This window comes from Primulina tabacum, chromosome 7 (assembly GCF_025594145.1).
Source record: "Primulina tabacum isolate GXHZ01 chromosome 7, ASM2559414v2, whole genome shotgun sequence".
Lineage (NCBI taxonomy): Eukaryota > Viridiplantae > Streptophyta > Magnoliopsida > Lamiales > Gesneriaceae > Primulina > Primulina tabacum.
Window position 1 is genome coordinate 35,713,532 of NC_134556.1, and position 142,800 is coordinate 35,856,331.

Genomic DNA, 142,800 nt, shown 5'->3' on the forward strand with positions numbered 1-142,800 from the left:
TATATTTTGGAGATATTCTTATATTCAAATACGGGAAGAAAAGTTGTATTTTTAGTTTTGTATATTTATATTTTTATTATTTGTATTGTTCATGTCGTCAAATTTTCAGTATCAATCCACTCACTATCTACATTTTTTTTTGAAATTTTAGTGCTACCATGACATTAATGCTAGGTTGATATGTAATTATATGTATGTTATATGTGTATTACAAAGTTAACAATATCAATAAAAAATAATAAAATTGATAAAAAAAAATTAAAAATATAAAATTAAAACTTATATGTTATAACATTAATATCAAAATCCAAATAAACTCACATATAACATCCAAAATACAATTTTCTCTACCCTCTAATTATATGATAAAATTAAAGCAAACCATCAATCTGGAATCAAATGGGAGATCAGTCATTCCATCGTATATTCATATATGCATGTATGGATGAATGTCATTACAAATATTTGGCCGCAAATTAAGAATTATGTTTACCGCGAGTACTTGAGGAGGTGCTTCCATTGCTGGAGTAGCCAAGATAAACGCAAGCAGCCGTCCCAATCACCATCAAGAACAAAAACAAGAATCCAAACCCCTTCATTGTTTTGGCTAATTTCTCAAAGAACCCGCAGATCAGAAAAACGGCAGCCCTTTTACAGAACTTTCAAAGAAAAACGGTGTGTGTGTATATATATATATAGAGAGAGAGATAAATAGACGAACTTAGTCTTGTTCAAACAGAGTAGCAATGAATTCGTCATCTTCCTTAGAGTCTCGACCCCATAAAATCCGCACCGGCAAGAAGGAAAAATGGCCGAATGCCCATTCCCAGTTATGTATATTTTTAATAATCAATGAAGTATAATAACAGCAAGGATGGAAGATGGTTTTGACACATAAAAAAATTGAGTAAATTCATGCATTTAAGTTTTTGTTTATTTGCTGCAGAAATTGTAAGAGGAATGAATGCTGTGGTGCAGAAGCGGTGGAATTCGAGCCTTTTTGCAGGATTCAAATGAGCCTAATTAAACACTTTCAACTTTTCTACAATTTGTAGAATTGTTTAATATTCGAAATATTTTATTTACTGTTTTTTTTATTACAAGTAATTTCACTCTAAAACAGATATCATCTAGTAATATATACACGCATATATACATATATATATATATATGTATGTACATATAGAGTGGAAAATTAATAATTCTTTGGGTCGTGACAAAAATATTAAGATTTGAACTTCAAACGAGAAGTAAATTTTTTTTAAAAAAAGATATACATAATGCATGTTTAAATAATAATTTCCAAAATATTCATGAATGTTGGTTAAACGTGTATGAGTGAAAGTAGTACTGAGATGAGTGATCTCTAAGGAACTTCTCGTAATCAAGCTGTTGATTGTTGGATAAATGAATAATGAAGAGTTGTTGAATAGAAAAGGGAGGGAGTTGTCCCACATTGAGAAAAGAGCCAAGTGGTGTCTCCCTTATAAACTCCAAGTTTGAATAGGGGTTTGGGCCCCAAGGGGTACCAGAAGTTTTTAGAAGGGGGAAGACGCTAATAGGCTGCGTCTTGGTGAAACACGCGCGCGCTCGTCTCGTCTCGGGTCGGTGCGGTCTTTGACAAGTATTAATCTTTTTAGATCAAATTTATTTGAAGAATAAATTTTCCAGTCGCAAATTGATATACTTGGGCAAGAGGTACGCGCGCGGATGCGCGCCTGACCGAGCATCGGCCAGAACAGGGCGCGCGGCCGCGCAGCTTCTTGCCCGGGCGCACGCGCCCTACTGCCTTGCTGTGCGCGCATCTCGCAAAGACAGAATGTCGCGCGGCTGCGCGCGCAGCGCTGATTCTGAAAGCTTGCGCGTCCCTTGGCTATAGTGGCATCAGTTTTTCGCCCAACCAATGTATCTCTTGACTAAAATGGTGTCTATTCGAAGCATCCGGTCTGGAAAAACATGTCTCCTCAACGCAACCAATGATCATCTATAAATAATCCCTCAAACCACATTCAAAGGCTGCTGAATTTTTGCTCCATCTTCTCTCATATTGCTGCATCATTTTCGAAAAATACTTGAGAACTCTTGCATATATTTGTTTGCTGATTTCGAGATTTGAAGTGCTGCAAATTCTCGACGTGAAGTCGTTGTATCTTGGGGACGATTGCCTGAAACGTATAGCACTTTGATACGGGCAATTTCGTCTTGCGGAGAAAGGATATTCCTTGCCTCGACTAGATATTTTTGCTACTGTTGTTCGTGATTCAATACCAAAGGTTCAGAAACGCATAGAAGAGGTACACACAATCGCAAGACGAAATTTTTTGTTTGTTCTCTTCTCGTTTCTGAAGAATGTCGACTCCTCCTACTGTTCCTGCGCCAATGCCTACCGTCCCTACTGCTCCTGCACACGGCGAAAAGCCTGCAAATTTTAATGGTGCCGACTTCAAACGTTGACAGCAGAAAATGCTCTTCTACCTCACCACACTAACCCTATCTCGATTCCTCAAGGAGGAACCCCCTGTCATTGCTGCGGATGATGCTGACACCCAACGAAGATCTGCTCTCGATGCATGGAACCACAGTGACTTCCTTTGCCGCAACTACATACTTAATGGCCTCGATGATACATTATACAGTGTCTACTGTTCTGTTAAAACTGCCAAGGAACTTTGGGACTCCTTGGAAAAAAAATACAAGACAGAAGACGCGGTCATAAAGAAGTTTGTTGTTGGCAAATTTCTGGACTTCAAAATGGTGGACGCCAAATCTGTCATAAGCCAGGTACAAGAAATTCAAATTATTATTCATGACTTATTGGTAGAGGGGATGGACATCAATGAACCATTCCAAGTGGCGGCTATCATTGAGAAATTGTCACCGAAGTGGAAAAACTTCAAGAACTACCTTAAGCACAAGCGCAAGGAGTTGAAACTTGAAGATCTGATTGTGAGGCTTCGTATTGAGGAAGATAGTCGATCTTCTGAAGTCAAAACACACAAGAGAACAATGGAGGTCGAGGCCAAGGCCAATCTAACAGAATCTAGCACCATTCACAAGCGAAAGCGCCCTCAAAATGAGAAGCGAGGGCAGGCCAAAAAGTTCAAAGGAACTTGCTACAACTGTGGCAAGCCAAATCATATGGCCAAGGACTGTCGTCTTCCAAGGAAAGACAACAACAATCAGAATCTAAGGCAAGCCAATGTCATCGAAGATAGGAATGTACCAATAGACCTATCACAACTTGATCTATCCGCAGTTGTGTTTGAAACCAATTTGGTGGATAATCCAAGGGAATGGTGGGTAGATACCGGATCCACTAGCCACATATGTGCTGAAAAAGCAATGTTCTCATCCTACACTACTGTAAGTGATAGGAAATTATTTATGAGAAACTCTACAACGTCTGAGGTCGTAGGAATTGGCAAAGTGGTATTGGAAATGACTTCCGACAAAGAGATGACATTGTTGAATGTGCTGCATGTGCCAGACATTCGAAAGAACTTGGTTTCTGGATCGTTGTTGAGTAAGGCGGGTTTTAAACTTGTGTTTGAATCGGACAAGTTTGTCCTAACTAAGGCTGGTGTATTTGTAGGAAAATGGTACCAAGATAATGGTCTCTTTAAACTCAATGTAATGAATGTTTACCGCCGTGAGGCGAAAAATAAAGTGAATGATTCTGTTTACTTGTTTGAAAGTTCTAATTTATGGCATGAAAGATTAGGACATGTTAACTTCAACACACTACAAAGACTTGCGAACTTAAATGTAATACCCGCATTTAAAAGAAATCCACAAGATAAGTGTGAGATTTGTGTTGAAGCAAAGATGGCCAAAGCTCCATTCCATTCTGTGACAAGAAGTACTAATCCACTTGATTTAATTCACACTGACGTATGTGATTTAAAGTTTGTGCAAACTCGAGGTGGGAATAAGTACTTCATAACATTCATTGATGATTGCACAAGGTTCTGTTACGTCTACTTATTGAAAAGTAAAGATGAAGCTATAGAAGCTTTCAAAAACTATAAGAATGAGGTTGAGAATCAATTGAGTTCAAAAATCAAAATGATTCGAAGTGATAGAGGTGGAGAGTATGTCGCTCCATTTGAAGAATTTTGCACTAACTCTGGCATTATTCATCAAACTACGGCACCATACTCACCTCAATCAAATGGAGTTGCAGAACGTAAAAATCGTACTCTCATGGAGATGATGAACGCGTTGTTGATAAATTCTGGCTTACCTCAAAACTTGTGGGGGGAAGCAATACTATCTGCAAACCATATTCTTAATAAAATACCACACAAAGGGAAAGATGAAACTCCATATGAGTTATGGAAGGGTCGCAAGCCATCTTATAAATACCTAAAAGTCTGGGGGTGTTTGGCTAAAGTAGAGATACCAAAGCCAAAACAAGTTAAAATTGGACCCAAAATTGTTGACTGCATTTTTATTGGATATGCCTATAATAGTAGTGCATATAGGTTTTTGGTGCATAAGTCAACGATTCCTGATATTAATGAAGGAACGATTATGGAATCAAAGAATGCTATATTCTTTGAAAACAAATTTTCTTGTAAGGAAAGAAAAGAAGGTTTCATTAAACGGTCTTATGAATCTACTATTGATTCGAAAGAAGTCAATGAAGAACCAAGACGTGGAAAGAGAGTAAGAATTGAAAAGTCCTTTGGTCCTGACTTTATGACTTACATGTTAGATGATGAACCAAGAACTACTCAAGAAGCTCTATCCAATCCCGAAGCTCCTTTTTGGAAAGAAGCTATAAATGATGAAATAGAATCCATCATGCATAATCATACGTGGGAGTTGACTGATCTCCCTCCGGGTTGTAAGCCTTTAGGATGCAAGTGGATCCTTAAAAGGAAATACAAAGAAGATGGATCTATAGACAAATATAAAGCCCGTTTGGTGGCTAAAGGGTTCAAACAAAAAGAAGGATATGACTTCTTTGACACATACTCTCCAGTCACTAGGATTACATCCATTCGTGTTCTCATAGCTATTGCTGCATTGCATAACCTAGAGATTCACCAAATGGATGTAAAGACAGCATTCTTGAATGAAGAACTGGAAGAAGAAATATACATGGAACAACCCGAGGGGTTTGTCGTTCCCGGACAAGAAAAGAAGGTGTGTAAACTTGTCAAGTCACTATACGGACTCAAACAAGCACCTAAGCAATGGCATGAAAAATTTGACACTACAATGAAGTCAATTGGCTTCAAAATCAACGAGTGTGATAAATGCGTTTATATTAAAGGTAGTGCAAATGCTTATGTCATTGTATGCCTTTATGTAGACGACATGTTGATTATGGGAAGTAATCATGAGTTGATTATAGATGCCAAGAATATGTTGAAAAGGTCTTTTGATATGAAAGACTTGGGGTTGTGTGATATCATATTAGGGATTAAAATCTCTAGAATACCTGAAGGAATAGTTTTATCACAAACTCAATATGTTGAAAAGGTGCTTGAAAAATTCAGTACCTTAAACAGTCGTCCTGCTAGATCTCCTATAGACTTAGGTGTTCATTTAGCAAAGAATAGAGGAGAACCCATCTCACAACTGGAATATGCAAGGATAATTGGCAGTCTAATGTACTTGACTAACTGTACTCGTCCAGATCTTGCATATTCAGTAAATAAGTTAAGTAGGTTTACAAGTAATCCAAGTAAGGATCATTGGAAAGCCTTAACGAGAGAGCTTGGATATTTGAAATATACATTGAACTATGGTTTGATATATTCAAAATATCATGCAGTTTTAGAAGGATACTGTGGTGCTAATTGGATATCTGACACAAAAGACTCCAAGTCCACTAGTGGATATGTATTCACAATAGGTGGAGGAGCGGTGTCATGGAAATCGTCTAAGCAAACATGTATAGCTCGATCCACTATGGAATCCGATTCATAGCATTAGACAAAGCTGGGGAAGAAGCCGAATGGCTAAGAAACTTCCTAGAGGATATTCCTTGTTGGAATAAGCCAGTGCCTTCCAATAACATTAATTGTGATAGTCAATCGGCAATAGGAAGAGCACAGAGCAGTATGTACAATGGTAAGTCTCGACATATTCGTCGGAGACATAATACCATAAGACAATTGATCTCAAATGGGGTTATTTCTGTTGAATATGTGAAATCAAAGGAAAACCTAGCGGATCCGTTTACTAAAGATATAAATAGAGATCAAATGTACAAACTGTTGAGAGGAATGAGCTTAAAACCCACAAAATAAAATATTTATAGCGGTAACCCAACCTTGCGAAGTGGAGATCCCATGACCTTGGTTCAATGGGATAACTAAGTTATAAATATTAGTTTGAGTACTTGGAATAAATAAAGGCTCATTCCTACAAAATCCAAGTAGAAAAGACCTGCAACATGTGGTGAGGTTAAGTTTTCTTTTAATGATTCCTATACCTAAGAGGTAGAGTATGGCAGGATATTCTAGATAGGAGATCACCTATATAAGTGAGAAGTAATGGCCGCTTCAATGAAAATCACTTATGAATCTAAGATATGGTCCAGGGCCGAAACGGACACAACATGAGAACAAGAATATGTTAGAATTATTATTGTGTAAATGCTATTGACTAGGTTTACACAAACGGTTGACTAGTTCAAGACATCATGTCACTACTCAACTAGTAAATCCTATAATATGTTACTAAGGAAGGTTCAAAGTCAAAAACTACCTATAATTCACAAGAGCTTTCAAGTAAATCTGCATACATGCATTAAGTTCATTTATGTGGGGGATTGTTGGATAAATGAATAATGAAGAGTTGTTGAATAGAAAAGGGAGGGAGTTGTCCCACATTGAGAAAAGAGCCAAGTGGTGTCTCCCTTATAAACTCCAAGTTTGAATAGGGGTTTGGGCCCCAAGGGGTACCAGAAGTTTTTAGAAGGGGGAAGACGCTAATAGGCTGCGTCTTGGTGAAACACACGCGCGCGCTCGTCTCGTCTCGTCTCGGGTCGGTGCGGTGCGGTCTTTGACAAGTATTAATCTTTTTAGATCAAATTTATTTGAAGAATAAATTTTTCAGTCGCAAATTGATATACTTGGGCAGCGCGGATGCGCGCCTGACCGCCAGAACAAGGCGCGCGCGGCCGCGCAGCTTCTCGCGCCGGCGCGCGCGCCCTACTGCCTTGCTGTGCGCGTAGCTCGCAAAGATAGAATGCCACGCGCGGCCGCGCGACTGCGCGCGCAGCGCTGATTCTGAAAGCTTGCGCGTCCCTTGGCTATAGTGGCGTCAGTTTTTCGCCCAACCAATGTATCCCTTGACTAAAATGGTGTCTATTCGAAGCATCCGGTCGGGAGAAACATGTCTCCTCAATGCAACCAATGATCATCTATAAATAATCCCTCAAACCACATTCAAAGGCTGCTGAATTTTTGCTCCATCTTCTCTCATATTGCTGCATCATTTTCGAAAAATACTTGAGAACTCTTGCATATATTTGTTTGCTGATTTCGAGATTTGAAGTGCTGCAAATTCTCGACGTGAAGTCGTTGTATCTTGGGGACGATTGCCTGAAACGTATAACACTTTGATACGGGCAATTTCGTCTTGCAGAGAAAGGATCTTCCTTGCCTCGACTAGATATTTTTGCTGTTGTTGTTCGTGGTTCAACACCAAAGGTTCAGAAACGCATAGAAGAGGTACACACATTGATGTTATGTCGTTTGATCTTGTTTGCTAAGTGAACCGTAAAATAACGACATCGGATTTTAACGGATAATACTGTCTAGACAGAGTTGACAGTGAGAAACGAATAAACTAATATGTAAGAATATGTTATTTTATTTTTTGAGTTATCTGGTTTAAAATTTTTTATTATAAAGTGACAAGTAACTATTCGTGATAATTTTTTTAAAGAATAATAATAATAATAATAATATCCCGTCCATAATTCTACAAATTAATTTTGAGAGTTGTCGGATGATGATCAAGTTCATGTATCTCCTCTTTGAACAAGATATAACTTAACATAAAGCTAATTAGTTAGACGCCAATGTCCGAACAACTTGAATAATCTTTACTGCAAAATAAAGAATGTCCAACAAAGAATTACATTCTACATTTAAGCACACAACCAATACCACTAGATCGTTCTTCTTACATCAAACACATGCACCACAGTATATTCGATTGCTCCTTGGAGATAACGACGATTATTACCTTAAACAAACAGTGTATGATCTCCAGAGCACATACATATGTTGTCCAAAGATCACGAGCCGCGACAAAACAATGGGGCGCATTTTGCCCAATCAACAAATTTCCAACAGCGACTCTTTTTGCTTCTGCTGATGTGCGTCTCTTTGCTCTTCAGCATGTTCCACAAGATTTGGACGTCCTCGTACTCACATGTCTTCACATCATGACGGAATCTTCTGTGTCCTGAAACGTTGAAAACCTACTCATTCATAGTTTATAGAGTTCCCAATCTAATGATGAACTAACATCCGTCTTACGAAATGCGCGTGCGTGCGTGCACGCATAATATATAGAATCAATCTTTTGAGGGACATTTGAAAGCAGGTGAAGAGGCGTGTTTGGTCTCATATTTTCTCATGTATATCTTGTCCATAATGTTGAGAACAGAAATATTTGAAATTCATAAATCAATTGATGTGTCCGACATGCATATATATAGCAGACGAGTGACTAAAATCTTCTGCATTCAAGACGAGAAAATATACAGATTTGATAGAACAGAGGGAGATATTAAACCAATCCGAAACAACAACAAAAAAAAGGTTACCTGATTTACGAAAACGAATCCCTTTTGAAACTTTGGAGCACACTTTCCTCATCGGTAACGTCATTTTGCTCCACCATTCCATCTTCGTTTCGCAGTTCCCTGCAAAACCATCAAATATATTGCGTAAAGCAAACCCCCCATATTCAAATAGGGAAGAAAAATCGCAGCTTAACAAAAAAAACATTGAGAGAATTTTCACCTCACGAGAAGGGAATTAAGAGATTTGAAGACACCTCGAGGGCCTAGAACAATTGCTAAGATTTGATGTTTTTTGTGTTTTTTTATTCTGTGCTTCTTTTTTGGTTTTTTTAGTTTTTGGTCTCTCCTCCAAATGAGGACGGGAGGCGGGGATTTCCGTACGAGAATGGATTCCAAAGCAACAACTTGCCGTCAATTTTTGTTCCCATTTTTTCTGTTGACGCGTTGGATTCTAACATTGGTGTCATCGTGTCCGATTAGTTTGATTCCTTTCCAACCGTTTGCTACATATTCAACTCGCACAAGATGGGGTGAGGTAATGAGACATCCATTGTACTTTCTTACCACATGTACTAATGAATATTTTATGATTGGATGTCAACAGGGAAAATCCATTTTTTTTTAATTTTTACTCCGTTGTGTTTCAGTTTTAATATGTTATTTTTTTATATATATTTTTAGCTTTTTTTGACATAATATTAATATGAAAATGACGAGATAGTAACATGTGTAATGTCATATTATCATTTTCACTAAAAATAATGATTAAAATTATCAATGATTGAGACTACTAGATAAAGACCGAAATAAATTGTCAAAATAAAAAAGTAAATAAGCATGTATGAACAAATTTACAAATTTCTCGCCGAAAATCGTTGAGAATTCTATCTTTTATTTTATTTTGTATAACATATTTTGCTACATAAATATACATACATACATACATATATATATATATATATATATATATTATGACAAAAACTTGTGTGAGACGATCTCACATGTCGTATTTTGTGAGCCGAATATCTATTTGGATCATCCATGATAAAGTATTACTTTTTATGCTAAGAGTATTATTTTTTATTGTGAACATCGGTAGGGTTAACACGTCTCAAATATAAAAATTCGTGAGACCGTCTCACATATATTTCACAGTATTCATTTGATTGATGACCATATATTAATATTAATCATCACGAATACAATGACAGTTATTTTAAGTTTTAAATATGATCTCTGGTCCAAAAAGCCCAACACTCAGATTGCCCAATTTATTAGAGATTATTTGCATTCACGTATGCTATATTTTATATATTTTACATTCATCTCTAATGTAAAATTCAGAACATATTAAGAAAGCTGGGTGTCAAATACACAAAATATAGGAGAGATGAATGCAATTACAAGTCTATTAAATCTGATTTTCTTACTATGCAAACTTTGTAAAAGAAAAATATATAATCACATTTTTTTAATAATTTTTAAACTTCACATATATATACCAATGGAGAATATCTCGAATTAACATCTCAATTCAGTGTGTACAAAACAGATCGGCCAGAATTGGTCGGACTGGTCGTGAACTGGTGAATCATTTAAAAATTGGTATGATAAGATCACTCTTTTGTAATTTTTTAAAATATTTTTTGTTTAGAATTTGGTTACTTTCTTATATATTTTTAAATATTTTTTCTATATTTTGAATTTTATTTTTAGTTATATATATGATTATTTAGATTTTAAATTTTGTTTAAAATATTATTTTAGTGATATTACAACTTATTATGATTTATTTTTTTATTTGATTATATGTATGTTGTCTAAATTTTAGATTTTGATAAATATTTTTTTTTATTATTTATATGTATTTAAAAAATTTAAATGTTAAAATATAGGAATCTGGGATATCTGATTGCTGGGCAGTCCGATTATGCATTAACCCGATTTTATTCCTATGATTTAGACGTGGTGCGGTTCGTACAATTACATATTTCACGAAAATGATACGTTCATTGCCAGCATAAACAAAAGCCAGGCGAAAACCGGACTCTGAATTCAGAACCTTTGGAGGGAGGCCATAGCCGACCAGTGAGGTATAATTTAACCTATTTTTATAGGTTTTCAGTTCTATTGTCCTAAAAAAAATTCAAAAAACGGTTCGTTGTATTCCATTCGTATATTTGTGTGGTTGGAAAAGAAAACTGTGAACTGTTTTATAATCAGGATACGGTTTTTCATGAGCTGTTTCAATTTTGTGATAAGGGGAAGTGAGAATGGATGAATTTGATGTCTGTAAGTAAGAAGCCATTGAGCTGATACATCTCTTACGTTTTTCAATTTTTTATTTATTGACTTGTGAACTTAATCTGATTTTCGTTGTTGCCTTTCACTATATGTTCATCCATTTTAAATGAATTGATGTGATTTTATGTTCTAATTTTCTTCAAGGGGTCTTGACCACGTCATTACTGAGCTACCTGTTGAATATTTGCATAAAATCAGTAATTCAGTACAAAATTTTTGCCATTTCAACCATCCTAGCTATACAGTTATTGCTCTTAAAGAAGTTATTTCTCGCGTATTCAGAGGTAAGATTTGTTGGGGTTGGGGTTGACCAGATTTTTGGGAGCTTGGGTGGTAACCTAATTGGGGTACAAAACTAAATTTTTTTAAAAACTTCACAATTGAAATTTTAGATTTTTTTTCATGGGATCAGGACGATAGCCTAGCTTGATCCACCATTGCTTATCTTAATAGTTCTGCCTTCATTGTAGAACTGCCTAGAGGGAAGTAATGGCTAATCAAGGGGGAGTAGTGGCTGCACAGATACCCACAAGCTTTGGACATGAGCTTCGAGCTTGTCTTCGCTGCCGTCTTGTGAAGACGTATGACCAGGTTGGCTTTACGCCCGTTAAATGCATGTGCTCCTGTTTGTTCTTCTATTTATTTTTCATTGTCAATATGAAATTTGATATTTTCCATGTTTTACTCATGCTGCTATTGCAGTTTCGAGAATCAGGGTGCGAGAACTGCCCCTTCTTTCAAATGGAGGATGACCATGAGCGGGTTGTTGACTGCACCACCCCCAATTTCACCGGGTTTTTCTCTTTTAGTATCACTTATAAAATTAATAATTAGTTAGAGTAATGAAACATTTTGTTGCTGTAATCTATTTCACAATATGCGTTTTATGAATCAAATAGGATAATCTCAGTCATGGACCCAGCTAGGAGTTGGGCTGCTCGGTGGCTCCGCATTGGTATTTAAGTTGTTATGCTATTTTATAAATTCTGAAGCTGTCAATTTTATATAATGATATTTCTTTATTATGGATATAAAAAATTGTCAAGGATTAGCTATACTATTCTTCCAAACTCTGTACACTTAAAGTATCTGTGAGTCAATGTATCTTAAGGTGGATAAATAATTATCTGTATATCATATGAAGTATGGAAATCACGCATGAAGTGAAATGGGGTCTGTTTTGATTTTTCTGATTGTTGTAGTATGCCTAAAAACCCTTTGATCTCACACCCTTGTGTGATGAATTTTGTCTTCTTTCATTTTCTCTAAGATAAAGTCATCTTGCCCGGCGGCCTGCACAAACAAGCCCAGAGAACTTGGGAATTGTTCCTCATTGAATTAATCCTTCCAAGCTGCAGTGCAAAAGATATGTGCTGCCTCGTTTTAAGCCTATGCTTAATCTTGCAAGGCGTGAAAAAAGAAATCTCAACTCAGGCTTCAGTATAACTGGGAAATTTGACCACTCCGCGTCTCCTTAAAAAATCCAAGAATACCTTGGGACAATGCTTAGTTTTTCTCTCTGATTATTTTTTAGTTGAAACATTAAAACGACCATTTTGTCTTTTCCACGGCAATTATGTCCATAATAATCATTTGTATTCTCCGTGATGCATGTTAGCACAACTATGATCAAGCTGGCAAATGGTGATTTTTCAGATACTTGGACCATTTAGATTTCCTTTTTTAAAAAAAATTGGCTACCACCAATTAAGGATAGATGTTTGGGAATACATGTTAATATGACTTATAATGTTAGCATGAGATCTGGAAGATAGATGACATCGAGGACAAACGTGAATTTTATTATTAGGCTTTTTAGGGGAAGTAAAGAAGAATTTTCACATTCTTTCTACACCATTATTCCTCTTTTCATCCATGAACCTACGAGAGAGATCGGGCGTGTTCATATTTTATCTAGCAAGTGAACAGATTTTTTTTTTTGCACGTCCTCACACTCCCTTTTGCAGTTGTTTTGATGCATACCTCTATATTGTCTTGTTATGATGGAAAAATGTATTGTGGCTTTTTCATTTGTGTGATTGTTTTGAAACTTTTCAGGAAAATTTGTTCCTGGTTGTTACACACTAGCAGTTTCTGAAGCACTGCCTCACGACCTGCAGGTTTGCTCTCTTTGGTATCTCTTCAAGTAAACAAACTTGAAAAATGGTCTTACCCTACTATCTATTCCCCCTTCTACATTTGTTCCATTAGCACTGTGTTTCTTACAAGGTTTTAAATATCTTTTCCTATCAATTTTGAGTCTGAAGCTCTTCTTTGGGTGTTAGCCTCAGTTATGGTCAATTTTATCAGTGTCACTCGACCTTTTCTGCACGCAGAGAACACTGGAGTTCCATTTAGTTGATTTTGGCTAAAGTAGATTAAGTGTGTCGCTAGCCGTGCTTGTTTGCCATATATAGTTCATATCGTGCTTGAAGTTTGCTATTAACGTTCTTTATTTGTCATGTCTACTGTTTCTGATAAATTATTCGGATGATTGTAGAATATTTGTGAAGACGAGCGTGTGCCATATGTTCCTCCAAAACGAGTATAAGTGATCGAATGTTTGCCCTGATTGATGATCATCTCTACACCTTCAGTACGCAGCTGTGGAAGTCCTGTATTTTGATTATTGAGGAAGCATTTTTAGTTATTTTAATTAAAAAAAATTATTATAGGAGCATTCTTGATGCCTGAGTTGCATAAATGAACAAGATGTTTATTGTTTAATAAATCTTTTTTTTTTGTCATTTTTCAATCGCTTGCCCGTTTTTGTTGTTCAAATAGTATATATATTGATTGTAATTAATATAAAATTTAAATCCATATGCCCCACAAATGTTTTCAAATTCTCTACTCGAATTTAGTCGAATATATTCTTATAAAAATAGGGAAAAAGTTTTTGTAACATCTAAAACGAATGGCCCTTTTTAGTATGACTAATGGAACCTGGCTTTGGTTAGATAACTTAGATTGAAGAAATCGCTATCATTGTTTATTTGATTGTTTGGTGTTAATTGTCTCATATCAATTGGATAAAATCACTGAGACTTGTATATATAGACTTAAACAATCTTTTCCTTGAGCTAATTTATGGGATTGAGTTAGTTTTAAGTCTCAATCTTAACATGGTATCAGAGTTCAAGTTCTTCCGTTATGTGTTAGACTGGTCATAATTGGATCACATGTTCTGCCCATAGTTGGATCATTTGTAAATTTCACGTTCCAAATATTCATTGCTGTACGTAAAGGTGTGTGTTAGTTGTCCCACATCGGTTGAATAAAATATCTGGGAGTTGTATATATGAACTTGGACAATCTTTCTTTCTTGAGCAAGTTTTATAGTCGAGTTAAGTCGGACGTTGAGTTAAGTCGAATGTCAATCTTAAAAAGATCTCAAATATTTCATTTTTATTATTTGTTTAAAAAGATCTCAAATATTTTCGGTTACTTCAATTTTCGCTTAAAACTTCTAATTCCGCATCTACATTTTTTTGTACAATTGTTCATTTTACGGGGGATTGTGATACTACGTGGATTTTTAAATTTTAAATTATAACTGGGCCAAAAAAAAAGCCAAAGCAAAGATCAAAGAGCTAATAAATTATAACTGGGCCAAAAAAACATATCGATGTATTTCTTCGATGATGTCGGCCCAATTTCCTAATTATCTCATCCGGCCCGTCCAGTTTGTAATATTATTTAGGGAATCTATTACATGAATGAAAAAACAAAACAATGCAATAGCTAAATTCAGGTGTAACCGGAATCGGAGTCCAAATCCTGAGAAAATCTTCTTCAGCAGCAGAGCCGAAGCTTGAGATGCCGCAAGCTTGCGTTTACGCTGACGTCAACCTTCACCGCCCGCGAGACTATTGGGATTACGAGTCGCTCACCGTTCAATGGGGGTATGAATTATCTGGAAATGTAGTGCCTGTATTTCCCACTTTTCCGTCTTGTTGTGTGATTTTTTTTAAGGGCTTGGGAATTCTTGTTTTCATCAATAGATTCCACGTGTTTCGTGCGTGAACAGTTTATTGTATTCGACTTTGTACTCATAGATTTTTTCTCTTGGATTAAAGTAGGAATAAGCTTGTGGAACAATGGGGTCTCTTTGTTTGTTTATCAGAAACCTATTCGAATTGGATAATGAAACGCATGACTTGCTATACCCTGGAGGAAGTCTTTATCATTAATTATACCTCTATTTGGACTTCTTGTTTTTTGAAAATCTTTTCTTCTCCCAGAAGTTTGTCTTTGGCACAGTGCCTTCTGTATTAACCATTTCCTTCTGATGCTGGTGCCTGAAAAAAAATGGTGCAATCTGGTTGGGTTTTCTGTTAAATTCAGCTTGAAATGTTTTGACTTTAATAGAATTCTATATTTTCTTAATGTAGTCTTGAATTTTTTTAGCCATAGTTTTTTCAAAAGTTGATGTGGTGTAGAGATATGTTAAAACTGTAAAGATTATAGGAGAACAGTGAAATAGTTTATTGATTGGTTGGAAAAAAGTAGAGAAAAAATTTATTGTGTTACTATTACGTTTTCTCTGAATAATAATTGATTTAAAATGTGAAATGAAGTATCAATTTAAAATTTTGAAAAATAGTTCCAACTTATAATCTTCTGCCCTACATTTTGTTGGGCATTCCACACAAAAACCCAACCAAAGTTGGCCCATGATTTTCCAAAATTTTTGTGAGAGGAGTTGGATTAGTTTTTGCCAGTTTAACATGCTAAGTTGAAATATTTAGGTTTGAAAATAGCTTGTTTGGATTCCTAAATTGCCGTTCATTTGTGTATCTTGTGTCATTCGGCTAATTCGCTAATTCATAGTTACTCAGGATGGAGATTTGTTCTTTTTTATTGATAACGTTCTATATTGTGACTTGGATAAAGTAAAAAACTAAAAGGCCAAATTATTGTCTTTGAGAATTTAAGTTATTTGAGATCACAATTGGTTTGGATGAGATTGAGCCTTTCAGTTGTCAGTTGTCTAATTCAAGGAATGATTAGTTGCTACTGAAAAGTATATTGGCACAACATATATTTTTGTTTGTTGATTCAGTACATATAATTTTAGTATTCGCAATCTCGTAATACAAATCTCAATCTCTTTGAAATATTCACTGTCAACCTAGCTCCATTTGCTGCTCTCGTACCTTTACTTACCATCTTCAGAACGAGTTTAAGAAGTTGACAGGTTGATTGCTTAATGAATCACTATCTTATCCTATAAACTAATGAGTTCATGGATAAGGACAATCCGAAGAAGGAAACTAAAAGATTGAAAATGCGATGTTCCAAATGGTGAGAATGGAGTTGTTACATCAGTTAAAATTCGAGGGAAAGGATAATGAAAATGAGTTTTGTTGGTGTTAGAATCTTTTATGGTTATATTTATGATCTAGGACAATGTGAGGATGGAAACATAAAAGAACTCCAAATCACCTTACAACGCCGAGAAAAAAATTGCTAGCTACTATGAATTTGTCTTTGGTTTACTTGGACAGCTTTGGAAAACTCTTTGCATATAATTGCTGTGGAAAATATTTAGGTCTCTGCTGGTGGAGTGGGCATCTTTATTTTATATTGATGGTTGTTGCCCCGCTACTTTTTTAGCAAACTTGTTCACTTGGCTAGGTTTTTATTTATTTGGTGTTTTCTTGGTTTACTATGACAGCACATTCATTTCTTGTGTTCAGTGATCAAGATGACTATGAAGTTGTTCGGAAGGTGGGAAGGGGGAAATACAGCGAAGTCTTTGAAGGTATAAATGTCACAAACAAAGAAAGGTGCATTATCAAAATTCTCAAACCAGTCAAAAAGAAGAAGGTAATGTTCATCGTTGTATTGTGCTGAATGAGAAAAAGATACTTGATAATACCACTTAAATAGGATTTTGATGGACTGGGAAAGGTTGATATCATGTGTTCTCTTTGATATTATTCCGGTGAACCTCAATATATGTGTGTTCTCTGGTCTTCATGTCTATTTCTAAGTTGCAATTTTTGTTTTTCTTTCTTTTCATTGTATCCTATTCAAACAAAAGAAACATATTCTGTAAACAACAGACAACAAGATTTTATTCCACTAAGTGGGGACGGCTATATGGATTCTCCTACATTTGCTCTGTCCCTACTGACTATATCATTATCTATGACTATATTTATTTGAATTTATCATGTTTAATTGTTGCCAACCAAGTTTCTTCATTCTCCCTCTTACTCAGTTAATTTACATATTTGTCAAGGTCTCGCGTTGTCTAATCGGGTCATTTATTGGTCACCTAAGTACATTTAATGATTATATTTTTTTCTTTAGAATGGTTTTTTTCTTGTTCCATTCATGATACTGTTGCAATTTTATTCGATGGGATAAGGTTGAGTATGGTTGATTATTTTTACTTTTTAATACATGTGCCTAGACATACATGCATGTATGTTGGTATATTTAACTGTTCATCATGCTACATAAAGATAGCCTCTATGTTTGATGACACAATTTTCTCATTATTGGACACTGATTCAAAAGTCATCAAGATCTTTTACAGTACATGATATTATGTTGAACTTGTGCAGATAAAAAGGGAAACAAAGATTCTTCAAAATCTGTGTGGAGGTCCCAATATTGTGAAGCTGCTAGATATAGTGAGAGATCAGCACTCAAAAACCCCTAGCTTGGTTTTTGAATATGTGAACAGCACTGATTTTAAAATTTTGTACCCAACATTGACAGACTATGATATACGATACTACATATATGAGCTTCTAAAGGTACAGTCATGTGTTAAATCTTGTAGCTTCCTGAACTTTTGTAGTTCCTGTTGGTCGGCTCCTTTATAGGTCTGGTAGCTTTTTAATTTTCTTGATTTCGAGTTCATCATCTCTCTTTCTGATTTTAAGCAAGTTTATTTTCCTGCCTTGAATTAAAAACTCTAATGATTAAAGTTATGCCTCTCTCTTTTTTTTTCATGTGCAATATTGATATGAGAGAGAAATAATATAAACAAAAGCATTAATGAACTCTAATCAGCCAATTTATATGCTTCTTTCATCCTCTGATTATAATCTAAAAGCTTATGGCGATCGTGTGTCGACCTTTTTGAGCTTCCTACAATTAAGCGAGTACCAAAGTTAGGATAATAAATGAAGCGTTTAGAAGCTGAACTTTGTTCGTTTATCCTGCATGATACCATCTTTTTCTCGGGGTTGAGTTACTTGCTAAGTTATTAGACAACTGTTTAACAGCTGCTGACATAGAATGATGATATTTTAATTTTTAGGGTGTCTGGAGTCCTTCTATTTATTTATGGACTTGAAAATAAGAAATTTTTGGTACGGTTTACTTGATCATGTAAAAGAACTTCAGTGTTATACAGTCAATTTACACATTTATCAGTAATATGAGTATTAGTTTACCACCCATAAAGGAGTATTCAAGTCCCTACGGGAGGTCTGGTGAATGATATAATTCGGAAACAGATGCGTCTAAGGCAGGACCACCTTTCCATTTCGCTAGCTTGTCAAAGTTAGAGCTGCGGGCATTCTTTCTGTCCCCGAAGGCGAAGCAGGAGGAACCAACCCAACAGTGTACCAGAGCGAGCACAAAATAAAGTGTATGAAACGAACAAATGAAGTAATAGTGACCAGCGAGCTATTGCTTGCCTTTGCTTTAATAGTTTCTATTCGGCTGAAAGGGAAAGTAAGCAAGGAAGGCATAAATGTGAGCTAAATACTTTTCTCGCTAAACCTGTCTCTGATCTTCTCCACTGTTTTGGCTAGTTTCTTTCATATGGGTGTAAGGTTCCTAATGTTGTAACTCAGAAAGTATAGTTGTTTTCTCTTCCTGACCCATCGGCCAAGCCACTTTGTCTGTTCATTGGATTGATGTCTGATAGCTTTTCCCTCTCCCCAACTGCTGTCATGTCGCATACGCTAGTTCTTGTTGTGCTGTGCTTTCCTTTCTGTCTCGCTTTTGTCTTGATTCTACTAGTTATCTCTCAAACAACGGTTATTCCGCTAACACACGATAAGCCGCGTTTATCTAATAGCAAACGATTATCGGCTACTTCGAAGTCTTTCCGCCCTGCCTGAGAAAGAAAGGATACATTCCTCACGTCTGCACAGGCCTATGGGCTTTAGCAAGCCCCTTTCCAATCAAGGTGCATCATTTCCAAAAGTACAAGGCATATCACTGTCAGTGCGCTGGAAAGATCAGTAGGAAGATATAGGAGCACAATAAGGAGATTATTGTATGCCTAGGCAGTGACTCTTCTATGTCACATAGTCTTTCACTTGAGATTTACGGTTCCGAGTTAGATTCTAATTGCGAGGAGGAACTGAACCCTGATTGTGATGGCGACTACCTAATAAGAATGGAGAATGGGGTATGGATGGAAAGGGATAACGGTGGATAGTGAACTCTATTTGATACCCAGGGTCGCTTGGGAGCATCTTCTTGCTCGTGATGATCATAACTTGATTTCATGGAATCTAAGGTTCTGAAAGAATGTAGTAAGTGGTGAACTTTGTTTAATCGCGCGTTAGAGGAATTGAATGGTTGGCTCGAAGAGGGAAGAGATGTCTTCAATGTTACCTGTGGGATGGTAGCTTTACTAACTCTATTTTAGTTGAGTAAGATAGTATTCAGTTATGATGTTCTAGCTAATTAGAGCCTCTATGCATTGCTGAAGATCAATTTGAAAATGGGCTTATCACATCTTTGAAACTGAATGTTGCTGGTCTTGCTAGTTTTGATCTGTAAATTAATTTTGCACGAGATCATAATGCTTGCTCTCTCCTTTTTCTAGTGTTCAGTTTAGCCTTTCCTTTTTTGATAACTGCAGCATCAGTTTTCGATTATTGTTGGTGGCTTCACGAGGACAAATTTTCCTTCTCTGAATTCTTGTGATTGACGTATTTTAAAATAGATGCTATTTGAATTTTAATCCTTGTTTAGCTTTAGCCTCTGAGAGCTGGATTACAGTTTATCAGTGAACTGAATATACCAAAGACAGTTACTCTAGGTGATTTGGATGAAGATCTATTTTGATGTGATAGCTGTTCAAAATACAAAATTGCAGGCATTAGATTACTGTCATTCTCAGGGGATTATGCATAGAGATGTCAAGCCTCACAACGTTATGATTGATCATGAATTACGAAAACTTCGTCTGATTGATTGGGGCCTTGCCGAATTTTATCACCCTGCCAAAGAATACAACGTTCGAGTGGCTTCAAGGTTCTTGTTTTGCTATTTTTTCGGCTTCAAGGTTTTTGTTTTGCTATTTTTTCCTTTAATATGTTTGTAATGTATAAGGATGGCAATGAGTCCGGGTTGGAGCGGGTTTGGCCAAACCCAGGACCCGCCAAAAATATATAATTTTATATTTATTCAATAAAAAATTTAAAAATTAACGAATCGTTAAATTTACATGTCCAAATTTATATTGATAATATTCAGGACAAAATCAATATTATCACAATTTAAAATATATCAACTTGTATTCAGTTAATAACAAAAAAGAAATGTAATGATATATTTTCATATTAAACATATAATAATAAAATAAAATAATTTCAATCCAAAAATTTTATCAATTAAAGTTATAGATAAAGTATTAATTATTTAGTATAAATAATATAATGATATCATTAATAATATAAATACATATATATTTTATATTTTTAAATATATAGCCCCCGGACCCACCCGGACATGCTTTTAGACCCGACAATCCGGGTCTAAACCCGACTCGTCGGGGCGGGTTTAGTACAGGGTTGGGTTTAAACCTGACCCATTAATGTAGGGCGAGTGTAAGGGTCTTTGTGCATCTTGATGTAAGTTATCCTGAAGTTCCTATATTGGAGATATATATAGTGTTTCTTTGATTCAGAGAATTTTATGCATATAATTATCTCATAATGCTCTTACTTCTTAGCCACTTCCCAATGCCTATATGGAGTTAATTAAAGTTCCCATTATTTTGTCTTTGAGACGTGCTTTATGTATTTTTATCTTCTTATTATCATCTAGATACTTTAAGGGGCCTGAACTACTTGTGGATTTACAAGACTATGATTATTCTCTAGACATGTGGAGCCTTGGATGTATGTTCGCTGGAATGGTAAACATCCTTCTGATTAAAAACATATGTCATCCGTTTGTTGTTATTACCATTTGAATTATCATTACTTAATTTGCAGATTTTTCGGAAGGAACCATTCTTTTATGGTCATGATAATCGCGATCAGCTTGTCAAAATAGCCAGGGTATTAACAAATTACAATAACAATTGAAAAACTGCTTTATTGCTGTATAAGATTTCTTAATTACTATTTCGTCTTTCTTTTAATTAATAGTGGACTGATTTAAGGAAACTCATTTGTAAATGGGCTATAAAATCCAAAAGTTTTTGGTTTAAATTTTCAGTGCTACTGAGATACTGCAGTTTTTGACATCTTTTTTTTAAAACAAATTTTACTTCAAAATAGCATCCATATTGTGATGGCCTTTTGTATCTATACTGTTATGGACCCAATTATACTGGGCCTAGACCAAATGGGGCAGAAGAGGCCCAAGCCTCCTATATCTCGAAATAACCGAAAGAATTTAGATGGGGAGATTCATTCACGTTTTTACAGTTTAGTGATTAGTGAGTTACTAGCTTGAGCTACGGTATTTTTTAAAGGATTTAATGATTTGGCTGAGTGTTTCACTCAGATTATTGCAACAACTTTTACTCTGAATCGATTGAACATTTAGTTCCTAACATATTCCATAATGTTATTTGCACATCTTACCTGAATGAGCTGTTCTTCTTATTCTTTTAGGCTCTGTTTGGACAAGTACTTCAGAAACATTTTTAGTGTTTTATAATTGAAAAAACTTAAAGCATGTGTTTGGATAAGATTTTTGTAAAAAGTTTTGAAAAATATTCTTACAAAAGTGTTTTCCAAATATTGTTTTTAGAGAAGAATTGAGAGATATTATTTTTTTGTTTTTGGATGAAAGAACGATGAAAATAAAAAATTTTACTTTTTAACTGTTAAAACGTTTTATAGAATAGTTGTCTGATTGCATATTTATTCTTAAAATAACGTTTAAAATCTTTTGTAATTTTTTTGTAAAAAACACTTTTATAAAAATGTTTTATAAGTAATTGTCCAAACAGAACCTTATATTACTATACAATATTCAATATGCCAGAAAAGGCATAGTTGATTCTGTCTATACTTGAAGAGCTTGTTAGGAAGAGGAGTACTCAGTGCTTTATGTCAAATAACTTGTTGCCCGCTCTCTATCAATCTTCTGCTAAGTATCCTTTCTGGACTTTATTCTTGTTTCATTCTTTTGCTTTTTTATATCTGGTAGATTGGAACATGATAATAAATTTGTCATTTTATTCTTTCTACTCTTGCAGTTAATCGCTTGTTCACGGAATAGCTTCGAAAAAAATCATGCATATTGTTACATAGTCTACCAAAGTCCACCAACTGAAGCGTGCTAGTCAACTAAATACTTAGTCAATGACATGATAATTAGCTATTGAGCTGTAAACCAAAAATAGTTACCAGTTTGTATATATATAGGGCATACTGTACACAACTTCTCTCAATTTTCGGATGAATAATACGCTCATTAACATGGTATCAGAGCGGTTTTGTTTCGATCGTGATATGTTTGCAGCAGATCGGCAACTTCAATCTTCGGTGCTTCAGAATAATTTTGAAGATGCTCTTGAGTGATTCAGAGTAATTCCGAAGAATTTTTTCACGCTCTGTATTTTTGCGTAATCATGGCGAATACGACATCAACTTTCGGCTTCAACGATCCATTATATTTGCACCCATCCGATGCTCATGGTACGTCTCTTGTTGTTGATCCTTTGATCGGATCTGAGAATTATAGTATTTGGAGCCGAGCAATGAAGATTGCACTCCAAGCTAAAAATAAGCTAGGATTCATCAATGGAACCTGTAGAAAACCAGCGGCAAATTCTCCAACCTTATATCAGTGGGAGCGATGCAATGCGGTTGTGTTGTCTTGGATTTTTTCTTCGGTCTCTAAAGAAATTTTCTGCGGACTTGTTTATGCGAATGATGCATCAAGCGTTTGGGCGGATCTTAAGGAACGTTTTGACAAAATTTGTGGTTCCAGAATTTATGCTATTCATCGTGACATTGTTCGTTTATCACAAGGAACAACAACCATTTCCGTATATTTCTCGAAGCTCAAACAGCTATGGGATGAGCTAGCCTCATTGATAACTTCACCGTCTTGTGATTGCCCTAACTCCAGAGCTTATGCTGAACATGAGCAGCAACAGCGGTTAATTCAGTTTCTTATGGGGCTTAATGACAATTATAGCTCAATTCGAAGTCAAATCCTCTTGATGAATCCACTCCCTTCTGTGAGTCAAGCCTACTCAATTATCTGTCAAGAAGAAGCACATCGAAATGTGCTGGTCTTCCAACCGATCTCAGATGCTCCCACCACTGCATTCTATTCTTCATCTTCCAAACAATCAGAGATAGTAAAATGTGACCACTGCTCTATCCCAGGACATACAAAGGATTATTGTTTTCGTTTAATTGGCTACCCTCCAGGTCATAAGCTTCACAAAAAATTTCCTCAAAACAAAGGTTGTAAGCTCACCTCAAAGAATACTAGAGCCTTTGCGCATAACTTGGTCAGTGAAGCATCTAAACCTACTGCTGAATCACAGTCTCCTACATCTGCTGGAGTGCAGTTTACCTCCACTCAATATGCACAAATTCTGAGACTCCTTGAGAATTCAACCATCAATTCTCCCCCATCTGCAAATTTAGCAGGTATGGCTACTAGTTTACTGTCCATTTCAGATACTAATGAGTGGATATTGGACAGTGGTGCAAATGCTCATATTTCAGGAACTTCTACTGGTCTTCAAAATCTACAACCATGCCTTTTTGCCGCAGGATCAGTGAACCTCCCAGATGGTAATTCTATTCCTATCATTTCTACTGGCTCCATTCAACTATCTTCATCTTGTGCCTTGACCAAAGTGCTTCATGTCCCTACCTTCAAATTCAACCTACTGTCCATTTTCCAATTCACCAAAGACAACCAATGTTGTGTTATATTCTATCCTTCATTTTGTTTGTTTCAGGAACTCTTGACTGGGAAGATAATGGGGATTGGTAAACTCAAAGATGGCCTTTATTATCTTACAAGTCCTTCACCTCCCAAAAGCACCACAGACTCCACACCATATATCAATACTTCACCATGTAATTCCATTACTCCTAATTCACGAAGTTTCGCATCTGTAATGTTTCTTCTCCATTGAATAATACAATTGATCTTTGGCACAAAAGGTTTGGCCATATGTCTTTTACTCGATTACAATATTTGCCATTTATTTCACAACATAAACCCACACAACATTGTCATATCTGCCCCATTGCAAAACAAACTCGTGTTGCTTTTCCCTCGGTTCCGAGACATACATCCCCTCACTGTTTTCACCTTGTCCACATGGACATATGGGGTCCATATCGGGAACCAACTCATGAGGGTGCTAGGTATTTTTTAACTCTCGTAGACGATTTTTCAAGATGTACATGGGTTTTCTTGATGCACTTCAAGTCTGATACTCTTCGAATTTTAAAACAGTTTTTTGCATTTGTTTCAACTCACTTTCACACCCAAATTCAGAATGTCAGGACTGATAATGGTTCTGAATTCTTTAACACCGAGTGCAATGATTTCTTCACTTCTCTTGGCATCATCCATCAGAGTTCATGCTCATACACACCCCAACAAAATGGGCTTGTTGAACGTAAACACCGACATATACTCAACGTGGCTCGAGCCCTTAAATTTCAAGGTTCTATTCCTGACAAATATTGGGGTGAATGTGTATTGCACGCTGTGTATTTGATAAATCGCACTCCCACTCCACTACTGGCAAACAAAACCCCATATGAAGTTATTTTCAAGAAAGCTCCAACATTTGATCATATTAAAGTCCTTGGTTGCTTGTGTTATGCCACCAATCTTCGTCCCAGTCATAAGTTTGATGTTCGAGCCGTCCCCTATGTGTTTCTTGGTTTTCCACCTCATCAAAAAGGTTACAAACTCCGCAATCCCTCCACCAACCAATTTATCGTGTCAAGGGATGTGATTTTTCATGAGGACATTTTCCCATTTGCAGCCTCAACCCAATCATCTGCCACCTCTTCTCCTTGGCCTTCCATGAATTCTGATATTCATGATGATGATGTATTAAATCCAACATCGACCATTCCACCTATTAACCCCACACCTCATATTTCACCTCCTATTCCTCCTAAACGCTCTTCCCGACAGTCCAAACCACCTATTTGGACAAAGGACTTCATTTGTTCTACTTTAACTACTTCATCCCCTGCTACTATACCATATGACTTATCCAAATACCTTAGTTACAATCATATTTCTCCATCACACCAGTCCTTTCTTGCCTCCATTTCCCAATTGACAGAACCAACTTCTTATAAAGAAGCTTCCGCTGATCCACACTGGCATAAGGGTATGGAAGTTGAGATTGAAGCCCTTGAAGCTAACAAGACATGGGACATTGTACCACTCCCTCCGGGTAAGAAAACTGTTGGTTGTCGTTGGATTTACAAAATTAAATACAATGCCGATGGTAGCATAAACAAATTCAAAGCTCGGCTTGTTGCCAAGGGCTATACTCAACAACTTGGAATAGATTATCATGATACTTTTTCTCCGGTTGCCAAAATCATTTCTGTCCGCTGCCTCCTTGCCATTGCTGCTGCAAAACATTGGCCCTTATTCCAAATGGATGTAACCAACGCTTTTTTACAAGGAGATCTTACCGAAGACATCTACATGTCTATTCCTCAAGGTTTTGAGCAACCTAACAGAAAGAATCATGCTTGCAAACTCCTGAAATCTTTATACGGTTTGAAACAAGCCTCACGCCAATGGAATTCCAAATTCTGTTCTGTGATGATTCAGCATGGTTTCGTCCAATCGGTTCATGATCATTCACTGTTTGCGATTAAAGATTTGGGCCCTCTCAAGTATTTCTTGGGTCTTGAAGTGGCTCGGTCGAAACGTGGGATCTGTTTAAACCAGCGCAAATATACACTTGAGCTGATTTCTGAGGTTGGCATGGCTAGTTGTAAGCCTCACTCTACTCCCATGGAACACCACCTCAAGTTAACCACACCTGAATTCGATAAAAGCTTGGGTTTAACATGCACCTCTACTGTCACTGACTCAATTCTTTCTGATCCCACCGTGTATCAACGACTTATCGGACGTCTCATTTACCTTACAATTACTCGTCCTGACATTTGTTTTGCAGTCCACCACCTTAGTCAACTCATGCAGTCACCTAAGCTCTCTCATTTGCGTGCGGCTGAACGGATTGTTAGCTACCTCAAAGGTTCACCAGGCATGGGTATCTTCTTATCATCTTCGTGTGATTTTCGCCTCTAAGCATATTGTGATTTAGATTGGGCCTCCTGCCCCATGAGTCGTAAATCGATTTCTGGTTATCTTGTCACACTTGGCAATTCACCAATATCATGGAAATCCAAGAAACAGAACACGATATCTCGGTCTTCGGCGGAAGCTGAATATCGATCCATGGCTTCTACAACTTGTGAGGTTGTGTGGCTGCGTGGACTTCTAACTGATATGGGGTTACATTTCGAGACTCCTACTTTACTTCATTGTGACAATCAAGCTGCTATTCACATCGCCGCCAACCCATTATATCATGAACGCACTAAACATATCGAAATTGATTGCCATTTCATCCGCGAGAAGATTAGGGATCACACTATTTCAACTTCACACATTTCTACTCAATCTCAACCTGCGGATATATTGACAAAAGCACTTGGCTCTGAACAGCATCATGTCTTATTGTCCAAGCTCGGCATGTTGAATTTACTCCGAGCTTGAGGGGGGATGTTACATAGTCTACCAAAGTCCACCAACTGAAGTGTGCTAGTCAACTAAATACTTAGTCAATGACATGATAATTAGCTATTGAGCTGTAGACCAAAAATAGTTACCAGTTTGTATATATATAGGGCATACTGTAGACAACTTCTCTCAATTTTCGGATGAATAATACGCTCATTAACACATATACCAATAATTTGGTTTGGTTAATGTTGTTCTTCATTTGTTCGATCGACATAAAGTATTGATTCTGATTACTTTTTGATGAATATATTTTATAGAACTATATCTTGTTATGAAAAAATATTGTACTGGAAAATAGGATGTAACATTGAATTTTTGCTTTGGATTTGTTTTAATTAATACTTATCAAAAAAAGAAATAAATTTAGTAATTTTTAGTGCTATGCCAAACTACCTTCTTGTACTTGTTTGGAACTATGAAGGATTTGAGTGTTTTAGTTGAAGCCTGAAAGCACTGTTCTCACTTGTACATTCTTGTCAAGTGATGTGATGTATTGAAATGGATATGCTAATAACTTTATTGTTGGATCCACCTCAACATTCATTACACACAATGTTCTAAATGGCGGTCGAGGCGGATGCCTAGGCGGTAGAAAGACCGCCTCGGCTTTGTCTAAGACGGTCTTTATAAGCGGTCTGAGGCTATCAAGCGAGTGAGGAGGTGGTGGAGAAGGTCACTTATTTTAAAATCTTGATCAACGGTCAAAGTCGAATAATTTTAAAAAACAGTCAAAGTCAATCAATTTAAAAAACCCTAGATGTAATTAAAACATATCTCACTCTTTTTGGTACTTAATTTTGATTTCAATTGTCATCCGCTATCAGCCACCACCTGTCTCAAAACGTCTCTGCCATCAGTCATCACCATAATTATCTTGTTAGTTGCATCTGTATATTTATTGCACGTTGACTAGATTGTATTATATTATATGAAGCTTTTTTATGCATAAAGATTATTTAATTAATATAAATCATAAAAAATGATGTTTATTTGAAATTATATTGTATGATTATATATAATAACATATAAAAGTTGCTAAAAAATAATTCAACCGCCTAGACGGTGCCTAGCGATCGCCTTGCCACCGCCAGTGCTTCCCATCATTTACAACATTGACTACACGGTAAACGTCCATTAAGATTTCTGTGCAACGTTTTTAATACTAGATAAGAAGTTTAGTTGGTTGCAGGACGTATGGAGCATTTGCATTTAAATATAAATATTAATTGTCTTATTTTGAGGAATTGATTTTATCAAATTTCCTGAACCTTTGTTGACTTTCAGTTTATATTTTTGAAATATCTATATACTAATTGATTTATTTATGCTTCAGATATAATGGTGCATTTTTTAGTTTTTTTTTTTCGAATTTATAAATGCCCTTGTATGACCTTAAACATCACAGGTCCTTGGAACAGATGAGTTAAACGCATATTTGAATAAATATCGTCTTGAACTGGATTCTCAGCTTGAAGCTCTTGTTGGAAGGTATTGTCATAGCTATGATTTGTCTCCATTCCTCACTCAAGGCATGTGCACCTGAGAAAAACTTTTAAAGCCTGAAATCCCATTGAATGTGATAATGTTCTTTATTTTTATTTTACTTCCTGGAAATCAAGAATTGATGAAGGAAACTACATTATCAAAATTGAACTTCATGATTCATTCTCATATTTGAATAAATATTGTCTTGAACTGGATTCTCAGATTGAAGCTCTTGTAGGAAGGTATTGTCATAACTATGATTTGTCTCCATTCTTCACTCAAGGCATGTCCACCTGAGAAAACTTTTAAAGCCTGAAATCCCATTGAATGCGATAATGTTCTTTATTTTGATTTTTACTTCCTGGAAATCAAGAATTGATGAAGGAAACTACATTATCAAAATGAACTTCATGATCCATTTCCATTTATCCAGGGGCCAAGGTTTACTCATAACTTACAGCTGTTACCTTTCCTTCAGGCACAGTAGAAAACCCTGGACTAGATTTGTTAATTCAGACAATCAGCATCTGGTTTCACCGGAGGTTATTTCTTCTACCTTTGAACACTTGGAAATGTGGTATTTTCATCTTATTATACCTCATCTGTGCGATATCGTCGTTGACATCTTTTTTTTGGATTTGTTATATCATACTGATAGGCCATTGATTTTCTTGATAAGCTCCTCAGATATGATCATCAAGACAGGCTTACGGCCAAAGAAGCAATGGTAAGATCTAGCAATCTTCTCCCCTCCCTTTTTCCATTTTCTTTTTCCATGTGAGCTTGTGCATTGGGTAGGTCGTCTGTACTTTAGTAAATCTTCAACTCTCCTTTATGGATTTGAAGGAATTATTTCAAATAACTCAAATTTGAATGAATTTGAAATCTACAATGATAACTAAATAAATAACTAGTTGGAATTTGAAATATATTATCAAGTGGATTTACTCAAATAAATCAATGGATTTGTTATTATGAATTTGAGATCCTTAGTTCCAAATCCATCGATTCAAATGCAATATATGGTTCTCCTTCAATTAGAAGATTAGATTATAATTAATCTTGGATTAATGGTCATTCTCGTCGTAGAAATAACATAAAATAGTGGTTGATTTTCAATCCGTGTATCTAGAATTATCGGGATCGATACATCAAAGGCAGTATAAATTTCATCTATTTTTCCCCCTTTTTTTTTTTTTTATTGAAATTGAACTTGATAGTATCGTGCTGGTTTGGCATTTCCATCTCTGTTGCAGGCTCATCCATACTTTGCCCAAGTGAGAGCTGCTGAAAATAGTAGGATGCGACCACAGTAGTCACACTCGTTTACGTTCTTCAAATAACATCTCATTTGAATATAGTATTTATCAATGCGAGGCGAATTGAAAAAGCTTATGGACTCTGAATCTAATTAGAAGATAGTACATTTCCTGCATTTGATAAATGATGTTTGTAAATTATCTTATCTTGGATCTATTTCTATAAGTAGTTATCTTCAATCTTCTATTTTATTTTATCTATCTAAATTTGTATCGCACAATATTTGTTATATTGGGATTGTTTAGAAGGACGAAACACAAACTGAAGACATGAGGTCTTCAAAGATCAATAAATTCTTGAAGTGTTGACTCATGTTGCTAAATTTTATGATTTGATTTCTTGAAAGACGGTTTCACGAATTTTTATCTGTGAGACGGGTTAATCATACTAATATTCACAATAAAAAGTAATATTTTTAGTATAAAAAATAATATTTTTTCATGGATGATCCAAATAAAAGATCTGTTTCACAAAATACGACATGTGAGATCGTCTCATACAAGTTTTTGTCAAACTTTATAATGCTAGATTTCAATATCAATCTTTTATCTTTTTATTGTTGACAATTTTAGTTTTTGTTTTTTCAACGTGTTGCTTATGTGATATTAATGTGTTGTTTATGTGACGTTAAGATTTAAATTTAATAAACCACTGATTATTGTAAAGTGTCAAACATGTATGACCAAAAAATGCATTTTTTGGTTATTAAAATTGAATCATATTAATAAAAACATTAAAAATATATATGTGCATTTCCCTTTCTCCCTAGATATATTGAATGGAAATCACATGCTTGAAGTTCCAAGGAAAGCCCACGCCACACAAAAACACTTTTTTGCCAACAACGATCCGACTGTGTAGCAGATAGGATAAGCTCGTGAAGAAAAAAACAAATATTTATATAGAGGACAAGGAAGTCAAACTCGAAGGTCAACAAAATTGTCATTGGAAATTAAATTAATATAAATGAAATATAGTCAAATTCTTTCCTATATAAAATTCCACATGTAAGTCACTATTTTCACCCTAATATAAATATGTGAGGGCCTTACAAACCATTTCGCAGCACTCGAAGAAATGTTTCGATCAATATCATTTGATTCGTGTGATGAGATGATAAATGATATATAATCAAAGAATAACAAATCACTACATATAGGTAACGGAAGGGGATATGAGTTTAATCATTTATAGAACTTAAATCAAACATTGAATGAAACAAACACGTATATTAATTTAACATCTTATTATTGAAACTGATTGGTTATTACTTATTTTCCTTGTATGTTTTTCCATAAGGAAAACCGTCACTTGTCTTTTCTTTACATTTAAATTGTACTTTTGTTTTAGTTTTTTGCCTTAAAAAATTAATATTAACTTTGTGTCACTTGTCTTTTCTTTACATTTAAATTGTACTTTTGTTTTAGTTTTTTGCCTTAAAAAATTAATATTAACTTTGTTTGTCGAAATTTCTCTCTTCAGTTAAAATACGAAGTCGTTTCCTGATTTGAAATATCTGGTGCAAGAAATGTGTACGTGAAGCAGCCCTCTATTATATGTCAACATCAAAAAATGAATTGTTTAGTTGTAATGTTTACTATTTTAATTTGAAATTTATTGCTTTAAACAAATTTTTTTTTTGCATTTTTAAATTATATATCAAGAAATAATATGTCGTAGTGTTTTCTTATACAACTTGGCTATGGATTAAAACAACACATGGTTAAATTCATTTTTTCAAAAAACAAATTATTTTCACAAACATCTTATTAAGATTATCTATTATTATCATATATAATAATAATTAAGAGATGATGTATATTGATATAAATAAATAAAATAAAATATCTCATGAATTTCTGAAAAATTTACAGCTGAGATTAAAGTATGTACAATTAATCGACTTCACGTAAGATGTTTAATTTTTTTCACGTTAATAATAACTTGCATGAGACGACATAATTTAATCGATCACCTTAATTTGACCAACGCGATCTTTAATTTTGAGATATAATACATCTCACCATTCCATCTATTTATTTCAAATATTAAATAAAATTTTAAAATTTATAAGATCATTTTTTGAAAACATTATAAGCTTTTATATTTAATTTTAAACCTGTTTTTTATTGTTGGATTAAACGAGTAAATTAAAAATAAAAATCGAGATAGAAGACCAAAAAAATATATGATGAAAATAGTAAGTAAAAATAAAGTTAATAATGATCCAAGATTTACTCCCTCTTCCGTCTTATAGATTTAAGTTTATTTGTGTTTTTACACTAATTAAGAAAATCATTGGAAAATAAATTTTATAGAGAAAATTAACATCTTACTCAAATTAAATAAGTACTTTAATATGACATAAAAATTTGTTGGAAATAACTATTGTATTTAATTAATATGGTAGATTTGTAAAATAATAAATAAAATAATACTAAATATAGACATTGTATATTTGAAAAGAATGAAAAAATATATATAATTTTTATATTTGAAACAGATAAAGTAGTTATCATGATAATTTTAAATGGAGTTTAAGTATTCTTAAAAAAAATAATTTTAAACTTTATTAGTCAATAAGAAATTTTTTTCCATTTTTTTACATTGCAAGTTGTCTTTTTAGAGATTTTAATTAAATTCTCAAACACGTTATAAATTACATTAAATAACTTGTGATTTGAATCAAACTTACGGATCGTTCGATCCTACCTGTGGGGGCACTGCCCCACAGGATTTAGATGGTCCAGATTTAGCCATATTTGTGATTTTAAAAAAAATAGTGGATCTCATGTACTTGTGGTTAAATCTGGACCATGAATCTACACATGGGGGCACTGCCCACACATGTAAGGTGAAATATTCCCAAACTTACGAAGGAAAAATGGTTCCATAACGATACCGATACCGAATGTTCGGTACATTCGGTATACCGAATTTTCGGTATGAAAAAATTTCATACCGGTACCGTATCGACACCGAAAATTTTGCCGGTATACCGAAAAAATGTCGGTATACCGAAAATGTTTTCGGTATACCGACATTTTACATTTTCGGTATACCGACATTTTTTCGGTATACCGAACTTAAATTTAAAAAATAATAATAATAAAAAATTATTTTCGGTATTTCGGTAAATACCGAAAAAAAAAATATTTCATACCGATACCGAAAATTTCGGTACGGTATGATACCGTACCGAAATGTTCGGTATACCGATTTTTTCGGTAAGTTCGGTATTTTTTCGGTACGGTTTTTCGGTATTTCGGTATTTTTTCTCACCCCTACTCATAACTAATTACTCTTACAGAGAATAGAGACTAATTGAAACTCTCATAATTACTCATTTATTTCTCTTGACTTTAACATAAGACAAAAACTTGTGTAAGACGATCTTACGGGTCATATTTTGTGAGATGAGTCTCTTATTTGGGTCATCCATAAAAAAACATTACTTTTTATTATGAATATCAGTAAGGTTGACCCGTCTCACATAAATAGAATTAAAATCAACACTTCTTTATATTTATAAATATATCATAAGATAGAAAAATTTCCACCTAATCAAAATTGATTTTGTCAAGGATGTAATTTAAATATTTGAAATTGAAAGTATTCCAAGTATCACATTTTAATTATCCTTTCATTATATATCAGCAATCATCCTCAAAAAAATTACGCTAACTTTGAACTCATAGAATTCGAATATAGTTTTTAGCTCTTGTGCAAGTTATCGAATGTAACACTAGTCCATTTACCAAAAATTATTACCGATGGTTAAGAGACACTTTAAAAGTTTGAAGATTGGGAAAAAAATAACTTACAAAAGTAATATATGAAGTTTATATCAGCAATTGAATCTGTAAAATCCAATCTATAGTTAAAAAAAACAGAGATTTAAAATGCCTCGCAAAAAAATATATTTGTTGAATTTTCGAAATTTGAGAAGAGTTCAAATCTATATAATTAATAACAGTAAAACCCAAATATTTTCAAATTATATAACAATCTAAACATTGTTTTTTCTAAACAATTATTGTTTTTATTACCACACATATAGAATATAAGATCATTTTCATCACGTGTGAATCAACCTTTTCTAAGTCCATACCATAAGACATCATTCAACGATTTTTAGTCGGTTCGTGTAACAAATATGACCATTAACCAATGCTTCATTCATCAATATTATGTTATAATGTGCTCCAAATAAGTGTCTGAGATGGTAAAATAAGTAAATGTTAGACCAATTGTCATATATTTGATTCTCCCTATCAATGCTTTAATTTCTTGGACAATCATACTCAGTGCGATTAACCTAATTAGCATTGTTTGCAGGCTGCTGTGTAGTGCACACTGAAATTTAATGGCTATGATTCCCAGGTTTTTTTTACAAAAACATCAGGAATTCTAGTGTTACATATTTGCTAATATACAGTGAGCAAATGTCCTTATACAAAATATTTTTGTCCTTGACTAAACCATGCGACGCGGATAAATGAGCAACCATGTTGGTTGTGCGTCGACGATGTCGAATTTGAAAATATGAAAATCTCGAATAGAGAATATGAATGGAAGAGTACTATAGTTTCATTATCAACCAACTGAAGATAGCATGTAATAGATTCAGCCACGTTGTTGGAATGACTTGGTGCCACTGTTTTTGAGTTGCCATCATCATACCTTTCCTTCTTGTCATAAGTTCTGCTAGATGAACTGAGAAAATTCCTTCTAAACCAGGCCAGCCAGCCATTTTTTCTACGGTGGAAAAACTTTTTTCGAATTATAAATATAAAGATGAAAAATTAAGTAGTATATCATAATAAATTTAAGGATAAAAACGAAAATTATGAAAAATATAAAATATAAAAATGTAAACAAATTGTACTTAAATTGCATCATGAACTTTTGTCGATCAATTTATTCAAAAATATAACTAATTTTGTCAGAAAAAATACACATTCTTTGAATAAATAAATAATATGAGTACTCATGATTCATGCATAGCCTCAACTTGAGCTTGTTGGGTATTTTGACTAAAATAAGAAAACTTAAATTTAATGGGTCATGCCTATCGATATCGGCTAAGTATATTATGATTCATGAATACTCGCAACTTGGACTTATTGAATATTTTGACAAAAAAATAAACAAAATTTAAATTTATAGGTCATGACTAGGCTGGAATATCGTACCGAAAATCCTATGCCGTATATAGTACCGAAAATTACGATATAAGAAAATTCATACCGATATCGTACCGAAAATCCTATACCGTATATAGTACCAAAAATTACGATATAAGAAAATTCATACCGATATCGTACCGAAAATTTCGGTATATAATTACCGAATATTTCGATACATATAAATAGCATACCGCTTATATCGAAATTGTACGATATACCGAAATTTCGGTACGTTGTCAGTATATACTGTTTTATACCGAAAAAAACCTTACATTTTAAATTTTTATAAATTTGTTGTTTTAATATATTATATTTTTTAAAATTTTTGTATATTTTTTCGGTATTTCGGTATATATCGAAATTTTCAATTGTATAACGTTACCGTACAGAAAAATTTGGTATTGTAACTGTACCGTACCGAAATCTTCGGTATACCAAAAATTCGATAAATTCAAGATTTTTTCGGTAAGGTAATCACGGTATACCGAAAATTCGATATTTTTTCTCATCCTTAATCACGACTATTTATATATGCTGAGTATTGGTCAAAAGTTTGTCGGCTCTTGCCCACAAATTGGTCCGCCCCTGAGCCAAAAGCACCGTTCCTTGCTACTACACCTAATCCCACCTGTCCTCTGCATCAACACTGATCTCCATTGACCCTGATGGTGGTCCAACAGTAGGGGAGAACACGATACAGAAGACCTTTTTTATATTTTATTTGATATAAATGAAGAAAAATAAATAAATTATATCTTTTTTATTTCACTTTATTTTAATTTTTTTAAAATTTAATCAAATTTAGCTAAGATTTGCAACATAAAACTAAGTTCTTCGATGTTACACTATAAATAATACTCAAACCTTATTACAAGAACTACCGAGTGTTTACATAAAATTTTTCGTACGGACTCACACATTGTATTACGTGACAAAAAATGAATTTTTTTTATAGTCAATCAAAGTTATGACTATGTTTGATTCAAATGATGAGATAATTGAATATTAGTAAATAAATTATAAAAATAATAATAGATGATGGTGTTTAAAATGTTATGGTTGGTTTTGATTTTTATGAATAGAATTAAGGAAGGTTTGATATTATACCCAAGCAAATTTTGAGCATCTTCTTTTATTATTATTTTGGGTAGGGCAAAGGGTATTTTGGGAATAAAATGGGAGTATATGTGTAGGTGGTTGTAGTTATCAAAATTTTTTTAGACTAAAACCATTTTCATTATATATTTAATAATTTTAGTTATTAAACTTCAACACAACTTTGTCATTTCTTAGCTTGATAAAAAAGATTTAATTAAAAAAAAAAATGAAACACACATGGTGTGGGGATCCGAACTTAATTCAGTTCTTAATCACTTTCTGGGAATAATTAATCAATTAAAATAAACAGGGTCTAAAATTTTTTTTTAAATACGAGAGTACGCAACATATGAAATAAGTCATATCTCATTTGCAAGATCACTATTCAGATCTAAGTACAAGTCCTGTACAATCATAAATCATAATAACTACTGTTTCTTCACTACATCTCAGATGATATAACAGATGTACTCCTAAGTCCGGATCTCCACGCTAACTGTCTTCTCTCATCCTCTTCTTGACCCTGATCCAGCCCCACCTATTGTCATGCACACATACAAAACAAGACAACAGCCGGATAACTCCGGTGAGAATAAATCCCAGTATAAACAATGTAAACATGCAATTATATAAAAACATATATAAACGCATAAATAAGATATCATTAACATGTAGCAACTCAACAAACATGAATGATATAAACAATGTAAATCAACATGTCGTATCAGACTCAACTCAGCCGACGCGTCGTCTCAGACTCGACTCAACTGACGCGTCGTCTCAGACTCAATTCTAATCTAGGGATCCCAATGTCTGGATATTGATAATTATATCGAATCTCAGTCGATAGGAATGAATCAACCCTAAACGACATCGATATAATTCATATATCCAGTGTCTGGGCGAAACAGCCACAGAATTGACGAATCAGTCAAGAATTAAGCGAATCAGCCAATAACTAGACGAATCAGCCAGTAATTAAGCGAATCAGCCAAAGTTTAGACGAATCAGTCGATAACTAGACGAATCAGCCAATAACCAGACGAATCAGCCGGTGACTAGGCGAATCAGCCAATGACTAAACGAATCAGTAGTCAATACATGCAGTGGCTATAAATCAATAGACTATAAAATCAATCTCATCAATTACAAATATCAATGTAATAAACTAAGTATGTGATTTAGAGAGACTCGAGTCAAACCTCACTCGAGTTGTGCAATCCCAACTCAACATTAATTTATACATTTCTTTCTAATACTCTGACTCTGTCGAAGTCTCGAACCCCAAGCCTGTCTATACTCAATCTGACAATAACGATATTGAGGGTACGACATCAATACACCACTCAATCAATACTGGATATAATCAGAATTCAATCAAATTCTGTTTAACAATATGATGTCATAATTTCAATATATCCAGCACTACCATATCAGTCAGATATCAATTCTAACATCTCATGTCTGATAACAATTCAATTCTGATATCAAATCTCAATCAACTCAACTCCGAAAATCATAACAATTCCATATGGTATCTATTCTTCAGTCCGGTTTCGATTATACGATGTCTAACATGTCAAGAACATCATATAGGAATCCTATCAGATTCTGACAATACCATAATTTCAAATCATATTCAAACGTAGCAAAACTTACGTCCAGTTGAAGTCTACGTTGATAGGAACACAGTACCGCAGTCAGATTCAAAATCAGACGGACGGATTTCGTAAAAGTCGCAAGTCTATGCTTCGAAGACTTTTCTTTCCCTTTTTCCTCGATTTCTTTCATTTCTGAAGATTAGACATGTATATATATATATATGTATATATATATATATATACATACATACATACGTAACATGCAATAAGCCAAGTGGCTCGGTATGCCTACTGCACGTCTTGCGCTCGGGCGGTCATGAATTTCCGCTCGGGCGCGGAAATTTCTGTCAAGATACTCAACCGATCATCTCCTAGCGCTCGGGCGGTAATATTCTACCGCTCGGGCGCCAAACATTCTGTCCAAGAAGTAACTCATGGTGCATTGGCGCTCGGGCGGTTCTTTTCTACCACTCGGGCGCCAGATGTTCGGTCCAACATCTTGGCTTATATGTAACGATGCCATGCTTCTTCATTTGAGTTCTTATAACCTCAATTCTGTCAATTAATCAACGTCTGATTACAACAATTAAATCTCGGGCATTACACATAGGTTTAGACCCAAAATCATTCATTTATCTCTAGTATCAAACAAAACAAAAAATTTATATTTTTCATGGATTTAATTCTTGAAAATTGTACATATAAACTTCAACTATCCTTCTCATTAAGCTAGTTTTTAGGATGAAGTTAGACACAATTCCACGATCTTAACATGGTATCAGAGTTTAGACTCATCATCGTCATGTGTTAAGTCATCTCCTAATATTTTGTAAATTTCACGTTGAAATTGTTCATTTATATACGTGAGAGCCATATAATATATTAGATGTCTGATATCGACTAAATTGTTTATCTATGATTGGTGAATAGTATTATCCTGGAATCAAATTCATCATCTTCAACAATTAGACACCACCCACATGATAACAAGCACAAATCTAACACAAAAGAACATCACCAATGTTTCAGGGGACCCCACGATCTACATCACCACCCAAAGTAGCCGAAAAGGAGAGCTGAAAGAAAAGAATATGCTTTGATCTTCCCTCATAAACATTCCCTTTTTATTACATATAAAGTATATAAACATAAAAAATAAAGAATTCAATAACTAAGTAATATACAGTTGGTTGCTTTGATGATTAATGCTGCCATTGAATTTGTAGTCCATCGTTATCTTTAATTCATTCCCACTCATCTTTGAAACTCTCTGACGAACTTTTTATCTCCATTTTCCCCTTTCTGATAATCTCTCATCAGATTCGTACACGAAAAGAACATGGAAATTTTTCAAGACTCGTATTTTACAGCTTTTGTGGTTATTATTTTATGTTTTTTAGTGGCAAAGATCGTTTCTTTTGCCGTTTCTCACTCCGCTGATGATCATAATTCTTCCGTTTGTACTGATGTGACAAAAGAGGTGTCTTTGAATAGAGGGGTTAGAGTTAAAACCACAAAAGGCATAAAAAAAGTGAAGTTTGTTGACGATCTTAAGGTCCAAACTGCTGATCGGTTTGGAGGTGAAGATGGGTTTGAAAGTCTTGTGTTGTTGGATGATGCTGAATCGAAGAATCAGGATGAAAGTAAACTTAAAAGAGTTGATGAAATCGAAGAAATGGGGATAAATTTTGATTCTGAAGTGAAAAGTTCCGAGAAACAATATTTTGATGCTAGGGAGATGAATGATGTTGATGCCCAAAATAAGGAGTCTGAAATTACTGAAATGCTTGTTGAAAAGGATCGTGGTGATAATACAATCGATATGGTTTCGGGAGAAATTAATGAAATGCTTGCTGAAAACGATGGTGGAGAAGATAAAATTGATATAAGTTCGGGAGAGAAGGGTCTAATTATTGAAGAGCGGAAGAATGAAATTGTATTGGAGTGCGATGATATGAAAAATAATCAAAAACAAGAAAATGGAGCTGTGGGTTTCGGAGAGAATGAGGGATTAAGTGGTGGAGATGAGGCGGACGTGGTGAAACTGAGAGATGACGGTGTTCTTGTTGATGATGATGATGATGATGATTGGGAAGGAATAGAGAGGAGTGAATTGGAGAAAGTATTTGCAGAGGCTGTTAATTTTGTGGAGTATGGAGGAAAGGGGAAGGAGAAAGATGTAGATCGGTGGGCGAAATTGGATGGTGATAAGAAAACGAAGTTGTATGGACTTCATAAGGTTGCGGTGGAAGGGCCGTGTCGTGAGCCTCAACCTATGGCACTCATGGTGTCATCCCGTGCCAAATGGTATTTGATCTTTGTTTGGGTTTGCCATGATTGATAATTGCTAGATATATCTTGGTGCACATTGCATTGTCTGTAATTTCTTAGCTGTTAGATGTAGAAACATTTGAAAACTGAGAATGACATGTAGCTATTCAGATAGTGAGTGTTAGGCTTGCCAAATCTGGTCCATCACTGTGAATGACTTTAGGGATGATTCTCAAGTTTTAATTCCTATTTGTATTTTTTTAAAAAAAAAACATGATTCCTCTTAGAATCCATGACATAGAGCGGAGACACAGTCAATGTATTTTTATATATCATAGATGTGAATTATTTCAAAAGGTGACTTAGTGTGTTGCTGTTATCTTGAGGTTGGGTATTTATCACTGACCTCAAAGTATTCGCATATCTCGTCTGAGAAATGCAGCTTGTTTTGATGAAATTTCTGGGTTCAGTTTAGCTAGTGAGCATGCAAGCACCACTGAACTTTTCATAGTGTTACACTTTCTGGAATAAGTCAATACGTTTCTCAAAATAGACAAGGGATGAATCATACAAAGGATGAATTAATAGATCAACTAAGCTCTCATGGGAAGCCTGCTGTAATATTAGTATACAATGTACAAATGACATTTCTCCATTCACATTGGCATTTTATGTTCAGGTTATTATCTCAGTGATAGAGTCCTTTCCAATTATTATAGCTCTCTCATCAACTTGAACTTATCAGAAATTAAGAGTCATACCAAGTATGGGATCATTGTATTGCTAGAGAACATCTTAGTTTTAGATAAAGAATATTATAAAATTCTGAAGAGAAGCTTAGTGCTGTGAGAGCCTAGGTCCAAACTCCAAAGATCCTCGAAAAGCTATCACGGTATAGTTTGATTGCTAGTTATATAACAGGGTTGGTTGAAAGCCGCCATATATGAGTGATGGAGACAACTAATTCCATTGTGCAAGGAATGCATGGCAAAAGCTCGGAAACATGAGTCATGAGGAGGCTATGGAGGAGTATGTCAGAAATCTGTCGGAAAGCGCACCTCATTGGATGCCTGGATATTCAGCGGTAAGATTATCGTTTCTTGATTCTTCTACGTATTCTGATTTCTGCATGTAAAAATGTCCTACATTATATTACTGAACTTTTTCTGCAGAATACTGATACGCGAAGTTCTTTGAAGTTTGAAACTGATACCAATTCTGATTCCGAACCCATATCAAGCCCTGTTTCTGAACCCATATCAAGCCCTGTTTCGGAATGTGGAAGGTTGGGATGGTTTTCATTTCCTTTCTGGTTCTTGTTTTTGACTTCCGATTTTGGACCTTTCGAAAATGTTCAAGCATGTATTGATAGCCTATTTCATTCCTATGTAGGAAATTGGAGCTGAATGCCACTGATATAGGTGATTCTAACATCGGTCCAAGTTATGTGGAGAATGTGACGGCTGACTCGGTCTGTACCTTGCTTCCCATCTGAAAATGTAACAATATTTATGGTTTGGTCTATTTGTATGCTGCCTTTCACCACCATTTGGCTGCAAGATAACGTGAGAACTGATTTAATTATATTGCTCCAAAATGCTGCTTTGCAAGGAAACAAGAAAAATAGAAAATGTGATTTTCATTGCTTTTGGTTGCTTCATCAACTGTAGCTTATTTTTTGTTTTTGGATGTCACATAAAGGATACCACCATTCGTTGTCACGATGTGATCTATGATATCCTTTCATTTACTTTGAAATGTCTTTATTTTACTCTGAAGTGAAGAAGTGTTTGGTTTGGTGCATCCTTGCTTCATATATTAAGCACCTCCGTACATCTAGTCGAGTTGCAAGAGATTAGGTGAATTTGGATGTCTGGCTCCATGGTAGTGTACATCTTTCGCAGGAAGTCATGATGCTTGATCCTTTAGGTTGCGGTTGGATTGATATATTTGATTTTAGTGATGAACTTCAAACGACATATAACATTAAGTCCACCACAATTACTATTAAAATTACATAACTTGATATGGAACTGATTTGAAATTCATTTTAATTTTATTCATCTAAGCAAGTCAAAGAATTCGAAGTCGATAGGTTTGAAATTCATCGTCTTAATTCCATTGATCCAAGAACTTTATTGAATTTTGGATTGATTATGAGGATCGCGTAGTATGGCCTCAATTTATTGAATGTCTATGAGTAGCCTTGTAAGGAAAATGGATTAAGAGATGCATTATGATTTGGATTTCCATCAAAAGGGACTGTGTATGGCTAAGTTGCTATGCAACAAAAATTAGAATCAATAACTTCGCTTGTAATATTTTCAGGCTAAAGATTAAGCTGCCTCCAGTCGTGTCCAAGGCTACTACTCCAGCCAAGTGAGGCACAAGGTTTCAAGATTCGATGTGTATTAGCTTCATATTTGCCAATTGTTATGCGTGATATATAGTACAGTGCATAATATGTATATATCTGCTAATGGAGTTGATCACTGGCAATGCTTTGTGCTAGCTCGTTTATATAATTTGGCCGAATAAATTTACCAATTTGAAAATGTGATTTATATAATTCCAGAGGACAAAGGATGATAGCTCAGAGAAAAAGGTCCTTATTCTCATTCTGGCATTAAATTCACACAAATAATAGAAATTTATCATTTACTGCATGAAAGGACCAAGGACATTCTTCCATATGTCTCTCTATATCCATGTCCCAATCCGAACCCAGGTCCGGATCCTCCATAGTGGCCTCCTCTTCCTCCTCCAACACCACCACCATCTTTGCCACCATTGCTACCATACCCAAAGCCTGAGCCTGAGCCACTTCCTCCACCATAGGGTCCTAAACCACCTGCACCTCCTCCCACTCCACTTCCTGAATCATATCCTCCCTTGTTCCATCCACCGCCATTACTGCCTCCGGAGCCGTATCCACCACCTTGGCCTATGCTGGAGCTCCCACCTCCTCCGAAGTCACCACCACCACCTCCACCAGTACCAATGCCACCACCTCTCGGGCCATATCCATTACCACCATTACCTACACCACCACCACCACCTCCTCCTCCATTACCTCCACAATATCCACCAATCCATCCTTTCCCACCATCGTTACACAACCCATTCTCATATTCGCAAGTTTTAGCCCCATATCAGCACCTTCTTGGCCAAACATCGTTTGTATAGAGTCTGCTACATTGTGATTCCCACGGTGCAGAAACCTTCCTTTATAGCATCAACAAATGCATAGTAATGGAGAATCGAACACACCATCATGACCAAGAAAAAAAATCCATGAAACCACATTATACCTCTCCATTGTTCCTCTCTAAATACACTAACACCAAAGCTCTAACTCCTATTTATACTCAAGATTGAGGAAAATATCTGAAACCCAGGAAAGATCTTGGGTCAGCCTCGGACTTGGGCAGAGTAAGAAATCGGGAGATCGGGAGCCTGGGGCTACCGAGAGGAGAACCAGTCCCGGTAGAAAAAGTGCTCTTATATAAACTGTCTATGGGTATGGAACAATTAGGAAAGCTAATCGACGGGCGCATAATCATACAAGCATGGGCTCCCAACCTAGCCCGAGCTGTGTAAGAAAGCTAAGATAATGGATCAGAGACCCCATCTGTGCCTTCACATCATGATCACTGCCCTAGCATCTCGGGACAGACATCAACTCTGGGCCCACAAGTATGGATCATCATACCTCGAAATCATCAGTATATCAATCAGCGCACATAAGGGCGATGTGACGAGACTATAAGCAGTATGGATTGTCACTCGTAACAGTGTAAGAAAATAGGTCATGAGCAGCTTTCTAATCACAAGGAGTGACCGAGCATTAAAAACCAGGTCATCGTTACTTTTTCTCTTATAAATACTCAGGTTTGCTCGATTTTTAGGGGGATTCACTCAATGTTTTCACAAGCACCCACTATATATTCTCTATATAACAATTTCCTTTGCGCGAGTATTCGACTAACTTGAGCGTCAGAATGGCTACGCCAGAAACTCTTCTAGCCCCTACTAACGTTCTTTGCTCTTCAAGTGTGTAGATTATCCAGCCCAGGAGCTCTTTTGCCTGGTCACCAGCATTCGCAAGAAATGAGCATAACTTCACCCAGTAAATTGCTCACTCAACTCATCCAATTTAGGTGGACGTCGTAATATCAATGAAAGAACGAATAAACAAACTGCACCCCGTCAAATTAGAAGCTCGCCATCTCATTCCTACTATAAATGCCATAAAGTTAAGGGAAAGTGATGGATGCTGTAATAAAGAGCTAAGAAATGCCGGATGGATGTGGCTGTATGCGGGTCATGCAAATGGAAGGAAAGAAAATGGTGATTCCCAGTGGTAAAGGCACAATATATAGTGGTGCTCCTATCTCTGTTTAGACTGTATCGTGGTGGAGTGGAGGCGCGACGCGTGCTTGATGGATTGGGTGGTGGAGGCATTTTGCATGAATGTGAAATGAAGTTTTGGAATGAATGGTACTCGTAATATAAGGGGGGTTGGTTTTTGGAGGAAGAAGTATGGCTTTTAGACAAACTTCTAGCAACTGGAGTTTATTAAACAAAAATTTATGATCAATAATATTTCTCCTTGCACATGTGAAGCAAACGAAGTTGGTAACTAAGCCAACTTCAAGAAGCCATTGATTTGACAAAATAAGAAATTTCATCCCTCAAAAGAGCTAAGAATAAACCATTTTTTTCTTGCTTTCCTCATCTGAATTCTTGCTCCCTAACTTACTGTAAGGGTTGTGCTTAGCATAAATTCTTCATATATCAGGCAGAAATAAGAAACCTTTAGGTGGGCATGCTTGTATGACAGTAGAGCGATTACTGCAGTGAAATATTGAAAAATGACATTTCCTTCACGTGTATTTTTAAAAATGATCATCCTTAGTTAAATTGCATAATGCAACTAGCTGCATTGCGTGTTTTAGCAAATTGATGTCATTTTTTCTTTTTTTAAAAAAAATAGGTTCTTCGTTTGTTCCACGCTTAATACTTCACCATGTACCTTAATTTTTAAATATGGTCTACAATTGATAAATGTCGTTGCACACTTAATAATACAATAAAAGTTATAGTTTATAGAGTCCTCTCAAATTTAAATATTATATAAGAAAATCAAATAAGATGAAGAATGAAAAAATAGTTCGAATATGACCAAGTATTTGATAGTTTCTGATTGAAATTATATAAAAACGTCAAGATGTTCGTTATGTACGATGAATTATGTTATTTGGATTATATTTTATGTTTCATTTGTTTTAATAGTGTACTGACATAAACATCTTATAATCAGAGAGAGACATGAATTCGATATCATGTTAAACCAAAATCGAATTTTTTTTTACAATGAGATTATATATAACAACAATAAATGAATAAATAAGTAAGAGCAAATTACATGATCCCAATCAGCGCACACTTAGTTTGACTGCCATCAAACGACGCCGTTGAACGGATCCGCCATGAAATCTACAATCGTTTATTGCGAAATCCCATTAAACATAAACCGCCCGTTTCTCCATAATTTTTTAAGAATTCCTTCTTATCCTTTGGCGAATCAGCATTTTTCTTCATAAAAGGGGGGAAAATCCTTTGTACTCGTATATTTTCAGTTCCTTCATTTTTATTTTTATCTCTAATTTTTTCTCAATTCAAGAGCGTGTAATTTTCGGGGAGAAATGGCGTCGGCTTTTGATAGGTGGGAAAAAGATCCATTTTTCTCTGCTGCGGAGGAAGTTCAGGAATCTGCCGACAGGTACTTTGAAAAAGAATCTTTTTTTACTTGGATTTTGATTCTATAATTTAGGGATAGGGATAAATATTGGGCAATCAATAGAATATTTTAGCTTTTTCCACGGTTGTTATTCAGTTATTTGATCCATTTTTGTCGTGCGTTCCTTTTTTTTAAATGCTATTATACGCGACTTATGTTGTTAGATTGGATATATTAAGGCTATTGAATTTCTTATGAAGGATGGAATCATCTTATAGAAAGTGGATCCATGCTAATAAGGACACCTCCGGGCTTTGGAATTTGGATGAGCTCCGACGAGATCTCCAGACAGCCCTTGGCACTACCAAATGGCAGGTTATTTAATTACGCTTGAATGCGTTTAGTTGTGGAGGTTTCACTCGGATTTGTGGTGGTATTGGTTGTTGTGGTGTGAATTTTTTTGCGGTTACTATGCTTGTGTTTTGCAGTTGGATGAATTTGAACGTGCTGTGAGATCGAGTTACACTAGTAGTAGTTCAGCTGATGATGCCAAAGATAGGCATCACGATTTCATAAAAGCAATTGAGGATCAGACTTTGAAAGTAGAAGCTTCTTTGAATGAATGGACAGTCTCACGTGGCAAGCCACCACTGCCTTGGGTGCGACTAAATGATGGAGAGCGCGATGAGCTTGCGTTGTTCCTTTCAGGACCATCACCATCTTCCTCTACAAGTAAAATCATGGGAAAAGTTCATGGTAAGGACCAGGGAGTAAAAAACCTGCTAGAGGGTGATCGACAGTCAATGACTGAGTGTTCGAGAAGTTCTTCTCATTTGGTTGAGCTGGGTCGAGGAGAGGCTAATGGGGAGATGTTTCCAGGGCATCGTAGGACCTGTAGTGCCAGTGCTGATATTGGCTCCTGGGAAATTGCAATGGATGATGATGTTTTGCCTCATGAATCTTCCCATGCACAGCCTGATACACCCCCAGGGAAGATACCCAGTTTTTCACAGTTTTTGAGTACCATGGAATCGTCCATGTCTCAGTTGAAGTGGGCAAAGAATGGTTACAAGAAGTTAAAGCTTACGGATCGCCATCAAGAAACCAATAACACATTGCCTCGATCTCAGAATTTGACAAACGTCAGTAATTGAATTTCCTCGATTACATTCAAAATTATTGTCTGCAGCTATTTTATTGTTTATGGTTATGATTAGTTTAATGGACGAGGTCTACATTTTCTGTGAAGGGCATCAACATATGTTACGAGAAAAACAAAAGTTGCCTTGATGGTTGTGATGGTTGTTATGACAAGCAGCTGTATGGTTGGTATGGTGCCATACAAAGACAGTTTCAGAGGTCCCAATATCAGATGCAATATATTCGACCTGTTCAAGTAGTTTTCTCCATAATTGTCCTATGCTTGCTTGGTGAGCCTCCTGCTTAGTTCTTTTTCATTAGAATGCAGGTCATTCTACAAAATCTCTAGCTGCGATCATTATGCTATACTTTAAGTTAAGCCATATACGGAGTCTAATAGTGATTGTCATAGTTTCACCATTTACTTTGGAATTGGATCATCAAACTTGCTTCTCTAGTCTAGAATTTGTGTTTGTCATCTCTCCGACATTTTTTCTCCTCTTCGATCTAGAAATTTTAGTGTAGTTGCTAGTTGGCCGACACCTTAGTTCTTCATCGAACGCTCATCAGCAATGTTGAATCAGGTCCATGACCAACTGAGAGTTTGAAACAGATTTATTGATAATATTTTTATATACCTGTGGAACTGATCCAAATACAGTTTGATTTGAACCCATAAACTGAAATTTGGACCGCTTCCTAGAAGCTGGTATCAAAATTGTTTCCTGGCCGTGATTCCAAAACCGAAAACGAATCCGTGATCATTAGAATTAGTTGTTTGAAATGCTTAGCATTTATTTTAATCGAATTTGATGCCTGCTTAACTCCAGTATAAGAAAGAGGTTTACATCTATCAATATACCAATCAGATACAAGGCAGTTGTCATGTTGTGGATAAGTGGCCAAAAATGTAAAAGCCATTATGGAAAGAAATGAAGCTATCGTCTTAATTATTTGGTTCCTTTGGCATGAAATTTGACAGATATGCGCCGTTTCATGTGATATAACACCATGCTAGTATTGCCTTTTTTTCAATACTTGCATTCATTGCGATGTAACTTCATAACTTGCCCATTGGGGCTTATTATGTTTTTTCTCCTGCAGTTTTATTGGCTTTGTGTGCATTCTGAGGAGCTAATTAAGTCATTCCTATGTTTACTCTGATTCTGCAATCCTCCTGAGGTAAAATTATTGTGGAGGTGGCAAATTTTCTTCAGTGTCACCTGACCCAGATAGGTATTATGTTGTCTTCTAGCTTGATTTTACTCGCAATTATAACTAAGCACTCAGGATTCTTTAGTATCATCAACTATCCCCTCCCTGTCCTGTATATAATTTGTTGTGGTTATTGTATTGTACAATGCTAAAGTAGGCAACACGATTCAGTTTGGCGCATATCTTGTACGAATTTTATTATCGTCAGTATTTTGAACTTAGGATATGGTACGACGTATCTGTCAGCGTGCAAATTCTTCGTCTTAAAACCAAGGTAAATTGGATATAATATACATATACTATGTTTCTTTATCAGTTGTTCTGATGTGAACTCATGTATACTACGTCTCAATTGATGGTTAGCTCTTTAAGTATGATGTTTTGGAGGTATTTTCTCATGTGGTTCCTATTACAAGAGTTATAATTCTAAACGAAAGTTTGCATTTATTGCAATAGAAGAAATTGGTGTGATGGAAACTTTTGTTGCATGTGTGGAGTGGTGTTATTTTCAGCCTCAAAGGTGGAATGCCCCATGTTTAGGTGTTTGCAACTCTGATTGGACTTCTTTAAGTTTTTTTTTTTCTTCTGTTTCTGTTTTTTTTTTTTTTTTTTTTCCACAGATATGGGTGGTTAGTTGTAAATGTAATAAATAATAATACTAATAGATTTAACTGGTCATGCGATTTTGGACTGGTCTTGTTGAAAGAAATTTTAATCGTACCTATGGTAAAACATTGATGTTAATTTAGATTGAAAACGTAACATTTTAAGGAGTTTTAGATTTTAACCTTAGAATAGATCTTCCGTGAGATGATGTTCGATCATGTCCGTATTTGGAGTTAAAACTAATATTTTTTACATATAAAGTAATATTTTTCATGAATCGGGTCGAGAAAGAGATCTGTTTCACAAAATTGATCATTGAGACAATCTATTATGAATTTTTTTCCTAGTGAAATTGGAATTTTGGTGGTTGAATGGCTTTTTTATGTAACACTTGAGTTTTATGAATGTTTTGGACGTGAAACTTTGCAACGGCGAGTTATGATTAAATAAATGAATGGAATATGACTTGTATGATTAAAAAAATAGGATAAGCCTGTTTAAAACCGTAGATAATATTCATATCTTAAAAATCTTAAATAGTTATTTATTCCAATGTATTTGCTCTTTTTTTTACATGAGAACTTAACGCAATATTAGTGTTTCTTCGCGTGCGTATATATATAAAAAAATTACGTTTAATATTTTGTTATTTTTAAATTATGGTTTTCTATAATAATTTCTCCAGCCAGTAGACGATTGATAATTCATATAAGAATCAAGAGGAGACATTTTCTTATCACAAAAACTCATGTAAGACGGTCTCGTTAATTAATTTTGAGACATATATTTTATTTGAGTCACCATGAAAAATTATTATTTTTTTATTGTAAATATAGGCAGTGTTAACCCCTCTCACAAATAAAATTCTGTAAGACCGTATCACAAGAGACTCCGTACTTATCTTATTAGATGATGACTAGATCATAATATAATATTCACTTAAAATTATAAGCTAGCGAATTAGCCCACATATATGTAGTCGTAGAGTCACCTGATAATTAATGGCTCATTCAAGGAATGAACCTTTGATCCCTCATCTTCTGGATACAAGATATGAAAGACTTGGTGGTGTCCCTGAATCCCATAAAACCAAACTCCTTGTTCTTGTTCATGCTGCTCAACGTATCCCTATTCCTCAACGCAATATCAGCAAACCAAAATGCAGCAATATCCCTTTCATCTGATCCTCCAGCAGTACCGGCTCTTTGCCTTCAACGTATCCGACGGCCTCCAAATCGAATTGCTTCCCCAAAACTTTCCATAACCTCTTCCACGTGAAAACGTCGCCGTTGTTGCAATTGAATGCTTGGTTTTTCGCCTTAGGATCGGTTGCTGTCCACACGAAATGTTCAGCTAATAATTTAGCATCCACAGCATCGGAGAAAGCAGTCCAAGACACTTTAGTTCCGGTATACACTAATGGCTTGTTTTCATGCTTGCAAATGGCAGCGTACACACAAAGCGTGCTGACAATGTTCATCAAGCTACAAGGGGAGAACCCGAAAATGAGTGCGGGGCGATGAATCGGCCAAGTTAGATTGTTCTTTTTTGCTGCCACTTCCCAGAGGGTGTCTTCAAGATTGTTGTAGAAAGTTTCTTGATTTAGTCTAGGCAAATCTTCATAGAATGGACAATCGAGTGGCTCATTTTTATTGCTCATATTAGAGAAATTACCCAGATAGTATTTGATTCCGGTTAAGAGGGATATATGTTTCAGATTTGGAGCATTTGGGTTGACTGAATCGAGGATGTTTCTGAACATAATTGAGTTCAGGGTGCAATCCTCGGAGCCACTCCAAGTTAGGTAGAAAACGTGTGTAATATCGGTGAGAGGGGATAACTTTGAGTATGCTTCAGTATGGTTTGCAACATCACATTGAATATATTCAACGTTGTATTTGGCCAACCACGAAGGGCAGAGGCGGCGTGCAACGCCATAAATCTTCCATGGCCCGCCCGGCGTGTCGGCCGATGACAAGGTGGTGGCCAAGCCGCTGCCAGAAATGCCAGTGACGCCGACTACTAAGCCAACACTTCGATAATTTTTGGCAACTTCGTTTCGTTCAGAATGTTTCTGCGAGTAAAAAGAAAGTTATTTGATGAATAATAAAATATAAATACATGAAAATAGTCTTAGTTGCATAGAATATTGATTTGCATGCCTGTCCAGCATCACCGATTGATCTTTTGTAGTACCAGCTGCTCATTTTGTTGGTGTTAGATGTTTGGTCTTCGAAGACAGGAAAGGATGGTTGATTATCTTTTGTAGTACCAGCTGCTCATTTTGTTGGTGTTAGATGTTTGGTCTTCGAAGACAGGAAAGGATGGTTGATTATTTTATAGAGTTTTGCGATTAGTAAATACTGTGTGTGTTATTTATTTGTAGAAAGAGTTGGCGGCCGACTTATTTGATTTAGCAGGTCCAAGTCCAACAATCTTCACGTACTTCAGAGGTAAAATATTTTGGAATTGGAAGAGTTGTTCAGACGAATAAGAAGTTGATATAACACCTATGAGCTTGCTCTGACGTGCAATGAGTGCTACATGAACAAAATTACAACACCAATAAATTATGGCTTACAAGTTTTATTTTTTTGTAATTTTCTCGTAATCATTATGATATTTTTTATTGGAGACACAAAACAAATTATTTTTATCAATTAAGTCTGGTGCATGCTACTATTTTGGAAAGATGGTGGTCAAATCACACAAAATAGTTTTGGTTATGATCTCACATAGAATCGTCAGTATGGATTGGATATGTTCGATTGGGTTGCTTCGTCAAATAATGTAAATGGGTTGAGTTGAAATCATTTACAAGCAAACCTAAAAAGGCCAGCTTGCGTGGAATGCGGGTTGACTTGCGGTGGGTTTGGGTTGACCCGATGGGTTGAGATTTGGCTTGCGGGTTGAGGAAAAAAAAAGCCAAAAAAATATAGATATATATGTATTTTTGTGGTGAAAGTTGTGTGTGTGTGTGTGTTTTTTTTTGTGCTTATTATTTTGGCTTATATGTAGAAGTATAAATTAAGAATTAATAATTTTATTTAAAAAATTAGAAATTTTTATTCATGATGAAATTCAATGATTTAATTATTTATTTTTTTGGACGGGTTAAGCCGTAAACTGGTCCACGTAACTCGTAACTCAAGTTGACTGAATTGAGAATCATCAACCCACAAGGACGACGGGCTGGCCCGGTCCTACCCGCTGTTTACTGCTCTCACTTATTCTTGATATGATTTAATGGCCAACATTCTATTTTATCAGAATATTCAAGATTTTGTTGATTATATGTATACATATGAAGTAACATCCCACAAATTAAACTGTTCTTGATAAATGGAATGATTCACTATATTGATCGAGTACTTGATCCTAGCTAGAGATCGTTTTTTTTCTTCCTTTAGCCTTTTCAATCTTTTTCCTTTCACAGCCATCTGTTCCATGAAATTGCTCTTCTAAAATCGTTGACAAGCCTTAAAATCAACACACAAAGAGACGGCATCAATTTCAACTTTCAAATCATGATGTACAATATACGATCATATATATGTGACAGATATAAACAATAAACATACCTGATATGTAGCGAACGCCGGTTTTTTCCATGTTTTCGTCTTCATGCAAAGGTTGATGAATGTAATGCAATCTAACAAGCTCTCTTTGCCCTTTCATGCCATAGGCTTGTGATCTATACCAAAGGCTTTTGGCGTGAGTATTCGGAGGGCTACAAAGGCAAAGAGCTCGAGTTGCATCACTTATGGCGGAATCTAGATTTCTTAGCAGCAAATTGCATTGTGCCCTATTGCTGTGCAATGCAACTCTTTCATTTCTATGCATTAATCGGCATAATTCTAGAGCCTCGGTGTATTTCAACTTGGCTTTCTCGATCTGTCCTAAGAAAAACATGTGGTTTCCTTCTTGTTTTAATACGTTTACCATTACCCTTTTTTCTTCAAGATTCTCACTAGACATGGTTTTCTCTCGCTTTCTCTTATCTGCCTTCAAAATCCATAACTCTTTTATGGCTTTTTGGACTCTAGGATTCTTGATTTCTGAGGTTTGATAGTGTTTAAAGTTATGGACAAGTGCCCTTGCGATCGCTTCACCAACATTTGACCTGTTTCCAAGATTCCGAAGCTCAATCAAATCTATGAGATACGATGCAGCAATATCAAAAATTTTATGCCTTGTATTTGGATCTTTAAGGAGTAATAGAAGACAATCAATTCCCATGTACTGCCAATCACAAGAAGATCTCGAAAGGTTACATAAATTCTCGATAACATGTCTAGATTCTGATACGCTTTCTCTTCCAAGTTCATTGTAACACAGAATTCTTATCAGTCCAACTCCGGCAGGTGATGATTGATTTGCTAATCCACCCCACATTTCACACAAATCCTTCAAGAAATCTGGCTCGGAAATGACATTTATAGATCTTCCCTTTATGGCAAAACAGTTCAAAAGATGCATACTCCAACACTGAATTTGGCTGGCCCACTCCTCCGCCTTTTGGTTCTCCATTTCGATCCCTCCAACACCTCGTGTAAGTAAGTTAAGGTGATACCTTGCTCTCCTTTTCTTAGCCTTCACCCCCACAAACATGTTGTAGACCACTTCCAGGCAGGATGAAGCTAAACACATGGCTAATTTAACCATTTCATCTCCGTATGCCTTAATGGCTTCAAACGTCATTTCGTAGCTAGCAAGATGACCGAGAGCTCTAACAGCAACCCTTTGCTCTACCCAACTCATTTTTCCTCTCAAGAGCTCTAACAATTGTGGGATGACTCCCGAGTCTACAGCTCTTATCGCGGATTCGACTTCGTTCATAGTATATGAACCGATAATATGAGCTGCATAATATGGGATGTATATATTCTGATGTGTAAGTAGCCACGTTCTATCATGGAGGGCTTTCTCTATCAAATCAACCATGCATGCAAAGACACCAAGAGAGGGAAGTTCTTTATCATTTGGTCGAGTCATAGCGATGTTCCATAGCGATCTTACAACAAGAATAAGTGGTTCGGAATCAAGAAAAGGTATTCCTTTAAGGTATTCTTTTATTGCAGCTCTTCGAATTGTTGAATCTTGCTCCTCCATGATGCAAAACAAGCAACTAGATTTGGTGCAAGATTGTTCAGTAGGCATATTTCTAAATATACCATTGCTGCAAGTTGGCATTTTCTCCTTTTCTTCAGAGTTTGGAAAATGAACATTTAATTAGCATGTTGATTGGCCAAGTGGTGACAACAAGCGGCGCATGTGAAGACTTTTGTGCAAATTTAACAATATCAAATACATTTGGTATGATAGAATGTATCACTTACTGATTAATTAACCATTATTAAACATAACCAAATATAAAGTTGTACTTACTATAACATTAATTAATTATGTCAGTGCTTCACATCAGACCGTTAAGAGTTATATCTTGCCTAAGTTTTGCTGTTACCATAACTTTATACTTTCTTTTCTTGGATAAGGTTTAACCTCGACTTAATCTATGAATCTTCCTCTCTTGTCTGTCCCTCAAATGGAAAGTTCTTGTCTCATGTGAAAAAGGGATCACATTAATTTATCAAGAACAAGAATGCGCACTTAGACAAAAGGCTTAATATCTGAAAATTTCCTGTTGAAATTACAAGTGGTGTAGTGGTCCCTTGTAACTTTTTAATTCTTAATCTCCATTTTCAAATACACCAGGAACTTTTTTAAGCGAATGGAAGTATTTTTTATACAGTCTCAAATACAGATGGGGATGGTCTCAAGAAAATTCGCCTACAATACATACCGGCATCAAATTAGTGAAATGCCTAAAAAGAAGTTTTACCAATCTTAATTATCACTTTTGTGCAGTATTGAGCACAGACTGGGAAGTTCTCAAGAAAATACGGCTGCTAGATATACGACTAAAGGATCAGTGAAAGGCCTAAAAAGAAGTTTTACCAATCTTGATCCTCATGAACCAGGTGTTCTTGGTATAATTAGCTGAACTTTGCCTGCATTTGTCATTTGTTTAGTCGCAACGCTTAACTTTTTATCCTTGATTATGACGAGGTGATCATGATGAGGCATACAGGATCATTATTCCTGCAAGAAGAGCCTACCAGGTTGAGTGCAACATGCAGAAGGGCATTATTGTAGTAGAAACTCGTTATTTTTCAAGTGAAGTTTGTATACGTACCCTTTCAGTTCCTAGATTCTACCGTCATTGATCATCGTAAATTATCAAATTTAGATAAATATTTCAACTGGTAAACATGGAACGCGTGAAAAGTACAATAGTATAAGTTAAGAAAATTTGAATTGCATATTAAATGTTATTAAACCCAAAATCATATTGGTTCTCACTTGAGCACGATGAGGATAGGAAGACAGGAGAAGTTGAAATGACATAAAAATGATCCCAAGTACTCTATCGTCTAACTTTCTTATTAACTCGGAAATATAAAAAATAGATGGAGATTATTTATTTGGGAAAAGTTACATAATATATCAATTTTTATGTGCCTAAATGTTGTAGTAAAGTAAGATAAAAGCCAACTATTTTTTGGTTAAATTGTATTGGAGAGCTATGTCAAAAAAAAAAATTGTATTGGAGAGCTATCATTTCTTTTTTATCCAAAAAAATTTCTTTAAATTCTTAAATTGGCAATATGTCAATTTAATGCTGCATGTATTGGGGCATAAATGTGGAGTAGGTCTCTTATGAGATAGTCTCACGAATCTTTATCTGTGAGACGGGTCAACCCTACTAATATTCACAATAAAAAGTAATACTCTTAGCATAAAAAGATATTTTTTCATAAATGACCCGAATAAGAAATCTGTCTCACAAAATACGACATGTGAGACTGTCTCACACAAGTTTTTGCTATAAATGTGACAGAGCTTGTGACATATATCTTTTGTTGAATAATACGAACAATTTTAGTTTTTTTTTGCCAAAACCATGTAAATTATTAATATCATTATTAAATTTTTATAATTACATTGAGATTTACATTTCATGAGAAATTTTTCGACCCCGTAATTATTAAATTTGAACAATGATATTAGTAATTTAATTATAGACAGTGACTAAAATTGATTGTCAAAGCATAGTTAAAACAATATAATTGATTGAACGAAAAATATATGACTAAAAATTTTGCTCATCATTCCATACATGACTAAAATTGACATTTTGTTTTTTTTTTATTTTTAATATAATATCTAATTTTTCACGTAAAAATTACTCAATGCTAAGAAATAAGAAATATATTAAAATACTATTAAAAAAAAAGAATATATTAAAATATAATTTATATATTATTAATCACCCATTTTTTAAAAAAATTGAGAAAATATTAATAAAAAATTAATTAAAAAATAATTCGTAATTAAATAGTTTAACCAATATTTAGAAATATTATTTTAAAAAATTATAAAATTAATTTGTTAAATAAAATATGAAAAAAAAATTACAAAATTAATTATCATTAAAATTCATTTAAAGTAAGCTAAATAAAACTTAAAAATATATATCTCGAAACATCTTAAAAATAAAATTTTATAAAAAAGATTTTAAAAATAAAATCATATTTTGGCGGGCAAGACCTGCTTGACCCGCCCCACCCTAACATACACGAGCTCAACCTATTTGGCCCGTCTCCAAATAGGTTTGAGATTTCACCAACCAGCCCGCTCCGTTTCTACGACGGGATAAGTCAACCCGACAAGACCAGTACTCCACGACAAATCTATTTTTAATTTTTATAGCCATATGTTGAAGACTTTTTATAACGGGGCTCGGGAATAAAATTATTTCAAACGGAGATGCAAGAAACAGTGCCGCACCCCTTTCCGTCAAAGTAGATCTCTTGTGAAACAATCTCACGAATCTTTATTTGTGAGACGGTAACTCAACCGATATTCACAATGAAAAGTAACACTCTCCGCATAAAAATAATATTTTTTCATGGATGACCCAAATAAAAGATCCGTCTCACGAAATACGACCTGTGAGACTGTCTCACACAAATTTTTACCTTCCGCCAAAGCTAGCTGTCAATTACCATAATCATAACCAAACACCACGCTCACAAGCCATGAGCGTCGACCTTGAATGATTTCAAGTTTATGTTAAAACAAATTATTCAAGTTTCTATTAAACAATTCAAACCAAGTTATTTTTTGATTCAACATGGGCAACAATCAAAAGATTAAACAACTAAATATTACACCCATCAGAAAAAGCTGCGATCTTTGCAAGATTGAATTGAAATTTTACATGATTCTTTTTAATTACATTCGGAAGTTGACTATGGAAGACTCCCACCAGATCCTCTGCTGTATTGGATCTTCTACTATACTTAGTTGCAAAAACCGAGTCTATTATAGAACTCGGAACTAGAGAGCTAGACTTCTTGAGACATATATACAGATTCGGATAAAATAATTTACCAGAGTTTCGAACTTACTACTTCTGAACCAGAGTGTCAGAATACTTCCAACTCCTGCCTGTTTTCGCCTCCTTTCTTAGATGTTCATCCTTGCCACAACATTATTGCCATCACTGGATTTCCCCAATGCAGAAACTTTTGATCGGCATGCTGCAGCGACCGCAGTCTTAACTTTACCTTCATGAGGAAGCTCGCAGATGGAACCTAATCTTAGTTCAGCAGGAGGAATGAAACAGTCTAGGGATAACCCCGGCACGTTGAATGCCACCTCTTCAATAGTCCAAGCCTCTTCCATTCTAGTCTTTGTGTGGCTCATTGCCGTTTCTCCGAACCTGAAAAGCGTAACTACTGATCGACCAGAGTGAGAGATCATGATTCCATCAACAGACCTATAGTCATCAAGAAAAGAATTTATAGTAGTCTCCCAATAAACTGCGTCGCTTCCACTGGTTTGAATACGGGTCAAATGGGAGTCTTCTAAGTGCACAAGGAGACCCGTCTTTTGGCTGAAGTAGCCAAACAAAACATGCCTAATGATCTCTGCAGGTCCTTCACTCCTTGCTTTCAATGTATGGGGATCAGCAGAAAGCTTGAGTATGAAGCAATCCTCGCCGTTGATTTTCTTCTCTCCGGTGCATCTTGCATCAGCAAACATGTTTGCTGTGGTCCTTGGATCAAGACCCTACAAGTTAAATTCAACTCAACCCAAATTCTTGTTGGCATTGGTGAACACATAGTCAAGAAATAGAATAAAAAAAATGCATCTATGTTGACTATACGCCTTTTTTCATCTCAACCCACAATGATAAAATGCAGATTCTCACGTGACGGACAGGATTACCTGGAGGGCTCGCCGCAGAGGTCTAACAGGCCCTTTAGCCGCATGCGAACCAAGCCATGGAGTGTGTCGCCACACAAGCTTTCCATTACAACCTGCATGAACCTTGCTGCCACCAAGAGCAAGCTCCACATACCACATGTCCGGATTCATCCGCCAAAGCACAAATCCCCCTGACTCAGCTGCCTTTGCAGAGTTCCTGCTCTTGATGACTTTTGTAGCAGTCTCTAAATCAGATGCTAACATTTTGACCTTTCCCGTTGCATAGGCATTCTGAACGGAGTTTTGAACCTTCTGCCCTCCCGATGCTGCTAAATACTGCTGCAATATGTATTGGGAAGAAGAAGTTTCCTGTAACAATATTTTCAGAGACAATTAACTTCTGTCTAGTAACATTTACACCCAAGAAAACCGGACAGACAACCCAACAAGGACCAACACGAGCAACACAAGCTATTTATTTTGCTTTTCCATCCTAACATGTATATAGAACTGATGAACATATTAAAAAGAAATAGTCCACAGCACCACCTCCACCACATCCTCGTAACATCATTTTATCAATTCAAGATTCGCATTGTTTTTTATTTGTTCATTCCTCCCATACACATCCCACGTATGAATATATTAGCATAAATAACAACTAAAACGCGGTGAAAGCAAACTTATAATAGTAGGTTCATAATATCCACAAATTTCTCCAACTTTTACAATACTTTTTTTCTTATCAGTTCATCAACTAGAAAAGGCGCTTCTTCGATATCAATTATTCTATAATTACAAAACAAACTTAAAACATTGAAAACATGGATTAAATAAATATAATTATATGGGAAAAACGATTTCCCAGTTCTACATATTTCTTCTTAGAACAGCAGAAAAATGAAATCCCACCAATAAAAAAGCTATAAAAACTGAAAAATTAAAGATAAATTAAATGGGGAGAGAAAGAGATGTGACTAACAATGGGGGTGTCTTTGATACAGATGTGAGGCAAAGAGTCGTTATTGCTAACGTGCACAGGTGCAAGCGGCGCACCCAGCACACCGAGTAGCAACCTCAGATCGGACCTCGAGAAACCCGGCCCGGCCAACGAAACGGAAGGAGCCCGACAAAGCCAATGTACCCATCTGTCACTCCTATGTTCACCAGAATCCGACCCGTTCATATCCGGACCCTCCCTCAGAGGCGAAAGCGTGTCAACCCCAGGCCTCGAACTCCCCGATCTCGATATGAACATTTCATGCGGGCGCGCATTGCTGCTGCTTCTCCTCCTCCTGAGTAAACCCGAACCCGAAAGCGACGGACTCCGAACCGCCCTCGACCGACCCGGTGACAAACCCCGAACCACTTCTCCCCTCAAAGCCGAGAAAAATCCCTGCTTTCGCTCCATTGTGGCCGCAATGTCAGAGTTCGGAAGTGAAAAAATGCAGGGGACAGTTAACGGAGTAAAGAAATAGCAGAGTAATTGATGAAACAAGTAAAACAGCAGGCAGCAGTGTGTAGTGTTGTTGTACACACCCGGCAAAGGCAAAGAAAGAGAAAGGGCATATGATATATTTTGATGTAATCTATTTATTTAATAAAAAAAATTTACATGGAATATTATTTATTTAAAGAATAATATTTATAAATCCTATTTTATTTTTAGATTTAGATATAAAAATCTGTGTCCCATGGCTCAAAAGCATTAAACAAAAACATGCTATAAAATAAGACAAAAATTTGTGTGAGACGGTTTCATGGATCGTATTTTGTGAGATGGGTCTCTTATTTGGGTCATCCATGAAAAAATATTACTTTTTATGCTAAGAGTATTACTTTTATTGTGAACTTCGGTAGGATTGACCAGTCTCACAGATAAAATATCGTGAGACCGTCTCACAAGAAACTTACTCATAAAACAAAATCAAAAGACAACAAAAATACATGCTGGAATTGTTACATGAAATTATATGTCCCATTTTATGCTTCAATTATTGTTACACACAAATGTTGCATAATTGGCCTACAACTTTTATTAATTGACAAAACATACTTTAATTGAAATTTTTACCGAATGCACTTTTATGGTTGGAAGTTTAGTACAATATGGAGAAATTTTATTTCATTTTTTATATAATGGATTTCATTTAAAGATTAAAAGATGTGTTTGGAATAAAAAATTTATTGAACTGTTTATAAAATATTGAAATAAGTCACTAGAGTAAAATAAGGGAGGATCTTGATTGGCGAAGGAATGTATTCTTTTTCTCTCATCTTTTTTATGGAATCTTCGTTATCCATTAGATAAACCACGGTTAATATAGTAATCTGTAAACCGTATTAAATAAATATGTGCGACTAATTAAATCGTAAAATTTTGGATGAAGGAATCGAATCATAAGTTCATGTTCTTCAATCAATTGAGTAAAAGTTGATATATAAAACTATATAATCGATACATAATGTGTTTACTCGCGTTAAAGTTCAATATGTTACATAACTTTATATAAACTTTTTTGAGTAAAACATTTTTGAATTTCTATTTCGCCTAAATAAGACTATGAGTAGTATATTTCGGAAGGGTATTCTTTTTAAAAAAAAATAAATTAGTATGTTTTACATACCAAAATTATTTATATTGTCGGCTTTTCAGTTAAGTATATACGAACTCCCATTAACTATAACTTAAAAAAAATTCAATAAACCGAACTAATTTATTTTAAAATGTTGAATCAATGAACAAATTATTTCTTATGATTTTTTTATGATTGGAATATGCATGTCATATTTATTGAACAAAAAACATGAAATAATTGATTATTAAATTTAGTAAAAAAATGAATTTATACTAAAGCAAGTGGAAATATATGTTGTAAAATTTATCATTAAAATTTTCGAAAACTTTAAAAACCAAGTGAATTCTTCTTCGACTTACAATTTTTTTTACCTTCTTTGAATCAGAAGAAGAGATTATCTGATAAATTAGATCTCGAATACGAGATATCGTCCCAAACTTCGACTAAGATGTTTATTTGATGTGTTAGCAAATGAAAAGAAAATAAGAGCATACCTACACAATACATCCATTCATAAAATAAGGTATGAAATCGTTGTTGGAGAAAAAGACAGCGGCTGGTGCGCTATAATCGTGTAGGCAATAGGCTGTTAGGTTTGCACGTTTTTTGCTTTGTCTTAAGCATAGGAGTGATTCACTTTCATTAGGTGTAGAGTGCTAAATCAAGACAAAAATCATTTTGTATTGTATCGTCAAATTTACAATCATCACTTAACATAAAAAAACTATGTATGTATTTGGATCCGATTTATTTCAAATATTTTTAATAATGAAGTAATAGATGAAAATCTTAAATTTATAATTTATTTATATACACAAAATATAATAAATTTTAATTGTTGTAATTATTTGATGAAATTGAAATCTATCATAATTAATATAAAATATATATACATAAAAGTGTGAATTTAAAGTTTATGATGTTATTTTTGTAAACTAAAAAAGTTTGAATATATTTGAAATTCTAATTTAACAAAAGACGTGCTATTTTTTTATTATTACTTTTTATCTTATCATTAGATGAATTAAAGCGACAATGTGTAAAATCTTCCAGCTCACCAGCAGTTAGTAAAACGATTTGGAAATTTGGAATTCAGTCCCCGAGTATAGGAATGTGTATAAATGTAGATTAATTTTAATTTATTATTTTGCGAGGTCCCGATTATTATCAATTAAAATATAATCTTTTTCAAAATAATACTAATAACTCTCACACTTTTGTTTTTAGATTATTTTTACCAATTCTTTTTTTTCCTATTTATCATCGAGAAAAAATGGCTGATCATTCATTTGCCTATACAATAAATAAATTTTATGAGAATAATGTGTTAGAATTAAATTTATTGTGGAGATGCTAAGGAAAAATCAGTAGATGTTGGATTAAGTACAAAACCAGTAGAATCAGTAGATGTTGGATTAGTTCAAAACCAGTAGAACCAGTAGATGTTGTAAACCAGAAGTACATATATCGCACTAAAACATGCTTAAATAATTTCTTAGCTAAAACCAGAACTAGAAAGATACAAAATTCGAAACATACACTAACAGAATATTGCGTATCTCAAAGTCTCTAAATATTACCGTTGATCTATTAACGTGATACCAGCATTTATTGCTTCATTAAATGCTATACAAGAACATTTAAGACGGTATACCATTTTTGGTATGAACTGCGACTGATTACTTTTGATGTATTCTGCAGGGTCCATTTTAAGCAATAAAGCTGAACCACCAAAAAGAAAATAACCGTTCAGTTTTTGAACGTTGAATAGAGCCTATATATGGAGATGAAGGATTTCGTGAAGTAGCACGTAGCATTGAACAAAAATCTGAATTGAAAAACATCATTCGAGCATTGTTAGAACTTTCAGTTATCTAAAGAGCTCAAACACTGAAAAAGCAGCACACGCTTCATTGCATACTCTTGATCATTGAGATCATATTGTGCTAGCTATTTTTCGTTATATCTTCTCAAGCTATTCACTTCACTATTTCATTGATAGAAGAATTTGTAACTGGAAAAGAGTCTTTTCCAGAACTTAAGATCATTCAAGAAGTTGAGTTGTAAAGCTAAGAGTTTCAATAGGCGAAGGGTAAGTCCTGTTGAAGTGGGTGTGTACAATTGTTGTGCTGTATTCACCAAAGTCTTTTAGTGATACCTTCTGGAAACAGAAGAAGGGGAGACGTAGAAGATTCATCTTCGGACTTCCAGAAACAAACATTGTGCTATCTACTGCTTTTCGGCTTTATTATTTTTCACCCACTAACCAACAGATCGTTTTTCGCACATTATCTTGTGATCTGCTGGTCTTTATACTTGAACAAGAATCGTTAAAATCTCTAACAGGATTTTAGCACATCATTCGAAAGAATTTAATAAGTTGGCCATTGAGTTTATTCAACCCCCCTTCTAAACTCAACCCGATCCTCAACAAGTGGTATTAGAGCAGAGTTATTCTTGTTCTGAAAAATATTTAATAGACATGGCTCATTTCAGCAAAGTTTCAATGTTCTCAAAAGAAGATTTCGATGATTGGAAAATCAGAATGCACGCTCATCTTGCTGCTCAAGATGATGACATGTGGTATGTCATCACTGATGGTCCATTGAAGATCTTAAAGCCAAATCCAGCTATTGCTATCACCGAAGCTGCACCTCAGATGCTTGAAAAACCAAGATATGAATGGACAAGTGAGGACAAGAAGAAAGCCAATCTTGACAACGTTGCGAAGGACATTTTATACAAGACACTCGACAAAAATACCTTCAGCAAAATCAAGATGTGCCATACTGCCAAGGAAATCTGCGAAAAATTAATTCAGATCTGTGAAGGAAACGAAGAAACAAAGGAAAACAAACTGTCTGTAGCCATGCAGAAGTTTGAGAATATGAAGATGAGGGCTGGAGAAACTATGAATGAATTTGATAAACGATTCAGCAGCCTCGTCAATGAACTCTCAGCTCTTGTGAAAGACTTTGGCAATAGAGAAATTGCATTAAAGGTAATGAGAGGTCTACCCAGAGAATGAGATGTCAAAACAATGACAATGAGAGCTTCCAAGGATCTCAACAAGTTAGAACTACACGACTTGTTCTCGGATTTAAAGGCATATGAGCTTGAACTTGAAGTTCGAAGTGGAGAAGAGCCCTTAGCAAATCCACCAACCAAAGCTCTCGCAGCTACTGTTAACTCTACTACTACAGTTGCTTCAAGTTCATCTTCTGCTACTGCTTTAGAGAACACTTCTGAGAGAAGTGCTGAACAGATAAGCAATGACGCAATGTCATTATTTGTTAAGAAGTTTTCCAGATTCATGAGAAAGAATCATAGAACATTTCAAAGTCCCAACCGCAATTTCAAAAGAAATCATCACCTAGTGATATGGCATGCTTTAACTGTGGAAAAGTTGGACACTTCATTGCTGATTGTCCAAAACCAAAGAAGGATGACCAGAGGGAGAAGGGTGTCAAACGCAATGATAAAAAGACCAGAAGAGACAGGAAGGCAATGGTTGCAGAAGAAAGTAAGTCCAAATGGGCAGACTCAAGTTCTGAATCTTCTGGTTCTGAAAGCCATTCGAGTGAAAGTGATGAAGATGAGATCAAATGTCTGATGGCAAATATTGAGTCAACCTCGACATCCGGAGAGGTATTTGACTTTGACTCTGATGAATTTACACGCAATGATTTAGTCAAAGCATTACACGACATGGTAGAAGAGTATTCTAGACTTTCTCAATCGTTCGAGGAAGTTAAGATCGAAAATCAGGACTTAAAAGATCAGAACAGTAAGTTAACTTGCTTGCAAGTAGACAGCTGTATTGATTTACAAGTTGAGATGAGTAAATTAAAAACGGAGAATGAAATAGCAAAAGCAGAATACCAGAAGATGCTTTCTGAAAACCAGAAGTTATCACTACTGGTAAATGTTTGGAACAAGTCCTCTATTTCACTGGAAAAGATGCAAGAATTACAAAAACAATCTGGAGACAGAAGTGGTCTCGGATTTTGTAATAATGAAGGCACTTCTGAAACGAATACTAAGCCAAAACTAGATATGTGCAAAGGTAAGTATATTCACTTTGTGAAATCCAGTGTGGTACAGAAACCAGAAGTACCTATTGTTTCAGTAGAAAGGAATGTAAATCAGATGAACAAAAGGATGCATTATGGTCTGGGTTATGTTGAGCCTAAGAAAAATTTGACCAGAGTTCTAGAATCAGAAGATGATTCAACTCAGGAAGACAACCTCCTATGAAGGTTAAAAACTACAATTCTAGACCTGTTCAGAAGAGATACAGGCTAGACAACAGAAACAAAAGGGAAGAACAACATACTAAGATGCACAATGTTAGAAACAACAGACCCTCTGTTGCACACACCTCCATGGATACCCGAAGTATAAAAATTATACAAATGTGGGTTCCAAAGGGAATAATAAGGCTTGGACCCAAATAGATTGGGTACCAGATACTAAAATTTGTGCTTGCAGGAACAGGTGAAGAAAACCAAGATCAGTAGCTCAACGTGGTATTGGACAGTGGATGCTCAAGACATATGACTGGACAGAAAAGTCTGCTATCAGAAGTAGTAAGTTGTGTTGGACTAGAGATAACCTTTGGGGATAACTCAAAAGGTAAAACCGTGGGTAATGGTAAGATTATCCATGGTAACATCACTATTAAGGATGTGCTCTTAGTTGAAAATCTTTGTTATAACTTGATCAGTATTAGTCAATTATGTGATAATGGATTTTCAGTAGCATTCCAGAAGCACACTTGCACAGTTAAAAATGCTGATGATTCTACTGTTATAACCGGAGTAAGAAAAGGCAACACCTATAAAATCTCATGGAACATAGATCATATCATTGCTCCTACATGTTAATTTGCATCTCTAAGTAATAAACACTAGTTGTGGCACAAAAGACTGAATCATCTAAATTTTAAGTCTATCAACAATCTCAAAAAGCAGAACTTAGTCGATGGATTGCCAGACATAAAATTTATTAAGAATCATGTATGTTCTGCATGTCAACTTGGTAAGCAAGTAAGATCTAGCTTCAAAAATAAAGGCAGCAAATCATCCTCAAGATGTTTAGAATTATTACATATGGACTTATTTGGTCCAATCCCTATCATAGGCTTAGGGGGAATGAGATACACCCTTATTGTTGTTGATGATTTCTCTAGATTTACTTGGGTAATTTTTTTTGCTGGAAAAGATCAAACCAGTAACCTCCTGATCAAACTTTTGAAAAAGATTCAAAATGAAAAATCAGTTTCTGTCATTAGAATCAGAAGTGATCGAGTTACTGAATTTACTAACAAGATTCTTGAGATATATCTAGATGAACAGGGCATTCATCATGAATATTCAGCTGCCAGGAAGCCTCAACAAAATGGAGTAGCTGAGAGGAGAAATAAAACACTTAAAGAAGCTGCTAGAACAATGCTAGCAGATGCAGACATCTCTCAGCGCTTCTGGGCAGAAGCTATTAATACAGCTTGCTACACACAAAACAGAACGATGAACAACAAGAGAAACAATCAAACTCCGTATGAAATACGAAAAGGAAGTAAACCGAACGTATCTTACTTTCATGTTTTCGGTTGTAGATGCTTTGTGCACAATAATGGCAAAAATCATTTAGCTGCTTTTGATTCAAAATCTGACATTGGTTTATTTCTTGGATATTCAGCAGTTAGTAAGGCTTTTAGAATTTTCAATAATAAAACTCTTAATGTTGAAGAATCTATTCATGTTGTTTTTGATGAAGACAGCAGTGTTCCCGAGATTACTAACATATCTAATTTAAGTAAAAGATTAGACAGGGTTTATCTGGAATTAGACAGTGAAGATGATGCAGAAGCGAGTGTCAAGGATATTCAAAATCCAGAATCAGACATTCACATTCCAGAACCAGCAGCTGATACTCCAGAACCAGCAGCTGACATTCCAGAACCAGCAGTCGATACTCCAAAACAATCTACTGTTTTATATGAAGACAATCTAAATCCTTTTATTTGGAGAAAATCTCATCCTCCATCTTTGGTAATTGGAAATCCAGCAGCTCCACTAAGGACTAGAAGACAGATGATAAATGAATACATGCATGATGCTTTTATTTCTCAAGATGAACCAAAAAAGATTGAAGAAGCTCTTCTGGATCCCAGTTGGATAGAAGCTATGCAAGAAGAGCCGAATCAATTTGAGAGGAATAAAGTTTGGTTTCTAGTACCTAGACCTTCTCACCAAGCTGTCATTCGAACTCGGTGGGTATTCAGAATCAAACTAAATGAGGAAGGAACAGTTGTAAGAAACAAACCAAGACTGGTTGCACAAGGATTCAGACAAGAAGAATGAATAAACTATGATGAAACATTTGCACCAGTAGCTAGGCTCGAAGCTATCAGAATATTCTTAGCATTTGCTGCTTTCAAAAACTTCAAAGTATATCAAATGGATGTAAATAGTGCGTTTTTTAATGGTCTGCTACAAGAGGAAGTCTATGTTGAACAACCTCCAGGTTTATCTAATCATTTGTTACCAAATCATGTTTTTAAATTATATAAAGCATTGTATGGTCTGAAACAAGCACCTAGGGCTTGGTACGACACACTTTCACAATTTCTCATTAATCATGGTTTCACTGTTGGTACTGTAGATAAGACTTTGTTTACCTTAGCCAAAAACAAACACATATTGTTAGTTCAGATTTATGTTGATGATATCATATTTGGGTCAACTAACCCCAAATTATGTGCAAAGTTTGCTAAGTTAATGCAGGACCAGTTCGAGATGAGCATGATGGGAGAATTAACATTTTTCTTAGGATTTCAAATCAAGCAACTTGATACAAGAATCTTCATAAACCAAACTAAGTATACAAAGGAACTACTGAAAAAGTTTGGGATGGAAGCATGTGCTGCTGCTTCCACTCCTATGAGCTCATCTACTAAACTTGATAAAGATGAAGGGGGAATTTCAGTAGAGGTAACTCAGTATCGTGGTTTGATTGGTTTATTGTTATACCTTACTGCCAGTAGACCAGATATTATGTTTGTTGTTTGCATTTGTGCTAGATTTCAATCAAACCCTCAACAATCACATTACATTGCTGGTAAAAGAATTTTAAAATATCTTAAGGGTACTCAAAATGTAGGCCTCTGGTATCCCAAGGACTCGTCGTTTAATCTTATTGGATACTCAGATGCTGATTATGCAGGATGTAAACTGGATAGAAAAAGCACAAGTGGCTTTTGTCAATTTCTTGGTGATAGGTTGATCTCCTGGTTTAGCAAAAAGCAGACTTCCATAGCCACGTCTACTGCAGAAGCTGAATATCTTGCTGCTGGAAGCTGTTGTTCTCAAATACTTTGGATACAGCAACAACTCAAAGACTATGGAGTTCAAGCCTCTGAATCATCAATATTTTGTGACAATACCAGTGCAATTGCTATATCACATAATCCAGTACTCCATTCCAGAACTAAGCACATTGATATCAGACATCATTTTATCAGAGATCATGTGCAAAAGAAGAACATTCGTCTGAAATACATTCCTACTGATCAGCAAGCAGCAGACATTTTTACAAAACCTCTGCCTGAGAATAAGTTGTCTTACTTTCGAAATACACTTGGATTAATAGATTTAACTTGATTATTTATCATCATCTGATATTATGGCTTAACTTTTCCTCTGTGATTATTCAGTTTTTAATTTTGCAGAAGGTAAAAGCTGAACAATAGAAATAATCAGTAGACATAAAATTTCATTAAAAATAATAGAAGCGGGGGCATACATTTCTCACTTCTTTTTTAACGTACTCCCTCCAGAATGTCAACCAAGTGGTCAGTTCTCCGGTAGAGGTACATAGAAACTCCTCTGAAAAAGCAATCTTTTTCAGAGTCTTTTGCTCCTTTAAGAGCATGAGAAGGTAGACGTCATCATCAGAGACGACGTCTGCACTATCAGCACTATGGAGACGTCGATAATATTTCTTCATCATTAACAACTCCTTGGTGGAAGATGCTCGCCCACTCTCGAAGGAGGACTTAAGCTCCTGGATTTTAGTCCAGGTAGCAAGTGTCTTCTTCATCACTTTGTCTTCTATCGCTTTCTTTTTTGCAGCGGTCACCTCCCTCATAAACTCATCAGCCAAATCAGGACTATTATCTCTTGCCATTTCTCTTAAAGAATGATTATCTGGTTTACCCCATGTTCATATTTATAGATGAAAATCAGGCATCAAAGCTCGAGAAAATCTTGACTACATTAGATATATATATGAAACATCCCATATCAAGCTATCATCGGTTCAGTTACCAAGTATTTTAATTTAATAATTGCACTAATTTAGGTAGAACTTTATTCTGATCTTCTGTAATTTTGTGTCAGATGCAGAAAGTATTTTGTCTCATTAACAAAACAAGGCTTTCTTCAGTTTCCAGTAGAAGCTATCATAAGACGACTTACTTCCTTCTGAACTTAATCATTTATTCATTTTATTCTTCTAACATTGAGTTGTTTGCAGAAAGGAATAAAGGAACATCAAGTACTTCAACTGAAATTTCATTAGAAATTTTCCAGTACATTAAACAAAGTGAAAGTTACAGAAATCTCAAGACAATCGAAACGTCTTCTGAAATTCTAGACTAATCAAGCTCATGTCTTCAGTAATATCAGCAGCTTGTAGTATTCTTGCAAAGTACTTCAGCAGAAGAAGGGCATTATAGATGATATTAGCATTATCGATCCACCAGCACTCTCTTATTGCATTAGCATGCTTCTGGAAGGGATCGATGCTACATATCAATCTCAATGAAAGCAAACAATCTTTTCGATTGTTAATATTACAACTCCAGGAGTATGATCCAAGGATCATTATGTGCAGAACGACTTTTTCCAACATCTTCTTAGAAATCGCAGCAAGCTGTCTTCTGAACATTCTTGCTTCTGCTTCTGGATCAGTTGTTACCTCTTCTTTCATTTGATTTTTATGTTTACTTAACCTTGTTTAACCCTTGCAGGTATTTATAGTGATATTCAAAGGAGATAAGGATCCTTTCGACTGTTCATTTTCAACGGTTCAGATTGAAAGATTGCCAAAAGTCGTTTGGTGTTTAATATCCACTTATTAGTTGCATTAATTGAGGGGGAACATCTTTATGGCATTTATATTAGAAACTGATTTGTCTTTTCGATAAAACAGTATACCTACCAGAAGTTGTTAAAGTGCTGCATTTGTTTCAGCATCTTATCCACTTTCAGTAGATATTATCATAAAATGACAAATCAGCTTCTGTTTATTTAGCAACCGCCTCGGACAGCCCGTCAATTTTTCAAAATATTTTAAAATGAGTAGAATAACTGACACTTTTGTTTCTCTCTCTTCTAACATGTCGACACGTGTCCCTATGTTCACTGACGGCTGTATATTTTGCTTTAACCGTTCATTTTTTTTTACTACGCTTTACGAACTCAGATTATTTCCTTGTCTCTACTGCTTTTTCGCATCTACTGCTAACATACTTCTATTCTCTTTCAAATTTAGAAATGGCCGCAGCGTATACGTTGAATGCTTATCAGGTGAATTTTGCTTCTGTTCTCACTATTAAGGATGAGAATCTTGTCAAGATGTTCAAATCATTGGAAAATTCCGGGCTTCGAATATTCTTGGAATCACCTGCTGTTATCTACAAGTCTGTTCTTCTGGATTTCTATGCCAAAGCAGAAGTTGTGGAATGCAAGATTACCTATACACAGGGAGATGCATCGATTTCTATTGATGCTGCACTTCTGGGTTCCACTTTCTTCCTACCGATTTCTGGCCTTTCCGAGCTCTCGGACATTTCAAAGGAAGACATGTCCATCGCCTTGACAAATTTTTCAGCCACTGGAGAAGAACTTTCACCATCTTGCTTCAAAAAGCTACTGAAAATTGAGTACAAGTACTCGCTGATATAGTAGCAAAAGCCTTGTTAGTTAAGGCTGGAACCTTTGACAAACTAACAAAAGAAAAGGTTCAAGTGATGGTGGCCATCACATCAGAAAAGAAAGTGGATTGAGGACGTTTTCTGTTTCGCATTATGAAGGATATGATTCTCAGGAAAAGTACTGGATTTGCTGTGCAAATCAGTAAGATGTTGAAAGATGCTGGTTTTCCTGGAACAGCAGAAGAGGATGGCTCTTCGGTAACAATGACTGATGCTGATAGCGTGCTTGCTTTAAGGCCAAAGCTAACCGTTGGTGAGTTTGTGGCCATTAAGAACGAAATTGGAGAATCTCAAATTGAGGGGCAGAAGAAAATTAAACGAAAAAGGGTTGTGGTCTTGTCTGATTCTGACAAAACAGAATCTGGAGAATCAGCAGCACCCACTCAGCAAGCTTCACTGCCTCCCACCCCAGCTAAGAAGAAGCCTCGCACAACAATCTGCATCAAGAAAACAGCGGTTCTGTCTGAACTAGAGAATGTTCCTCTCCGCCAAGTTTTTCCATCTGTTGTTTCATCCACCAAAGCCAAACCGATTGAATCAGGGCCCTCACCTGCTCAAAGCTTCAGACCAACTTCTGGTGTGGTCATTAGAGAATCTACTACTGGTTCTTCTGCTTTTAAACCAGTAGTCTCTGCTACTTCTGAAAAAGGGAAAGAAAAGATTACTGAGTTGTCTCAGTCACCGGTGGCAACATCAACCATTCAAACAGCAATAAATCTACATCTAGAAGAAGTTGAAATCTCAACCAGAGAAGATATGAAATTTTTTGACGATTGGCTTAAGGTACGTGTCTACCACCCAATCACATTTTTGAAAACTACTAGTGTTTATGCTCAAACAGTAGAAAATGAGAAAAAGGTTTGTGATGCTGCCGGGACAAATGTGATAGATGCTATAAATCGTCGCAATTACATTCTGGAAAAATTCAAAATGCAGAAGATGGACACTGTTCTGAAAACCTTAAAGTCAAATTTTGACTCTGCAAGTCCTACTGCTTTTCATGACCAGAATGTCATTCAAATTTTGTCGGAGCAGCTGACAATTCTTTCTGAACAAACTGCTAATAAGGAAAAGGCCTTTTCTCGGTCTCCAAAGTTCAGTCTCACTTCTGTCTCCGCAATTTTGAAGAATCAGACAGTTGAGGAACCGACCAAAGCTTCTCATGAAGTCAAGGTCTCTAGTACTCCTGCACCTCAAAAAGTTCCTACTCAATCATCCTCTCTGATTTCTGTTCATGATCTGGCATCGGTTGATGAGGAATCGATTATGCCGACCCAAACAGCACAAGATGAATTGCTTCAAGCTATTCCTACTACTACTGATCCTTCTCCAGAATCTGCTACTGCCAGTGCTACTGTTATGACTACTGCTTCATCGTCTCTTCCAGCACTTGAGCATTTTTCAGAAGCTCACCAAGCTGATATGGCAATTTTATTGCATACTTCACCCTCCGTTGTTGAGCCACAAGCTGTATCTGTACCTGCTGCTGTTTTGCAGCAACCAGACGAAGGGCCAACAGAACAATCTACTGCTTCAGAAGGACCTTCTGCTGAACCAGAACCAGCTGTTACGACTCAAGCAGAAGCTGTACCATTCTCTATTCCTTCTTTGCAGTCTCCTGAGCGCATTGCCCGAATGGAGGAAATTAAACAAAGATTGCAAGCAAGGACTCCTTCCCCAGCTATGGAACCATTTGATCTAGAATTCCAAATTGATCCTCTTCAAAGGGATCTTGTAAATCTTTCAGACTTTGTCAAGCGGATATCTTATGAAAATGCCGCCGAATTTCATGATGTTCAATTCTTCCGAGAACGCATGTCTAAGGAAATACAGAACACTGCGGAATCTCTGAGTAAAATGCATGCTGAGACCATCGTCTTTCGACAGGCCATATCCAAAAGTTCCAGTCAGATCGCGCTTGCTCAATCTGATATATTTACTAGGATCACCGAGCATGATGAAATGTTTCGATCAATCTCCACCACCATGGACCTGATGGATGCCAAGATTGATTCTCAATCTCAAACGCTCACTGCTATTAATGATCGAGTTTCTAATCAGACTCCTTATCTGGAGATGCTGACAAATGGAATTCACAATTTATCTGGGAGAATGGATGAATTACTTGCTAGGGTCCTTCTTGATGATGCCAAAAAGGGGGAAGACGATAGAACTGGAGCAAGTATCAGCAGACCAACTGGAAGGAATCAAAATTTAGATGAAGCCATCTTCAGAGATATTGGAACAAACTAATTTTTTTTATTTTATATTTATGCTTTATGTGATTTTCTCAGGATATAAATTATTTTGATTATCTAATCCGTTCTTATCTCTATTTTACTAGCACAGAACATCTAGGTTTTGGCATCACCACAAAGGGGGAAATTGTTAGAATTAAATTTATTGTGGAGATGCTAAGGAAAAACCAGTAGATGTTGGATTAAGTACCAAACCAGTAGAACCAGTAGATGTTGGATTAGTTCAAAACCAGTAGAACCAGTAGATGTTGTAAACCAGAAGTACTTATATCGCACTAAAATCTGCTTAAATAATTTCTTAGCTAAAACCAGAACTAGAAGGATACAAAATTCGAAATATACACTAACAGAATCTTGCGTATCTCAAAGTCTCTAAATATTACCGTTGATCTATTAACGTGATACCAGCATTTATTGCTTCATTAAATGCCATTAAATGCTATACAAGAACATTTAAGACGGTATACCATTTTTGGTATGAACTGCGACTAATTACTTTTGATGTATTCTGCAGGGTTCATTTTAAGCAATAAAGCTGAACCACCAAAAAGAAAATAACCGTTCAGTTTTTGAACGTTGAATAGAGCCTATATATGGAGACGAAGGATTTCGTGAAGTAGCACGTAGCCTTGAACAAAAATCTGAATTGAAAAACATCATTCGAGCATTGTTAGAACTTTCAGTTATCTAAAGAGCTCAAACACTGAAAAAGCAGCACACGCTTCATTTCATACTCTTGATCATTGAGATCATATTGTGCTAGCTATTTTTCGTTATATCTTCTCAAGCTATTCACTTCACTATTTCATTGATAGAAGAATTTGTAACTGGAAAAGAGTCTTTTTCAGAACTTAAGATCATTCAAGAAGTTGAGTTGTAAAGCTAAGAGTTTCAATAGGCGAAGGGTAAGTCCTGTTGAAGTGGGTGTGTACAATTGTTGTGCTGTATTCACCAAAGTCTTTTAGTGATACCTTATGGAAACAAAAGAAGGGGAGACGTAGAAGATTCATCTTCGAACTTCCACAAACAAACCTTGTGCTATCTACTGCTTTTCGGCTTTATTATTTTTCACCCACTAACCAACAGATAGTTTTCCGCACATTATCTTGTGATCTGCTGTCTTTATACTTGAACAAGAATCGTTAAAATCTCTAACAGGATTTTAGTACATCATTCGAAAGAATTTAATAAGTTGGCCATTGAGTTTATTCAACCCCCTTCTAAACTCAACCCGATCCTCAACATAATGCTAAATATAAATTCATATATGGTTATATCGATATTTATGACTATTATATCTTGAGAATTTTATTGTATATATTGCGATATTTTGACTAAATAATTTTATTTTGATAAAAAAAAAGTTAAATTTCATAAATATCAGTTACAATTTTTTAAAATGTTTGTCTTATGCATGCAATTTAGAAAATAAAATAAATTGACATTATGATTTCATCTTTTGTATAGTAAGATTTGATCGTGATGTTAAAAAATACATATTGATGAATAAGAATTTGGTTAACATGTTGAATTTTTGTTGTTGTTGTTGAAGTTGAAAATAAAAAAAACTGATAGTACATAATATCTAAATTGGTTTGTTTTGTCTGGGTAATTCGATCATCTTAGGGATGATATAATATACACACACATAATATTTATATTAAATAAATGTTGATTGAAATATGTTTTTTTGAAAGAAGATAGTTGATTTTAATGAAGAAAATTATTATCATATAATTTATGTTATTTATGTATGATAATAATGTGGAGATATAATTTTTTCTATTTCTTATGCGATGTTTAGTTTGTTAGTTTTTTCTACATTATTCTCTTAAAAATTTAGTGAATCTGCATAGATTTATCGAAAGAATATAATTTTTATTAAAATAAAATTATACATGGTAATAGGATATTTGGATAGGGAATTGATATCCGATTATCCGACGGATATAAATACGAAGATGAAAATTGAATACCCGCCGAGTATTATGATGATGATTGAATTGAATATAATAAATGAAGACGTAATATATAAAATCATAAACAAATCCGACCCATTATTTTCCACAATCTTACTTATTATTATTGTTGTTGGATTGAGAGTGCGTGAGTGAAAGCATTGTTGAGATAAGTGACTTCCATTGAAGTTTTTGTGCGTCAAATTGATGACGTTACCCAGATTGATTTGGTTGGATAGGCATGACGTAAAATAGTGACGTCAGATCTTAAATGGTAATATTGTTTCAACTGGAGACATGGTCGACAACAGAAAAATGGTAAGATTGATCTTCAATGATATGCGATAGAATATGAGATAGACACACGCCTCCCTAAACTCACGTGTCTGACAATCCGATCCATTATCGGCCAAGTAAATGCACTATGTGCTGTCACATGTATAAGAAAACAAAGTTGTGACTCGGCTAACATCTATAAATTTTGGCATAGTGATATACACTTGATTCTAACGATTGGTATCAGAGCGAGATCACGTATTCAAGTATCCCAATAAAACCATATTTGTATACTTATTGGGATGAAAAGAATGTTGTGTTAAACGTACATGAGTAGGAGCAGTATTGGGATGAGTGACCTCCTAAAAATTTATCATACATCAAGTTGATTGCGTTGCACCGCTTGATCTGATTGGCTAAATGGACTATAGAAAAGTAACGTCGGATCTTAACGGATAATATTGTATCTGCTGAGGACATAACTGATGGTAGAGAAATGTAAATCTGGTATATTTGGGATATGGGATAACACTATCAGATAGACACACATCTTCTTGGAATCATGGACTTAACAACCCGACAATTAGCACCTAAATTGGAGTATTTTGCACTGACGCAAATAAAATAAAATAAAAGGGTTAATTGATTAACAATAATAACTTTTGACATAGTGATAAGCATACGATCTCAATAACGATGAACATAGTTTTTTGAGGTTTGTCTACTGCCAAAAATTATTAAAACAGGATACATCATCGTACAACTGATAAGATAATAAAAATTACAAAGCAAATACAATATTTCTACAATTGAAAAATACTAGGATATTGTTGTGAAAAAGTAAAAATTTATGGTAAAAAGTAAAAATCTCAAACTCTCAAAATTTACCAAACTACACACTTTATAATATTTTTCTCTCTACTCAATTGTGATTTTCTTCACAAATGAGAGATCTATTTATAGGAAATCTTTACAAATAATCCAAAAATAAAATACATCATTACCTACATCATCACACACTAATTTTCAATATTTATAACTCTTATTTTCAACATTCAAATATTCAACATTCAAATATTCAATACACACATTTTAAATATTATTTTCCAATACTCTCCCTTGTGATGATGATCATGATACGATGATGTCTTCATTACGTGTTTTTGTACTGCCTCGTTAAAAACCTTACTTGGAAAAACCCATTGGGATAAAAACCATAGTAAGGGAAAAAGAGTGCAGTCACGTAAACTCTCCCTGATGTTGACATGAACAATTCTTCACAAATTTCGTAGATTGCGCATCCCAATATTATATATGTGCTTTCTGAATATTGACGTAGGAAGTGCCTTTGTGAAGAGATCTGATGAGTTTTCACTTGATTGAATGTGACGAACATCAATACATCTATTCTTCTCAAGCTCCTTGGTGAATGCGAAGAACTTAGGAGGAATATGTTTAGTTCTGTCGCTTTTTATGTATCCTTCTTTCATTTGAGCAACACATGCAGCATTATCTTCATATAGTATCACAGGCTTCTCATCAGATGATAATCCGCATGAAATTTGGATATGTTGGGTCATTGATTTTAACCACACACATTCACGACTTGCTTCATGTAGTGCAATAATCTCGGCATGATTTGATGAAGTTGTTACGAGCGTTTGTTTCTGAGAACGCCAAGATATTGCAGTGCCTCCACGAGTAAATACATATCCAGTTTTGGAACGTGCCTTGTGTGGATCAGATAAGTATCCAGCATCAGCATAACCAATTATACTTGGATTAGCATCTTTTGAATACAAAAGTCCCAAGTCTGTCGTTCCTCGTAGATAACGGAATATATGTTTAATTCCGTTCCAATGTCTCTTTGTTGGATATGTGCTAAATCTTGCCAACAGATTCACGGCAAAAGATATATCAGGCCTTGTACAATTTGTAAGGTACATAAGGGCACCGATGGCACTTAGATATGGTACTTCTGGACCAAGAATATCTTCATCATCTTCACATGGACGGAATGGATCCTTTTTTATGTTTAATGATCTAACAACCATTGGAGTACTTAAAGGATTTGCTTTATCCATATTAAAACGTTTAAGGATCTTTTCTGTATAATTTGTCTGGTGAACAAACATTCCACATTCTTTTTGTTCAATTTGTAAACCCAGACAATACTTGGTTTTTCCAAGATCCTTCATTTCAAATTCTTCCTTCAAGTATGACACAACTTCTTGAATTTCTTTATTCGTTCCAATGATGTTTAAATCATCAATATATACAGCAATAATTACGCATCCGGATGTTGTTTTCTTAATGAAAACACAAGGGCATATCGAATTATTTACATATCCCTTTTTCATCAAGTGATCACTTAGTCGATTATACCACATTCGACCTGATTGCTTTAACCCATATAATGATCTTTGTAATTTCACAGAATAACATTCCATGGGTTTTGAACTTTGTGCTTCAGGCATCTTAAATCCTTCAGGGATTTTCATATATATATTACTATCAAGTGATCCATATAAGTAAGCTGTAACAACATCCATAAGACGCATTTCTAAATTTTCAGATACCGCCAAGCTAATCAAATACCGAAACGTAATTGCATCCATCACAGGAGACTACGTTTCTTCATAATCAATTCCAGGCCTTTGAGAAAAACCTTGTGCAACAAGTCGAGCTTTATATCTTACTATTTCATTTTTCTCATTTCGCTTTCGAATAAAAACCCATTTGTATCCAACAGGTTTTACACCTTCAGGTGTAAGGACTATAGGTCCAAAAACATTACGTTTATTTAGCGAATTTAATTCAACCTGGATGACATCTTTCCATTTTATCCAATCCTGCCGATTTTTACATTCACCAAAAGATTTTGGTTCATGATCTTCGTTATCATTTTTGATGTCGATTGCCACATTATAAGAAAATATATCATCAATTTCATCTATATCTTTTCGGTTCCATATTTTTCCAGTATTAATATAATTGATAGAGATTTCATGATTCTCGTCAGTTTGTAGTTCTGACAGAACATTCTCATCATCATGTGTTTCTTCAGGAACACCATTCTCTATTTTGTGATCATCATGTGTTTCTTCAGAAACGTCATTCTTTATTTTGTGATCATCGTGTTTCTCTATGAATTTTCTTTTTCGAGGATTTTTATCCTTGGAACCGACTGACCTTCCACGCTTCAGGCGTTTAATGACATCATGAGTATCTTCCATTTGTTTCTTTGGAATTTCAATTCGAGCAGGGGCATTTGCAGCATGTATATATGATTTAGTTACCCCTTTTGTGTCTGCAAATGCATCTGGTATTTGATTTGCTATTCTTTGCAAGTGTACAATTTGTTGTACATCTTTTTCACATTGTTTTGTTCTTGGATCCAGATGTAACAATGATGATACATACCATGTAATTTCCTTTTCGGTATGTTTCTGTTCTCCCCCTAACATTGGGAAGATTTCCTCATTAAAATGACAATCAGCAAAACGTGCTGTGAACACGTCGCCTGTCTGAGGTTCAAGATATCGAATGATTGATGGACTATCATAACCGATATAAATTCCAACCTTTCTTTGAGGTCCCATTTTCTTTCGTTGCGGTGGTGCAATAGGCACATACACCATACATCCAAAAATTCTCAGATGAGAAATGTCTGGTTCTTTACCAAATGCAAGCTGCAATGGGGAGTATTTATGATATGCACTTGGTCTGATGCGAATTAATGAAGCAGCGTGTAAAATTGCATGTCCCCATATAGAAATAGGGAGCTTTGTTTTCATAATCATTGGTCTAGCAATCATTTGCAGACGTTTAATCAATGATTCAGCCAATCCATTCTGTGTATGTACATGAGCAACAGGATGCTCAACAATGATTCCCATAGACATACAATAATCATTGAAAGTTTGGGAAGTAAATTCACCAGCATTATCAAGTCTAATTTTCTTGATTGTATAATCGGGAAATTGATTCCTCAATTTTATTATTTGAGCAAGTAATCTTGCAAATGCAACATTTCGAGTTGATAATAAACATACATGTGACCATCTGCTGGAGGCATCAATCAATACCATAAAGTATCTGAATGGTCCACATGGTGGATGGATTGGTCCACAAATATCACCCTGAATACGTTCAAGAAACATTGGTGATTCAGTTTGGATTTTGACTGGTGATGGTCTTATAATAAGTTTTCCAAGAGAACATGCTTTACATTGAAACTTATTATTCTGAAAGATCTTCTGGTCTTTCAGTGGATGACCATGTGTATTTTTTATAATTTTTCGCATCATTGTTGAACCAGGATGTCCCAATCGATCATGCCAATTAGTTAATATCGAAGAATTATCAACTACCATGTTTGATTCAATGAGACTTATATTTGTATAATGCAATCCAGTAGGGAGCATTGGTAGTTTTTCAATCACATATTTTTTTCCTGATTTATATGTGATAAGACACATATATTTCTCATTCCCTTCATTCATTGTTTGAGTATCATACCCATGGGAATATATATCATTAAAACTCAACAAATTTCTTTTCGATTGTGGTGAATATAAAGCATCATTGATCAAAAATTTTGTACCATTAGGTAACAAAAATTGTGCTTTACCACATCCTTTAATCAAGTCTACAGGACCTGATATTGTATTCACCGTTGTTTTTGTTGGTTTTAGTTCCAAGAAATATCTTTTATCTCGGAGGATAGTGTGCGTTGTACCACTATCGGGTATGCAAACTTCAGCTTTGCTCATAGCATTTTCCATATTTGAACTTCAAAAAAATATGCAATGAAATAAATTACTTGCAATATATATTTAAATATAACACAAATCATAATTATACAATAAAACATTATTCTATGAATACATGAAAAATAGATTATTGTACATTTATATTCTACCATTATATTGTTCATTTTCAGAGAAATCGTTGAGAAAATCTGCAGCATCAATATTGTTCATTTCTATCCCACCAACATATTGATCATTTCCAGAGAAATCATTCATAAAATCACCAGCATCAAAATGAGTTGAATCACTCAAACGGTCACTGCGTTCAGTGAAGTTGGTCTCCTTTTCTTTCCCCTTTAATGATTCTTTATAAAGTTTACAAAGGTGCTCAGGGGCTCGACAAACTTTGGACCAATGTCCTGGAGTACCACATCTGTAACAAGAACTTTCATATCTTTTTGAGTGCTTCTCATTAACACTTGTATTCTCATTATGTCTTTTCTGTGGATGGTTTGGGACGTTCTTTTGAGATGAGTTATAAAAATAACTATCTCGATTATTTTCAAAACCACGGCCTTGACCACGACCACGGCCAATTCCACGTCCACGTCCACGACCTCGACCTCGACCAAAACCTTGTCTTTGAATTTGATTTTGGTTTCCAGGTTTAAATTCATTTTTACTTACAACATTTACTTCTGGAAATGCTGTTGATCCAGTGGGTCGGGACTGATGATTTCTCATTAATAGCTCGTTGTTTTTTTCCGCCACAAGAAGACAGACGATGAGTTCAGAATATCTCGCGAATCCACGTACTCTATATTGTTGCTGTAGAGTAATATTTGATGCATGAAACGTGGAAAATGTTTTTTCAAGCATCTCAGATTCTGTGACCTCATGTCCACAAAATTTTAATTGCGAGATTATTCTATACATCGCCGAATTGTAATCACTGACTTTTTTAAAGTCTTGGAATCTCAATGTATTCCATTCATCCCGGGCGGTCGGAAGTATAACTTCTCTTATATGTTCGAATCTTTCTTTTAATCCCTTCCACAAAGCCATGGGATTTTTTTCAGTCAGATATTCACATTTCAATCCATCGTCGAGATGTCGACGCAAAAATATCATGGCTCTTGCCTTTTCTTGTGACGTGCATATGCCATTTTCTTTAATGGTCTCGCTTAGACCCAATGACTCAAGATGCATTTCTACATCTAGAGTCCATGACATATAATTCTTCACCGTGATGTCGAGCGCAACAAATTCGAGCTTTGTTAAATTTGACATGGTGGTACTAAAAAAAATTACGATGCATTTTATTAGTTAATAATTATTGCAATACAAAGTAACGGATAAACAACAAGTACAAGTATTTGTAAAAATAAAGAAAACGCACGAGGAGGATATTCTCCGATAAATACAAGACTCGTGAGTATGACAACCAAAATAATTAAAAATATCCTTGAGAAAGCCATCTTCTTTTTTCTTCGAAAAATTTGATGATGAATAATTTTTAGAGAAGAAGAGAAAGTTGGAGTGATGGAATGTGTTTGTGAGATCATATTTATAGGGCAAAAACTAGCCGTTTTTTACCATTTATGACCGTTGGGGTACAAAAAAAAAATAAAGGTATGTATTTGTATAATTTTATGGTAATAATATGATATATAATATTAGACATGTTTAAATAATTATGTATATCATATCATAATATTATAATGAGTATCATAATTTATTTTGTTTAAAAACCTTATAGGCTTTTATACTTGTCGTATCCCTTACCGGGAGTGTGGGATGTCGTCTTAACATCCTCCCAGGATTTATAACAAGTTTATGAAAAATTTATTTTTATTATTTCTAATAATAACATTATATTGTATATTAAATAAATACACAATAAATAAATAACAGTAAAATAAATATAATTATTTTTGTTACCTTTTTCTTCTGTTTGGAGCTTGGAAAAGTATGTAGGACTTTTAGAGCTTCGTGCTGATAACGTGTTGTGAAAAAGTAAAAATTTATGGTAAAAAGTAAAAATCTCAAACTCCCAAAATTTACCAAACTACACACTTTATAATATTTTTCTCTCTACTCAATTGTGATTTTCTTCACAAATGAGAGATCTATTTATAGGAAATCTTTACAAATAATCCAAAAATAAAATACATCATTACCTACATCATCACACACTAATTTTCAATATTTACAACTCTTATTTTCATCATTCAAATATTCAACATTCAAATATTCAATACACACATTTTAAATATTATTTTTCAATAGATATTAGATTTGTGACAAAGTTTGTTATATAATTTTTATATTTACGGAACTGATTTGAAATCTTTTATTTAAACTTTGAGACAAACCAATTTTTTCAGTTTGGTTAATTTTAAATAGTCTGTTTGAGAAAAGGTGCATTTTCACCGACTTGAGTTCGGCTAACAATGTAACATCATAGTCGATTTCGACTCGACAAAATATTTTAGTATTGGAATCTGATCATACAATAATTTAAGTCCGATTAATTTCTTAGTATCCGAGCTCGAATTTGACTATTTAGTTACACAAAGTCCTCAAATTTTCAGTAAAATCAATTATTAAGAGATTTAATTAAAAATAAAGTATTAATTTTGAAGGGGGGAAAAATGGAAAGTCAATGACTCAAGTCGCAAAGTTTGAGATTGCCCATGGAATCAGCCGACAAAACAAAGCCAAACGGATGAAAACATTTGAACAAATATTTATAAAACACTTGTGAAAAGTGTTTTTTATAAAATATTTTAAAAATTATTTTAAAATTAAATATATATTTAAACAATTATTCCATAAAAATATTTTTAGAGTTAAAAAATGTTTGACCAACTATTTTTAAAAACGATTTTATAGGCACAAATAATTAACAAGATCTTTATACAACTATTTTATAAAATTATTTTAGTTATCATTTAACACACATTTTTTTTATTCCAAAGACATTAAAAAACACGTAACAATCTTCACTGAGTAGGTCTCTCGTGAGACGGTCTCACGAATTTTTATCTGCGAGACGGGTCAATCCTACCGATATTCACAATAAAAAGTAATATTTTTTCATGGATGACCCAAATAAGAGACATGTCTTACAAAATACGACTTGTGAGACCTTCTCACACAACTTTTTGCCATCTTCATTTCAAAATTAGCTCGGAACATTTTTTAATTTTTTTACAAAAATCTTACCCAATATTTAATTTTTTTACAACTTACAAGGCACTAAAAATATTTTTAAAGCACTTCTCCAAATGAAACCTTGCATACGTGATATATTTATCTATAGGCTTGATGGGATTTTAGCGAATAAGATAATTAAAATACAAGTGAGAAATTTTGTATACTAATATTAACACAAAAACTCACGTGAAATATTTTCACGAATTGATTTTGTGAGATTAATCTTCAATCTGGCCTCATTCATAAAAAATATTATTTTTATAAAATGTCAAAAATATTATTTTTCACTCAAAGTATGAAATCGATCAACTCATATCATAAATATAAATTTGTAAAATCGTCGCTAATAAAATTATTTGAAAAATAGATTTTAATGGTGCAGCAAACTCATAAATACCTAAGTTTCAACAAAGTCTCGGGAGTCGTGACGAAAAAACTGCCTTGATTTCAACTTTAAAACGGAATGGTCGAGATATAAGATTCGAGAAAAATAATTAGGTAGGATGCATATTAACTCACGGGCAAAAATTTATTTGAAACGACCTCACGGATCGTATTTGTGAGACGAATTTTTTATTTGGGTCATTCATGAAAAAATATTATTTTTTATGCTAAGAGTATTGCTTTTTATTGTGAATATAGTTAGGATTGATCCGTCTCACAGATTATGATCCGTGAGACGGTCTCACATGAGACTCACTCTCACTCATATTATCTTAACAGTTGATCTAATTAACCGTAAGTCGTACAATAACATAATAGCATTATTATATTCATATAGTGAGATATAGATAATTGAATACACGATTGAGATATACTAACCGTAGGATCTCATCGACTACTTGGTATTATTTCATTCCATCAGACCCTTTAATTTCAACTCGTTTACACTGAGCGAAATTACAAGAGTGTCCAAAATTTATCATATTGGTAATCACATGAAATAAAAGAGAGCTTTGTTTAGGTCATCTTCAACCACAAAATCTATTTTGATGCAAATTTTACACTACAATAGTGTGATTTCTGAACCAAATACAATATTCATCTCCAATCTATTTACTTCAAATCTTACACCAAAAAGAATATTCCCAAAATATTCTTTTTATTTTACATATATTAATTATTATATTTTATTTAATATATTTTGAATTATGACTAATGTTTTATTATTAATAAATTTAAATAATAATATTTAAATTATAATTTAATTACATAACATAAATTAATTTATATATAATATGAATTAATATACGAAAATTATTTAAATTGAAAAATATGAATACAAATTCAAACACAATACAAAATTATGTGTTTCAAGTAGCATTTGTATTTCGATTATTTTTTTCAATTTAGTTATGAATGGTACTGTTATAGTAATTTTTTGTATTTGTATTAAATTATAATAATTAAAAATCATAAAAACAAGTCAGTTTTAAAATATTAAAAATCAACGTAAATAAATAAATATTTTAAAAATCAAAAAATTATTTATAAATTAACGTAAGTAAATAAATAAATATTTTAAATATATAAATATTTTCAATAATTATTATAATAAAAAAAATTTTAAAAAAGGAAGAAATCCGTTGCGCCAAATTTGACACAAGGGTCTCCTCTACGCCAAAGAGGCCAAAATAGCACAGCCCTCCATTGGAGGAATTTAAGTTGCACCACAACCTTGGAGATGGCCTTAAGCTAAAAAATGTCAATAACACTCTAATTGTTTTTTATTAACTTATTATTTCACAAAATTAGCCTTATTTACGACTTTCTTAATATATAATATTTTGATTTACTTTCCATAATAATGTTTTTATTATATATACTCAAATAATATAAAATACAAGTGCGAAATAATATAAAATACAAGTGCGAAATTTTTTATCTCGGGTTTACAAAAAATGTATAAAACTTTGGTTAAATCAAACTAAATATAAGTTATGAACAAATATCAATAATATGATTTGGTTTGATTATTTCATTATCTAGATTATTAATTTGAGACATGGTATCTTATTTCCATTCGTTAAATTTTTGAAAAATTGACCTAGAAATAAAATGAAGTTTCGTGGGAGAAATATATATTTATTTAAAAAAATTGAGTATTTTCAAATATATTTATTACACGTGGAAGTTATTTTATAATATTTGGCATAATGATTTTTGCCAAAATATGAAAGTTATTAGGATAGTGTTTAGATCACAGAGAGAGCCATTTCCAAATGTTTTAGCCGGGAAGCTCATCCAAAATCCCCAAATTCTCGAATTTCAAACCATTTGCACAATCCTCCCGGGCCAAGAATTGGAAATTAAATCGAAAACCCATCTCATTTTCAGTTCCAAGTTTTTCAGCGGACCCCCCGCTCGCTCAAATTTTTTTGAACCTCCTCTCCAATGGCGGTTCTTGTAATGTCATATGTAGCTTATATACTTCAGCTACTTGCTATGCTCAACCTCTCTTACTCACCCAACATTTCCCTTATTCTTTCTCTCCGTAGCTTTCTTGGGTCACTGTTTTAGGTACACTACAATGGCGGACCAAGAAAACTGCGTCAGAGTAACGCGCTTGGCTGCGAAGAGGAAAGCAGCTGCAGAGTCCACGGAGGAACGGAACGAGAAGAAGAGGGTGGTGTTGGGTGAGATTCAGAATGTCGCGTCTTCACGAAATGTGGGATCGAGCGAGAGCTTGAAATCTGATGTTGTAGGTGGGAAGAAAGAAAGGGGGCCTAAATTGAACGCGAAGAAAAAAAAAGCGAGTACGAGGATAAACAAGAGCGCGAATGAAGAGTTTGATTCTGGGATTGATGTGGTTGGGGAATGTGATGATCCTCAGATGTGTGGAGCTTATGTTTCTGATATATATGGATATCTGCACAATATGGAGGTGTGTGTAACTTTCGTTCGTTTCATGATTTTACTTTCTGAGTTTAATTGAACATGGTTTCTTGTTTTGCTGAACGTGACTGTTGATTTGAGTTGGTGAAGCTCACTAGTTAAAAACACCTGGATTTTGAGGTTTAGTTTGAGTTTAAAGCATACGATTGCCTAAGTTTGGGTTCGAAAACTGGTCTCAAATTATCTTCTGGGATTATCAGTGTTTCAGATTTTACATTTATATGAACTAGTTGATAGCTAATTGGATATTAACACTGTATGCATTCATATTTTAGTAAGATTTTGTGCAGATGTGATACATTTTTTTGACGGATTTGGCTTTATGGGTGATAAGTTTGTTTCTGATGCATGTTTATTCTTGATAAATTGAATGGATCTGTTGTTTGGGAAGATTAAAAAAAGATGCATTTCCCTTTTTTGTTTCCCAGATGGAGCCCAAGAGAAGGCCACTGCCAGATTACATAGAAAAGATTCAGAAGGATGTCACAGCAAACATGAGAGGAGTCCTAATAGATTGGTTGGTCGAGGTTGTGGAGGAGTACAAGCTTCTTTCCGACACGTTGTATTTGACGGTTTCCTACATTGACAGATTCTTATCTTCAAATGCCATTAATAGGCAAAGACTTCAACTTCTTGGTGTTTCCTCAATGCTCATTGCCTCGTACGAACATTGTTATTGGCATTCTGTCTATTATTCTGCAGCCCCCTTGTTTTTTGATTTTGCTAATTGTATTTTATATGTGCTTGATTACTAGGAAATATGAGGAGATCAGTCCTCCACATGTGGAAGATTTTTGCTACATCACTGATAACACATATACCAAAGAAGATGTGGTAAAGATGGAGAGTGATGTGCTTAAATCCCTTAAATTTGAAATGGGCAATCCCACCGTGAAAGCATTCCTTAGGTAGAATTTGATCATGATTTTTTTGTGTTATTTCTTGATATTTTCTTAGTTCATTCGACTAAAAAGTTGTTACTTGTAATAATTATAATTGCAGAAGATTCGCAAGGATGACTCAAAAAGATGACAATGTAAATTGTAAACCTGATAAGTTGTCCTTTTTGCACCCTGTCATCTTGCTCAAGTGTTACATTATTATCTTTCAAGAATTTAAGGTAACTGATTCTCATTTACCTGGACATATGCAGGGGTGTAGTTTACAATTGGAGTTCTTGGGGTATTACCTAGCTGAGTTAAGTCTACTGGATTATGAATGTGTTAAATTCTTGCCTTCTATGGTGGCCGCTTCAGTCACATTCCTATCAAGATTTATCCTCCAACCTAAGCAACATCCTTGGGTAAAGGCAATTTAGATTTTTGTGACAGTTTCAATGGATTGCTGAATGAGATGAATTGTGAAACTTGGTGATTGTTTGTCTTTCTATAGACTTCGGCTCTTGAAAGTCATTCTGGATATAAGGCAGCAGATTTAAGAGAATGTGTTTGCATCCTTCACGACTTGCAATCAAGTAGAAAATTGACTTCTTTGGTTGCAGTAAGGGAGAAATACAAGCAACACAAGGTTGGTATACCTATCTTCATGCATGTTTTCCCATGTTATGATTTGTGTTTAGTACAAAAACTGTGAACAATTATTGACAATGATTCTTTTTGTGACAGTTCAAATGTGTGTCAACTCTTTCTTCGCCTTCAGAAATACCCGAGTCTTTTTTCAAATGCGTGGAAGTTGAGTGATAAGGTTTGGTTTACGAAGCCTCAAAATCGGCGGAAGATGTACAAACTACAAAGCTTTACAAGTACATCTGATGGACCTGCTAGGTTATTTACCAGCCAGCTCGGTTGAGGGATCTTTGGGATCGGACGAGCTGTTGTCGATAGTCACCTAGCTTTGGCTTCAAGTGAATTAGGTAAAATTGACATACACTATGTTTAGGCAAACGAAAACGTTACTTGAGAGTTTCTCTTGCAGCCTAAAACTTCAAGGGATTTTTTCATATTTTTGCTCAAATCTACATTTTATGTTGACATTTTGGAACTGTGTTTTAAATGATTGTTGGGACAAATTGTGTATCTATTGACATCCTACTTGTATACAACTAGTATATATATAATTAATTTTGTGCATGAATCGATCCAAACTGAAAAAAGATTTGACCGCAGATATCTTTGTATTATATGTAGGGCTCATTCAATGCTACAATTGGGACTATACCATACCAATAACGTTAAAACCAATCATGTGAAATTTAAAACTACACAATTATGAACTTGATGGTGCCAAATTAATATGTCAAAACGGATTATGTCTGTTGGGTATGTTTGGTGTACAATATCTATGAGATATTTGATCTTTTATAGTTTTAAAATAGAAATAACTAATATATCTACTCAAACAAAAAGAAAAGTATAAATTTAATAAAATAGAGTTTTTTTATTTTTTTTAAAAAAACTACAACTTAAAGTAGATTACCTGTGTTACAAATTACAATGGCAGAGTTTTGAATAACTTGTACATGGCATTTCCAAAAAAAAAAAAAAATTTAATCATCTTAATCCAACAAGAAATATAAATATTATAATAACAAACATAAGACGGTAATTTCATCATGTTTAATCGTTTGGCGAAATTCATAACTTTAAATTTAAGAATAATTGAATCAACTGTAAATTGTACAAAAATTCTTAGTACCACTTTGAATTTTGCCGTCAGTCCCCATCTGAAAATATATTTTGATGCCCCTTAAATTTGGTACACTTGGCGGATCTGAGCCCAGTATCAGGAGTCCAAGCCCATAATTCTGAGCCCACTATCAGAGTCCAAGCCCATAAAGGGGTCGGAAAGCTCGAGCCCATCAAAAGGATGGTAAACGTGAGCCTTGACGCAACTAAAGACCATGAAGATAGACGAGGGTCCCGATAAATCGGGGATTCGGGTAAATCTAGACAGGATAAGACAAGAACCCTAGCCGCCGTCAGGATAGAGTCCTAGTGTTTGAAGTCTCCTAGTCCAGATAGGACTCTATCTAGGCAGGAGTCCTAGGCCAATAAGGTAACTAAACTTTTTTTTATAAATACTAGATATGTTTTATGATTTTATTCATTCACACTCTTTTATTCATCTGACACTATCATATTACATCTCTAAATTTGCTCTCCAGACTGACTTAAGTATATGAGGAGCCACGCCGGATAAAAACCCGGCGCCCCCTAACTCTATTTTTGTCTGTATAGAACCATGGATTCCGACCCGACCCATCAAGCCGTGGAAATTCGAAGATCCGCTCTCTAGATTGAACCCGTTGTAAAATTTTGGTATAATCATATTTATTATCATTCTCAGATAAAACGAATGTATATGTTTTAACTCCCTAGTGAATACCAAAATAACCAATTGCCCTCATTTTAAATAAAGCCCAAAAATACCCTCTGTATATATTATAAGAATATCACTTTATTTATATCTTCTTCCCTCTATTTCCCAACTACAAAGAGTTTGACAGAGTGACAGAGTAATGTCATGAAGAAGAAAGAATGTTTCGAATCAGATGCACGAAATAGGGAAAAAAGAATCGTCAGAAGCTACAACGAAGAAGAAATGTCAGACAACTACAAATAAGAAAAATTCCAGGAAAGCTACGAAGGAGAACCACATTTTCCCCAATTTTCAGGGTTTGTTCCATACTGGTAATTATATCAAGCCTGGCTTAATATTTCTTTATCTCGATGATCTTACAAATTTTTTTTTAAATACACTTGGAGAGATGCTGTCTTCTGATTTTTGTACCGAAAAATATGCCAAATCGAAAGATAGCTTTATGTTGATGGAAGCACGATTGGATTGATGGTAAGTATGTAGCTTTAATAATTATGATCTTAATACGTTTTCAATAATTTTATTTTGTTTTTTGTTTTATGCTTCGTTATATGAGACAGTCCCAATTTTAGAAGTACTTTACCCTCGGATGTTTGGGTGTGGGAAAAGCAAGATCCCGCTGAATGCAACTATCACTAAATCATTATTTAAAAAACATAGATTCAATTCAAGTAATTTTTATTATTTTAGTTTAATAATCTAGATGTGTAAAATTCATGGTTGGTTTGACATTTTATTTATTTTCTTATGAGTAGATTCTATCAATACATCCATTTTGTGAGGATGAGAAGTTTTTATTGTACATGAAGCGTGTTTTAAAGAAAGAAGAGGGTAGATTTGAAGCAAAACGATTCGAGAAAATTGTCATGAAACAAATGAATGATATAATGTAAGGTCCATGGGCCTATCTCTTTTGGATTATGCAATCATAGCCCTCATGTTAGCTCATTAAACCTTATTCACAGAACTCCTCACTCCTGACATGGGCCTACCCATTTTTTATCATACAATCATAACTCTCATGATAGTCCATAGAACTCTATTCACATAACTACTCGTTTCTGGCAGTGAAATACACGCCTTCTCAGTCTTGAACCCAAGGTCGTCCAAGCCATAAGTACTACCTCAATTGGTATCAGGTCTCTTTAAGTATTTATGGCCTGGACAGCCTTGGGTTCGATATTTGAAGAGGCATGTACTCCACTGACATAAGTGAGGAGTTCTGTGAGTAGAGTTCCATGGATTATCAGGAGGGCCGTGATTGCGAAACCCAAAACGGGTAGGTCCATGGACCTTACAATAAAAAGCATGGGCTGCAGGACCCAAAAAGGATAGGCACATGGGCCTTATAGATAAAGATGTTGAAAAAGAGGTTCGCTGAGTCAGAGGGTGAAAATATGAAACATACAGTGAAGTGAAAAGAGTTTGTGGTCGATAAATGTTACAATATTGTTGAAGCTGAGGAAGTTTGATAAAATCGAGGAGAAAGTTACTTTTGAGTTAGCACTTGTTGCAGTCGCTAACTTTGATGATTTTATAGATGTAATGGTACAAAAAGTTGTTTCTGATTTGGCGAAAGAAAAACAAAGAGTTAGAGGGATCTCATTTTTTGAATTATTCAATTGATGAGATGGAAATTGGTACCAAATGTAATGCATTGATACATAATAATGTTGATGTTTTAAAAGAAGAGAACAATTACGCGTTAGGAGGTTACTCGGGAAATAAATCAGGTAATGAGAGCAATGGTGGAAGTGTTGTTGCTACTTCAGAAGTTGAGAAGAATATTGTTTTTCAATCTTCAATTGTAGATAAAGTGAGGACTACGGCTGATCGTGTGAAGAAAAAAAAAGAGGTGCATGTTTGTGACTCCGTCTAGCTCAACATCAAGATGTAAGAGGAAGTTGACAAAATACGTAAATAAAGCGTACTTCAATCTCATATTGATTATTTTAAGTTTAAGTTTTGTTTGTTTGTTTGTTTTTTAAATTATGTTGTTGTTAATGATGTTTGGATTGTCTGTTATATTTCTAAATATATTACCACTTTGGGACATGAATTTCTAGATGTTGAGAAGAAATGCAATACTCCTGGCAAGGTTTCCATGGATGAATTCAAAGGTAGATATGATTTTTGTGGACATGAAGAATCGGTTGATGAAGAGAGAAAATTAGTGACAGACTTTTTTGCTAGAAAGGAATTGGAGTACGTTGATCTTCCATATGTTTCTTCTTCTTATTTTCATTATAACGTTTCCTATTTTTTTAACGGAATTGAATTTTCTATTATTATAGTGTTGTCATTTGGCAAGATAAGTTTATGAGATTAATTGAAACGATATTATGCCATTTTCTGTTTGATAATCCTGTCAGTCTAAGATCATTAATGTTTATATGAGAATTATGCAAAAGCAAAGGTTCAAGTATGGATTTGAAATTTATTGCATGGACATAATTGCGCAGGTTCGTAGCAGTTCGAATTTTTCGGCAATTTTTTTTGGTTTTACTGGATTGAGATACAAGAATATATATCGTCTTGAACACTTATCGAGCCAGTATGGTAGCCATAATATTATATGATGAAAATGGATTGTTGAAAAACAAGTTTGAGTAATTAATAATTTGTCATTATGCTTATGGTTAAGAAGTTAGAGTAGTATTGAAGTTTAAACATTGCAAGTCTATATCATTTTGTTGGTTTAAATTAAGTAATGAAGATGAACAAATAGTAATTTTTTTTAAATTTTGGTTTAAATTGGTACGTAATATGTGTGAATAAGATATTTCTGAACATAAATTGAGTATAGTAGTTTACTGATCGAGTACACTGTACACATGCATTGAGTACAATATATCTTCGATCGAGCACCACGTAAAGTAGGTCATATAATCATGCTAAGAAATACAAGTCATTTTCCAGATGAAGTCATAGTGTGACAATGTCGAGGTACATAAAATGTCTGATTGAGTATAGTAGTTTACTAGTTGAGCACACAGTACACATGAATTGAATACAATATATCTTCAATCGAGCACCACATAAAGTAGGTCATATAACAATGCTAACACTAGTCATTCTCCGGGTGAAATTATAGTGTGACAATGACGAGACACATAAAATATCCGATTTAGCATATCGAAAGTGAAGGCCTTGGAAGCTGTATGCAAGCCAAGGGAGGCCACAATGGAGTACTCTTTAGTTTAGTCCCCGACTAGTTTATCTTGTATCTGCACACCTTATGGACTAATAATACCTTTCATTATTTTTATTAATTCACAATATTATCAATTTCAATATTATTTTAATTTGCTAATAATAAAATCTATCTTGCTGCTCCTTGCTTCCTCCACACATGGATGATTAGGCCTGAATGCCGGGACGGCACCTAAATTGACTAATTCAATATAACAATAGATTATGGTTTATAATATTTCAGCATCGAACTGTAACAATTTGTCTGTATTATTCGTGGACACTATTTGCTGAACATTTTCATTTTTTCCAGTTCTTAAATGTAAGAAAAACAAGTATAATAAACTCAAGTGCCGCTCAGAGCCATGACCCTGTCAAAAGCAGCATTTGAAATCACTTCAAAGTTTTCCAATCAAACTTAATTTAAATAGAATTTGAACCCGAAAACAATGAACTGTCGAGGACACATTAATTTGTATATAAACGTAAATAACTTGTGATACTCAAAATACTACCAAGTTGTCTCTAAAACAAGAACAAATGACCGCCGGAGAGCTTTCGATGGACGGGATTGGAGACAAGAAAAACAACAAGGCAGGATTTTCAATCACATTTACATTAGTTGATATAAGTGATCATTTATTTATTTTTGGTTTCTTAAATTGCATGGGAGTTGTTTTTTGTAGGAACAAGGCATCTCTTCGACTTTGGTTTCAAATGGTTGTGTAGATTATAAAGGGAGGATTGCTGATAAACAGTCCACCGGGGGATGGAAAGCTTCCCCTTTCATCATAGGTTCGTTCCTTTGCCATATGAATTTTTTCAAAAATTTAAAGTTGAACTTCTGAAACAGATCAAATCCATATATTAAGTTGGCCATGTCTTCCAAGTTCATCTACTGCAAAGAATATTTGTGTCCTTTCTGTTTTGTGCAAGCCATTTTTGTTCCCTCAGTTTACAAAATCATGCTGCAGTAGTGGAGCTTGGGGGACAGCCATCTCCCGAATATTCGAGAGCATAGTATTTTTTTGAATGCAGATGTGAATATCCATTCTTGGTCAAGCCACTGTCCTTATGTACCTTTTTTTTGGTGCAGTAAATGAGGTAGCTGAGAGGTTGGCATTCTTTGCAATTGCTGTGAGTATGGTTCCCTACTTAGCACGTGAAATGCATCAGCCTGTCCCCAATGCTGCTACACACGTAACAGATTGGATTGGAGCAGCCTATGTTCTTACATTGCTTGGAGCCTTTCTTGCTGATGCATATTTGGGACGTTTCCTGACCATCATAATCTTTTCTTGCATCTACGCTTTTGTAAGAACCAACAAACCACCATCATTTCTTTATTTACCAGAAAATATTTCAACTATTCAAGAATTTGAGACTAGTTCCCATAAGTTCATATTATTCCTAGTTATATCGTGGTATATAATATTTGTTCCGCATCAACTTCATAAGAAATAACTGTAAGATGACTTAAAAAGTTGTGAGAATCTCCCGTTTAAATGACTTATTTTCACGGCAGGCTTTCCTGTTTGGGATGCACAACTATTATTTACACTTACATGTAGAATCAATGCAATGGACAGGTGATGTGAAGAGGCTATAATCAGTATCTGGCTTTGTTTTACATTATAAGCTCAATTAGAATACATACTCTGGTTATTAATTGTTAGTTGAAGTCATTCATTGTGGCCTTCGAGATCCCCGATTTCTCAAGGTTTCACAGTAGTACGATCTCATGTCTAATTCCCATGCATTAGTAGATTTATTAGCAAGTTTAAGATGTTTTTCGATCTAATTTGCTGGTCTTCTTCATTGAATCGATAATTATAGGTTCGTGTTTTCATATCAGGGAATGGTTTTGCTTACCTTTTCAGCCTCCATAGACAACTTAAGACCACCTCACTGCACGAAAAAGCCCTGCATTCCTGCATCCACCAGCCAAACAGCCTTCCTGTACTGTGCCTTGACGCTTATCGCCCTTGGGACTGGAGGCATCAAGCCATGCGTCTCCTCATTTGGCGCAGACCAGTTTGATGAATCTGATAGAAATGAAGCACATAAAAAATACAGCTTCTTCAACTGGTTTTTCTTTGCTATAAACATGGGAGCACTTGCAGGGATAACCCTTTTGGTGTACATACAAGTAGAGTTCGGATGGACTTGGGGATTTGGGATTCCAACGGCATCAATGTTGGGTTCAATCTTTATCTTGGCTGTTGGTTTGACAAAGTATCGGTATCAGAAGCCGATGGGAAGTGCTTTTACACGATTTGGTCAAGTGATTGTGGCTTCTGTGAGGAATCATGTTAGAGGCGTCGAAGTGGGGCGAGTTGATCATCTGTATGAGGTGAACACCAGAGAATCTGCCATTTTTGGTGCACGGAAGCTTGCTCACACTGAACAATACAGGTAGTTTCTTATTCAACGTATTGGAAGATTGTGTGGTATTTCACAATAATTGTTGCTAAAGACTTGTTTTTTTTCCTTGTTAAGAAACATAATTCTAATAAGCCTAAAGCAATCTAACTATGGCATTTTACCCGCAGATTTCTTGATAAAGCAGCTGTGATAACAAACCCGGAGTGCAACACCATGAATCAATGGAAACTTTGTACTGTAACACAAGTAGAAGAATTCAAATCTTTTGTCCGAATCCTACCCGTTTGGGCAACAACAATCGCCCTCGCCATCTCCTTTGCACAGCTCTCCACGTTTTTCATCGTCCAGGCCAACTTCATGAACAGAAAACTTGGGCCTCATTTCGAAATCCCGGCAAGCTCCACCCCGGTTTTCAGTGCCATAAATGCACTGATATTGGTACCTATATACGAAAAGCTCATCGTCCCATCTCTCCGTGCCAAAACAGGCCATCCAAGGGGAATCACCTCATTGCAGAGAATGGGGATCGGCCTGTCTGTCTCCATCTTCGCCATGGTTTCAGCCGCATTGGTTGAAAGAAAACGCAGAGAAAATCCTTCCGTGGTCAGCGTTTTCTGGCTTTTCCCACAGTGTTTCCTCATCGGGACAGCAGAAGTTTTCACATATGTGGGACAGCTCGAATTCTTCTACGACGAGGCTACGGATGGGACAAGAAGCATAAGCAGCGCCATGTTTCTGTGCGAGATTGGGATCGGAAGTTGGCTGAGTACCGCCATTGTCAAGATCGTAGAGAAAACCACAGGAGGGGTGAAAACAGGGTGGCTGAGGGATGATCTTAATCAAAGCAAGCTCGACTACTTTTACTGGATTTTGACAGGGATAAACTGTGTGAATTTCTTGGTGTATCAGTGTGTTGCAAAATGGTATAAGGGGAGAAATGGAGGATGTGGGAGTGTGAGAGATGAATCGCTTGTGACTGAATCGGCTGGCAAAAATAATGATATGGTGGAATTTCGGAGTAACAAATGATTTGTTTTTTGAGCTTTCTTCATTTGTGTTGTAATCTTATTATCTGTAATACTACAAAGTTTTGCATTATTTATTTACTAAATTGTCTTTTGTGTCATATGTTTAATACTATTAAAGGTAATTGTCTTTTTATAATTATTTATGCTAATAAATCGTTTTTTATTTTATATGGTTGGTTTTATTAGTATTTTAATTATTTCTCCTCTATTGTTTTTCATATCATCTATAAATAATAACTAATAATTAAGTTAAATTAAGCTTCAAAAACTTGACCATTTTAAAGAGTTTGTAATGAGATTTTAAATTTTCACTATGATTTTAGTTATATAAATCGCTTATCATAGACAATTATTATACGCCAACAATCTCTCTCCCAATAATTACATTTCTTGAAATCAATGAGAATCGAATCAATGACTTTGATTATGATATTAATTGTAAGATTGAACACTTGCCGTTTTATCAAAAATTATAGCCGGTGATAATGATATAACTCAAATCTTTTAAATCGTACATCATTTCAAATATCAAGTTCCGATTTTTCTATCTAGCATGGACTATCATTCATTGCTCCTCAACATGTTAAATAAAACATAAATATGAAAAGCTTAAGAATAAAAGCATAAATCTTAAAAATTTCTTACTATGCATGTTTTGTTCAAGTGCTTTTAGAGTTTTTTGTTTAAAATTTTGGAAAATTATATATTTGGTCATAAATGTTTCTTTTTGTAATTTAGGTATTCTATGTTGTCAAATTTAGATTTTAACCCGTCATTTTTTGAGATAATTTTAGTCATTTTTTCAACGCGATACTGACATGTATGGCGTCACATGAGTAACTTGATAAAAAATTATTCAAATGACCAAAAATAGAAAGATAGAAGACCACAACAATAGACTTTGATAACATAGATCAGTAAAATTGCAAAAAATCAATACAAAAGACCAACAATACAATTTTTCCTAAATTTTGTGCCGTCAAATACTTGTTATTTATTATTCAATAAAAAGATACAATTTAACTTAAAAATAATTTTTTTTAAAAAAAACCAACTTAAAATTTTTATCATGAAACTCACTCTTTTTATGCGGTTCTTACATCCCTTGGTCCCGTTTTGAAATTTTTTCTTCACGATTTGCATTATTTACAACAATGTTTTTATTTTATGGCAGATGATTATAACAATATACACTTGTTACATGTAGCACCTCACCCCACAAGGTTAAATATGTAATGAAATTAAGTAGAAACTTATTCATCCCCATAAAATTCATTGGAGGTCTGGATGAGCCAAAAAAAATGTTAAAGAAATTCAGTTTGGTTAGTTCAGGAACTCGTTTTAATTTTAAAAAATATAAGATAGATCGGTTCGGTTTCAGATTTTGAATTTAAAATTTTGATAACCAATTTAACCAATATATTTTAAATAATATTAACATTTATTATACGAGCTTATTAATAATATTTGACTTGGGTAACTAAGCACGCGCTTTGCATGCATCATTTTCATTCTTGAATTTTTCCCTAAAATCGACATTTTCCACTTGAAAGTTGGATATTTTATAATTTTATCTAAAGTTTATAATTAGCTTGGTAAACGAACTAACTGGATGCTCACACTAATTAGAGGCACAAAAGATGTGTAAATACAGATGTCATCAGAAAACCGAATTACTTATTCTCATGACCTGTAATCTCGAATTTTTAAAAATAAAAGATAATTCGAAGAAATTGAGCAGCATAGGCCAATTCGTTTAAAATGAACGATCAATTTTTTTTTTTTGCTTACTTTTAGGATTGAGTAGCATAGGTCATTTCATTTTTTTTGAACTCAATTGTATTCACACTCAACAACATATTTATTTGACGTGAAAGTGCTGAGTTCAAGTATTGAGAAAGATGAAAGAAATCATTACTAGAAGTGAGAATAACACCATGATAGTATACATGAGATTATGTGATGGATGTGATTACATATTTAAAAGATTAGTTGTCTTGCTTACATTACAACTCACTAAGATCTGACACCACTCTTTTACGATCAACCTAGCTAACCAAATCAAGCGACGTAACATCAACAGCTTGACGTACGAGAACTTCCAAAATGTCATCTATCTCAATATTACCGTCACTCATTTACGTGTAATCCAACAATAAATTATGAAACAATATTTCTATTGAAAAAGAAGTGACATAAATTATGAGCTTTATATTTTTTAAAAGGGAAATGAAGGGCCTATATAATAAGGTTTAATGAAAAAATTATGGCCAGTATTTGAGGAATAACAAAATTTAATTAAAACTAGCGTCCATGTACTTACTTATGTTCTACGTGTTGTCTGTTTGTATCTTAGATTTTTTTAATATATAAAATAGGCGTATGTGCTCATTTTAAAAAAAAATAATAATTAAAGGTTTAGACTCTTTAGGGTGGTTTTCTTCTCTATTTTTTAAGTTTTTGATTTAGGCTTCACCATTCACGACAAATTTTTGTCTACCAACGTTGACAGTTAGACGAGATTTGTAGTAAATATAAATATTTGCCCCCAAAATAAAACTAAAAAGAATTATCGAATTAGCATAAAGAGCCACAAGATAGGCTGCTATAATACTAGAAAGAATAATGCTTAGTTTTTATATAAAAATTACTTACCAAGAAATTTATATGTAAAAAATCTATATTCTATATAATATTTGAGCCGAAATAAAGATAAATAATGTGTTGGTGTGATTTTTAGAATTTCCAAAATAAGTCTCTGTTTTTAGACCCTATTTCTTTTTTTCCCCATGAAATTAAATTGTTGTAAAAAAAATCAAAAAAAACTTATTAAGAATAGTTTTAAAATTTTAACTTTTTTTAATAAGAATACTTATAATAAAATCGAATGAACATACGATACTAAAGTAATCTTCGATCACAAAATCTATTTTAAACTAAAATTAGCTCCCTTGGAGAAGTGAACGCTGCAGAGCGTTGGAAATGGCCCAAGAAACCTACCACACTAACGCGACTAACCCAAGCTGGAGGTTTATATTCATTAGCTTTTCACATGAATTAATTAATAATTTGGGATTTTAACTTATTTTTTAACAATATTTAAAATTACAATATAACTTTTAATTTATCAAAAATAATTTCTCCAACTTTATTATAAAAAAAAACGAAGAGAGCGCACTTTGCCTGACCATCATTCCATCTCCAAAATCCAATATATCGCACCACTCTGAGACCTACTCTTACCCAGTAACGCCAGAAAGCCACCAACATGGCCGAAGCCGAACCTCAACATGACGCCACAAGCACCGCCGACGCCGCCGCCCCGAAACACACTAATGTTTCTTTCAGCATTTGGCCGCCAACTGAACGCACTCGCGACGCCGTGAGAAACCGCCTTGTCGAAACCCTATCTTCCACCTCCATTCTGTCCAAGCGGTACGGTACCCTTTCACGCGATGAGGCGGTTGATGTGGCCAAGCGTATCGAGGAGGAGGCCTTCGAATCGGTAGGTGAGACGGCTCCTACCGATGATGATGGGATCGAGATTCTTCAGGTTTATTCCAAGGAGATTGGCAAGAGAATGCTGGAGACTGTGAAGGCCAGATCTGGTGAATCGGGGGTTACGGCAGCGCAGCCGGCGAATGAGCCGACCCCCAAGGCTGAGGAGGAGGACGCGGGATCCACGGCTCCGCCTCAGAGTGAGAAAACCGAGTCCGTTGCTGATGACGAATAAGTAAACTTTCCTCCGTGAAAAAAATATAGCTTGCCCTCTTCTTTTTAAATTTTGTTGTACTTGTTTAAGTAATCCGTTTCTGATGTTTTTTTTGTATGCTGTCGTCTACTGTTATCTGGATCCTTCTTTGCTAATATAATATTAACACAATATTCCATGACATTGGCTTCAGAATGTGTGTACTCTAGCTGTGGCATTATGCTCTTAATAATGTTCACGCCTAGGAGTTTTTCGAAACAGATGTGTTTTTTTTCCATTACAGTATTCAATTAAAGTGTGTTTTATTTTTGTTGGGAAAGCAAGTGTCATGGACGAGTGGCTTCCTGGTGTAATTATGCTCTAATTTAGCGAAAGGTGTTGGTAGATTCACGCCAGTGTAGTCCTTTAGATGATTTCCTTTCCACGATAGTGGATATATTTGGGATTCAGCTCAAAATTGAGGTTAATCAGTTTCATAGTTATGAAAGGCGCTCTATTTTCTAGAGCCTAGGGTCAAGATTCAGGTTGAGATGCGCGCTGAAGTAAGGTGCATATTTTATAATTGAGATCAACGAGAGATAGAGAAGTGTGTCCACTAGCATCTAATATATCATGTATAAGCCGTATAATAATCATAAAATTAATATTTTTTTATCATATGCAATAATGGACATATTGGATATTATTTAGAAAATACGTTCTTCTTGTTTGAGGCAAACTTAAAATGTGCCTTTAGCTTTTTAAATGCATCTGGACTGGTGTGCCTCATTAAATTTGTGCCGTGGGCTTGTTTCTAGGAGCAAAGACCGAGCCTTGCTGACCCTTGAGCATAGGCACGCATGCTTTTCTGACATTTAATAACTACGATCAGTTTGAAACAAGCTTGATGACGTGCAGCCTAAAATAATATACCAAACTTAAGGTAAGATCTTTATTTTTGTTATTATTATTATTTTTTTTAAAAAAAATTCAAGCTGAAGTAGGGGTTACACAAGTGTGCTTGGAAATAAGAAGCAAGCATATTAAAGAAATGGTTAGTGCAACTTTATCAGACTACGGATGAAAGTTTAAAGATCGTTTGAGCAGTGTCAGTCTCTATTGTTAGAGGTGTAAGTGAGGAACTAAGGGCAAATAAACCTAATTGATAGTGTCTGATCTGAAACTAAGTTACAAAAGGAAAGAGTAATCTAGTTAAGTGACTTTCCTAGTTACGCTTGGATGATGATGGTGATTTATTGAAAACTTCTGTCAGGCTTTCAAGGATACAGAAGGGTTGCTTAGTGTTTTCTGTTTCAGAACCCAAGTAGAGACCAGAGATGTTAATGCGCGTCATTCTTTGCCTCGCGTCCTTTTCTTTTGATGCACAGGAAGAAAAAGCCATTAATAGAACACTTGAATAGAAACAAGTATTACGTCGATCATTCTTATATTTTGATCTAATGCACTACAGAGTATTCTGAACTTTATGGACTTGAATTGACCTTTTTTGATCTGTTGAGTTATGGGGCACCGATCATGTTCTCTCGGTTGATACTTGCTGATCTTGCTACATTATTATCTGATTTGCTCTTGTACATACTTGTAGCTCTTGTTTTTTACTATCTTCTTTGAATTTTCTTCTAATCTACTTTTTGTTCTTGTCTGTATAAAATGAGTTAGTAACATGATGTCTTGAGTATTAGCAATATCCAAAACGTGATCTGATCTTAATTACTTGCACGATCAGTTCGGGATCTACCTTTATAGTCATCTCCGGTTAAAATCTGAAACTGTTGGAGCCATATCCAAGCGTAATACATTTGTAGATAATTTCTAAAGAACTCCCTATTCAAGTTTTAACTTATGATCCATATGATATCCCAACATTCATCGCTTTACGTTTGTCCTAAGCTTAATTTTATGAGTTTGTTGACAATGAGAAGATCATGAATCCCAAGGAGCATCAGAAATTTGCAGTAGCTTATTCTTTAAAAAAAAGAACTTGTAGTAGCTACATTTTCCTTATTTTTACCTAGGATAAAATGTTAGATTTAGATTATATCAGCTTGGGGTAGACAAATAACATGTAATTTTTACATGACACAATATTCTGGTGGTTCATTCACCCTTCATTTGGCGAGGGGCCCACACAAAATGATTTGGTTGATACTACCCATATAGATAGTGCTCTCATTTACTCAGCTCATGAGATATGTGTTGAGTGATAAATCACGACCACTCATCCATACATCATTGTTGAATGAGTGACCGTGATTTATCCACTCATCACATGTGTCATGTGATGAATGGATAAGGGTACTATCCATGTGTTTGACATGAATCAAACCACACTAATGAAGGGTGGATGCCACACCGGGTCGGATGATCTTCACTCGGTGTGACATAGAATTTCCCCAGTTCGGCAAGGGTCTGCCAGTTGTTTTCATTGTCATGTATAACTTGACACCCCAAATAGGGTCACTGATCACCAGGTGCAGCACAACCCTTCTCAGTGATCTACATGTGCAAGCACAACCGTTGTACCAGGGTGTACTCTACATGTTTTGTGTGGGATCCACTGATCCAAGGGCTACACCCGGTGGAGTGTAGCCTCGCCCCCCAAATATATGATACAGGGGTAGCATGATATACCGTGTGCACAATTAGGTTATGTTATATATATATATATATATATATATATATATATACACACACACACGTACAGATCTCATGTAATTTTGGATGGGATAAGTGCATAAAGTGGAGAATGTAATCGTTTGTGCAATTTTAATATCTTATTTTCGTATAATTTTATAAAGGATAGGTACATATCTAGTTTGAACCGACACGTTTGGGCCAACTTCAATCAACTTTTACGATTTTTAATAATTACATTTGATTAAAATTGTTGGGAATGATTATAATTTTTTTTTTGTTGGGATTGGTAGGAAGTTCAGATGAATGATACCTGTTGTGTAAACAAAACTAATAAGAAAGTTTTAAATTTTGAATTAGATATATTCAAACTCGATTCGAAGTTCGGAAAATATAAAAAAATTTCTTTTATGTTTTGAGTTTGGATTGTTCTGAGAATGGTATTTTTCTCTTGAAACATATTATATTTTAAAAATAACTTAAAAAATAAAGATACTCCAAATATTTTGATTTTAGAAGTATGCATGATAACATTTATCTAACATTACAGTGGAGTGTGATGCTCTTTTGCTAGTCGATGTTTTAAACAGCTCTGCTTCAATTGTCTCAAATTCTTGTAATCTTATAGAAGATGGTAAAATCCTAATATTGGATATATAATCTTGCATTTTTGTTTTTGGAAAAAGATCAGCAAATCAGATCATTCATGCATCAGTTAGAAACGCTACTTCTATGTTTGGTCGTATAGATTGGAATTTGGACCACTTCTTTGCCTGATTTTGTTTTTACAACAATCATGTATGATTTAGATCAATGATATTCTTTAGTTGTCCAATGATCATGAGTTTGATTCTTTCGAGTAATTTTTTTTCGGACGAACTTGTTACAGGACTTGCTTGGTAAGATTTTTTTTGCTGGTGTGGTTTGCATGTTATTACATGAACTTAAAAATTTATCCAACATATTCCAAAAAATACGAACGGCCAGTCCTTGTATTATAAAAAAAATGAGTATACGGGACGAAAGCGAATTTTAAAAAAATTTCTCTAGTTTTCGAACAAAAAAGAAAAAGAAAAAGAGAAGTACAAGTTAAAGTCAGGGCATGAGTACAAATCCAAAACGTCGTCGGGGTAAACCAGTCAATTCGTACAATACGGCCAAGATTATTCATTACGCACTTTTACCCCACCACGAACCACCACAATTACCAGTGTCCTCTTTCACTTTTCCTCAAACATAACCCTCAAATCCCTAGATATTGGGTCTGATCCGACTATGAAACGTCCTCTCGCCGCCGGAGACACCGATTCCTCCACCGCAGTCGATGAAGCCACGAAGAAGAAGATCAAGCCGGAAGGGAAAGAGGAGGAAGAAGAACGGATGCCGCTAGAAGCAGAAGCCGTGCTGCTAGATGACAACCTGTTGTACGAGGTGCTTAGGCGCGTGGACGACGGGCGCATCTTAGCTAAGGCGTCTTGCGTAAACCGGCAATGGAAAAGGACGGCTCAAGACGAGCGGATCTGGGAGTTGATCTGCACCAGACACTACCATCGCAGCCCGAATCAGCTGCGAGCTGTCGTTTTAGCCCTCGGCGGCTTCCGGAAACTATATTCTAGCCATCTCTGGCCTCTGCTGAAGCCATCTCCTTCGACACCGCCTGTTACTTCGTCGTGGCCTTGCCTTCCGCTGGCCAACGGACCACAGCCGCAGCGTACAGCGAAGTCTAAGGCTAGATGGGGAAAGGATGAGGTGAATCTTTCCCTTTCATTGCTCTCAATTAAGTACTTTGAGAAGATGAGCTTCAATAATCGAAAGAAATGATCGAATTGAAATATTTAAGATGTAATTGATCTGCCCCTGATTTGTGTTATATTATATGGAATTGGATTATAATTATAAGGTAATATTTGCCCTTGTAGTGTGCTTAAGTATCTGTATTATATGGAATTCTGATTACTGATAATGAATTCATTGTCCCTTTTAGTCATCTTGGATTTAAAACAACAGCAATCTTAGATCTTGTTGCACAATCATAGCTGCTAGACCTGGTTCTACTAAACACTTGATTTATGATAATTGCTGCCGTGGAGTTTCATCACAGAGATTACGAACAATTCATTCTCCTCTGGGCGTGTCTAGAAATGAAACTAAAAGATGATAACTGAGCTTATCCACAGGTCAAGGTAGAATTTTTAAAAAACACTTGCTGAATCTGTTCGAAAGTTGTTCATTGTGGTGGAGAAGCTCGCCAGTGTAGTTCTATAGCTGGATATAGTAGTAGTAATGTAAAATTAGTGTGAGCAATGGGGATTGAAACCGTCGTAGTTAGAAGTTTTGTTGTTTACCCGATGAGAGTGGATAATGGTCAAGTTTTTTTTGTACAACAAGATGGCAAAGTTATCGATTGAAAACTAACCTTATTTGATTACTCAACCCCCCAAGGCTCTAATTAACTTGATTGGTGAGTATTCCAGAACCAGATTGCGTGGTCCTTATCTCAACACTTGTAATGTAGTATATATATTGCGGTTCTTTGGTTATAGGCCTAGGGATGACAATTAAATCTGCCCCCCCATGAATCCGCCCAGCTCGGGTTGGTCTGAACCCAATCAAACGGGGTGCGGGACAGGTTTAATCTTGATCATAGGGTTTAGAACTTGGGTTCGGGGTGGTAATGGGTTTTAATGGACCCGACCCGACATATGTATTTCCCAAACAGGGCCTAGGATGGGAGGGCCGTTAATAGATTGACCTCTTCATGATTATTTTGAATTCCTCCACGATATTATTTATTCCATTCTACTCTGATGTACGATTAATGTGAGATATAATTTGTGTCCCTAGAAATAAACAGAGTATTAAAAAGTATTACAATGCATTATTCTGATTCCTTTTATTATAATAAAATACTTTTGAAACATTACGTAATATGTGCCTTTCTATTTTGTTTTGTACGGTAATAAAAATAAATAAATCTAATAGAAATTTGTGAACATCTGTGATCTGTTCATTAAGACAAGTATGTGTGAACAAAGCAAATATATAACTAAAACCAATTTAATAATGACAAATTTGTATCGATTAATAACATAAAATAAAGAAAAGGTAAAGTTAAAATTTTTGATTTGAGGATTTGATTGGTCATATATGAATTAACGAGAGAGCGATTTGAAATATATCCAATATAAATTCATAACGTTCAGATGAATTTAAAATGCTTAAATTTGAAATAACATCAAATCATTCGTGCAATATAAACTAATTTTTCCTTTGGAAAAGTTGAAGGAACATCTTAAAGCATCCCTGTCTTTGTTTTTGGTCTATTTTTTCTAGAGTGATAAGACTCGAACATAAAAAAAAATACTACAAGTAAAATAAAATCATTCATCGAACCAATAAATAACGCTCTTTCTTTAATTGTTTTTTTTTTTAATCTATACCCTAAATGTGGAAGACTCCGAGGATTAGTCTTTGGTCAATCCATATATTATTTTATACTAAGATGTGAGTTAAAAATTCATCAGATTTTTAGGATATGAAGCGAAATTCTTATATTCTTTTTTGAGTAGCATTAGAATTTTTTGTAGTTTGTCAATCTAATTGTCTCAAGCACATGGAGTACACAAGTTTGATTATCTTACATCGAGAATAATACTCTTGGTGCATTTTATACAAAATATTTACATGAACATCTGAATTCAAAATAAAAAAATATTAATGAGAAAGTCGGACACATCGACTCGTGGGCAAAATACTTACTATCGTCCCGATGGGAAGTAGGCTAACAGTTGGAGCAAAAATGATAGCTTGTACCCCCCAAGTTGTTGTCATATATGCTTTGTCCATAGTATCAGCTTGATAATTGAGACAAGCTGATTATGTTGGTAAATATTATACATATTCTTATAAAATCTAACTAAATAGATTTAATATTTTAAACCTTCTTTGAGTGAGGTTGACTCCAATTGTTTGCAATATAATTATCTCTTAAATTCAAGAACCAAATGAAGAATGACCAGAAATAATCATAATAGAAATTAGAAGACAGGATAAGGAAAGAAGAAGGAGATATGAAGTAGAATAAGTACACAACTCTTATATTTCTTCCCTCATTTTCAAAAGTTACCATCCATATGTATATTGCCTTATAAACAGTAATCAACAACTCATAAAATTATCTGATATATTAACTTTCTGACGACCGTGATATTTCATTTAACGTGGAGCTTTACGAGTCCTTGTAATCCGATAGTTTTCATCTCCAATGGTTGACTTGCTTTGCTTCTGAATAGAAGCAGCGAGCAGAACATTAATGTATCCAGGATACAAGGGACAAGAGGTTACATGGCTGCGGAATGGGTTTCTCTCCTTCCAATCACTTCTAAAGTTGATGTGCATAGCGGAATTGTAGTGCTGGAGATGGTGACTGGGAAAAACCCGAAAGAATTGTATGATGAAACGAAAAACCGTGGGATGAAAGGGAAGATTTTGATGAATTGGGTTATCGAGATTATGAATGAAAGATCATGAATGAAGAGGGATGGATGGAGAAAATTGTCGGTCCTCGTTTTGGAGGCGAGTATGAGGGGACAAGATTGGGGAATTTGGTGGAAGTGGCTTTAAATGTGTGGAGGGAAAATGGAGATGATCGGCCAAAGATGAGAGAAGTTATTAGTAAGTTGGTTGACCAAGGGATTTGGAAGAAGTTACATGTGTTTCTTTGTAGCTATTAAAGATTGATAGGTAGATAGATAGATATGATGTTTCCTTGTTGCTATTAGTCACTCCCTCTGCCCATATGTAATTACTCTCATTTATGTTCATACTATCTAGACAGGGTCATGTGTGTTGAATCAATCAGTCAACAATAATTTATTGCTCTTAATTTAGTCCACACCATATCACAGATTTTAGTTTTGGATTTGAAATCAAATCAAAACAACCAAATTTAACTAACTGATTCTATTACCAAGAAGAGCACAAGTCATTTATCAGAGACCGAAAACGATTCATAGGACACAACGGTTAGTAGTATTATCTTTGATTATTTAAATAATTTTGTGAAACTGTTTGCCTAAATTTTAAAGCTTGGGAAAAGAATTTCTTCTGGAAATATCGATTTGCATGCTAATTCGTCCAAATTTCTTGGACCTCATCACACCATTGCTTACTTGGGTAATTCCAAAATTAATTTAACAATCAGAAGTGGAACAAGTAAAAGCCTTAATTAGACGGAAATTTCTGCTGAGATTTTGTTTAAACATTATCGATTAAACATGAAATACTGGCAGTCTCTCCTTCTCCACGCCTTCTCTGTACACTATCCATCCCCTCTTATCCAAAATTATTTCTTTGAAATTCTAAGCATTAGAATTCTTGATTCCATTTCCATAGAAAATCATCCTCGTTATCAACACCCAGAGAATTTTACCACATCAGTCAATCTTGCTTATCGCAATTCGCTTCACCACATCATTCTTAATCGCCTCAGTCGGCATACACAACCCCTTCTTCTGCTCAATCCCTGCCATGTAGTTCCTCACCTCCGTCCTCACAATCTCCTGCATCACCGATAAGAACTCAGGGTTGAAGAACTGTTTCTCCCCCACAGATGCTTGCGGAGGTTGTTGTGGAGGATGGGATTGAGTCATATGAACCGGGCGGGGAAGGGGTTTGGGTTTCAGACAAGGCTCGATCGCCGGGTTAGGATTCGGGTCGGGCTTCTCTTTGACAGAGCACCCCGGAGGTGAAAGGGTGAGCGACGTGATCAGGTCCGGCGGCGAGAATCCGCCGGCTCGAGCAATGGGTTTATAGACATGAACACCCGAATCACTTGCATCCGACCCGGATGGACTACCCGGATTGAAACAAAACCCCGAGCCAGAAACTGCCATTACCGGGCCGACGCTAGCGGATCTTTTCAGCGGCTGTTGAGCTTCCGGATCAAAGCTGTTGAACTCCTCCGACGTCATGGACAGGCACTTCCGCTTGAGCGTCGAATTCCAGTGATTTTTAATCGCGTTATCCGTCCGTCCGGAGAGCAATCGGGAGATGGTGGCCCACTTGTTGCCAAACTTGGAATGAGCCCGCAGAATAGTCTCGTCCTCCTCCGGCGTAAATGGGCGATGCTCCACCTGGGGCGAAAGCTGGTTACACCACCGAAGCCTGCAAGATTTCCCAGAACGTCCAGGAATCGATTTGCTAATCAACGACCAATTCCTGGGGCCGTGCTTCTCCACCAAGCTCTGCAACAGCTCATCTTCCTCCTGGCTCCACGGCCCCTTTATCCGATCACTCTCCTTCCTCTGCACCATCGCCGCCATAATAATAAACCAAAACCTCAGATCAATTAATTAATTAACCTAAAAAACAAACCAGAACCCTTGTATTTATCCTTTTCATTTGATTTTTTGGGCCAATTCTAGCAAAAACAAAAACAGAGGAATGGGGATTTTTATAGAGGGAGGTTGGGGGAGAGGATAGGGATGACCGGTTGAGCCGGTGAGGTGTGAGTGGAAGGAAGGGCAGTTACGAGTGCAACAGCTGGACGGGGACACGTGTCCGTAGACGTGGACACCTAAGAAAAAGATAAATAAATAAATAAAATCACCGACCGTTTTAGAAGTTAATATGAATGGAGTTGAATTTTGACTGAGCCAGCCTGTAGCGCATTCTGGGATTTCATTTCATATTTCGGAAAAACGACAAAAAACTGAACTACAGGCTGTAAATAACTGACACGTCTTTCCAGCCGTTGGATCGACATCCACCAATCTCACTATGTCATCTTCTGAAAGAGATGTTTTATTTTAATTTAAAATCAAATAAATAATTTTATAATACATACGTACACGTGTTTTTCTGTACATAATATTTTTCCCCACTTTCCAAATAGGTTGTTATAAATATTTTAACTAAAATAACTATATCAAGTAGTACAATTCAAATAAGATGTTATAAGTTAATTAGTACGTCTTTTATGAGAATATTTCACGAATCTATATACATGAGACGGGTAAATCTTATCGATATTCACAATAAAAAATAACACTTTTAGCATAAAAAATAATATTTTTTAATTGATGACTCAATTAAGATATCTGTCTCACAAAATACGACCTGTGAGGCCGTCTCACATAAGTTTTTGCCTAAGTTAATCTCGGTGGAAAATTAAGGTAGGGACGCGGATTTACTCCGTTTTTTCCCCGATACATGAGGATATACATACTTGTGATTTTTTTATTATGGCTCCACGAATATGTTTCTATTGAGCAATACATGTTTGATTCGTTTGAAAATCCATTTGACAATATAAAGTAAAAAAATTTTGAAATATTAAATTTGTTCAATCATAGTTTAGTGAAGCACCAAATACTCGATCATATAATTGACATCAAAACCAATGTTTCGTGTTTAAATTCTATCGGGTCGATGTTTGACGAAAAAAATGAAATACTAAATTAATAATCGTCTCTGTTAGACGGATCGATTATCATGCGCTTCTAGGCAATTCTATTAGTTACAACTTTTAGTGACGTGGAACAAATTGCTAAATGGACCTGAAGTCTTCGGCCGTTGCCCCGTACTTGTTCACACTTCACATCGTGTCCATTAAATGTTTTATACAATATTTATAAATTTGTCACGTGCTGGCGTCCACAGTCTTCACCTACTACTGTCCTTTTTGCCGTACTCCGCACGTGCACGCCACAGACACCTCGCGTGACCGGCGCTCTGCCCCCCCGACGGGTCTGTTGCGGTTTAAAAATTCATTTTCTTTCTATTATATTTTTAAAAAAAAAAACAGTATACTAGAAATTATTCCGGCCCGCACATTACACACTTCTCACATGTTTTTCTATGAAATATGTGTTATATTAAAAAAAAAAAAACTAAAAAATGAATTATTTGAGGTTTTTTTTTGGATAAACTCAAATCAAGATATCTCATTGAAGGCATGGAGTTAATAGCAAAATGGTTCGTAAGTTTGCCAATTTGATATTTTAGTCTTAGTATTCAATTTTGGTTTTTTTTCGTATAAATAAGGTTATGTTTTTTATAAACCTTTTTTCATTGAGTATTAAAGTGATGTCGGACATATCAGAATTTTCTAATAGCACATCAATATTATTTGGTGTCACATAAATAATTTTCGACATCATTTCAGCATTTCGTGAAAAAATACTAAAACACCAAAACCTAACATAATATACAGGAAAATTGAGTACTTACATGATCAGTATATAAAATGGACAAATTTACATAACTATTTTTACCAAATCATATTTCAAAACAGATATATTTTATATTTTCTTTCATATAAAAAGTAGGCAAACTATATTTTTGTCATGTATGTTTATATTTTTGTGAATTTTGTTCTTCATGTTCTCAAATTTTAATCTTAGTCGCGTATACTTCGATTTTGGTCAATTTCAGTCACATTTAATTAAGAATGCTCATGTGATATTACACATGATAATGTCACATTAATGTCATGTTAATGTCATGTCAAAAAAATACTAAAATTATCACACGAACAAAAACAAATAAAGCAAATAAATCTAATAAAATTGAATTTACACTGATACCCCATAAGGATCCGGGTCATTGATGACCCGGGTAACATCCTCAAGAGCCCGAGCACTACGTCTCTTCCTGGGTGTTCAATTAAAAGCTCGGGCTCTCACGCAGCCACCCGGGTACTTTGCTAACCGGGCACTTCTCCTCTTCCCGGGCAGTGATCATAGCTCGGGTTCTCATACAAATACCCGGACAATCTATTACCCGAGACACCTCGAGAATTGCACCACAATCGAGTGTGATTGATACAGGCAGTCTAATATGTCAGAACAACTTGGGCTTGGAGTGTCCTAGAAGCCATCAGAAGCTATAAGTATGGGCATCCAACTTGTCATATTTAGTAGGTGGCACGAGAATCAAGGTACATATCCCATTTTTTACTATAAGTAGCAGGTATTAATGTTATTTAAACATTCTGAAATCTTTCAACTCTCAAGCATTACACATATTTTCTCTCAAATATTGCTTGTGTTTACCTGAAAAGTCTGCTGACTTAAGCATCGGAGTGGCCACGCCGGACACCCCTCCGGCGCCCATTCACGAGTTACTTTCTTATTTACAGGTGTTGTTCATGCCATTATCTTCACTCAAAATTCTCAAACACTATAAATTGTTGATTTGATCCGTTGGAGCTCCTTACCCGGCTGATCCATTTCAGACAGATCACATCATTGGCGCCGTCTGTGGGAAATACTTGAGTTCAAGACGTTGATATGGCTCGTACGAGAAGAACTAACCAAGATAACTCTCGGGCCCAGGAAGATGGAGGGCAGACCTCCAGACAAGTTGGTGTTAATAACGCCGGGCCAAATCTCATTACCATGACCCCGGAAGAATTGAAAAAGATGATATCCGATGCAGTAAAGCAAGCTATGGCCAGGAAAGAAGTTTCTCAGCATGTTACACCGCCCGGAAATAGACAAGAGCGTGAGCAGGAGCAAGAGCAGGAGTTGGGGGAGGAGGAGGAGAGACAGGAGGCTGAGGAGTCCAGTGCCGGGTCCAAATCTCCAACCATGGCAGAAGAGTTGCTGGAGCTGATGCAGAAGATGAAGGTACTGGAAGGACAATTGGAGAACCGGAGCACTTCCCGGGCAATCACTAGAGGATGCCCATTTGCTGACATTATTTTCCGGGAACCCCTGCCTGGAAATTTCAAGTCCGCCAAAATAAAAGACTATGACGGCAACGCAGACCCTGAGGAACACTTGGCCAGATTTGAGAACATGGCCATGCTGCACTGTTACACTGATAGTATAAAGTGTAAAGTGTTCCTTACAACACTGGTGGATTCAGCTCAGAGGTGGTTCGAGGGCTTGACTTCCCAAAGCATCGGCTCTTTTGAAGACTTACAGAAGGTGTTTTTACACCATTTCAGCAACAGTAAAAAGTACAAAAAGACTGCTTTTAGTCTTTTTGAAGTTAAGCAGAGCCCAGAAGAGAGTTTAAGGGCCTATATCAAAAGGTTCAACAGAGTGGCCTTGGACGTCCCCAATTGTGCCACTGAAACAAAGACTACTGCATTCACTCAGGGTTTGAGAGAGGGTGAATTCTTCAAGTCACTAACCAAGAAGGTGCCTAGGGATTTCGAGGATCTGTTGTCACGAGTAGAAAAGTACATCAATATGGAGGAGGCCCAAAAACAGAAGAGGGAAGCTGTGAGAAAGGAGAGAGGAGACCGGGTGTCCAAGCCCGAGGAGAGGGGACCGAAGAGGGGCAATACAGGGCACTTTTCTCATCACGTGCCCCTGAAAATTGCCCGGGAAAGGGAAGTGCAGGAATGCAGCAGAGATTTGGCCCCGGATCATCAGTTATCTCGGCCAGAGCCGAAATGATTTTGCTCTCTTCACAAAGTGTGCCACCATAACACTGAAAATTGCAAAACACTGAAGGGGAATTATGTCTCAACTTCCATCCCGGGACCCAGCAACAATAGCCAGAGGCCGGGAGTGCCACCCTGGACGTCTCGGCAACCAGGATTCAGCACCCGAGGAGGAAGTATGAGGAAAATCCCGAGGATTGAGCCCAGTAGAAGAAGGGAGCCTGAACCCGAGAGGAAAAGAAATTCGCCCCCTGCTAAGGGATTGATTAAGATGATATTAGGAGGCTCTACTGATGGAGACTCCAACCGAGCAAGGAAGTCGAGAAGTAGGAGAGAGTGTTTGGAGGTGGAGAGAGCAAAAAGGAGTTAGGCGATCGTCAGTTTTGGCCCGGAAGATTTGGAGGGGGTGAAACTGCCCCACAACGATGCCCTGGTGATCCAAGCCCGAGTGGCAAATTATGATATTCTACGAGTCTTCGTGGACTCGGGCAGCTCTGTTAATGTAATTTTTAAAGATGCCTTTATGCAGATGGATTTACAGGGCTATCACTTGGAGGCTGTGGAAACTGCCCTCTTTGGTTTTGCTGGCCATATGGTTTACCTGGAAGGGGAGATTGTTTTGCCATTAACCTTGGGTTCTCAGGATCTTAAAAAGACGGTGATGACTTCGTTTACCGTGGTGGACTCCCCATCATCATATAATATCATTCTGGGGAGGCCGGCTATGAACGAGCTGAGAGCCGTAGCATCCACATACCACCAGAAGATAAAGTTTCCAGTGGGATCCCGGGTGGGAGAAGTCCGAGGAGATCAGCCATCCTCCCGAAAATGCTATGTGGAGGCAGTCCGGGCTGATCAGAGCAAGACCAGGAGGGAAGGGAAAAAGGCAAAGGTGTATGGAGTAGAAGGAGGAGTGATGGAAAGAGGAGAGGTGCACTTTGTAGCAGAAGAGGAGCAGAAAGTGGTAGAAATCGGACCAGGCCAACAAATCCGGGTTGCTCGGGATCTCATCATATCCACCCGTGTTAGTCTGGTTAACTATTTAAAAGCTAATATTCATGTGTTTGTCTGGTCCCAACAGGAGTTGACAGGGATTTCTCCCCTGGTAGCGGAGCACAAATTGAACATCCTCCCGGGATCTCACCCGGTGAAGCAAAAAAAAAGACACTTTGGTCCTGAAAAGGACAAAGTTATTGATGAGCAAGTAAAAGAGCTTCTGAAGGCTGGCCATATTCGAGAAATTCAATTCCCTTCATGGCTCTCGAATGTGGTCTTGGTGCCCAAGTCTTCCAAGAAGTGACGTATGTGTGAAGATTTCCGCGATCTTAATAAAGCTTGTCCCAAGGATCATTATCCTCTGCCCCGCATTGATCAGTTGATGGATTTTACATCGGGCTTCGAATTGCTAAGCTTCATGGACGCGTACCAGGGGTATCATCAAATCCCCCTGGCCAGAAGTGATCAAAATAAAGCCAGCTTCATCACTTCGGGAGGTACATTTTGTTATATTGTAATGCCTTTCGGGTTGTGAAGAATGCAGGGACTACTTACCAGCGTCTGATGAACAGAGTCTTCGAGAAGCGGTTGGGGCGAAATGTGGAAGTCTATGTGGATGATATTCTGGGCAAAACCCAGGAGGTTGCAAGCTTTATTGGCGATCTTGAAGAAACTTTTGCCACTCTCATGCAATACGGGATCAAGCTTAACCATGCCAAGTGTATTTTTGGCGTAAAGAATGGCAAATTCTTGGGATTCATAGTGACCGATCGAGGGATCGAGGTGAATCAGGAGAAAGTCAAGTTTGTGTTGTGCATTCTATCTCCCCGATCCGTCAAGGAAGTACAGAAGTTGACCGGGAGAATTGCTTCTCTGTCCCGATTTATTTCCCGGTCAGCGCATAAAAGTTATCCTTTCTTTCAAGTCTTGAGGAAGGCCCAGCAATTTGGATGGGATGATGAATGTGAACAGGCCTTCCAGGACTTGAAAAATCATCTGGCAGAACTCCCTGTATTGGTGAAGCCGGAGCCCGGGGATAAATTATATGTCTATTTATCTACCATGGAGTATGCTGTTAGCTCGGTTTTAATAAAAGAAGAGAGCTCCGATCAAAAGCCTGTTTATTATGTCAGTCATGCTCTAAGAGGGCCCGAGCTCCGGCACAGTGAAGTGGAGAAGATTGCTCTTGCCTTGGTCATAACTGCCCGGAAGCTAAGGCCTTACTTCCTGTCACATCAAATAGTTGTTCTTACCAATAGTCCTCTTGGCAGGATCATAACTCACTCTGAGGTATCCGGGCGTATGGTCAAGTGGACAGTAGAGTTGGGGGAGTATGACATTGAATACATACCTCGGATAGCCATCAAAGCACAAGCTCTATCAGATTTTTTATCCGAGATGGTCCAACCCAATGAAGAGGAAGTATGAAGAGTATTCGTGGATGGGGCGTCTAGCCTTGCCGGATGTGGAGTAGGGGTTGTGATAATATCTCCCCCAGGAGAAAAGATTAAACTAGCACTTAGAATTGACTCCCGGATAACCAACAATGAGGCGGAGTATGAGGCTGTCCTGGCTGGTATTCAAGCTGCCCGGGAAGTCGGGGCTTCCCGGATTATTCTATATTCCGATTCGCAACTCATCACTCAACAAATAAAGGGCGTGTATGAGGCTAAGGATGACAGGATGCTAAAATATTTACAGCTCATTAAAGCCCTAGCATTAGTTTTTGCGGATTGGGGTATTGAACAAATACCCCGGGAAGAGAATAGTGAGGCAGATACTCTGGAAAAAATGATTGCTTCTTTGTCAGAGGTAAATACCCGGGAGGTCTTGCGTGTTTCCCGTTTGATCCTTTCTACTGAGGAAGAAATGTTACCAGAGCCAGAGGACTCCTGGATGACACTTCTGATCAAGTTTATGGTAAATAATGAGTTGCCCGAAGACAAAGCCCGAGCTCAGAAAACTAAAAGACAAGCTCTCAGGTTTGTTCTCTTAAATAATATTTTGTACAGGAGATCATTTCAGGGACCTCTTTTGAAATGCTTATCTGAGAAAGAGGTGGATTATGTACTCCGAGAAATTCATGAAGGTTGTTGTGCCGAGCACCTTGGGGGAATGTCTTTGGCCCGAAAAACAATGATTGCTGGTTTCTGGTGGCCAACTTTAATTCAAGATGCTGCTAGGGTGGTCCGAGCTTGTGAAGGCTGTCAACATCATTCAAATTTTAAGCACAGCCCGGCTACCCTCATGAAGCCTATCTGGGCATCTTGCCCCTTTGATCAATGGGGCATGAATATTGTGGGTCCTTTCTCCATTGCCCAGGCTCAGAAAAAATTCTTGTTAGTAGCTGTTGACTACTTCTCCAAATGGGTAGAAGTTGAGCCTTTGGCAAAAATTACTGAACAGGAAGTACTGAAGTTTTTGTGGAAAAGCATCGTGTGCCGATTTGGAGTGCCCAGGAAACTAATCTCAGATAATGGGAGACAATTTCAGGGCAGAGAAATCACATCATGGTGCCAAGAGATGAAGATCACTCAGTCTTTCACCTCTGTTGCCTATCCTCAAGCAAATGGCCAAACAGAGGTAATCAACAGAATCATTGTACAAGCATTGAAAACCCGGCTTCAAGTCACTGGAAAGGACTGGGTGGAAGAATTACCCAGTGTTCTCTGGGCTTACAGAACTACTCCTCGGGCACCTACTCAAGAAACTCCTTTTAACTTGGTATATGGTTCCGAAGCAGTCCTTCAAGTAGAAATTGGGCAGACTTCTTCCCGGGTAGAATCTTACCCGGATGGCAATGACTAGAGCAGGGCCATGAAATTTGGATTTAATAGAAGAAAAAAGAGACCGGGCATTCATTCGAATGGAGGCATACAGGAGTCGGGTTATGAAATCATATAACAAAAAGGTCTGCATCTGAGACTTCCAAGTCGGGGATCTAGTCATGAAAAAAGTCAACCCTGCTGGGGAAATTGGGAAGCTGGAAGCTCGGTGGGAAGGACCTTATAAAATCACTCGGAGAGTCAGCCCGGGATCTTTTTATCTAGAAGATGCGAAGGGGCGCTCTCTCAAAAGACATTGGAATGTATTTAATTTAAAGCAGTACTATGCATGACGGATGTAATTATTTGATGGATGAAATAAATGAAAGGAATATTTTCTCAGAGCATGTTCTAAATACTTCTGTTATCAAGTCCCGGGACATGATCTCCGGCCCGAGGCTCCGTATCTTGGTTCTTAAATAAGCCCAGGGCACTACACCCTGGCTCGGGGCACCACACCTCGACCATTCCCAAGTCCCGTGACATGATCCCCGGCCCGAGGCTCCGTACCTTGGTTCTTAAATAAGCCCATGGCACTACACCCTGGCTCGGGGCACCACACCTCGACCATTCCCAAGTCCCGGGACATGATCCCCGGCCCGAGGCTCCGTACCTTGGTTCTTAAATAAGCCCAGGTCACTACACCCTGGCTCGGGGCACCACACCTCGACCATTCCCAAGTCCCGGGACATGATCCCCGGCCCGAGGCTCCGTACCTTGGTTCTTGAAAGTCCAGGGCGCTACACCCTGACTCGGGGAACCCGAGAAATACCCCCATGAAGTTCAGGTTTAAATCTCTACATCTCAAGTGTCGGTTAAAGTATGGGGTTATTTATTTATCGGGACCCCGGGTTTGGTTTGGAGTTACCAGTTTCTCACACTTAGAAAGTTTCATGAGTTATTATATTACTCGGGTTGTGAAAAATTTGTCAAAACAATATTAAAAAAGGCACAGCAATAGAAAGAAATAACATTTCATTATAAAGCCCGGAGGCAAGAACTACAAAGGGAAAGTACAGAGTGAATAACAATCCTAGTCTAAGTCTGCTGCTCTGATGGTTCCCCGGCCTCCTCGGGAGTCTTCTCAGCCTCTTTCTCGGTAGCATCATCCTTGGGAAGGGAATCAATGGCCCTGTCGATATCAGGAAAGCCCTCCCTACCTGCTGGAATCAGACCTGCTTCCTCAAACTGCTCCTGGCACTTCTCAAAGCCAACTGTGAGGTATTTATACGCCCTATCTTCAACAGCTGCTTGGAATTCCGCCGATTGAAGGAAAACAGTCCTCCATTCCTCATGGGTCAGCTGTAGGAGTCTTAGCTTATCCTCAGCAATCTCAGCCCGATGTTGCTGAGAACTGGCCTCATCCTCGAGATAGCTACTCCGGGAGGCCAGAAAGGCAGCTCGCTTCTGAGAAGCTTCCTCCCAGGCTATGCCATCATCTCGGGCAAGCTGAGCCAAGGCCAGTTGTTGATTAGCCGCCTCCAGGGAAGCTTGGAGACCAGCTGTTTTCTCCTCATGAAGTTTCTGAACCCGAGCAATCTCCCCTTGCAGATGATCGTGAATATCCTGAGCTGCCCGGGCTTGCTGACCTTTCTTTGTGGCCACCGCTGCCACCTCTTCAAAGGCCGAAACTATCATCTGGGCAGCCTGAATAAGAAAGAATTAAAAAAGAAAAAAGAGAAAAGGGAAAGAGAAATGGAAGAAGATAAAAGCATGAAACTTACAGACAGAAGGCGGTTGGATCCCTCCAAAAACTTCACACTGGCAGGAGTACTCTTCAAGATTACCGTCTCAGCAGGGCTGAGTATCTTCTTGAAGCGCTTAACACCAGTGGCAGTAGCTCCCTCAAAGAAGATATTAGCCTGGGAGAGCTGATCGGTTGAACGAAGCTCTTGGCCGGGTTCTTCATTGGACTGAGGGGAAAGAAGAGGAGATGGAGCAGATTGGGAGGTGCCCTGGTTACCTTCGGGAAGGTCCTCAAGAATGACCAGCTCGGGTTCTGCAGTAGCTTTTCGTTTCCTCTGGCTGAGAGGAATGAGATCTTCAGATTCCTCCGAGGTCTCAATCGTTGCCCGGGAAGTGTTATCCCGAGGAGGGTCTTCCCGGGAAGCTTCAACTCTCCGGGCTGCCGCCTCTGCAGCCCGTTGCTTCTCTTCTTCAGCAGCTGCTAGGCGAGCCGCCATTTCCTTCTCTCGGGCTGCCTTCTCAGCTGCTCGCCTTTTAGCAAAAGCTGCCTGCATCTCGGAGTTATCTGCATAAAGAAGTGACAGGGTTATAACAAATTAAGCAAGCAAGATAAGGGAATAAGGAAACAAAGAAGAGAAAGGATGTACCGGGTTGAGAGCCCGAGCCAGCCACCTCGTCAATTACACGATCCACGGGGTCCTCAGCCCGGGAACTCAACCCATAGGCCACTAAGTTCTCTTCTGAGATAAGGGTGGAAGAAGAGTACTTATGCCCCTCCACCAGGGTTTGACTCACGAGGAAAGGCTCCTCGAATTTGTAGGATTGGGGAAGGGAAGGGAGAAACCCGGTCAGACAGGGTATAGGACCCGAGAGTTGGATATAGAAAAATTTTTCTTTCCACCCCTTTTGAGAGGAAGGGATGTCATCAAGGAATCGGGCGTTTAACCGGGATTGAAGGGAAAATGCATTATCCCCAATTCGGCAAGAAGGTACGCCAAAAAACTTGGCAACATCGATATAAAAAGGATGAACGGGAAATCGAAGACCATTTCTAAGTTGATCCCGGAAGAAAGTTGTGTACCCGGGTGGGGGGTGATCTGCCCGATCAGAAGGACCGGGAATCATAATGAAAAAATTAGAGGGGATAGACCCCAGCACTCGGAGCTCCTCATCCGCCCCCGAGCGCAAGGTGCTACTCATAGAGGAGAACCAAGAAAGGCTCGAGATCTCGGTTGCCGGAGGACTTGAAGCCCGGGCTTTACCCTTACCCTTGCTCTTGGCAAGAACTTGGGCCCGAGAGTGGCTAGAGGTAGAAGGTTTAGAAGAAAAAGGTTTTGTTTGATGGGCCACTGGTTTTTTAGAAGGTTGGGTAATAGAGCGGCGAGGGGGAGACGGAGAGGAATCAGAGCGCAGCGTGGTGGACTCTACACTAGCCGAGCCTCGCACATTGGCTCCTGACGTAGAAGAAGTTGAATCAGACATAGTGAAGGAGAACTTACGAGTTTTGGGAGGAAAGGCGGCTGAGGATCGTCGGAACTAAGTGTTTTGCAGAGAAGAGCTTCGAAGAAAAATTTTGCAAGAGCTTCGCTGCAGTTTTGAAATTGCAAGTGATTTTTGAAAAATAAGCGAGTTACTATATATAAGCGGGGGGGATAGATCTCGGCCATTGATCCAGATGCACGTGGACGATCAGAATGGATCTAGGAAATGGTGCAAGCAAATAAAAGGACGGGTACGGATATCGAGGAGACATACTCATTATTGCCTCAGGATACGAAACGATTTTTCGGCGGTATAAATACTAAAGCCTGTGTCTTATTCAAAACTCGGGTTGTAGCAGACCCCGGTATCCCATTTCATCTATTGGATATTCAAAGCCCTGATGCTCTTACACACTCTGAATGATGTTTCAAAAGTACAAGTGTGACTGATCGGGACAGCGAGTCAAACTCTAGCCCGACTATTTTAAGGATGGGTGGTGATACCCCATAAGGATCCGGGTCATTGATGACCCGAGTAAAATCCTCGAGAGCCCGAGCACTAGTCTCTTCTTGGGTGTTCAATTAAAAGCCCGGGCTCTCACGCAGCCACCCGGGTACTTTGCTAACCGGGCACTTCTCCTCTTCGCGGGCAGTGATCATAGCCCGGGTTCTCATACAAATACCCGGGCAATCTATTACCCGGGACACCTTGAGAATTGCACCACACTCGAGTGTGATTGATACAGGCAGTCTAATCTGTCAGAACAACTTGGGCTTGGAGTGTCACAGAAGCCATCAGAAGCTATAAGTATGGACAGCCAACTTGCCATATTTAGTAGGTGGCACGGGAATCGAGGTACATATCTCATTTTTTACTATAAGTAGCAGGTATTAATGTTATTTAAACATTCTGAAATCTTTCAACTCTCAAGCATTACACATATTTTCTCTCAAATATTGCTTGTGTTTACCTGAAAAGTCTGCTGACTTAAGCATCGGAGTGGCCACGCCGGACACCCCTCCGGCGCCCATTCACGAGTTACTTTCTTATTTACAGGTGATGTCCAGGCCATTATCTTCACTCAAAATTCCCGAACACTATAAATGTTGATTTGATCTGTTGGAGCTTCTTACCCGACTCATCCATTTCAGACAGATCACATCATATACAATGACCAAAAATACAATTTTACCTTAAACAAAGAGACGGTGGTGGTTTATAGAGTCGTCCGAATCCGAGTTCAATCAATCTGAACATCTGGGAATAACTTTAGAATTCTTCGTGATTTTCTTTTTCTAAAAAATTATTTACCCGTTCTTACGAAACACGTGCATACTCACCAATTTATCATAGTTATATTATTAAACATATGTTCGGTTTACAAGTGTTGTCACGCCGCATAAACAAAAGTATTTGTCTGCTTTCAAGAAATTTTTATGGGTACAGAACAATAATTGAGTAAAGCTTTTGGTTGGCACATGGGTTTGCCTAATTTTCCTCAAACGAACGTATTAAAGCTTGATTTAGTCAAGCTTTTGGGATATAAACTCAGATAAAGTCTGAATATGATGAATATTAAATTGATTATAAATACGGATCTACGGCTGTTAGTACCTAACAAAAGTACATTTTTCCTGTCAAGAATGAATGATTATGTTAGGCAACAAGTTCCCATGCTTTTCAAAACTTGGTAATTAAGTCTTTGTTTATATATCTCTTTATAAATTGTAATGGCAAAGATTCTTTTCGAGTTTTGCGCAATATTTTCATATTAGCAACGGGGTTCACATTGCAAAAGCGTGGAGTTGGAAAACTTTTTTTTAACAAAAAAAAAATCAGATAGTCTGAATATTAATTTATATTGATTATTAACTTATTAAATTTTCTAATTCAAAAATCCAACTTCCATACTTTTTTTAGATCAAATCGCTTATCATTAATCCAAGTGGGAGGCGTCAAAGTGCCGGTGAAATGGCGTTTAGGCGCCTGACGACCTAATTCACGAAAAATTGTGAGATTTCATGATAACTTGTATCCAAATGGTGTCTTTTGATGTTTTTCATCATACTCTTAGATGAATGGACATCTTTTAGATGAATCAATATGTCTCTGATGATTGAAATATATAAAAACATGATCAAAGACGACAATAAGATATTTACTTTTGATCATCAGATTTTTCTACACATTTACATTTATTTTGAAATATCTTTTTTTTCTTTCAAAAAGAGTATACTTCATTTTTTGATTATTTTTGTTGTTATCGTAAAAAAAAAAAAGAGTTGTTGTATATTGAGAAAAAATTATAATAATCGGAGCACCAAGATGTGAGAAATTATTTATAAGAAGAGAATATTCAATATTTACATCAACTCAAATTCATTCAGAGTTTTTATATTGACATTCTTAAGTTTCAAGTTACACCATAATCCACGATATAAATTTATTATTAAGATTTCGAAGTCTAATTCAAACTTAATTATGATTCATGATTCCTTACAATTTTTAGTTTCAAATTTGAAGTCAATTTAATATACGATATGATTCGTTTGCCCCATTAATTGGACCCACTTAATTGTATCATTTATTTATAATGTTATGTCCCACGTAATTATTTTATTCCTAACATTTTTTCCATTAATTTTTTAAAATATCTACTTCACAATAGCTAAATATTTATAAATTCTCCAAATTTAGTTTCGAGTCTCTCGAGATTTTTACATTCTAATTAAAGTTTTTAACTATTATTACTACACAACAGACGAGACATACCTAAATTCCTAATCAATCTCTTGCAAAAATTATTTTATTACATGATAATCTAACTCAAATAACTTATAATTTATTTCATCACAAAATTTTCAATATAACATAATGTCTGAAATGATAATATTATTAATTTTCGAAAGCAAAGTCAAACAAATCCTTGGCTTATTTCTTGAAGAAATTTCGAACTCAAATATACCGATGAAAGGTGTTTTAATTTGTTCCTTAACAGGGATAAGATAAGAACAAGAAAAGCATGTTAGGCAACCACTTTTTTTTTAAAAAAAAAAATTTCTAACTTGTCACGTCATTTACTTTTTTGACCAAGAATAAAGAGCAAACCAAAATTTGTTTGGGAAGATTTTACGGGTCGTATTTTGTAAGACGGATCTCTTATTTGAGTCTTCCATGAAAAAATATTATTTTTTATGGTTAGAATATTATTTTTTATTATGAATATCGGTAGGATTGATCCGTCTCACAGATAAAGATTCGTGATAGCGTTTCACAAGAGATATGCTCATAAAGCAAAGCATATCGATTTGTAAAGTGAAATAGCTAAAAAGTTCAACTCAAGTCATGTTTGAACTGTATAATTAGTGTCGTCGTTATCCATGTTGTCGATGGACATAATATGTGAATTTATTCGAGAGAGAAGCGGAAATAATTTTCAAATTTTTTTCTCTATCGAACTACGAAAGAAGTAGAAGTTAAAAGTTGTCTTCGAAACAATAGTATTTCGCCTAAATAATATTCATAGTTATTTGTAATTCATCACCTAAAATAATTCAATCACGGTTTCAAAATTAATGGCAATAAAATTTTTGAAGTTCTTTAAACAGGGGTGAAACAAATATTTAGGTTCTAGGAGACTGTTAGGATATATTTATCAGTTTTAATGTTCGTTGTGAGATATTTGTAACATTGTCGACTTATCGAGAAGATGAAGACCGCAGCGACCACTCTAGATGACTTTCACACACTTTTCATTATTTAGTTAATGCTTCATGTACCTTTATTCCATCCTATATAATGTCTTTTTTTAACAATTATCGATATTGATTTTATGGTAGTCAAAAAATAATACATAATTTTTTTAAAAAAAAATTGGGCAACCCGAGCATTTTTAGCTTGGGTGTGGCTCCGGCACTTCCAGAAAGAACATATTGATTTATGAGTTGGTCTCTTTTGAAACTATCCCAATGATCAGTATCCGTGAGACGAGTATAGTCTATTCATATTTATAGAGAAAAATAATACTTTAATTATAAAAAACAATATTTTTACGGGTGGGATTGCATAACTGTCTGATATAAGTTTTTGTGTTAATTTATATGTCTATTTAATATCTTTATGTGTCATGTTTAACTTTGTAAAATACCTATAGTAAAATTCCTTTTTTCCAATACGAGAAGGTCTTTATATATATATTAATATAGTATGTTCTTTTGAATTGGACAAAACAATTATTAATCCAAATTTTAAGGAAGATGTGTTATAATTGAGATTGTCCAAAAGATAAATTAGTCCTATCCACTGATGGGATGGAATCTGAAAAAAGAAGTGTAAATTCTTGTCACCAAAAGTGATGACTGATACTCGATTCGATAAACATGTATAAATAATTGGACCCATAGCATAGGGAACTAGACTGGGCTGGGTTAGTTTTTATCACCGAAAATAAATTTTTTGTTTAATATATATAAATAAGGCCCTCTCTATTTCTTTCATTTCCAAATATAAGCAAGCATACATGATTTTAAAAAGTCCATATCCAAGATTTTATATTTTAGAAATTCATTACGTAACATATGGATATTACAACTTTAACTGAATCGAGATATTTTGCCGATATTATAATTGTCTATGTTACACAAGGATTTGGATCATCTACTGTGTTGAAAAAACAACATTTGATGCTCTGTATTTTTACGTGATCATCTCGTAGACATCAAATCATATAAAATAAATTTAAAAATTTGTCAAATTAAACAAGATGATCATGTGATCATCTCGTGTAAAAAATGCACATGATCCAAATCCGTTACACAAAGAGTATTATTTCATGTGCATTTTGTGGGTGATCCAAAATGATCACGTGACCATATGTTCAGATTTCCCCACAAAATTCAGACTTTTATTTTTGGACAAGTATAACAACTTTTACTATATTATACACATCCTATTCCCAAATTCCAACTTCCATGAAACCATTTTCAGTAGCGAATCCCCTGAACATCCCAACGGCATTAAACCCACAAGCCACTTCCCCATTACTCGACACCGCGATCAGCCCAGCCTTGCCCTGATCCAGCCGATTCGTGATCACATAATCCACCGCGTCCTGAAGGTTTAGCCCCTTGTACTCCATAAGGGCCGCCACCTCACGAGCCAACGTCCCTCGTATAATCGCCTCGCCTTCACCGGTGCATGACACACCACATACGTCGCACGCGTAGGTTCCGGCGCCTATGATCGGCGAGTCACCTATTCGACCGGTCATTTTGTTCATCAGTCCACCGGTTGAGGTGGCAGCTGCGCACCGGCCTTGGGTGTCCACCACCACACATCCGACTGTCTCGGGGGCGTATACGCTGATAGGAAGTCCGTTCATTGTCAACGGAGGAGTCTCGGCTTCCGAAGTGCAGGAGTCTAATCCAACTGTTGGAATCCTATATTCAAACTGTCATGCGTGTAGATTGAATAGCATTAAATACCCTTCAAATTGGTTTTAAATAATAAAGAAAAAACACGGGACAAGAACAATTTATCGGAGGCAACTCACGAGGATTTTACTTGCTTCTTTTGCCAATTTGAGAGTGCCAACGTTGTCCTCCGTGATAAAGTAATCATTGTCCACCATTTCCACTCCCTAATTACATAAAGACTTGATTAAACAACAAAATTTATAATCGCATTTTGATGTCTTTGCGTGGCAATTTTGGTTTATAAAGTATTTCTTCAACATGATATTAGAAAGGAAGTGGAAAGTTTAACCTGTTGTTTGGCGAATTCTTCAGCGCCAGAAAAAGCAAGATAGGAATGGGGTGACTTCTCCATGACCAATCGGGCCAGGGAGATTGGGTTCTTCACGGTGGTGATGCCTGACACGGCGCCGCATCGCCGGCCACACCCATCCATGATGCTCGCCTCCATCTCCACCGTACCTTTCTCGGTCAGTGCTGATCCACGCCCCGAATTGAACAGAGGATCACTTTCCAATTCTCGCACCTAAGAAAATATTCCTCGTATATTAGTGTCCCACGAACCGGATTCGAAATTCATGCATGATGAACGGGTAAAGATTTTTTCTTTCTTTTCGTTGAAATCATGAAGAAATAGAGAGTGGCAGAAGAAATGAGGTTTGAAAAAGAAGGAAACAACGTACGACGAGTTCAACGACGTCAATGGCGGGGAGGGAAGCGCGGAGGGCGGATATTCCGCGATCGAGGCAACGAGCGAGGAGTTGTTTGGCGTCTTCCTGACGTTCTACCGGGAGGTTAGGATCAACACCAGCGCCGCCGTGAACCGCAATAGCCCAACCACCCATTCTCCCTTCGCCGCCGCGCGCCGCTCCCGTTGCCTTAACTGCTCCCGCCGTTTCTTTAAATATTTTATTCGTACGAGGATTGGTGGCAGTTGATTTTCGTCGTGATTTTATTGGCAGATTGAAGGCCTTTTTATAACGGAATTTGATATTTCTTCAGTTACATTTTTCATGAACAAAATACTTCATATTTTATATTATTACAGCATTTTGGGTTGAGATTCCACGTCATTATCAATATTCTATTTCTTGTTTGTTGCGTGTGATCATATCTCATAAATTTTATAATATGTAGATTTGATTCAATACTTATGAAAATTGTAAATTATATATAATGTTGGGTTATAATTTAAGGGTTCATATGACCGTTTTGATATGATACATATTTCATTTATCACATGTTACATAAATAAAATTTTGTATTTTTATCATATTTAATAAATAAACGTCACATCAATGATATCGTACACGATACATCAAAATTGTTTTATAAGAATATTATGTGTAAACTATATATTAAGTCGAACTTCACGAATGCGGAATGGTACAAGTTGTCAGATAGTCGATATTTATTGTTCACGATCTTACCACATAACCCATACGCAAGATGCACGGTCTTGGGCCAATGTCGGCTAAGCTAATTTCTAGTCCACAAGTGAGGTAGGTGCTTACCCGACAAATTCATCAAAAAGGCAAAATCAATTCGAAGATGAATTATCGATTTCTCAATATTTATAGTTTGGTTTAAACAAATGTTTAAAAAAATATGATTAAACATGGATTAAACAAGTTAAATTAAACGGGAAAATAGTATGTTGACGGTATTAAGTGTCATTAAACACGATTAGTCGTAATTAAACTTTATTTTTTTTTTTTCAAATTTAAATTAACTTATTTAAAATTAAAAACCTTCAATTTCATCAAATAAAAACTCAACAAGCAAAAAATTTCTCTTCAAGACAAGAGAATTCATGGGACATTATACCCATCAAAACTCTTCCCTTCAATTTTGAGATTTATGTATTTAAAAAATCTTAAAATTTGTGTCTTACTCTTATATTTATTATACATTTTTGGTTTAGTCTATATATTGGTACGTGAGAGTTTAATTTCTAATAAACAATAAAAAAAAAGTACGTTTAGTATCATATTACACACATTTAAATTTGTAAAACTTGATCTCGTTTCACTATTAGAAATTTGGTTTCAACTCGAGATTCGAAGCACAGTTAGAGATCTTTAATCCATGATTTGAAAGCAAACCGAAACATAGTAGGCAAAAACTTGTGTGAGACGGTCTCACGGGTCGTATTTTGTGAGACACATCTCTTATTTGGGTCATCCATGAAAAAGTATTACTTTTTTTATGCTAATAGTATTATTTTTAATTGTGAATATCGATAGGGTTGACTCGTCTCATAAATAAGATTCGTGAGATCATATCATAAGAGATCTACTCAACATCAACATAGTAATATGTTGTGTCATTTCATATGCCGGACATTTTGAAAATATTCTGCAGCTTAATTAATTAGTCATATATGTATACTTTATCAAAGTTATTATCCAAAAACTAAAAAAATACAAATACCATCCAAACTAATTATAAAAATAAACGCTTTTTATTTTTATTTTTATTTTAATTTTTTTTTTTTGAACCCATAATCGCTTTTATTTTTAAAAAATATCACATTATCCGAACATTAATTTTACAAAATATATCAAAATAATTACAAATATTTTTCGATTCATTGTACAAACTATTCGTAATCTAGAATTGTCTATGTTTATAAACAATAACTTAACTTCAACAATAATATATTCATCATAAAATAAAATATACAAGCACATAACATGTACATACGATTATCGGGACTATATGAAGGTCAAATTCTTTAATGGTGTGTTGGTGAAACCTTCAATAAATATTTCTACAACTTTCAATTTCCATCAGTTTCATTATTTCTACACATAAACTCATGTAAGATGGTCTCACAAGTCAATTTTGTGATACATATAAGAAAAATATTGCTTTTTATTTTAAATATAGTCAAGGTCAACATATCTCACGAATAAAGATTTACGAGACCGTATAATAATAAACCTACAATTCTTTGTAATATTCTCTCTTCAATCCCTTCTCGAGACAAATTATTTAATAATTACCATATTTATAGGTATTTCTATATTTATATTATTTTTATTTCATTTCAAAATAAATTAATTATATATGATTAAAAAAATATAATTAAAGATATATTATTTTATATATACTAAGTATTATGCTCACGCAACAAGGCCTAGTAGTAATAAACTATTTCGACCTTGCAAAAACAAACTTTGCATGTACAAACCAGTATTATCCGATGATGATTGGGTGATGATGCAGCTTTGATTATCTGACAACTCCTCGATAAGCTTCATGATTGGGGAAAAAGCCCAACTTAATCATCTGACGGCCCATTTCACAGACGTTGGCAGTGAAAGCCCATTAAACAGGGAGATTTAAACCAATATATATTGTATGTATAAATTATAGTTAAACCTTGAGATTCAAGTCTTCTCAAGGCCATTCTAATTAAAACAGATAAATTAGTATATTATCGAAGGATGGTTTGTTATTTGTAAGTGGGGGAAATCGTAATATCACCTAATGGTAGCGATAATCGAACACGAACGGTACGTGGTGGTTTCGAAGGCTTATTAATTAGAATGGCATCACAATTAAATCTTGAGATTCAATTTCCATGTATTTCTTGAGATTTTTGAAATATGTGACGACCTATATGAATTTAGACAACAACAAAAGAAAAAAAAAAGAAAAAGAAAAGCACACACATTGGATTCTCTTCCTTTATACCCATGGATATATATCAATTTATCAGTGTATTTAAATGCAAGAAACCAAAAAATAAATATTGGCAAGAAATTCAAAATCTTGCCAAGATTTTGAAAGAGTGGTAGATAATAAAGGGTATCACGATTGAAGTGTGTTGGCGCTGGCAAAACAGATGGATGAAATAACCCAAATTTATCATCTTCCCAAAGACAGGTACCAATCAAATCATTTTGCTCTGCAAAAAAATGGGCCCTTTCTTTATTTCTTTTGCAGCGTGCAGGAGTTTTGGCTTTTGTATCCATTAAACTTTTTGTTTAATTTCCCCCATTTTTCTTTAACGGCAATAACTTCAAATTTTCAATACGTATGTTTCCCCATATTTTGATCATAAGCCGATAATCGATTTTTCTTGAACTTTCATCAGTAGATTTAGAAATATCCTCAGTGAATGAATCCAGTTGAATTTACCTTCGATCCAACGAATCATCCGCCATTGGATGTTCATAGTCAAAGCTGGTAATTTTTTTCCCGCAAAGTTTTTTCATGTTATGTTCCAAAAAACTCAGCAAACATGATTCCTTCCCCTATATTATGCAGCATGGATAGCGACAAGTACTGATGATAGACTATTGCAAAAGGAAATTAATAACAATAATAATAATAAAGAAAAGAAATAATGACAAAAAAAAATTATTTTATCATATCTATAATAGTTGGTACTCAAATATTATATCTCAGTACAATATTTTCGATGTTTTGTATCGATTTTCATTCGAATAGACAAATGTATCATTTATATCAATATTTGTGATATATGTTTGCATGCTCAAAAATCATATATTAGTATCAGATATGAAACAATTGACACTCAAATAGAATATATCAGTACCATATTTTTAAACTTTTATACCAATTTTCATAAATAAAAAAAACATTTAGACCCAAAAAAATTACTCAGAGACTAAAAGCAATTTTTGTTTGATTTTTAAAATTTTTGAGCAATTTACAGTTAAAATAAAAAATTTTAATCAAGTTTCAACGAAATACTGTTAAAAAGTACATAAAATCTAGCTGTGAGATTGGTCTGCTTGCTTCTTCATCAATCTTGAGGAAATTTAATGATTTGACGATGAATTACTGACTCTTTTCTCTAAGTCTTTCTTTATATTTAAATTAATTAATGCTTTTGATTTATGATCCCTAATAATAAATAAAATGAACATTAGTTGTAACCAGCTATTAATGTATATTTACCTATATGCCTAAAAAAACAGAAAAGAAATTATAACCCTATTAATTTGCATGCTAACTTTCTTTAATCAAATAAAAATATTTAAAATTTAAGTTTTGATCATGACATGTTAATAACATTATAATTTTACATCGACTTTAACATAGTTAATCAACGTTTTCAAAATAATCAGAACTACCTTTCGTGGAAAGTGATCGTCACTATCTTCAGTGTAAATTGATAACATTCGAACTAATGTAATAGTTTGCAAAACAGATTTATACTTGAAATATATTATATGAATTTGAAATCTCTTTAATTATTTTTTTTTCTAAATTAGTTTAAAAGATAAAATGACTCAATTCATATGTGATCTATAATTCCATTTGGAAGACAGGACAAATTGATTGATCAAATAATGCAAATGAAACATTATTCAAAATTTGATTGAAAAAATGCCACCTATTCGTTTTCTTTTGATTTTACTCATATTTGATAAAGAAAAAGGGGGAAAACAAAGCTTTAAATCATAAGCATTCGGTAGGTCAAAAGAAGGTTTGGTCACAGTAGAATTATATTATCTGGAACCAACTTTATTTTCCCATTACATTTCAATTTTTATTTATTATCTTTTAAAAATGTATCATAAAATTTTTTTATTAAAAAAAAACGTCACAACATTGTCTTATCTTATTTAATTTTATGTGTTGAAAAACACTCTAGTCTCAATTATTCTAACTACCAAAAGCAACGAGCAAACAAAGACATATTGCCTGAAATCAGAAGATACTGTCCCCCAATTTCAAAATTTCTCCTTAATTCCTTTCCTCTTTTTTCTTTTTTCGTGCATCTGTTTATATATTTAAACCCACCCTAGTTTTATGCCTTTTAACAAGCTTTTATTTTCAAATTTTTTTACCAAAATTACTTTTTTTAAAAAAATTTATTTGTGCAATGATCGTCTCTCCTAAGAGAGCGATTGACACATGACATTTGAGTTACCGAAAGTTTCACGTATACTTGGTTCTAAAATCGGCACAAAAGCTCAATTTCTCTTCATTTGAGCTCTATATGTATGATGATTTATGAAATACGTTATGTATATCATCTATTCTAGACGTCGTGTGTGTTGTATATATTCCTAAAATAAAGAAATATTTTTATAAATCTCAAAAGTCAAAAAAAATAAAAAAAAGATTGAATATATATTTCTTCCACTAGTTGCTTAACAAGTCATATGTGACATATTTTATGGCACATTAAACAAAAAGGTTGGACAAGTAAGTAAGATCCACAACCCATATTAACAAAATATGTGCGTACCATTAATTTTACTTTTATTTAATCGTAAAAGCTCCCAAAAATAGAGGAAAGATATGAAACAAGACAAAAAAATATTGTGCCCGCATTAATTGTTTTACTAAATAATAAATCCAAGACAAACTTTATAATATAATATTTATTTTATATAATTAACTAAATATTAATTCATGGAGACCCATTACTTACAGTAACTTGCTCCGACAGTCACGCTGCTTCATTACAATTTACGAAACGTGGGCAAACATTTTTTTTGTATATATAAAAAGACTAAATAATTTAATATAAATTGTAAACTTTTAACCAAAAATTTAATTATTATTATTTAAAGAATTTTGTAGTTTTGTGAGACTGATGTGTGAAAGTTTGAAGAATGGGTTCAAAGTTATAATGAAATCTTAGAAATAAATATTTAAGAAAGCACATGCAAGCCTTGTTATGTATGTCTTTTGTGCGAACCCCAAGTGCCCAGTCAAATTCGATCGAGCCATAATTTCTTTTTCTTTTTTCTTTTTTTTTTTGAAAAATTCATCGATACGAGTGTAGATGTAGATGATATTACTATATGATTGATTCGGTTTCGACGACAATTTTCAAAATTTTAAAATGAGTAAACAAGTTTTTTTAAAAAAAATGGAATTTTTAAATGATCATATCAATCTGTATGATTGAATCATTGTCACGACTCAAATATTTTAAATCGTATCAAATTGTACTACACCACGTAGATAATCATTTCACTACAACAGTGTCTCTCAGTAATTGCAATCGTATTTGATAACAATTGAAAGACTGAACGTATGACATTTCTCCAAAAACGATAGTTGGTGATATTCATGCAATTCAAATATTTTAAATAGTACATGCTCACGAAACATTTTGATTGTTTTAGCCAGCAAAATAATTATTGTACTCCGAAAATTCTATATATAAACAATTATTATAAAAAGTCAAAAATTGAAAAATGGATTCTTGATTTACTATTTATATTAAAAACATTGTTCAAATGGTTACTAACCTACCACATATGAAATATAGCAAGGAAAAAACCCTCAAATGTGGTTCATATTTTGAATTATATTTTAAGATGAATTTAACAAATTCCATATTTTCAACTGATAGCGCCTTTTCAATTCAAATTATTAAATATTATATGGTGTTTAATGACACAACATCCTTCAATTTTGACCACTTCAAAAGCAAAATCTCATAATGTACAATTCCCAATAGTCAAAATCCAACCAGATCTCCTACCAAGGTACCCTACACTCGAGGGGTAGATTTCAACTCCAGTCATGTCCAATTGCCTCAAAATTCAAAAAACACTGGTCTCATACTTCCAACCAGGCCAATCCAATCAACATATTAATTTCTTTTTTACCTGAAATAAATCAATATCAATATATTATATATAATAATAATGTCCATTGTTTAAATTTAATAAGACCCTATTTAATTTCATTGCCTAAAATTATGACAAATGGCCGACAAATTGTTCCTCCCCTCACATGCAAACAAATTCTACACTTTTCTCTATCGATCGATATTCCCTCCCACACCAGTCCTTTTCCCTTCCTCTACTGGAAAACTCACCACTATGAAAATCTGAATGTAAAAACAAAAAGTCACGCGCACAAGATTTTACAACAAAGATTATATACGAAAATATTAAAATATTGTTCGTGTTCTTAAGTTCTTGGCTTCATCTGGATAAAATGCCAATCATCGTTGCCTCTCTGTACAGCCCCAGCTAGATCTCCATACCCCACCATTGATACAGACAAAATACCAACATAAACGACTGATGCATGCTTACGGTTCATTTTTGTCGCGAATTTGATGTTTTTTTACCGATGAAAATTTAATTTATTTTTACGGAAAATGAATGAAATTCAGTCAAGATGGCAAACAGTTTGTTCATACACATATTATTGAACATATATATGAAATGTTGATCTCTAGTCTATGACAAATTTGAAATAATAAAATATGAAAATGAGGGAACTTGGACTCTTGGGGGGATTATCATATCAGAAAATTGCATGATTTTGACTCTGGGACTTGGTTTTCTTGGACAAAGGCTCTGGTGAGGAGGAGGCAGATGCGATACTCTTCACCGCCCAGGAATCGTTTGAGCTTTCCGAGCCCAATGAGACTTCCAATACCCCATTGGGACTGCAAGGCGACGATCTGAACTTTCTTTTGTTGCTTGAGCAGAAGTGCACACTTGTGGCCACATCTTGTATGAACCTGCAGCAGTCTTCCACTTTTTCCTGTAATAATTTCATAGTTTTTTTTCAAGATTTGTAAGTCAAATTTGTGGGGAAAACAGAGATTTGAACCATGATTAGAGAGAAAATGGCAAGAATCAATACCTTGTTTGTTCCAAGAATGTTTATCAGGTGATCTTGATATTGCACTCCAATGGTGGGTTCAACACTATTTATAACATACAGCATTGTGGCAGTGGCCAATGCAGAAGGTAGATGGCACACTGCTCTACAATCTGCAAGTGATTTTATACATCAAACTTAGAAAATACAAAAACCCGTTAAGAAAATTTATCAAAGAAGAATTATTGAAACTAAAGTTAATATATATATATATAAACACACACACACACACACACACACACACATCTAGTTTTCTACCAGAAATAATGGAAAGAAGCAGGCACTCGGATCTCCTGAGGACATCTTTAGAGAAAGAGCTCTTTAATCCAAGATTCCTCGAAATGTAATCAAGAAATGAATGTGGGGTGACTGGATTCATCTTCCATTGAAGCGTTGAAAGAACCAAAAGCTCCATTCTTTGAATGGTTTTTGACTCAAACACATACTTGGCCTCCTCCACCTAAAATAACATTAAAAAATATTTAAAAAATCAAATCTAACTGCATCCCAGAAGATCCTACAAAAAATCACAACAAATCCAACATTCGAAGGAAAATATGCATCAAGATTTACTAATACATTTTTTAACTTTTTCACATACTTGGAGGTCTAAAAGTAGAGGCACTTGAGTCTCCTCAACTTTTGCAGCCAAAGAAAGACAAGCCACAGCAACAAGTTGAGTCATCCACGGCTTCTCTCTGTGAGACTGAAAACTGTAGAGAAACCTATCCAGATAATTAACTGCAAGAACCGCAGTTAGAGCAGAAAAGGAGTAATACCCAGTAACCTTTAGAATCCACTCCACTGCCTCACCCCTAGATGGGCTCGGCTCAAATCCACCGCACACTTCATTTCCCTTCTCTTTGGCCAATAAACATTTCAATTCTTCATCTTCGCCCAAAGATTTCTGCTCCAAAAAACCCACAAAAGATTCAGAATTAATTAACTTATTGTTATCTTTGTCCAAATCACTGTCCCCGACCCCTTCTTCCGCGATGAAAAAATAGCTTCTTGCGTTGTTTTCTATAATTTCTTCATTACAATCCCAATGCTCTTCCTCACAATGCAAAGAATCGATGGTGGACAATGGGTTTAGTTGATGAAAAGACATCCTCTTCCGGGAAGAAGAGTTTCAAGGCGTGCATTCATTATAGTCCAACAAAGGGACAAAGAGCGGTAAAGAAAGAGTGGCCTTGAGATGTGCTTTGAGCCATCCCAATAAGAGAAAGTGGAGGAAGGTGGAGACTTAAAAGAGTGAGAGGAGCTGTAGCAGTGTAGCTTATATTTTGCTTTCTTGAATTACTATTACTCTAAATTAATTTTATTAATTAAAATACAAGCTCATTCAAATATTAGGTCTCTTGTGAGACGGTGTCACGAATCTTTATCGGTGAGACTGATCGATCCTACTGATATTCAAATAAAAATTAATACTCTTAACATAAAAAGTAATTTTTTTCATAGATAACCCAAATAATAGACCTATCTGACAAAATACGATCCGTGAGACCGTCTCACACAAATTTTTGTCTCCTTCAAAATCCTAAGAGCTCATTTAATTATTAATAGCCTCAATCAATTTTGGTCTTAATCATGAATCGTGATTAAAATTTAACGTTTTATTAATATCGTCTCATCCATATTTACATAAATATACACGATAAACACATTATCTCGATGTATACCCGACAAGGAATCCCGAAAATGGAAGCATGCGTGCGAGCTAGCTAGAGTGCGCGAGTGCGTAAGATAGACATGCAGGCTAGCTACATCGTATTTCTGTTGGGCTTTAGGGCTAGTATAATAAATGGGCCAGAACTCCAAAATACGTATCAGTACAGTGGGCCGTTCTAGAGTAGGGTCCACACGAAAAAGTTAATATTTTATAAATTAGTATTAAATTACATACCATATGAATTTCAGTTGTAATTTTCACAATATATGAATTATAAATATAATGGAACATATGAAGTAAATTTGATACAAATGAAAGTTATAAATTTATGATTATTTATTTTCAATATTTTTAAATTACCCAAGAAGAAAACTTTCTCGTTATGTAAAATTTTCTACGTAATTTCTTTGGTTATGAAATAAGGTTGTGTTCGGATCGACTAATTTTGACGAACATTCTATTTATTTAAAATTCGTTTCTAAAAAAATTCGTCCAATTGATTTGAATTAATTGATATCAAGGTATCAATACATGTCGATATTTAAATATCTGTCTGCCAACTTCCATAGAAAAAAGAAAAGAAAAAAAAAGACAAGCAACCAAGTTATTATTGATGATCTACACAATGTCGCAATCTTTGAAATTTAATTTGAGAAATAAAAATATAACATTATAGGTGAAAGTTATAACAGAAATCAATAATATATATATATATATATATATATATATATTTATTTATTTATTTATTTAAAGAAAAATAAAAATTAAAGAGATACATAATTAGATATCATAAGAAATAAAATAGAAGCAATAATGAAAGATGGAAATAAAGGAGTAGACCGGCGTCGATAAAGAAGCTCATAAATCAAAGCTCACAGCGCCACTGCCTCTTTTCTCTACTTTTTCTTTCACATTCTAAATATATCAACATCACTTATTAATAAATTTTAATGTCATTGCTCTCAGGTAGGGGTGTCAAAAATGTGACAAGATCCGGTAATCGGACCGATTCGACTCGAAAAAAATCAAATTTGAATTAAGGATTTTAAGTTTGTATTTGACCCGAAATTTTTTATTTAAAAAAAAATATATATATAATTAATAAATATTTAATATATTTTTATGTATTGTTTGTTTGAAAATTTTTATTATATATTTTCATAATTTAATATTTATTTTGTGTATTTTTTTAAACAATTGTTTATTTGATTTAATAAATAAATTTTATTTTTTACAATTAGATATTAAATTTTAAATCATACATACGAAATTTTGTTATTATGTATTTAAATTAAAATATTATTATTTAATTATTTTTTAAAAAAATAAAAAATAAAATCGGGTTGAGTCAGGTTCGAGTTGGAAGTTATTTTGTTGGTTCGGGTCGGGGGAGGGGTCGAACATATTTTTGATACTATCATGCATCAACCCAACCCGAACTCACCCAACCCACCCGAATTGACACATCTACTCCCAAGTTGTCCGCCAATTGTCAGGAGCTCAATGTTTTTTATCAATAATTTTTTGGTGAGCTTGTTACGGTTTATTTGGTGCGATATATCTAGTTAACATGATTTGTACGTTATTATATTAACAAAAGATCCAAAAGATTAACCAGTGTTTGTCGAGAAACAACTGTTGTGGATTTCATCGTAACAAAAGAAAGTATTATTAAATAGTAGATAATAGGTATAATCTACGTGACAACGGCGAAAAACAAATTCACATATAATCACATCCAATAATATCTATGATTGCATCCCAAAAAAAAAGTGAAGAAAAATACAGAACTATTCTCTCTTTCTTCTTTTGTCCCGTAATTTCAACGCCTCTTTAATTTCTTTTGTAAACGTATTTGGCTGTATATACTTTGCCAACGGTATCTTCCCGACAAAAAAATTAAAAGTAAGCCGATCAAAGTTGCCATTACGGCAGGCCTTCTTTTTTATCATCTTTTAGGAGTGGATTAATATTTATTTTAGAAAAACGAATCCTTTAATATATGTCATATGGACAATATTTTTTCGATGAGCAACGCATCTCTTTAAAATGTACTCAAAATAGTCATCCTCGTCCAAGTAAAACGACATAAATTTTCTCCTTTGAAAGAGATTCGTGAGTTCGAACTCACATAAAAGCAAAAAAACTCACCCGTCTCACTCTCACTCACCTCTATGTTGTAATAATAATAATAATAATAAATATATTTCGAAATAATTCTAAAATTTTGGATCGTCCATGTCTGGTAAATCTTATTCAACTAAATCAAATCAAAATTCAAAAGGAAAGCAAGGAAATGCTAGTAAAGATCAACTCCATGCTGACCTCCCGTTACTTGAATCTTTCTCTCACTTTTGAGTCTTTTAAATACTACACTTTTTTTTTACAATAATGAAAAATAATTCATCTAGTACAACTAAATTTTTTTTGTAGATTTTTAAGTGTGTTTTTGAACTTGATGCAACATTTCGACACGCTCTCGTCGCGTAAACCATGTCCCGCATCAAGAAAGGTACGATAGATAACGAAAATTTATTATTATTATTATTAATCTAATAATGCACAAATACGTTAGAGTAACTATCTTGATCATTTCAATGGATGAACTTATTTTATACAATAAAAGTTGGTAAATTTAAATATAGCTATATGATTTGTTAACAGATAAGTTAAAAATCTGTGTGCGTGAATTATCGCGTGTATGAGTTGATAATATATTTATATGTATGGAATTAATTAGAGCAAATGGGTGGGGGCAATGTGTGTAATCAAGATACTTGAACGCAATTATGATGTTTTATGGCAGCAATTAAAGATACACCATATTACAGCTATATATATATATATATATATATATATATATATATGTTGATTGATGTTGAGTACTTAGAGCAGCTGTCGTCACCATAATGAGATTGCGATCATGATTCACAATTAATTATTAAGACAACAAAATACATGAATTAATATTTTTAAGTTCATACTCTCACAACTAGATTAAAAGTTATAGTCGACAATATAAGTAAATTTTATTCCTTATAGTGTAGTGAGGAGTTGCACCTGCTTGCGTGTCAATGTATCGAGCTGTTATATCCATGAGTTCAGAGAGAGACATACTTGTTATACTGGATTTACCTCATATAATCGAGAGAACAATTTTATATTTTTTTGTTGTTAGCACTCTCTTTACCATAAATCAATCTTAACCAATAAGATGTCACAAGCTTCTTTTACGGCTCTTTTCAGCCAACCAGATTATACAATATTATCAACAGCTTGACGTATGAAAGTTTTCTATGAGGCATGAAATTGATTCTTTCAATATTTATCTCACTCAACCACATTTAAACCAAAAAATTGTATAATTATTATTTAATCTAATTGGGAAATTTTAGAGCATATTTAGTTCTAAAACTGTTTTTAAATATATGAAATTTTCAAAGTAATTTTCCATATATCCTCATCGGCTCAGCTTGTAGCTGTAAGCAGTAGTAATTTAGTTTATTTGTAATTATTAAAATTGTAAAAAATATTTTAAATAATATAATATAAAGTTAATAATTTTTCTTCCCCTTTTGGACCAACTACAATTATCTACTCTCATATTATCATCAACTAGTATCTCATCCGTACAATACACAGATAATAAAATCAGTAAGTATGAGCATATAAATAATTATTTAAAATTATTGATATAATTAATTATTATATAATTTTTTTATATTATTCATATTCAAACAAGGATAATAATCTCGTCATCAAATTGAATTATTTATCATTCATATGATATACTGACCGAATTGAACTGTTACTAATAAAAAATAAAAAATATTACAAATTCATATATTATTTGTCTATCAAAATTTTAAAGAATAAAAATAAAAAAATCATTTAATTGATGATTGGAATCAAAAGAGACTAGGACTGAGACAATAATTTTACAACATAAAAGAGAATTTATTACGTATAATTGGAAAATTAAATGCTGAAATAATTTTCCTCCCTGGATTCATTCCCTATGTAATTCACACAACTCACACGCACAAAATGTGCAGACCCAAACCCTATGTTTCAATTATATAGACTTTTTTTTTTACTAGTCCATTACTTCCTGATATAATTATTCATAAATATTATTTAATTAATTGGACTTTTCTATAATCAGGGTTCAGACTACAAAGTGGAGGAGTGTATAATTTTTTATTAAACATTTTTATATTTTTTTGGACATGCAAACATATAACACCAACCTAAAATTGATGTACATGTGTATGATTAACATACAAAAGATCTACTCATAGAATCTATTCTTTTATTATAAAATTTTATATTTGTATATTCTAAATAAGAACTTCAAAATAATTTACATGATTGATTAATAAAAATAAGTTACTTCTCAAAAAATAATACTATATATTTTTCATTTAATAATTCAATAATCATAGCTATCAACATTTGAATTTCTCATTGATATATTTGATTGTCTTCGAATATCAGACATTTTAACACTTTATTCGCTATCAAATTTAAAACAACATAAATAATTCAAAATCTAATGGATAATATTCACATGTTGCGAAATTTTCTTAAATGCTTCGTACGTGTAACATTGCATACATAGACAAGTACTGATGGAACATATGAACGTTTCATCAATAATCACGAGTTTGATTTCTCTTACCAATATCTACTTGAATGAGTCTGTTTCACCTGACTTGCGCAGTATTATTTACCTGGCTAACGTAAATTGATGACTATTGCGTTAATTAGTCCGATGGTTTACTCAATGAACACAAAGAATAACAGTTGCGGAAAAACGAATAATTTAAAAACATTAGTCTAAGTTGCATAAATTGACCAAGAAATAGAATAATGTGAACTAATTGGTCGCACGTGAAATGGAAGATATAATGATAGATTCACCAAGTACTATATCCCAGCTGGTATGGATTAGAGATAACAAAAGCTTGCTCAACGTGAAGCCAAGCTACATTAATTGGTGGAATTAAGAGCCCTCTGTCAATTGGCATGTGGAACAGTTCAATCCCACGGAACCATTTCGATTCTGCATCATCATCGCTACAAAAGAAGGCTGGTTTTTGTGGACACGACAAATGCATACTGCTCAACCTCTCTCATTCATCTTGCCACTTCTTTTGGATTCTGTTGTCGTTTATATACTTAATGTAATCAGATCATAATTTCTTTTTATAAAAACATTGATACAAAAATCAATGAATGAATTCTTTAAGTAGTATGACACTGTATATATATATATGTGCCTTTGCCCCGTTAGCCGACGACGCTTGTATAAAATGTCGCCCGAGGAGTACCGATGATGACCGTCAGGACTTTAAGCTTGCTTTCGGACGAGTTACTCTCATGAGACGAGGTCTTGACCTCCAAATGAGGTACCGTAGGAATGTGTAATTGGTCGTTGTGTACTCTCAAAAACACGTAAAGTCTCTCGTATTTTTATGTGAGCGTGTTTGTGCGGATTTGAAGGTGGACACCCATTAGGCTGGAACATCTTCTTCTCAACAATGAATACATTGTTAACAAACTTCAAAGCCACCTAACTAACATATATAGTATTCTCGTGAAGATCTATATTTGATAATCAGATTTGACAACATAGATGAAACGATTACATTTGGTCACTTTAAATTTGACATGATGGATCAAACGATTTTATTTGGTCACTTGAATCAGATCTCCCGTAGCCAAATCTGACCCGTGGTCGATAAAATTATCACACCACATGCTATGTATATGTTTATACGCTAAATTTTGACTTGTTTTGAATAAAAACTCGAAGCACAGAACTCAAACGATGGAGTGGAAATTTTTGGCAATTGGATTGCTTAATTTTGATGCGACATTGTTGGTACAGTTGGATGTAAAGGTTGCAAGGTACAACATCATGTTGTCACAATCAGGTAAAGGCCACCACTTTTTTTTTTCACCTCACACAAAATTACCCAAAATAATTTCTTCAAAAAACGAAAAGAAAATTACACAAAAGAAGCAATGGTAATTTGACTAGGACCGCGATGCTGTCAAATTAATTATAGTAATACATATAGCGAAATTGCCAAATTTACTTTTAAATAAAATAAAGAAATTAATAGCAAAAAAAATAAAATAAAATAAAAAAACTTAAATATATAAAAATAGGGGCCTTTTAAAGCTCTCTCTTAAATGCTCGAATTCCTTGCGTTAAAGAGCAGCTCATTAATAGAACAGTATCTGCTGCAACGAACAGCTACTTAACAAAATACAGCAGCAGTAAAGAGAATTTATATGCTACTCATAAATCACCTTTCCTAATTCACAAATTAAACAAATCCATTAAAAATGGATTCTCCCGACAAGCACAACAAAATTCATTACTTCTTTATATCATCAACAGCCAATCTAGAATGCCATATTATAAGGTAATCAAGAAAGCCTCGAACAATGGCGAGACTGAAGATGTAAGGAGAAAGTGCCTTCAAGAAAATTTAGCAACTGCTGCGCTTAAAATGCTCTTTTATAAATCTTTCGGCGTGGGAAGCGTACTTATCTCGAATGTAGGCCCGGATACATTTCTGGTAGGAGAAATCAATCCATCCACCGTCGGTTCGTACCACAAAAAGGCATCTTGAATGCTTGAACTGGGGATGTCGATCAACCTACATAAAAAGTTGAAGTGATGAAGTTACGAGTTCGACTGGTCAATGATAGAAACACTTAGGTGGTTCGATGAAGCAATGAACAACTATTAAACTCCACTTTGATGTTCATGATAATTAACACAATTATATTGTCTTTGTTTGAAGAACATGGATCAATCCATGAAAATACATGTACAAACTCCAAGATCTAAACATTTTACATATAAATGAACTCTATATATCCACAAAATTTTCTTACCCCCTTTAGAGAAAAAAACCACATCCATATATAACCATTATATCATGTAGATCCCGCAGGATCCAGAATGGTAACTGATTTATTAATAAACAGGTTGCCCAATAGAAATGGTCATCCAAGAAGACAGACCTCCCATAAACGTATATCATTAGATGGTCTTAAACAATAGAATACATTATTAGCCTCAGTATGTAGGAGGGAGGGAGGAAGGTAAAACTAATATCGATGTGAATTGAGAACAATCTAGCCTTCATGGTCAAGAGAGTTGCCATGCTCCATTTTTCGTCTTTGATGACAACATGTAAAAACTGAAATTGAACATATTATAAAGGAGAGCACGATTGAGAATATAATTTTGTTGTCTAAATATTTAAAATCAATGACCGAGTTCGATTACTTTTAACAGTCGATTTCAGATGAAACCTTCTTGGAGACATAGCATTATTTTCATGCAAAATAAAACAGAGTAACATGTTTGCA

The 142,800-nt window shown here is 35.3% G+C and overlaps 17 protein-coding genes and 1 long non-coding RNA gene across 24 annotated transcripts in view; 9 read left to right on the plus strand and 9 right to left on the minus strand.

The window, feature by feature from the left end:
* Positions 1-1,088, minus strand: part of LOC142550907 (uncharacterized) — a 2,519-nt gene extending 1,431 nt beyond the window's left edge. The window contains exons 1-2 of one of the 2 annotated variants that reach the window (XM_075659950.1): positions 718-1,088; positions 494-607 (exon numbers count right to left, since the gene is read on the minus strand). In XM_075659950.1, coding sequence (XP_075516065.1) covers positions 494-599 — 106 coding nt within the window. In that variant the 5' untranslated portion in view covers positions 600-607; positions 718-1,088. The remainder of the gene's footprint in view (positions 1-493; positions 608-717) is intronic. The other variant, XM_075659949.1, reaches the window with a different exon arrangement.
* A 6,940-nt stretch (positions 1,089-8,028) lies between these two features.
* Positions 8,029-9,154, minus strand: LOC142550908 (uncharacterized). The gene is made up of 3 exons (XR_012821450.1): positions 8,997-9,154; positions 8,798-8,896; positions 8,029-8,433 (listed from the first exon to the last, which is right to left on the minus strand). It is a non-coding gene; the product is annotated as an uncharacterized LOC142550908 (long non-coding RNA).
* Positions 9,155-10,691: 1,537 nt separating this feature from the next.
* Positions 10,692-13,835, plus strand: LOC142551505 (transcription elongation factor SPT4 homolog 1-like). 3 transcript variants are annotated; one of them, XM_075660780.1, is made up of 6 exons: positions 10,692-10,864; positions 11,551-11,671; positions 11,783-11,874; positions 11,980-12,035; positions 13,139-13,200; positions 13,581-13,835. In XM_075660780.1, the coding sequence occupies exons 2-6, from the start codon at positions 11,570-11,572 to the stop codon at positions 13,629-13,631; spliced, it is 363 nt and encodes a 120-aa protein (XP_075516895.1). In that variant the 5' UTR covers positions 10,692-10,864; positions 11,551-11,569; the 3' UTR covers positions 13,632-13,835. The 3 variants fall into 3 exon arrangements, with proteins under 3 accessions (XP_075516895.1, XP_075516894.1, XP_075516896.1); XM_075660779.1 differs by having other exon boundaries at positions 10,694-10,869; XM_075660781.1 differs by lacking the exon at positions 10,692-10,864 and adding an exon at positions 10,950-11,068.
* A 958-nt stretch (positions 13,836-14,793) lies between these two features.
* Positions 14,794-30,062, plus strand: LOC142551506 (casein kinase II subunit alpha-2-like). Its single transcript, XM_075660782.1, has 10 exons — positions 14,794-14,985; positions 16,783-16,912; positions 17,659-17,853; positions 20,163-20,320; positions 21,116-21,206; positions 21,286-21,351; positions 28,479-28,561; positions 29,037-29,100; positions 29,217-29,285; positions 29,815-30,062. Exons 1-10 carry the CDS (start codon positions 14,900-14,902, stop codon positions 29,872-29,874), a joined length of 1,002 nt encoding a protein of 333 aa, XP_075516897.1. The 5' UTR covers positions 14,794-14,899; the 3' UTR covers positions 29,875-30,062.
* An 8,857-nt stretch (positions 30,063-38,919) lies between these two features.
* On the plus strand, positions 38,920-42,613 carry LOC142551507 (acyl-CoA-binding domain-containing protein 3-like). Of its 3 annotated transcripts, none has more exons than XM_075660783.1 (5): positions 38,920-40,073; positions 41,016-41,121; positions 41,210-41,322; positions 41,430-41,536; positions 42,366-42,613. In XM_075660783.1, the coding sequence occupies exons 1-4, from the start codon at positions 39,106-39,108 to the stop codon at positions 41,530-41,532; spliced, it is 1,290 nt and encodes a 429-aa protein (XP_075516898.1). In that variant the 5' UTR covers positions 38,920-39,105; the 3' UTR covers positions 41,533-41,536; positions 42,366-42,613. The 3 variants fall into 3 exon arrangements, with proteins under 3 accessions (XP_075516898.1, XP_075516900.1, XP_075516899.1); XM_075660785.1 differs by having other exon boundaries at positions 41,430-41,512; positions 42,366-42,612; XM_075660784.1 differs by having other exon boundaries at positions 38,921-40,073; positions 41,430-41,508; positions 42,366-42,610.
* Positions 42,614-45,540: 2,927 nt separating this feature from the next.
* On the plus strand, positions 45,541-48,573 carry LOC142551509 (uncharacterized). The gene is made up of 5 exons (XM_075660786.1): positions 45,541-45,822; positions 46,041-46,155; positions 46,269-46,922; positions 47,030-47,210; positions 48,025-48,573. Exons 1-5 carry the CDS (start codon positions 45,746-45,748, stop codon positions 48,048-48,050), a joined length of 1,053 nt encoding a protein of 350 aa, XP_075516901.1. The 5' UTR covers positions 45,541-45,745; the 3' UTR covers positions 48,051-48,573.
* Positions 48,574-49,547: 974 nt separating this feature from the next.
* LOC142550909 ((S)-8-oxocitronellyl enol synthase-like) lies at positions 49,548-50,971 on the minus strand. Its single transcript, XM_075659951.1, is given in 3 exon segments — positions 49,548-49,912; positions 49,915-50,815; positions 50,904-50,971. Coding segments are annotated over 3 exon segments (1,107 nt in total). The 5' UTR covers positions 50,949-50,971; the 3' UTR covers positions 49,548-49,751.
* A 1,295-nt stretch (positions 50,972-52,266) lies between these two features.
* Positions 52,267-54,858, minus strand: LOC142550719 (uncharacterized). Its single transcript, XM_075659796.1, has one exon. It carries the CDS (start codon positions 53,932-53,934, stop codon positions 52,267-52,269), a length of 1,668 nt encoding a protein of 555 aa, XP_075515911.1. The 5' UTR covers positions 53,935-54,858.
* A 2,406-nt stretch (positions 54,859-57,264) lies between these two features.
* Positions 57,265-59,548, minus strand: LOC142551510 (uncharacterized). Its single transcript, XM_075660787.1, has 3 exons — positions 59,000-59,548; positions 58,039-58,386; positions 57,265-57,879 (listed from the first exon to the last, which is right to left on the minus strand). The coding sequence occupies exons 1-3, from the start codon at positions 59,426-59,428 to the stop codon at positions 57,274-57,276; spliced, it is 1,383 nt and encodes a 460-aa protein (XP_075516902.1). The 5' UTR covers positions 59,429-59,548; the 3' UTR covers positions 57,265-57,273.
* A 25,735-nt stretch (positions 59,549-85,283) lies between these two features.
* Positions 85,284-87,952, plus strand: LOC142551511 (putative cyclin-A3-1). The gene is made up of 7 exons (XM_075660788.1): positions 85,284-85,945; positions 86,385-86,617; positions 86,712-86,864; positions 86,959-86,992; positions 87,110-87,259; positions 87,349-87,483; positions 87,582-87,952. Exons 1-7 carry the CDS (start codon positions 85,592-85,594, stop codon positions 87,654-87,656), a joined length of 1,134 nt encoding a protein of 377 aa, XP_075516903.1. The 5' UTR covers positions 85,284-85,591; the 3' UTR covers positions 87,657-87,952.
* A 4,870-nt stretch (positions 87,953-92,822) lies between these two features.
* Positions 92,823-95,903, plus strand: LOC142550910 (protein NRT1/ PTR FAMILY 8.2-like). Of its 2 annotated transcripts, XM_075659953.1 has the most exons (4): positions 92,823-93,282; positions 93,584-93,801; positions 94,343-94,902; positions 95,040-95,903. In XM_075659953.1, exons 2-4 carry the CDS (start codon positions 93,631-93,633, stop codon positions 95,899-95,901), a joined length of 1,593 nt encoding a protein of 530 aa, XP_075516068.1. In that variant the 5' UTR covers positions 92,823-93,282; positions 93,584-93,630; the 3' UTR covers positions 95,902-95,903. The 2 variants fall into 2 exon arrangements, with proteins under 2 accessions (XP_075516068.1, XP_075516067.1); XM_075659952.1 differs by having other exon boundaries at positions 92,823-93,801.
* A 3,165-nt stretch (positions 95,904-99,068) lies between these two features.
* LOC142551513 (MFP1 attachment factor 1-like) lies at positions 99,069-99,793 on the plus strand. The gene has a single exon (XM_075660791.1). It carries the CDS (start codon positions 99,169-99,171, stop codon positions 99,631-99,633), a length of 465 nt encoding a protein of 154 aa, XP_075516906.1. The 5' UTR covers positions 99,069-99,168; the 3' UTR covers positions 99,634-99,793.
* A 3,435-nt stretch (positions 99,794-103,228) lies between these two features.
* Positions 103,229-104,233, plus strand: LOC142551512 (F-box protein GID2-like). The gene has a single exon (XM_075660790.1). The coding sequence runs from the start codon at positions 103,522-103,524 to the stop codon at positions 104,065-104,067; it is 546 nt and encodes a 181-aa protein (XP_075516905.1). The 5' UTR covers positions 103,229-103,521; the 3' UTR covers positions 104,068-104,233.
* A 3,184-nt stretch (positions 104,234-107,417) lies between these two features.
* On the minus strand, positions 107,418-108,680 carry LOC142551514 (transcription factor MYB73-like). The gene has a single exon (XM_075660792.1). The coding sequence runs from the start codon at positions 108,567-108,569 to the stop codon at positions 107,682-107,684; it is 888 nt and encodes a 295-aa protein (XP_075516907.1). The 5' UTR covers positions 108,570-108,680; the 3' UTR covers positions 107,418-107,681.
* Positions 108,681-112,823: 4,143 nt separating this feature from the next.
* LOC142550720 (uncharacterized) lies at positions 112,824-113,945 on the plus strand. Its single transcript, XM_075659797.1, has 2 exons — positions 112,824-112,991; positions 113,175-113,945. Exons 1-2 carry the CDS (start codon positions 112,824-112,826, stop codon positions 113,943-113,945), a joined length of 939 nt encoding a protein of 312 aa, XP_075515912.1.
* A 10,486-nt stretch (positions 113,946-124,431) lies between these two features.
* On the minus strand, positions 124,432-126,063 carry LOC142550911 (putative isoaspartyl peptidase/L-asparaginase 2). Its single transcript, XM_075659954.1, has 4 exons — positions 125,789-126,063; positions 125,398-125,631; positions 125,186-125,272; positions 124,432-125,083 (listed from the first exon to the last, which is right to left on the minus strand). The coding sequence occupies exons 1-4, from the start codon at positions 125,948-125,950 to the stop codon at positions 124,583-124,585; spliced, it is 984 nt and encodes a 327-aa protein (XP_075516069.1). The 5' UTR covers positions 125,951-126,063; the 3' UTR covers positions 124,432-124,582.
* A 7,156-nt stretch (positions 126,064-133,219) lies between these two features.
* On the minus strand, positions 133,220-134,990 carry LOC142551515 (cyclin-D3-1-like). Its single transcript, XM_075660793.1, has 4 exons — positions 134,332-134,990; positions 133,989-134,190; positions 133,713-133,843; positions 133,220-133,610 (listed from the first exon to the last, which is right to left on the minus strand). Exons 1-4 carry the CDS (start codon positions 134,839-134,841, stop codon positions 133,368-133,370), a joined length of 1,086 nt encoding a protein of 361 aa, XP_075516908.1. The 5' UTR covers positions 134,842-134,990; the 3' UTR covers positions 133,220-133,367.
* A 6,629-nt stretch (positions 134,991-141,619) lies between these two features.
* Positions 141,620-142,800, minus strand: part of LOC142551517 (protein DCL homolog, chloroplastic) — a 5,468-nt gene continuing 4,287 nt past the window's right edge. Inside the window, exon 3 of the mRNA XM_075660794.1 lies at positions 141,620-142,079. Coding sequence (XP_075516909.1) covers positions 141,909-142,079 — 171 coding nt within the window. The 3' untranslated portion in view covers positions 141,620-141,908. The remainder of the gene's footprint in view (positions 142,080-142,800) is intronic.

What these genes read in the sequence shown, in the direction of transcription:
- LOC142551505 (XM_075660780.1), top strand. Translation starts at nt 11,570, where the DNA reads ATGGCTAATCAAGGGGGAGTAGTGGCTGCACAGATACCCACAAGCTTT. An exon ending in ACCACCCCCAATTTCACCGG is followed by an intron (nt 11,875 to 11,979) that starts GTTTTTCTCTTT and finishes TGAATCAAATAG; the next exon opens with GATAATCTCAGTCATGGACC. An exon ending in TGCTCGGTGGCTCCGCATTG is followed by an intron (nt 12,036 to 13,138) that starts GTATTTAAGTTG and finishes GAAACTTTTCAG; the next exon opens with GAAAATTTGTTCCTGGTTGT.
- LOC142551506 (XM_075660782.1), top strand. Translation starts at nt 14,900, where the DNA reads ATGCCGCAAGCTTGCGTTTACGCTGACGTCAACCTTCACCGCCCGCGA. An exon ending in AACGTTCGAGTGGCTTCAAG is followed by an intron (nt 20,321 to 21,115) that starts GTTCTTGTTTTG and finishes ATTATCATCTAG; the next exon opens with ATACTTTAAGGGGCCTGAAC. An exon ending in GATGTATGTTCGCTGGAATG is followed by an intron (nt 21,207 to 21,285) that starts GTAAACATCCTT and finishes CTTAATTTGCAG; the next exon opens with ATTTTTCGGAAGGAACCATT.
- LOC142551507 (XM_075660783.1), top strand. Translation starts at nt 39,106, where the DNA reads ATGGAAATTTTTCAAGACTCGTATTTTACAGCTTTTGTGGTTATTATT. An exon ending in GTGTCATCCCGTGCCAAATG is followed by an intron (nt 40,074 to 41,015) that starts GTATTTGATCTT and finishes CCATTGTGCAAG; the next exon opens with GAATGCATGGCAAAAGCTCG. An exon ending in GGATGCCTGGATATTCAGCG is followed by an intron (nt 41,122 to 41,209) that starts GTAAGATTATCG and finishes CTTTTTCTGCAG; the next exon opens with AATACTGATACGCGAAGTTC.
- LOC142551509 (XM_075660786.1), top strand. Translation starts at nt 45,746, where the DNA reads ATGGCGTCGGCTTTTGATAGGTGGGAAAAAGATCCATTTTTCTCTGCT. An exon ending in TTGGCACTACCAAATGGCAG is followed by an intron (nt 46,156 to 46,268) that starts GTTATTTAATTA and finishes TGTGTTTTGCAG; the next exon opens with TTGGATGAATTTGAACGTGC. An exon ending in GATCTCAGAATTTGACAAAC is followed by an intron (nt 46,923 to 47,029) that starts GTCAGTAATTGA and finishes TTTTCTGTGAAG; the next exon opens with GGCATCAACATATGTTACGA.
- LOC142550719 (XM_075659796.1), bottom strand. Translation starts at nt 53,934, where the DNA reads ATGCCAACTTGCAGCAATGGTATATTTAGAAATATGCCTACTGAACAA.
- LOC142551510 (XM_075660787.1), bottom strand. Translation starts at nt 59,428, where the DNA reads ATGGAGCGAAAGCAGGGATTTTTCTCGGCTTTGAGGGGAGAAGTGGTT. An exon ending in GTATCAAAGACACCCCCATT is followed by an intron (nt 58,387 to 58,999) that starts GTTAGTCACATC and finishes ATATTGTTACAG; the next exon opens with GAAACTTCTTCTTCCCAATA. An exon ending in CTCTGCGGCGAGCCCTCCAG is followed by an intron (nt 57,880 to 58,038) that starts GTAATCCTGTCC and finishes TTTAACTTGTAG; the next exon opens with GGTCTTGATCCAAGGACCAC.
- LOC142551511 (XM_075660788.1), top strand. Translation starts at nt 85,592, where the DNA reads ATGGCGGACCAAGAAAACTGCGTCAGAGTAACGCGCTTGGCTGCGAAG. An exon ending in ACCGTGAAAGCATTCCTTAG is followed by an intron (nt 86,865 to 86,958) that starts GTAGAATTTGAT and finishes TTATAATTGCAG; the next exon opens with AAGATTCGCAAGGATGACTC. An exon ending in AGAAATACAAGCAACACAAG is followed by an intron (nt 87,484 to 87,581) that starts GTTGGTATACCT and finishes TTTTTGTGACAG; the next exon opens with TTCAAATGTGTGTCAACTCT.
- LOC142550910 (XM_075659952.1), top strand. Translation starts at nt 93,562, where the DNA reads ATGTACCTTTTTTTTGGTGCAGTAAATGAGGTAGCTGAGAGGTTGGCA. An exon ending in TTTCTTGCATCTACGCTTTT is followed by an intron (nt 93,802 to 94,342) that starts GTAAGAACCAAC and finishes TTTTCATATCAG; the next exon opens with GGAATGGTTTTGCTTACCTT. An exon ending in GCTCACACTGAACAATACAG is followed by an intron (nt 94,903 to 95,039) that starts GTAGTTTCTTAT and finishes TTTTACCCGCAG; the next exon opens with ATTTCTTGATAAAGCAGCTG.
- LOC142551513 (XM_075660791.1), top strand. Translation starts at nt 99,169, where the DNA reads ATGGCCGAAGCCGAACCTCAACATGACGCCACAAGCACCGCCGACGCC.
- LOC142551512 (XM_075660790.1), top strand. Translation starts at nt 103,522, where the DNA reads ATGAAACGTCCTCTCGCCGCCGGAGACACCGATTCCTCCACCGCAGTC.
- LOC142551514 (XM_075660792.1), bottom strand. Translation starts at nt 108,569, where the DNA reads ATGGCGGCGATGGTGCAGAGGAAGGAGAGTGATCGGATAAAGGGGCCG.
- LOC142550720 (XM_075659797.1), top strand. Translation starts at nt 112,824, where the DNA reads ATGAGGAAAATCCCGAGGATTGAGCCCAGTAGAAGAAGGGAGCCTGAA. An exon ending in GTAGGAGAGAGTGTTTGGAG is followed by an intron (nt 112,992 to 113,174) that starts GTGGAGAGAGCA and finishes GCCTTTATGCAG; the next exon opens with ATGGATTTACAGGGCTATCA.
- LOC142550911 (XM_075659954.1), bottom strand. Translation starts at nt 125,950, where the DNA reads ATGGGTGGTTGGGCTATTGCGGTTCACGGCGGCGCTGGTGTTGATCCT. An exon ending in TTGACGTCGTTGAACTCGTC is followed by an intron (nt 125,632 to 125,788) that starts GTACGTTGTTTC and finishes ATATTTTCTTAG; the next exon opens with GTGCGAGAATTGGAAAGTGA. An exon ending in AAGAATTCGCCAAACAACAG is followed by an intron (nt 125,273 to 125,397) that starts GTTAAACTTTCC and finishes TTATGTAATTAG; the next exon opens with GGAGTGGAAATGGTGGACAA.
- LOC142551515 (XM_075660793.1), bottom strand. Translation starts at nt 134,841, where the DNA reads ATGTCTTTTCATCAACTAAACCCATTGTCCACCATCGATTCTTTGCAT. An exon ending in CTCTACTTTTAGACCTCCAA is followed by an intron (nt 134,191 to 134,331) that starts GTATGTGAAAAA and finishes ATGTTATTTTAG; the next exon opens with GTGGAGGAGGCCAAGTATGT. An exon ending in GCTTCTTTCCATTATTTCTG is followed by an intron (nt 133,844 to 133,988) that starts GTAGAAAACTAG and finishes AATCACTTGCAG; the next exon opens with ATTGTAGAGCAGTGTGCCAT.